This window comes from Somniosus microcephalus, chromosome 15 (genome assembly GCF_052327205.1).
Source record: "Somniosus microcephalus isolate GS21.2 chromosome 15, FLI_Smic_1.0, whole genome shotgun sequence".
NCBI classification, from domain to species: domain Eukaryota; kingdom Metazoa; phylum Chordata; class Chondrichthyes; order Squaliformes; family Somniosidae; genus Somniosus; species Somniosus microcephalus.
In genome coordinates, this window is record NC_141001.1 from 85815883 (window position 1) to 85960061 (window position 144179).

Below are 144179 nucleotides of genomic sequence, written 5' to 3' on the forward strand. Positions count from 1 at the left end.
TTTGCCAAAGAGTGGGACTTTGTCCACACAACGTCAAGTCCTCACTTTCCACAGTCCAATGGGCTAGTGGAAAAATTGGTCCAGACAGTGAAAAGACTGATGTACAAGGCAAAAGACAGTGGAACTGACTTCTACCAGAGCATGCTTGTATACCGCACAACGCCGCTTGAGTGTGGTATGTCACCAGCCCAACTCCTTATGGGACGTCTGCTAAGGTCAAACCTACCCATCCCGGAGAACCTCCTGAAACAAAAGAGGGGGAGAAAGTGAGGAAGTTCAAAGAACAACAGAAAGAAAAGCAAAAGTACTACTATGACAGAGGAACACAAAACCTACCTGAACTCCACACTGGTGACCAAGTAAGGTTCAAAGACAAAACAAACACATGGACTCAGAAGGGAACTGTCCTGAGTGAAGTCCAACCAAGATCATACACCATTCAGACAGATGAGGGTGCTGTTCTGAGAAGAAATCGTCGGGATCTTCTCATGGGGCCAGCCACAGCAAGTCAAAAGACTGATACTGTTGAACAACCTGATCACACAGCAGGTCAAAAGACTGATACTGTTGAACAACCTGATCACACAGCTGAGAAACCATCATCTGAGGCAACAACTCAGATTCAAGGACAATCAATCAGAAAATCCTCAAGACACGTGAAGCCTCCTGAGAGACTCATTGAGCAAGTTTAAGGACTCTTGTTATAGAAGGAAGTAATGTTATCTTATTCTCTCTTCAAGTTCTAGTGTATTTACATATTTCATGTGAACACACAAAACAAGGTTAAAAAACCTTGATAATGATAATGATAATGTAAGTTCATTAAGTGTTACAGTTAAAATGCAGAGCAATACAAAGAAAACACGTTGTTAGATAAAAGTAAAATACTTTTGTTTTAAGAAAGGGAGATGTAATGATATCAGCAAATAGTGATGGTACTTGCCTGTTTGATTATTTATGCCTTACCAGCAGAGGGCATGTGAGAGAAGCAGTTTAGTTTTAGTTTCATTTTAGATGGATCTCTAAGATGGTGTCTCCTGTAAATGTTGTTAACTTAGTTGAACAAACTTTAGATTAAAGACCTAGGGCTAGATTTTCAGTAGCTTGCGCCAGCAGTTAGCGCCTTAAGAGAAGTGATTTCCGGGCGCTATGCGTGTAGCGCCCGGGCGCAGCGCAGTTTGCGCTCCGCCCCAAATTAAGTTGCCCGTTAGCGCCGGCGCAAAGTTTAGCGCCCGCCCGGATGCGCGCGCAGAAAATGACGTCACATCCTCGTGCAACGCCCTTTGGCCGCCCCGATTGCAAACTTCAGTCGGACCGCCCCATTGTGCGGCGGGCGGCCGGAGCGTTTGGAAAAAGGAACGCAACACAACCAGCGCGGGCCCCGGGGGGCGCTAATTAAAGGGAACGTCCTCTCCAGTATAAAGGCCATCCTTTTTTCAGAAAACAGTCTTGTGCAACGCATTTCTGGAGACACAACAAGGAGGATAGCTAACTGGTTTCAAGCAGCAAGAGCCAGGTATTTTTGGACTCAGGCAACAGCGCTGCAAGTGGCCATTTGGAAATTAGAGTGTTTGCCAGGATTTGATGGGGGTTGCATGGGGTGCCAACGCGGAGCTGCAGCTCCATGTCCGTAGGGCTCGCAGACGCATTGTGAGAGGGGCAGCCCTGGCTAGAGGCAGAGGGGGCTACAGGCGTCGGCCACGTAGGCCTTACCCAGTCAGGCTATACCGCCAGCAGCGCTCCTACCTAAACATGAGTGCCGCGCGATGTGTTAAAAGGCTCCGATTCCGAAAGGGGGTGATTGCAGAGATCTGCCACCTGCTTCGCCGAGATCTGCGGCCAAAGCTCAGGTGCAGGACGTCTCTGTCGGTGGAAGTGAAGGTGACAGTGGCATTGAACTTCTATGCCACCGGCTCCTTCCAATACGCTGCTGGGGACATAGCAAACATCTCCCAGTACGGCGCGCATCGCTGCATCCGCCAGGTGACCGAAGCACTGTTCAGAAGGAGAAGCCAATTCATCTCCTTCCCCATGGCCCTGGAGAGCCAGCATCAGCGCGCATTGGGATTTTCCAGACTCGGGGAATTCCCCTTGGTGCAGGGCGCCATTGACTGTACGCATGTGGCTTTGCGGGCCCCTCTGGAGCATGGCGAGCAGTATCGCAACAGGAAGGGCTACCATTCTCTGAATGTGCAGCTGGTCTGTGACCACAAGCAGCGCATCATGGCAGTCAATGCCAGCTTCCCAGGCAGCAGCCACGATGCCTTTATCCTGCGGCAGAGTACTGTGCATGACATGTTCCAGGCACAGCCTCCCCCAAGAGGATGGCTACTCGGGGACAAAGGCTATCCTTTGTGCACCTGGCTCATGACCCCGCTCCGCGCGCCCAGGACCGCTGCTGAAGAGGCCTACAACGAGAGCCATCAAACCACCCGCAACATCATCGAGCTAACTATTGGGGTCCTCAAGCAGCGGTTCCGCTGCCTTGATCGCTCCGGAGGAGCTCTCCAGTATTCACCGGACCGGGTCTCCCAATTTGTGGTGGTTTGCTGCATGCTACACAACCTGGCTATCCGCAGGACTCAGGCACTGCCACCTGACGTTGGACCAGCACCTCAGGAGGAGGAGCAGGAGGAGCATGAGGAGGAGGAGGAGGAGGAGGAGGAGGAGCAGGAGTACGTTCCCAGGAGGGAGCGACCAGGGCCAAGGGCCGCACGACGCCACCTTATTACACGGTACTTCTAAGCCCCCTGTCAGGGAATGGCCAGGGGCCATGAGGGAAGATGAATGCAGCCGCTCCGCAAGCCCTCAGCCGGCGAAGCCAACAAACACTAAGAAGAACAACCATGGAGACTGCATGAATAAAGATAATTTTTTATTACACAAAAATGAAAAGCCCTTCCCACATGAATCCCCAAAAACAATAAACGGGCCCCACAAAAAGCCCAACAAACGACTCACTCCCACAAACTGGGGAGGAGCCACTCCACCTTTATTGAAACCGGGCCTCAACGTCGGCCTAACGCAAAAAAAAAGCCCTCCAAAAGCACAACCATGGGCAAAATAAAGATGGCCACCGCCATATTAAAGGAAAGCTGGCCACACCCTCTACTGAGTGGCCCGCGAGGGCGAGACCTTGGCCAGCATTTTGCCTCCCCTGCCCTGCCTGCTGCTCCTTCGCAAGCTCTGCCCAGTGGCTGCTGCGAGGCTGGGGGAAGGCGCCTGAGGCTCAGATGCCCTTCCGCCAGATGCCGCTGGGGGGCGGCCTACACGGCGTTTGGGCCTCGAGGGGCCGTCTGCTGAGTGGCGCACCTGAGCCTGGCCACCATCAGCTGCAGCCGCTTGCCGTCGACGCCCCAGAGGGGGAATGGCGGTGACGGATGGCGCAATGTGGGCCAGCTGGCGTCTGGGATGCGCTGGCTGGTGCTGTGGCGCGGTGGCACTCGGCCGGGCCCGCACTGCAGGATCTGCAGCAATCAGCCGACGGCCGGCTTGCTGGGATGGTCCAGCGCGGCGCCTGCCCTGGGGATGCCTGCCTGAGACAGCGCGTGTGGCAGCAGTGAGTGGCCCTGTGGTCCTGGTGTGCGCGCGCATCACATCCGCCAGGGTCTTGACGGCATCAGTTAGCATGCGGCCAGTCGCGGCAGTTGCTGCCCCGAACTCGCGCACACTGGTCGCCAGCGACTCGATGGCCTCAGGCATGCGCCCCACCACGCTCATGAGCTCCGTGTGGCGCCGGTCCGAGTCGTCGGCCATCTGATCGAGCTTCCGCACCTCCTCCGAAGTGAAGGTGTCCGGACTGGAGTCGCGACTCTCCCGCTGGGGAGGAGGGGGCCGAACTAGGGGACCCTTGCCGCGTTGGTGACGGCGAGTGTGCCGAGCAGCAGCACTCCCCTCTGATCCTTCCCCCCTTTGGGGGGAAGGCCGCGGGCCACGCGCACGGCTGCTGGGTGGCTGGACGCCACTGGTCCCAGAAGCTGCATTGCCCTGCGACAGTTCCTCCAGGCACTCGTCCAGTGAGGAGGTGTCAAGCATTTCCTCCTCTCCTGCGGGACGTGACTGTTCCCCCGAAGGTCCGGCTTGCTCCTCCTCCTCCTCCTGGTTGGAGGTGCTGTCACTGGCAGCCTCAGGGTCCTGGTCGTCACCAGCTGAAAGCAGGAATGCACAAGAGTAGCTTCAGAGTGAGGAGACGGCGTCAGCGAGGGAGTTAGGACTGGTGGGATTCAGCGCATTGGTGGGACAGTGGCAAAGGAGGTAGCTCGGATGGGCCAGTGCGACGCGAGAGGGCCAAAAGGCGAGGTCCTTACCATTGCCGGGCAGTGGAGGGTCGGATACACCGCACGCTGTGGGGACAATCACACGGGCTCCCATGAGCACACACACGCGCTCCTCCAGCCGAGTGAGCTTCTGCAGCTTGGCGCGGCCACCCCTGGCACGGGCCTGGCGATTAAACGCTACTTTAGCCTGCAAGAGAAAGGACGGGCTGTAAGTGCGCAGTGAAGCCCTGATGTAGTGTGCACTGCCTCCCATGGTGGAATAGCTTGGACAGAGTGAAGCCCTGATGTAGTGTGCACTGCCTCCCATGGTGGAATAGCTTGGACAGAGTGAAGCCCTGATGTAGTGTGCACTGCCTCCCATGGTGGAATAGCTTGGACAGAGTGAAGCCCTGATGTAGTGTGCACTGCCTCCCATGGTGGAATAGCTTGGACAGAGTGAAGCCCTGATGTAGTGTGCACTGCCTCCCATGGTGGAATAGCTTGGACAGAGTGAAGCCCTGATGTAGTGTGCACTGCCTCCCATGGTGGAATAGCTTGGACAGAGTGAAGCCCTGATGTACTATCCACTGCCTCCCATGGTGGAATAGCTTGGCCAAAGTGTAGAGTGCCGAATGGCCATTTGATGCTCATGACTGTCCCAATGCTGCTGGCTGAGGGCTGGCCAAAAGGACTTTCAGGTCCCTTTGCCCATCATGTCAGGTGTACATGCAAGAATGAGGAGGAGACTGGAAAGGCTACTCACCCTCACAATCCTGGTCAGATCGTTGTATTTCTTACGGCATTGTTTGTGGGTCCTGGGGGCCTCGCCGGTGAACGTCACCCTCTGGGCGATCTGCTTCCAGGCTTTGGTGTAGTCGTGGTGGGTTGGATTCCTCCCACTCTCTGGAAACAAGATCTTGCGCCTCACCTCCAGAGCTGTGACCATTATGTCCAGATCACCCTCTGAGAAGCGCAGGGCACGCTGACGGGCCTTCTCTGGCGTTGCCATGACTCCCTGGGGCTGAGCAGTAGTGTTGAGGCCTCTTTGCAAGGCTGCAGTGTGCAGGGCGTGGCAGCAGACCAATTCGTCCCTTCCCCCTTTAAGAGCTGGTCGGCACCACGGGGTCTGCTGTCAGTGCAAAAATGACCGCACCCGTGCTGCGCCCCGCCTGGGCGCTATCCCTCTGGACCGCCGGCTTAGCGCCTAAAGAGAGTAGTGGAACGCCTCTTTTAGCGCTCCACCAACCTCTTAGGGCGAAGCCACTGAATTCCCGGCAACGGGGCGCTACTTTGGGGCGGGCGCTAACTTCGGGCGGGCGCTAAAGCTAGCGCCCCAAAACTGCCTATACTGAAAATCTAGCCCCTACTCTTTCATTAACGTGTCGTCATTGAACCCACATAGAAATCAATACAGACGTCACACCTGGGCGACTGTCAAAGATCCTAACTGACACGAAAGAAGTGTTCCAGCAAGGACTCGGAACACTAAAAGGCATGACAGCGATGATTAAAATTGAAGAAAGCGCAAGCCCAAAATTTTTTAAGGCCAGACCGGTACCTTATGCGATCCGCCCAGCCATCGAAGCAGAGCTGGAGAGTCTGGAACGTTCAGGTGTACTGTCCAAGGTAGACTGCAGCGAGTGGGCTACACCCATCATCCCTGTGATGAAAAAGTCATTGCGCAGCACGCCTGGGGAACCAAGGAAGGTTCGCATCTGTGGGGACTTTAAGGTGACAGTGAGCCCGGTCCTTCACACCGTACAATATCCACTTCCGCGGATTGAAGATATTTTTGCCTCGCTATCTGGAGGGAAACGCTTCACTAAGATTGATCTGGCCCAGGCGTATCTGCAAATGGAGGTAGAAGAAGCATCAAAAAAAAAAGCTCACAATCAACACCCATAAAGGTCTCTACCAATACAACCGGCTGGTATTCGGGGTAGCATCAGCTCCGGCTATTTAGCAGAGGGCAATGGAACAAGTCCTGCAAGGGATCCCAGGGACCCAGTGTTATTTGGGCGACATCCTGGTCACGGGCGAAAATGACAGTGATCACCTTGCCAACCTGGAGCAGGTGCTCACTAGATTGCAGGAATATGGGCTCCAAGCTAACCGCCCCAAATGCGAGTTTTTTAGAAAACAGATCTTGTATTGTGGCCACGTTATCGATAAAGAGGGGTTACATAAGTCCCCAGAGAAGATTGAGGCAGTAGTCAAGGCTCCAGCACCGGAAAATGTGTCACAACTGAGGTCGTTCCTCGGGCTGGTAAACTACTACCATAAGTTCTTGCCAAATTTGTCTACAATACTACACCCACTGAACACCCTACTGCAAACTGGGGTGCCATGGAAGTGGAGTGACGAATGTAGACGAGCTTTCCAGAAGAGCAAAACACTAATCACATCGAAAGAGGTATTGGCCCATTACAACCCGGCATTACCAATTCGGTTGGCATGTGATGCGTCAACCTACGGCATTGGAGCGGTGCTGTCGCACAAACTCTCAGACGGCTCAGAGAGGCCAATAGCCTTTGCGTCAATATCACTAACCTCAGCCGAGCGTAACTACGCCCAGATTGACAGGGAGGCCCTCAGCCTAGTGTGGGGAGTGAAAAAGTTCAATCACTATCTGCACGGGCAGAAATTCACCTTGCTGACTGATCACCAGCCTCTTGTCTCCATTTTTAATCCAAAGAAGGGCGTTCCGGTGATGACTGCGCAATGACTACAAAGATGGTCACTTTTTCTAGGGGCGCACCACTATGAGATTGAATATAAGGGCACAAAACAGCATGGAAATGCTGATGGGCTATCACGCCTGCCACTGCCTACTGCGGAGGAAGCACCAGCAGTGGATCCTGTCGAAATATTCCATTCGACTATAGTTGAATACCTACCGGTAACTAACGCTTGTATCGAAAAAGAAACCCGAAATGACCCGACACTGTCTCGGGTATATGATTTGACGGTGAAGGGATGGCCAGCACATGGCGACTCACTGTTGCCAGCATTCTCGACAAGGAGAGCACAGCTGTCAGTGTGCCGGGGGACCTTGATGTGTGGATCCCGAGTGGTAATTCCACACAAGTTAAGGGATAGAGTGCTCAATGAGCTTCATGAGGGTCATCTGGGAGGGGTAAAAATGAAAAGCCTAGCCAGGGCTTATGTGTGGTGGCCGGGAATCGATAAACAAATCGAGGACCTGACCAAGAGCTGCTCAGGATGCCAGAAAGTCCAAAATGCACCACCACAGGCCCCTCTACACCCATGGGAGTGGCCCTCATCTCCATGGCAATGGGTGCATATTGGTTTTGCTGGTCCATTCATGGACTCAATGTTTTTAACAGCCGTGGATGCGCACTCGAAATGGCCTGAGGTCATCAAAATGTCCTCCACCACCACGGAGAAAACTATTGCAGTCCTACGGACCATTTATGCCAGGAATGGCTTGCCAGAACAGATTTGCTCCGACAACAGACCACAGTTTGTGTCTGAAGAGTTCCGGAGGTTCTTAAAAAAGGATGGGGTAAGGCATTACACATCCGCCCCGTATCATCCAGCCACAAATGGATTGGCTGAGAGGTTCGTACAAACCTTTAAGAAGGCAATAAAGGCTATGTACAATGACAACATTCCGTTGCAGCACAAGGTGGACAATTTCCTGTTCGCCTACCGGAATGCGACACATGCAGTCACCAACCAGGCCCCAGCCATGATGTTCTTTAACCGAAGGTTAAGATCTCGCCTGGATTTGCTCAGACCAAACGTACGAAGAGATGTTGAGAGTAAGCAATTCCAGCACATCCATGAGAAGCCAACAAGGAGCTTCAATGTAGGGCAACCAGTCTTGGCCCGCGACTACCGAACAGAAAAATGGCAGCAAGGAACGATATGCACACGGCAGGGCCCACTAATGTGCACAGTGGACATTGGGGAGAGCATCATGAGATGCCATGCTGACCAGATCCTAGAGTCACAGGAACAAGTCAACCCCATGCCTCGCCCATACGTACCTGGTGATGAACCCGACGTACAGGTCGCATCTACCCCAGAAACAGTAGCATCGGAAGCTGATGAACCAACCGACGACAGGGGGCCAGAATCGCCTCCGCACCAAGAGCAAGACACTCGGGAAAGGCGCTATCCAGAAAGGATCAGGAAGCCTCCCCAAAGACTGAATATATAAATTGACTATTTTCAGCTAATGTTGCATGTTAAAAGTGTTAATTGTAATTAGTTTGATGTTTAATTGTTAAATGAGTGTTATGGTACTGTTAATCTAAAAGGGGAGGAATTGTAATGTACATACCTTTAAGAGGGGAACTACTTTGTACAGCTCATGTATACTGTAGTACCGGCAGTGACCACACCTGTATATAGCACTGAGTAGTAATCTGTACAGACAGTTCCACTATGAGCCACGTTGAGTAAACACCTGTTGTACCGTTTCTTCCTGCAGTCTGCAGTATTATACCCAGACACAACAGTAGGTTGGCATTCTTTTCACTTCCTGACTCTTAGCCAATCAGGAAACCTAGAAATCTCCGATGGGACAGCATTAAGCTTTGCAGAAAGTCCATCAAATTGCCCCCACTGTCTCTAATTGATTATTGAAGACCCTTTACTTGGTTTGTGAGCATGCATGATGTTAAACATTCATATTTTCATTTAATAATGTGCATTGTGAATCATAAAGTTAATGTGATTAGTAAAAGCAAATTATGTGTTTTGTTAATTGCAGACTATTTTTAAAAAAGCAACTCATATTTTAAATAAAAAGGACTGGTAAGATGAACAAGTCTGAAGTCTTACCTAACACAGTAAATTGAAGTTATTTTGATTTGCACACTAACTTAAATGCTTAGGTATTAAATTAATTATTAATACTTTAGTGCAATTTAATCAATAGTGAAATGTTTCTGGCCTCAGGATAGGAACCATAAAACTCGATTAGAATGCTTTTTATGTACTATATTCTCATCCCAGCCGCCCCCAACCACGCCGCCCCACCGCCCGCTCCACCCCCCCCCCCCCGCCCCCGCCCCTGGATTGCGCAATTTTCCAATCTAAAAGAATGGTTCCTGAATCTAGAGAACTTTGGAAGATTATAGTTAGGGCATTTGCAATGTGCTCACCTACTTCCTTTAAAACCCTGGGATGGAAACCATCTGGTCCTGGGGATCTGTCACTCTTTACATTATTTTCTTCATTACTGTTATTTTACTTATGTTAATTTTATTGAGTCCCTGTCCCTGATTCAATACTAGTTTCCTTTGGATTTCTGGCATGCTATCCTCTTCCTCTACTGTAAATACTGACACAAAGTAATTATTCAACATGGCCACCATTTCCTTATTATCATTGACAGTATCACCGCTTCCAGTTTTTAAGGAGCCAACATTGCTCCTGACCACCCTCTTTTTCCTAATGTAATGGTAAACATTCTTTGTGTTGATTTTGATATCCCTTGCAAGTTTCTTTTCATACTTCATTTTTGTAGCTGTTACTAATTGTCTTGTGACCCTTTGCTTTTTATATCTTTCCCATTCACCAGGATCTGAGCTTTTTTTTGCATTTTTGTATGCTTTTTCTTTTAGTTTTATGCTGTCCCTTACCTCTTTAGTCATCCATGGATTTTTTTTTGGCAAGTGGAGGTCTTGGTCCTCAGGGGTATAAATTGGTTCTGTATCACCTTAAATTCTTTTTTGAACATCTCCTACTGATCTTCTGTCGATTTGCCCAGTTTACTGTGGACAGTCTCAGTCTCATCCCGTATAAGTCGGCCTTACCCAAATCTAGAATCTTAGTAGTTGTTTTGCATTTTTCCTTTTCAAATGTTACGTTGAACTTGATCATGTTATGATCATTATTGGATAAGTGTTCACGCAGTTAGGCTGTTAACTAACTGTGGCTCATTGCTCATTACTAACTCTAATATGGCTTGCCCCCTTGTTGCCTCTAGGACATATTGTTGTAGAAAACTATCCCGGACACACACAAGAAATTCACTACCTTTCTAACGTGCTAGTCTGCTTATCCCAATCTATATGAAAGTTAAAATCCCCCATTAAAACCAATCTGCCTTTGCTACACAATTGTAAAGGAAAGCTCAAGATCTTTATAGGCCACCTCTCACGCACACTATCCCTGCTGATTCATTGTGGCATGGCAGGTGTTATTGTGAACAAGACCCTCCAGAAATGAGAGAGTTCCTACAAAACTTCCAGATGGTCAATCCGTTTACCATTAAGCATGCAACTAATCATCCTGGAGCTATTGTCCGGCCTCCTTATCTCAAGTTTATCTTGGCTATCTTCCTTCACAGTGTGGAGACAAAAATAAGTCAACAGGCATGAATTGCACATCCTGCACTTTCAGCAGACGCAAAGCAGCACAGTCAGCTAAATTGTACCCTGGCACATTAAACTCTGAAGCATCCTGGGAATGAACAACTTTAACCATTTCATTATTTCTAGTTACAGTACAAATCCACAAGCCATTTAGAAGTTTAAAGAAAGAAAAAAACCTTTAACATATGAGATTAAATCTAATCCTAATGGTCAGTCAGTCTGCCTGTCTGCCTGCCTCTCTGTCTCTCTCTTTCTCTTTGTCTCTCTGGTTCTCTCGCTGTCTCTGGCTGTCTCACTGTCTCGCTCTCTGGCTGTCTCTCACTGTCTCACTCTCTGGCTGTCTCTCAGTCACTCCCCATATGCACTGGCCCTCAGTCAGGTCCCAATATAGCATTGGCACAAGTACGCTTGGAGTCACTGGCCTACTTTGCCCAAACTGGCAAAAGTGGGGCTAGCCTTGAGCTCACCTAGGTATCCAGGCTTGCACTGGGGCCTGTACTCTCATAGATCAAGAGGGGATAATGTTTTTATTGTATCTTTTTAACATAGCTTCCTGACATATGGGATTGCTGAGGGGAACAGCATCAGTGGGGCCTACCTCCCAGCCCTCTTTCCCCCTCCACCACCACCCCACAACAAGCAAACTTCAACAAGGTCAACGATGTGTGCAATCGGAGTGTAATTGCCAGGGATGTTCCCCAGGAGATTTTCTGGTCCAAAGTGCTCCTAAGCATTTTGTGTCTACTCTGTATGATATGGTCGATTGCCCATACCCACAAGGAGCATGACACAACAGTATTTGCATTTTTATAGCACATTTTACAGCCTATTAATTGCATTTGAACATAGTGACCACTTTTATGAAGGTAAAAGCAGCAGCCAATTTGCAAACAGCAATGAGATAAATGACTACTGTATCAGGTTTTTAGTGATGTTGGTTGAGGGAGAAATTGCCCTGCGCTTCTTCAAATAAACTTATGTGATCACTTATGTCCATCGAAGACAGCAGATGATACCTCGGTTTAACGTTTCTTCTGAAAGACAGCACCTCTGACAGTGCAGTCCTGCCTCTGCTGCACTGAAGTGTCAGCTCAGTTTATAGGCTCAAATATCTGGAGTGCCCAGTGCAAGACCAAAATTGCATTAGGGTCCTAAAATACACCATAGGACCCCAAGTTAAATATATGTGGTGCATGATCCTCCTGTTTCAAAGCTACAAGTTACCATCATTTAATTAGCAGAATGTAGCAAAAAAACAGGCATTCTCTTTTTCATGAGAAGTTGGGCACTATTATTAATAACTTAGTCTAGTCCCTCATATTGGCACCCAATTACTTCCTGTGGAACCTCCTTCCATCCAAATAGCATACAACTCTCAAAGTACCTAGTAACTGCTGTTCCTGCTGTGTCATAGAATTCCATAAAATCTACAGCACAGAAACAAGCATTCGGCCCAACTGGTCCATGTCAGTATTTATACTCCACACAAGCCTCCTCCCATTCTAATTACCTCTTCCTACCCTGCCCCCATATGCCTCTATTCCCTTTTCCTTTATGTCCTCGTATACTGGAATCGAATGTGTTAACCAATGGGATAGTAACATTCTGAAGCATGTTTGCATTTTTTTTTGGTTCATAACTGATTTGTGGATGTGAGCTGCACTTTTGGCTATTCTGTCTCTCTGAAACAGATCTCTTTTTTAACAACGCATGTCCCAAACCCAACAATGGAAAGATACCTTCTTCCTAGGCCTCCACCAAGCATTGTTTTCAAACCCACTAATTGGTCGGCTGACTTGGTGGCTCAATGCAGTAGATTTTTAACTTGCCGTCTGTGCGTAAACTGGCATTGCCGATCGGTTGTCCTATCACTTGATTTTCATTCCTATTGATTTAAAAGGAAAGAGAACTCGGGCAGTTCTATCATAGGTAGCCAATCCACAATGGCAGTTTTACACCTGAGCAGAAGTTCTAAATCGACCCCAATGCCTTTATACAATGATTGTCTTTTTGGCAAAGTTATGGATGTTCTGACATTCAATCCCTGGTCTGTGATAAATTAGCTGATGGCAGTGGGAGGAATACAGTTAGCCTCCGCACTGAGCGAGGAAGGGGAAAATTAACCAGAGTTCCCACTCTTAATGAGGAAGTGCCATCTAACACTCCAATGGAACAGCACATTGGTGCACCAACACCATGCACCTCTACATTATCATCATCATCATCATCTATTACAATTTTCCAACACAATAATTTAATTCTTGGTGTGGGAAAGCACATTTGTGACTTTTGAATAATTTTTGCAGTATGATAATCAGGCATGTAATGGTACCAGTTCAATATCTGGTAAAATGTGTTTTTAATCATTTAAACTGTATTTTGGAACACACTGAACCAAAAGTGCAATGCCTGTGAATAGAAATTGAGCACTTATTGTTCAAAAATTCTATCCCATGCATAATTTATATCAGCACTTTTAATGAACGAGAAGGTGCACAATGAAGTTTATAATAAGGCAACAGTACAATGTGTGTAATTATTGTTCCGAAGCTTATCTCATTGGCTGATTCAGACAGAACTGCTGTATTTTCAGAATATGAGACACTGGAGTTGTATTAACCTTCTCTATTGTATTTTCTTGTTTTGCACTTATTGTATTTCTATTTCAGTTTGGAGCTTGCCATTTTCTGAATTTAAATTTTTCACTTTCATTCTAATTCAATGGAGAATCAACAGGTGACTGCACATCTACTGCAGGTATCTGGAGTTATTTACTTTTTAATTCCTTCCCTTTCAGGCCCAATGGACTCTGAATGGAAATGCCGCCTTTCAGTATTCTAAGTGACGGCAGAAGAAGGAAGGTAATTGAAAGAGTTTTACTTGACTAGTTTTCTTCATTTGATTCATATTAGCTGTGATAATGTATCCCTGCCATTTAAACCACTAAGAGGAGAACTGAATCAGTCTCTGACTGTGGTGCAGAGAATAGGATCACTTTTTAAGTATTGCCTTATTAAGGGTCATTCAGTGGGGTGGGTGGGGGGGTGTGGTGGAGAATCATTGGTCCTCAGTTTTGGAGTCCCAGCTGAGGAAATGCCATATGCAGCAGGATTCAAATTACGGTAATAGGGATACAATAATTATATTTACGTCATTGCGCCTTTGCTTAGATCTTCAGATATTCAAACTGCACTTAACTTGACAAATTATCTTGCAGAATAGCTATTGAAGTCCAGCTTGCTGCTGATTTACAAGCTTCATCCTGCAGACTGGCTGAGGCTTACTCCAGTTTGGATCGAACCAAGTGTTGTTTAATTGAAACATTAAGCAACATCTAAATGCTCATTCTTAAACTGAAATGGTTGTACTTTCTGCCTGCCACAGTTTGTGTTTGTCCGATGCATTAGTTCTTTGATGCTGGAGGAGAGGGACAATAAAATTCCAACACTGCATACAACCACATTTTGAAGTTATCTGCAGGTGAAAGCACTTTCTATATTGTTGCATCCTCAGGAAAATCTGGTTACAATATTTGTGCAAGGCACAAATTGCACACACAACACAGTGTTTAAACCATGATGATTATTACACCATGTGTTATACGGACATCCGATCCATCAGACAAAGATATTGTAGTTAAGAAATGTTTAGTTCGTTCCATCGTACTAACGCAATTTTCAAATTCTAAATAAAGAGTATTTGATGAAAAAATATTTCTCCTAATTATTGGTCTGCACATTGGATTAATAAGACTACAGCTGCCTACCATATTTTCTGTTCCTTTATAACCAAATTTAAATGTGTGTGAAAACCTTATATAAATAATGGTGAACTTATTTGTGTATTGATTTTAATAAAATGTAATACAATTGTGGCATCATAACTTGCATTGTGATCTGGCAGTACACAGTGATGTCTTGCCATTTACTGCAGTAGGCATACATGGATGTGGGGGTTCTCAAGGTTGCCATTTGATATAGTCAGGACAAAGCAGCCCATTTGATTGGCACCCCATCCACCACCTTAAACATTCACTCCCTCCACCACTGCCGTACCATGGCTGCAATGTGTACCATCTACAAGATGCACTGCAGCCACTCACTAAGGCTTCGTCGGCAGAACCTCCCAAACCCGCAACCTCTCCCACCTCGAAGGACAAGGGCAGCAGGCGCATGGGAACACCACCACCTCCAAGTCACACACCATCCTGACTTAGAAGTATATCGCCGTTCCTTCATCGTTGCTGGGTCAAAATCCTGGAATTCCCTACCTAACAGCACAGAGAGTACCTTCACTCCACGGACTGCAGCGGTTCAAGAAGGCGGCTCACCACCACCTTCTCAAGCAATTAGGGATGGGCAATAAATGCTGGCCTTGTCCATGATGCCCACATCCCATAAATATGATTTTTTTTTTTTTATGTCATTATTCTGGGAACACCTGCTGAAATCTATTAACACAATCTTCCATACCATGAGGGGGTTTAGGGGGTTTGTCTTGTTCTGCTTTTGGCATTATGTGTACAACCCGGGAGAGCTGGATTTGTAAATGTGAACTGGAATTTGGTATGAACTTGTCTCGGCAATTCCTAGGCTGCCCTTGGAATTGCACCCTGTGCATCCTTACAGTCTCAACAGAACTATCATGTGGAGCTCCAAGGAAAGGCCTTGCTTAGGAATTGCATTATTATCCTGATGGGGATCAAATACCTTAAAATTAATGCTTCCTTTGGCACTGAAGATACTTTTAACTTTGACTCCGACACTGGTGGGAGTGAACCCATTGGAATTTTGGGGCCATAGCTTTTACAAATGTTGTACACTTGCTTTATTAATAAAAGAATGCAATTTGCTTTGGGTGATGCACTGCTGTGCTGTGTGTCCAATTCTTTTTCTCGTACAACCCTACATTGATGCCCTATTGGAAGGAATGGGTGCAAAAGCATATCGTACTTTACTCCAACCTGTCTGAACCACTTGGAGGCTTAGGCCTAGAAATTGGGTATCGCCCCGCTTGAGGCGTTAGAACTGGCGCTGCGCAAAGTTTATAGCCAGAAGAAACTTATCGCCGCGTGGCGCGATATTGGGTTGCATCGCCCCCAAAGGAGATTGAGGCGCGAATTCAGATGTTGCACGGGCCTCCTAAGGCGCAAAACTTCCGGCGCTACCCAATATCGGCGCGGACGGGCACAGCACAGGTGATCTCAATTACCGATAACCACGAGACTTCCAGGCGCCGGCCGGCTCTAAAAGGGATGGGTCAGTCAGCCTCAGCTTCCACACTCAACGCCCTGTAGGCCTCAGAATCGGCGCTCTTCCTTCTCTGGCACAAAAAACTTGGTCAGGATGGAGAAGGTGAGACAGAGAGCAGAGCGCTTCAGCACTGAGGCTCTGGAGGAGTTGGTGTCCGCAGTGGAGTGCCGTCAAGATGTTCTGTATCCTGACAATGGCAGGAGGCCGAATCAAAAGGATTACCGCCGAGCTTGGAGGGATGTTTCTCAGAGGGTCAACTCCAGCAGCATGGCGACCAGGAGCCCTGTTCAGTGCAGGAAGAAATTCAACGACCTCACTCGGGTCATTAGGGTGAGTGATGTTTATGCAAACTTCTGATTCCCTCCATCTGCACCTGACTTTGCGCACCCTGTTGCCATGATGCCCCAATGGCCATCTGTCAGCAAGCACCCATGGCCCTTTCTGGGCACACACATGCACATTTGACTCAAGGCATCATGTAAGGGCTCTTGCACCATGGAAGGCATGAGATGATCTCTCAAGGCATCATGTAAGGGCTCTTGCACCATGGGGGGCATGAGATGATCTCTCAAGGCATCATGTAAGGGCTCTTGCACCATGGGGGGCATGAGATGATCTCTCAAGGCATCATGTAAGGGCTCTTGCACCATGGGGGGCATGAGATGATCTCTCAAGGCATCATGTAACGGAGCTTCCCCTTCTTTCCCCTGCAGTCCAAGCTGGCGACGATCCGAAAGGACCAGCGTTGAACCAGTGGCGGACCTCCACAAGTGGTCACTCTCACGGATCTCGAGGAGAGAGTGCACCAGATTCTTGGAGGACGTCTGAGTAGTCCTGTTACCACTGCAGCTGCCGACCCCCTTCTCGACAGCGAGGATAAGGCTCTCACCTTTTTCAGCTTTCTCCTTCCACTTGGTCCCCCCGCCAGCATGCTTTCTCAGTGTGCAGCCATGTCAGAGCCTTGCCGCAATCTGGCATGCCTTGCCGCCAACCTGACCTTTTGCTAAAGCCACTCTTCCACCTCCCTGCTTTCAGATGCTGCATCACCAACTCGGGATCTGCACCCTGAAGCTGCCAGTGCCAGTGCCTCCGGAGGCGAGGATCAGGAGGAAGCCGGAGCATCCGTTCCAACTTCAGGGGAGCGTACACATCTGCAGACTGGGGATAGTAGTTCCCTGGAGGGGAGGGGGGGGGGCTCTGCTGATGAGCCAGTTGCCGGAACAAGCGGCATGCAGCAGCGCGGGGGGGTAGGCAAGTTCGGCCACCGGCTCCCCGGAGGGCAAGGCAGGGAGTGATGACTGCTGCACAGAGTGCAGAGGAGGTTCGTAGCCTTGCTGAAATGAGCACCCAGGCCCGGCTCAGGCACACTGAGCTGATAGCTGCAGTGGGGAGGATGCCTCAGTCGACAGAAACACTGGCAAAGAGTGTGTTGGACTTTGGAGCAGCAATGGAGAGGACTGACCAGGGCTTCGGGGCAGCAATGGAGAGGACTGTCCAGGGCTTTGAGGCTGCTATGGAGAGGACTGTCCAGGGCTTCGAGGCTGCAATGGAAAGGACTGTTCAGAGCCTCGGACAATCCCTGGAAAGGTCTGTCCAGGGCTTGTCCGAGGCAGTGGAACGGACTGCTCCGGCCTTGTCCGAAGCAATGGAAAGAACTGTCCAGGGCTTCTCCGAAGCACTGGCACCTGGCTCACAGGTCCTCACTGCTGCCACGCAGTCACTTGCTGGCCTCGTCCACACCCAGATTGAGGCAATGCGAACTCTCACTGCAGCCACCCTATCTGCATCAGCTAGGATCACCCCGGGCCCTTCCAGTACCATACAAGGCCAGGAATCAGTGGAGCAGGCGGTTGTGGCGGTTGAGTCAAACCGGTCCCCTCAGAGAGCCAGTGTGTCGTCCGACCATGGTGCAGGTGTCCTCTCTCGGCAGGTGACCATTGCTCATGCCACCGCTGGTACGTCTGCAGTGCAGCTGCCACCACCTGCAGGGCACACTGCTTCCAGCCATGCTCAGATCAAGCAGCCTGCGTCCGCACCCTCCAAGACCAGAGGTCGGCCAGGCCGTCCCTCAGGGGCTTCTGTGCTTCCACACAGTCAGCAGGTGTCCCCCAGCCTTGACCCCGCCACTGGGGTTCAATTACGTAGGAGCAGCAGGGAGGGAAGGGGCCGACCGCGAAAGAGAAGTCGTTCTCCATCAAGGGGCCAGCAGTAGAGGGAGGTGCAGAGACATTTCTTTGGCCAAATTCAAGGACTCCCTCACCTGTTGTGATTGTTGGAAATGGTTTGTTTAGTTTTGCGGCTTTGCCGAAGAGTTAACTGTTATTTTGTTAGTTATGGTTTCTGTTGACATGACGTTGTTATGCTGGAAGGAAGGACTTTTGTGACAATAAAGAAAAGTTTTAATTTGCAATGGTACACGTAACTATTTACAGTCATGCTGGCCTTCAGAGCCTTTCAAAGATCCGAAGTGCGCAGGACGAATGACACCCATCATTCCACCAGAGGGGCCTGGAACCGAGGCCTGATGAGCCTCTGACGGATGGCCCTTCCACTTTCAGGAGCCCTCCCATCTTCCTCCTCCTCCTCCTCCTCCTCCTCCTCCTCCTCGTCCGCATGCTCCTCCTCCTGCTCCTCGTCCGCCTGCTCGTCCTCCTCCTCCTCCTCCTTGTCCGCCTGCTCTGCTGGACCTTGAGGGACAGCTGGCACTGGCTGGGTGCGTCAAATCGCCAAGTTGTGGAGCATGCAGCAGACGATGACGATGTGACCCACTTGCTTCGGCGAGTACTGCAGGGCTCCCCCGAATGGTCCAGACAGCGGAAACGCTGTTTGAGCACACCAATAGTGTGCTCTACAATGTTCCTGCTTACCTGATGGCTGCTGTTGTACAGCTGTTCTGCTGGGGTGGCTGCCAAACGGAGTGGTGTCATGAGCCATGGGCAGAGAGGATAGCCCTTGTCCCCAAGAAGCCAGCCTCGTGGGCGAGCCGGCCCCTCAAAAAGGTCACAAACTGAGGTCTGCCACAGGATGAAGGCATCGTGGCTGCTCCCTGGGAATTGGGCGTTGACTGCCATGATCATTTGGCGGTGGTCACAGACCAGCTGCACATTGAGGGAGTGGAACCCCTTGCGGTTGCGGAAGTCCTCAGGATTGAGCAATGGCGCCCGCAAAGCCACGTGTGTGCAATCAATCGCCCCCTGCACCATGGGGAAGTCTACAATAGCAGCGAAGCCCTGCGCGCGCTCCGCCTGCTTCTCCAGGCTCAGAGGGAAGTTGATGAATTGACGCCTTCGTCTATAAAGGGCAGCTGTAACTTGCCGGATGCAACAATAGACTGCAAACTGAGAGATATTCGCAATGTCCCCAGTGGCTGCCTGAAAGGATCCGGTGGCATAGAAATTGAGGGCAACAGTCACTTTAACGGACACCGACAGAGAGGTCCTGCACCGTAGATGCGGCTGCAGATCCTGAGCAAGCAGGTGGCACAGCTCAGTTACAACCTCCTTCCTGAATCGGAGCCTTCACACACACTGCTCCTCCGACATTGCAAGGTATGAGACCTGCTGCCTGAATACCCTCGCAGCGTACCCTCGGATTGGCCGACCTCCATTGCCCCTCCTCCTTCTGGCCAATCCCAGCCCTCTCTCCCGCCGTCTCTCTGCCCCTTCACAGTGTCCGGCCATGAGGACGTTGCCATCCAAAGCAGCTCCCATTCCGATGCCAGTCGGTCAAAACGCTGTTAGGTGTAATGCTCCAACTGCTCCGGACAGGTTTGAAGGTCCCAAGTATTCTAAGACTAAATTCCAAAAAATCTGCTCCACAGTAGCTCACCAACTCTCTCCAGCAACGATCACAATGAACAGGCCAAGTGGGTGCAGCTTTTATACTAGAGCTGTCCCCTTTAAATAGCGCCCCCCGACTACGAGAAGGGCCTGGTAGCGTTCCATCGAACTGTCACTAACAGCGCTAGGCGCAAAGGTTCCGGGCGCCACCGAATATCCGGTCCGGGGCGCCAAAAAGGCGTTGCACACTGAAATGACGTCATGATCTGCCTGCAACGGCGGGCGCGCGCAAAGAGTTAGCGCCGGCGCTAAAAGAATACTCAATATGGGAGGTGGCGCTATATTCACTGCGCCCGCCCGAACATTGGGTAACGTCCCATTCTCAGGCTCTTTAGGCGCTAATCGCTGGTGCTACCAACCGAATTTCTAGGCCTTAAATCCTACCACTGGGCTGCAAGGGACCAAATATTTATCTCTTTTGAAAAAACAAAATTATGGCTTTAGCCATGGATATTTAATGTCCACCAACAAACATTATGATGCTGGGAAACTTGTGTGAAAATGCAAAAGCCTGTTGATATACATTTTGTTCTGCACTTCAGTTATTTAAAAAAAAAAGAAAAAAGATGGACACCTACATCGCTCAAATGGTTTGATTTTGATTACAAACCAAGTATTTGCTAATGAAGATGAAATTGTTCAGTTCTCTTTGGCTGTCATCAACACATAAGGATATCAACACAAACTTTGACTGGTTTTAATTACACAGTTGGTGGTTAGCTAATATATTGCTGTATTCAGTGCTCAGCCTATTGATTATTTACCACGTATTATTTTGTGAGGAGATGCTCTGTCTTTCTCAAACTGATGAAAAGTGGGAGGGATGTCGTTAGACTTGCAGAAAAGCTGAAGTTCAACTATTTTTGTTGGCTTTTACTGCCCCCAACAGGAAAAGCTCTAGAATCTGAGTTGCAAAATGAGGCCATTCCACAAAGTAAGAACTTATTTATTTTTCATCACTCTGCTTCGACTTTGGATTAACTCATTAAGTTCATCAGGGGAAAGCAATGTACCACAGTTTCAAAGCTAGGAATCGCCTTTTGGAACTGGCATTTTATGTGAACTATTTTTTTTCAGGTGGGTGTACAAATTAGCAACCTTACCGTATTCTGAACGTAAACCCGTCCATAACAGAACTAGATGGTACCATGATTTAAAATGTGTTCATCATCAATTGTAGATAGTGTATTTGCCATCATTTCAGAATTGATAGTTTACTGCACGGATGCAACATTTGAGGACAGGAACCAGTTTACTTTTAAATTGCCGAACCACAATCTCTGCACATTGCAGTATGGAAGGGAAATCCAGGTTGGGGTAAGGCAGTGGCTGTAGGCATCAATTCCACCACTTTCCTGCTCAATTTGGAGCAGGTGGTAGAGGAAAATCCAACTCTAAATGTTATAGCTGAAATAAGGTGGGACAACCAACTATCAGTCCCAAAGTGAGTCCAGGCTGTTTCCAGGATGTTTTCAGATGTCTATCAGTATCCAGGTCAAGAAAAGCATGCATAGTATAAAGAAAACCATCTATTTCCATTCGACAATATTTTCTGAACCAAATCCACCATTTCCCATTCAAATAGGTATCGAGTGTAATCAAATATTTGGGAATCATAAATGCGGTGGGTGATACAGTTATCCACAGTAAACCATGACCAAGCACTTTTTTTTGCTTATGTTCTCACTGTCCCTCCTCTGCTGAAGTCTCTTACAACCACTAAGATATTGGGCCAGATATTCCGGTCCCTACGGGTGAGTACGCGCTGTGTACCCACCCGTAGGGACATCGGGAGTGCCGGTTTCAGGTATGCACTGCGCATGCGCTGAAAACCGGCATTTCCGATCTGTCAAGAAAGCTCTTGACAGATCCTCTGGCTGCCCTGGAGAAGGGCCTCTGCGGGCAGATAGTTCCACTTTTTGGAGACCCTCCGCCTGCAGAAAACACTTACAATTCTTAGGCCTGCTTTTACCAGGATAAGAGTAGAAAAAAGTTTTTTTTTTAATTTAAAAATTTCACTGATTTATCATTTAAAAATACTTTTTAAAAAAGGTACATTTATTTTTAGCCCCGTAAAATACTTCAATTATTTTTTTCAAAAAATAAATTTTTGTTTAAAATACTTAATTTATTGTAATTTCAAGTAATTTTAAAAATGTGTTTTTTTAATTTATTTAAAGTTTTACTATGTTATTTCGTTGATCTCCATTTATATATTTGACAGGTCTTCCCGTCAAATGTATGAAGGGAGATTCCCTTCTGTGATTGGCTTCCCATGGTCCACGTGATCCCAGGGACGCTGTGAACTACATGCGCCCCTGGGATACATGGGCCCTGCGCACTGGCAGTTTGGTGAAGCCCAGGAGCGGAAGCGTGTGCGTCCCGGGAGCCCTCAGGTAAGGGCGCAAATTTTTCCAGATCGCAAGCCTCCGCCTATGGGAGGCCTGCAATCGGAAAATACGGGCCAATGTTCCACAGTTTAATTGATGCCTGCCACCCTCCATATGTCATGGCTGCTCTTCACCCAAAGAGCTGTATGACCAGCCAAGTTTGATCTTGTTCTCATCAGATAACCACACACTTGTATTTTCCAGCAACAGTCGCGAGATAGCTATGGGGATTAAGAACCGTGGCTAATCTCCTCCAGCCCCACAACCACCACCACCCCACTCCCCCTACTCCGCCAAGATATCTGTGCTCCTCTAATTCTGGGCTCTTGAGCAATCCTGATTTTTAATCGCTCAACCATTGGTGGCCGTACCTTCAGCTGCCTGGGCCCTAAGCTCTAGAATTCCCTCCCCAAACCTCTCCGCCTCGCTACCTCTCTTTCCTCCTTTAAGACGCTCCTTAAAACCTACCTCTTTGACCAAGCTTTTGGTCATCTGCCCTAATTTCTCCTTATGTCAAATGTTGTTTTATATTGCTCCTGTGAAGCACTTTGGGACATTTTGTGATGTTAAAGGTGCTGTATAAATACAAGTTGTTGATGTTGATGCTCTCTCTCTTCATCCACCAACCCCCCAAACCACTCCCACCCCCCCCAAAAAAAAACTTTCATCCTCCTTCAACCAGGGTGTAGTGGCTTCACTGCCATCCAGGCTGAGATCAGCCAGCTCTGTTCAGAGCAGAGATCAAACCTGGGATCTTCCTGCATATGTAAAGCTTATCCTATAACCTGAAAATAAAAACACCCTGAACATGCCAAGCCAGATAAAACTATAGAATTTAAAAGAAAGAACTTGCATTTATACAGCACCTGTCATGTCCTCAGGATGTCCCAAAGCACTTTACAGCCAATTGAAGTGTAATTGCTGTTGTTTTGTAGGTAAACATCAGTCAATATGTGTGCAGCAAAGTCCCATAAAACGTAAATGAGCTGAATGACCAATTGATCTGTTTTGGAGATATTGACTGAGGGATAATTATTCGGCAGGATACTGAGCAACTCCCCTGCTCTTCTTTGAATAGTACCATAGGACTTTTTACATCCACCTAAAAAGACAGATAGACCTTGATTTAATGTTTCATTTGGAACATGGAAAAGACATTCTGGGGTGAGACTAGCATCCTATGTCAATATCATCGTTAACTGGTTGTAATGGAAGAAACTCTCCCTAGTCCATAAACCACGCATGGTATAATTTATTTTTCCTACACTTTAACAGTACTTCATTGTACTTTGCAAAAGTACTTCATTGGTTGTAAATCGCTTTGGGGCATCCTGAGGTCGTGAAAGGTGCTACATAAATGCAAGTCTTTAGATTTGCTAAAAAAGGAAAACAAACAGGTAAAAACTATTCCAGGAATCGCTTCCACATGGAAAATAACACAATTACTAGTAAAGGTACTTTAGACAGAACTGAAAATCTCATTATTTGCACATCTCTGGAGGAAATACCATGAACAGAATAGAAAAGAAACCAATTAAGTTTCACGAGTGGAAAGCTTCTGAAATTAACACCGTGCAGATGCTCTTGCTCTGAAGAACTAAGAAGATTCTCAGAGATAATTGTATAAATTCTTACAGCTTCAATTTTTTTAATTTATTAATTAACTGGATGTGCGCATCGCTGGCAAGGCCAGCATTTATTGCCCATCCCTAGTTGCCCTTGAAAAGGTGGTGGTGTGCCGCCTTCTTGAACCGCTGCAGTCCATGTGGTGAAGGTACGCCCACAGTGCTGTTAGCGAGGGAGTTCCCGGATTTTGACCCAACGACAATGCAGGAACGGTGATATATTTCCAAGTCAGGATAGTGTGTGACTTGGAGGGGAACTTGGAAGTGGTGGTGCCTGCTGCCCTTGTCCTTCTAGGTGGTAGAGGTTGCGGGTTTGGGGGGTGCTGTTGAAGAAGCCTTGGCGAGTTGCTGCAGTGCATTTTGTAGATGGTACACACTGCAGACATGTTGGGCTGGATTTTACCAGCCCTGAGGAGACAGGTTTGGAGGTGGGACTGCTGGGAAAATCCCCAAAAATGGCAGTGGGTCCCAACCCGCCCCCAACCAATCTTCCTGGGAGTCGGGTCCCCGATTTGTGCAGGGACCCGGCTCCTAGCGGCGGGAAGAGGATTATAGCCACTTAACTGTCTGTTAACAGGCAGGTAAGATGCTTTTTCCAATTTTTCGACTGCTGCTACGGGCTTCCCGATGTCGGGGAACCCCGCCAGGGTAAGTGAGGCATGGTGTGGGTCTGTTGTCATGTTGGTGTATAGATGACGGCTGCAGAAGTGGTGTGAAGGATGCAATGGAACACTGGTTAGTATCAGAGGTAAGGAAATGTTGGAAAAGTCATTTTTAATGTGTTTAGAATTATCTTTAGGTGACAAGCTTTGAAGTGTTTGTGTGGCCTCACCTCAATGGGAGAAGTGACAAATCGCTTCTGTACTTTCACCTGCAGCTACCATCTGTTTCATCCTAAGGAGAGAGTCACTGGAGAGCCTGGGTGCAAGGGCTCACTTTTGTACAGTGATTGTCAGTGTTTGACAGCACCTCAATGCTGTCAAACACTGTCAAATCATCTGTCAAAAAGTTATGGTTCATGTGCCTTTAAGAAAACCGGCAGATGAAGCATCATCCACTGACGTCATCTGACACCGGCTTTCTCTTAATTGGCCAGCAAGCCCACAGGGCGGGCTTAACAAGGCCAATCAGGGATAAATAGCATCTGTTCTTCAGACGTCGCTGGGGGCGGGACTAGAACCCGGAAGCCAGCGGTTCTGCCCACAATGCGTCTCAGTGAGTAAAATCCAGCCCATTACATCAGTGGTGGAGGGAGTGAATGTTTAAGGTGGTGGATGGGGTGCCAATCAAGCAGGCTGCTTTGTTCTGGATGGTGTCGAGTGTTGTTGGAGCTGCACTCAAAACCAGGCAAGTGGAGAGTATTCCATCACACTCCTGACTTGTGTCTTATTAGTGGTGGAAAGACTTTGGGAAGTCAGGTGAGTCACATGCTGCAGAATACCCAGCCTCTGACCTTCTGTAGCCACAGGATTTATGTGGCTGGTCCAGTTAACACCATGCAGAAGCTCTTCCTCTGAAGAACTAAAGGGATATTTTCAGCAAGAGAATTGTATAATTCAGCAACACCCACATCCCGTGAATGAATAAATAAAATTAAAATTGAAGCTGTAAGAATTTATACAATTCATACAATTTTTTTCTTGCTGAAAATCTGATTTGGCAGCACGGTGGCATAGTGGTTAGCACTGTTGCCTCACAGCGCCAGGGACCCGGGTTCAAATCCAGCCTCGGGTGACTGTCTGTGTGGAGTTTGCACATTCTCCCCGTGTTTGCGTGGGTTTCCTCCGGGTGCTCCGGTTTCCTCCCACAGTCCAAAGATGTGCGGGTTAGGTTGATTGGCCATGATAAAAAAATTGGCCCTTAGTGTTAGGGGGGATTAAATACGTGGGGTTATGGGGTTACGGGGATAGGGCCTGGGTGGGATGGCTGTCGGTGTAGTGACCGGGTGCTAGGGTGTGGATGATCAGCCATGATCTCATTGAATGGCGGAGCAGGCTCAAAGGGCCGAATGGCCTACTCCTGCTCCTAGTTTCTATGTTTCTATGTTTCTCTTTGTTCTTCAGAAGAAGTGCTTGCTGACCTACATTGGCTCCTGGTTAAGCAGCGTCTCGATTTCAAAATTCTCATCCTTGTTTTCGAATCGCTCCATGGCTTCACCCCTTCCCTATCTCTGTAATCTCCTTCAGCCCCACAACCAGCCGCCCCCCCCACCCCGAGATATGTGCACTCCTCTAATTCTGCCCTCTTGAGCATCCCTGAATATAATCGCTCAACCTTTGGTGGCCATGCCTTCTGATGCCGAGGCCCTAAGCTCTGGAATTCCCTGCCTAAACCTGCCCGCCTCGCTACCTCTCTTTCCTCCTTTAAGATGCTCCTTAAACCTACCTCTTTGACCAAGCTTTTGGTCACCTGCTGTAATTTATCCTTATGTGGCTCGGTGTCAAATGTTTTGTCTTAAAATACTCCTGTGCAGCGCCTTGGGACGTTTTACTATGTTAAAGGCGCTATATAAATGCAAGGTGTTGGTGTTGGTGGTGTTCCTCCTTCTCCTCCACCCAGGTGGTTTGAACAGTGCAGAACATTGGATTTTCCTTCATGGTTTAGTAGACTGAAAATAAATGTTAACAGCTAACCCATTGGAAGATGGACTATTCACTATGTATGTGTGCAGTGGGAAGATCATATGGCACCAAAACATAATGGAATAAGCATGCAGTCAGTGAGGAAACTGACTCTCCAGCAGACAAGGAGATGTGAGCCAGGAATAGTACAGTTCTGTTTCTGTAGAATGCTTGCATACAATGTAAAGCTGGGAGTGTACCACCAGCTGGGAGTGTACCACCAGCATGTACTTCCCAAAGAAGGTAGGTACAGCTGTCGACCAACTCCAAGCAATAGGCCACAGGTCCAGGGCAATTGAAATTGACTCAGAGCAAGACAGAACTTGCACTTATAGCACCTTTCATGACATTGGGATATCCTAAAGTGCTTCACAGCCAATTACTTACTTTTGAAGTGTAGTCACTGTTGTAATATAAGGAAATGTGGCAGCCAATTCGCATACAGCAAGGTCCTGCAAACAATGAGATCAACCAAGCCCAAATCCACCTGAACCCATGATCTATACCACTTAGAAGGACAAGGGCAACAGGCGCATGGGAACACCATCACTGCCAAGTCACACACCATCCTGACTTGGAAATGTATGGACGTTCCTTCATCGTCGCTGGGTCAAAATCCTGGAACTCCCTCCCTAACAGGACTGTGGGAGCACCTTCGCCACACAGACTGCAGCGGTTCAAGAAGTCGGCTCACCACCACCTTGTCAAGGGCAATTCGGGATGGGCAATAAATGCTGGCCTTGCCAACGACACCCACATCCCATGAATGAATTTTTTTTTTAAATGACCAGATAATCTGTTGGGATGTTAGTTGAAGGATAAATGTTGTTCAGGACTCCAGGAGAACTCCCCTGCTCTTCTTTGAATTGTGCCATGGAATCTTTTACATCCACCTGAGAAGAGAGACAGGGGCGCTCGTGCGGCATAACAACAATTTTGAGCACAAAAGATTTAGGAAATTCAGGGCAAGTGACTTAGTCACTTTTTTACGCTACGCCCGAGCTATGCAAACCCTCTGCCATTCATTAACCTAGCTCCATCCCCATGCAAAAAAGTATCACATGGGAATTTCCTGCATTTACCTAGTTTTCTATGAGCATACATTTATACCAAAAAATTTAGTCGCAGCAGGGGCCAAAGTTACTATTTATCGAGTTTTACAGTAGGTTTTTTTTTACACCGACACTGTGCTTTCCATACCTTTTGAATGTTATTTGAATGAAAATGTTACGTTACAAATTGGAAAGCTTCCACGATTGCATTTAATTTGCAGCAGCCCAAACCTTTCCTGTGGGGCTCGTAGGAGCACTCCTACACCTCCTGGTCTCACAAAGAAGTTTGGCGCTTGCCCTTTGGGCTACCACCTTCTGCTACCACTGCTTCGACTGAGCGGAGTGTCCTCATCAGATGCTCCACTCAGTACGCTGTTAAAATGGCTTTGGGGTCGTAACTTAAGATAGGACCCCAAATTTTTTTAAATCTATTTCTGAGGTGACCACTGGAGTGCGGCAGGCGCCTCAACCACCCAGGAAAACAATGGCATAAAAAGGCCGCGAGGCGGAAACAGGGTGGTAAGTACCGATTTCATTTTAACTCCCGTTCTGCCTGGTTTCTCACAGGTGGAGGGAGTTAAAATCACCCGCTTCAGACTTCAGTCGTATAAGTGAGCAAATCTAGCAGATGCAATATATTTTGTTCCCAAGGTTTTTGTTACGGTGTGACCAGTGGTGTTTATTTCAAAGGAACTAATTAGCAAATTAGAGAGCAATATGAGGAAAATGTTCCTCTCATTCTTGAATATAAAGGATCACCTGGGCCCAACACACAGAGGAAAATCAGATGGGGAAGATTGCACCCTCATAACAGAGCCTGCCTGGTTTTCTGCTAAATTAAATTAATGGATGGAAAATCAGGTAGGGTCCATTATGGAAATAGTCTTCCCATCCCAATTTTCCTCTCTGCTGTCTCCAGGTTACCCTTTACACGCCAATGCAATAAGAGGAAAATCTTCCCATGGTTATTTCAGATGTTCTGATCTAGGGTCATCTATAATGTCAGCCTATCTTTCTCTTTCAGATGTGTGGTATGCTGTTCAGTTCCAGCTTTTTCTGTTTTCAAGTACAAGATATATATATGGAGATATAAAGCTTCTAGTTTTTTTTTGAAAAATTGATGGTTTCACAAAAGACTTTTGTTCATTCTGCGCAGGTACGTTTCATTAAATTGTTCCCTTATTCTGCTATTGTCACACCTTCCCAAGTAGGCAGCATCTTAAGAAATTCAGTTGCAATTTTACAAGTCATTAAATATAGATGCAGGTCTAGCAGTATTACTGACATTTTCTTTGATTAGAGTTTATTTGAAATGCCAGAGACGGGGGAAGTAGTCTGAGGCACGTGGAAATGCTGTAGTGTGGGTATAACGACAGGATGTGCAGAAGGCCGAGTTTTTACATTTTTAAAAAAGGATGTCATTAGTAGCTAAGTACCATTGAGGTCGCTGGGTGCTGCAGTTATTAACCGGTAATTGGGGTAGTCTCTGACTGCTCCACCCTTTGTACTCCGCTGCTCTAATGGAAAAAGTGGAATGCGTACTGTAATTAGATGTATAATATTTGACTTGATCTGCATCGGTTGGTTATTAATCTGCTTTATTTTTGTCAAAACTTCACTTAAATTATGATGCTCAGATGAAATGGGAGAAATGTTTGCTTCAGCTTCAAGTCTTAATCACGAACCATAATGAAAACCAATAAACAGAAACTACTGCTCCTCAAACTGGAGGACAACTTCATTTAGTCATCGGAGCAAGTGTCACCGGGAGGTGATGGTCAGTTTTAATAAGCTCAGAGGCAATGTTCTCATCTCATGCTTCAGCTCCCATCAGACACATTAGTAGATTGATATTCAGATCCTCTTCGCTGCTGCATCAACAGGCAATCCCTGCACAGTCGTCAACAGCTGAAGCTCAGCAGCAGGCTTAAGTAAATCAGCCCCAATGAGGAAATACACAAGATCACAAATAATAGCCAGCATGTGGTTAGAAAACAACTTGTTATATATTGAACAATAAAGATAAATATTGTGCACTGATTTTAGGCAATCCATATTTTAAAATATTGTACAAGAAGTGTGTTCTAAACAAAATCTTAAAATAAAGGCTGACTTAAATATCAGGGATTGCATTAGCCAGTTATAAATTACTTTGATGCCTTGCTGATTTTTCTGTCATTGCCATATCATGTACCAGTGATCTTTTAGTCAAACTGGTTAATTTCCAGTGAACTTTCTTAAATTTTAAAGTAGAAATCTATTTAACTCTAACCTTGTTTAGAAGACTCTCTGTTCAGGTGCTTTCTCTCATTAGCCTATTGGACTTTAGCTTCAGCTTTCAAACTCTACACCCAGACAGTTGGCGAGGCCACTTACTTTAATTTTTGAAACATCAGCCGACAATCCGACCTCGCCATCTGCAACAACATCACACGGTCTGATATTCACATCTGTAACTCATCCAAAACACTCCATCTCGTGCTCAATCCCCCACACAATCCTGCACACCAATTACCTGTTTTCTGTGACCTCCACTAGTTCACTGTCCTGCATCGTATTGATTTTGAAATCCATGTCCTTGTCTTCAAATGCCTTCACAATTTTGTTCCAGATTACCTCTGCAATCTTCTCCAAACCTCCATCTCAGCACACGCCCTCTTTTCTTCCGATTGTCATCCACAGTGCATAGTTTGTCAACCCCCTCCGCAGGTCATCATTGGTGCAACAATCTTAAGCAGCAGGCACCTGCACTCTGGAACTCCTCCTCTGCTTATTGCTTGGTACCCACACTTTTTGTAAAGCACCTTTTGGACATTTTGTTGGTGAAAGGTGCTATATAAATGTAATTTGTTCCCTATGTTACACTTATGGTGCATTCTGCAAGAGTCCAAACTTAACACAAAAATTGCTAGACTCAAGAGTACCGCGTTTAAATGAGGTATTTTGAAAGAGCTCTCCAATTAGTCCCACTCTGCTGCTCTTTCCCCATAGCCCTGCAAAATGTTCCTTTTCAAATATATATCCAATTCCCTTTTGAAAGTTACTATTGAATCTGCTCCCGCCACCCTTTTCAGGCAGTGCATGAAACAAAAGCACTTCTTAGTTTGTGTGTAGTCAGTCCACTTTGAAAGGGAGGAGAGTTACTTGGCAACAAATGATACATTCTAGTAGCTGGTGTCCAGAGTAAGGATTCTTTGCAATGATTCTTGCGTCTCACTATTGCTTACCTCGACACTGGGCTGAAAAGGGTACACTCCAGATCATAGTGCACATGCAGTCCACTTATTGGATTGGCTGGTGAACCTGAGAAATATTTAATGTAGAAACACAATATTTAGCCTGGGGTGTGGGGCTGCACCACACATCTCCAAGTTCCACTGATGCTGATGAACCACTTGGCCTTTGGTCTTGCAGTTTGGTATCTGAAACCCTCTGAATGTTTCATAACATACTCCAGATTAATATGTGTGCATTTTCTTCATGAAATCTATTCAAGATCCCAGATGTGCTATTAAGTAATTTTTTAATAACCTGAGCTGAGTCCCATGACATTAGCCCTGCGCAACGACATGGAAGTAGCTACAGACTCTCTTCCCTAAAGTTGGTTCCTTGTCAACAATCTGTACTTCATGACTTTCTCCATGGCTTGAGTAAAGTCTTTTAAAACCTGCTGTAGGAAATGATGCATTAACAGTGCATCAAGCATTACTAGTGTTCTGGCCAACCACTCATCCTTGAATCAATACCACTGAAAGAGGAACTAGTCATTTATCTCATTGCTGTGCCCAAGCTACAAAATACTGGGGGACAAATTGGGTTGGTTTGCACCTCTCGTTAGCGCCCCCCTGGGGTGCAAATCCCCACGTGCCCGGGCGTGACGCCGCTAATGCCTCCCACGAAATTGAGTGGGAGGTTAGCGACGGCTCGAGGCGGAGGCTGCTGGTCGGCTGGCGGCCTGGCGGGCGGTCGCACTTGGTCTGCCGTAATGACGATGGGTGGCCGACCCCGTCTCGGCGATTGTGCTGTCTCGACGGGGCGGTCGAGGTCAAAATGTGCTGGCTTTAAGTGGTCGACCGAAATGTGGTCCGGTTTACCACCGACATCTACCGTGAAGGTTTTGTCCCCTGCTTCCAACACGCGGAAGGGACCGGTATATGGGGCCTTGAGCGGATCCCTATGTGCGTCATGGTGAATAAAAACATATTCAGCCTTGTGAAGCTCCGTGGGAACGTGTGACCTCTGCAGCCCGTGATGCGAAGTGGGCACCGGTGCGAAACATCTGGCCACCTCTTGGTGCCTGGCAAGCTGGGCAGACGCGGACCATGGCTCCGTCGATGTTGGTAGGAAGTCCCCCGGGGCTCGCAGCGGCTGACCATATACAAGCTCCGCTGATGAAGAGTGAAGGTCTTCTTTGGGGGCCGTGCGAAGGCCCAACAGGACCCACGGAAGCTTGTCTGCCCATCCAGCGTCCTGGAGGCTGGCCCTCAGGGCGGCTTTCATTGACCGGTGGAAGCGTTCGCAGAGGCCATTCACCTGTGGGTGGTAGGCTGTGGTGCGGTGCAATTTGACACCGAGTCCTTGGGCCACTGCATTCCAGAGATCGGAGGAAAACTGCGGTCCCCTGTCTGACGAAATATCTGCGGGCACTCCGAAACGGGCGATCCAGGAGGAAATGAACGTCCTGGCCACAGCCGCCGAAGTAGTGGATGACAGAGGGACCGCCTCTGGCCATCTGGTGGTGCGGTCAACCATGGTCAGGATGTGTGAAAAACCATGGGAGGGTGGGACTGGCCCTAATAGGTCCACGTTGACATGGTCAAAACGTCGCTCCGGAACCGTGAAGGTGGCCAGCGGAGCTTTGATGTGGCGCTGTACCTTGGCCTTTTGGCAGACCACGCAGGTGTTGGCCCAGTCGCAGACATCTTTATGCATGCCATGCCATACAAATTTCACTGACATCAGCTTCTGAGAGGCCTTCATTCCTGGGTGTGACAACCCATGTGTGGCGTCGAACACTTTGCGGCACCAGACGACTGGCACGACCGGGCGAGGATCCTGTACGGAGACGTCACACAACAGTGTGGTACCTGATGAATGAAACTGGACGTCGACCAACTGGAGGCCAGTGATGGCCATTCTGTAAGCTTGGACTTCCGGGTCTGAGGCTTGGCCCGATGCCATGAGGGCGTAGTCGATGCCCAAATGAACCGTATTGACGATTGCGCGGGAGAGGCAGTCTGCCACCAGGTTGTCCTTACCGGCCACGTGCTGTATATCCGTGGTGAATTCGGATATGTAGGTCAGTTGACGCTGCTGTCGGGCTGACCACGGTTTGGCGGCCTTGGCCATTGCAAAGGTTAGCGGCTTATGGTCCACAAAGGCGGTGAAAGGACGTCCTTCCAGTAGGAACCGAAAATGGCGGATGGCCAGAAAAAGGGCGAGCAACTCCCAGTCGAACGTGCTGTATGCTCTCTCGTTCTGCCGTAGTTGATGGCTGAAGAATGCCAATGGCTGCTACGTCCCGTTCACCCACTGCTGTTGCATGGCACCGACTGCGTTGTCCGATGCGTTGGTGGTGAGGGCGATGGTGGATCCTGGCAGCAGGTGCGCCAGCATAGTCGCGTTGGCTAAGGCGCTTTTGGTGTCGGCGAACGCTCGAGCCATGTCATCCGTCCAGTCTGCCGGGCTCTTGCCAGTCTTGCCCTTGAGGGCCTCGTACAGGGGCTGCATGAGTAGTGCCGCCTTAGGCACGAAATAGCGGTAAAAGTTTACCATGCCTAGGAATTCCTGCAGGGCCTTTCCGTTCTGCGGGCGCGGAAAGGATGTCACCGCCTCTACCTTCGAAGGTAAAGGAACCACTCCCTCTGAGGTGATGCGATGCCCCAGGAAGTCAATTTGGTGCAGGCCAAACTGACACTTGGCCGGGTTGATAATCAGGCCGTGTAGGCTGAGGCGTCGAAAAAGGGTGCGTAGGTGACAGGTATGTTCTTCCTTAGTAGGACTGGCAATTAGGATATCATCTAGGTAGAAGAAGAGGAACTTGAGGTCCCGCAGCATGGAGTCCATCAGGCATTGGAAAGCCTGGGCGGCGTTCTTTAACCCAAACGGCATTCGTAAAAACTCGAAGAGGCCAAATGGGGTGATGACTGCGGTCTTCTGGACGTCTTGTGGATGAACTGGGACCTGGTGGTAGCCCCGGACGAGTTCAACGTTTGAGAACACGGTGTTCCCTGCCAAATGGGCAGAGAAATCCTGAATGTGGGGGATCGGGTACCGATCAGGAGTGGTGGCGTCGTTTAGGCGTCGATAGTCGCCGCATGGCCGCCATCCACCGCCAGGCTTCGGGACGATATGGAGGGGTGAAGACAAGGGGCTATTTGACCGGCGAATAATCCCTAACCATTCCATGGTTGCGAACTCCGCCTTTGCGACCGCCAGCTTGCCAGATTCCAGGCACCGGGCCCGCGCGTAGACCGGGGGGCCATTGGTGGTGATGTAGTGTTCCACACCATGTTTCGTGGCTGTGGAGGAGAACATGGGTCTTGTCAGGTCGGGGAATTTGCCGAGTAGGCGAGCGAACTCATCAGGAGTCGGGAACGCACAGGAGACGGTGCGCGACGTAGTGTTACTGCGGTAACACGGAAGAGAATTAAAAGTTGCTGCGTTGATCAGCCGTCGGTTCCTAACGTCGACCAGGAGGCTGTTGGCGTACAGGAAATCCGCGCCGAGGAGGGGCTGGGAAACTTTGGCCTTAACAAACTCCCAGTGAAAACGTTGCCCCCTGAGGCACACCTCCACTCGCCGTCTGCCGAAGGTCCGAATTGCTCCGCCATTGGCCACTTCAAGGGTGGGGCCGTGATTCCCCGTTTGCACATCGAGGGTGGATGCGGGTAAAATGCTGCACTGCGCTCCGGTGTCGCACAGAAAACAACGACCGGAGAGAGTATCAGTGATGAACAGCAATTTTCCCATGTTGCCGATCGCCATCGCGGCCGCGGGGTGCCCGTTAGACCCGTCCCTCGGTAGTCGCAGTGTCGGTTGTTTTTTGTTTTGTTGGGGGAAACTGCAGGGAGGGTGGCAACACTTCGCCTTCGCACCGAACTGCGCGTGGTAGAAGCGCAGCCCAGCAGGCTGACGAGCTGGGGCAGCGTCTGTGGGGGATGGGTGCCTCGTGGCGGCGCAGAACTGCCGAGTTACAGCGAAAATGTTGTCAGCCTCCGCAGCAAGTGTTGCGCAGTCTTCAACTTCAGATCTGGCCAGGGCAGCTTATACCTGTTCAGGCAGTTGGCTGAGGACAATCTCGCGGAATAGGAAACATTCCCGTTCTGAGCCCAGGAGTCTGAGCATTTGGCTTATCAACTCTGAAGGCTTGGAGTCCCCGAGCCCGGGCATAGCGAGTAATCGACGGGCGCGCTCCGATTTTGTGAGCCCGAAAACCTGCAGTAACAGCGCCTTGAGGGTTTCATACTTGCGCTCCGTTGGGGGGTTTTCGAGGAGGCTGACGATCCGAGAGGCGGTAGAGCTGTCGAGTGCGGAGACCACATGAAGGTACTTGGTCTGATCTGCATCGATGCTCCTCAGGGTGAACTGGGCCTCAACCTGAATAAACCACGAGGGCGCTTGCTGCTCCCAGAACTGCGATAGCTTTAGCGAAATGGCATTTGCTTCCATGCTGTGCTCTTCTTTTGTGAAAACGTTCACAAAAACGGGGTCACCAATGTAGGAATCAACGAATTCCTACGAATAACTGAGATCGACACCAGAGAACAATTGAACAGGTCTTTACTCAACGGAGATGCCACGCGGACTGCCTGGGCAGCCCCGTGGTTTGCGACGTGACGTCATCGCGTTTACCCGTATTTTCCCGCGCCCTTAAAGGGGCCACGTCCCGTACATGCAAACTCTATATACAAAACACAGTAATGCCTAACACAATGGTGCAGGTTTAGGCTGGTGTTAGAACATCATTAAAGAGAATTATATACAGTTAGCCAGAGTCATTCAGTGGTTCTGCCACACTACTTTATAATTCCTTCCATGCTGGCAGTCTCTCAGAGCACACACATTTTGAATTTCAAGAGCAAAGTTTCATTTTTGTCACACTGGCTGTACTGAAAATGCACCAAATATTAATGAACAATGAAAATATTTCCCTCCAAGCAAACTTTATGAAGATCTTCACTCACTCAGTGAAGAAACAAACTGAATATTTTGGACCAGTGCCCTCTTATTTTGTGAATAATTAATCTGTCCATCCAGATACAAATGACCGAAACATTATCCTTGATCTTGTGTAATGCAATCTCTGAATGCCTCCCTGTGCTGCATTCAAAATGGCAGAACTACTAATAATATGAGGCAATGTATGGAATTTAGCCGTGTGTGCTGTGGAATTATGCTTCAGAATTGCTTGTAGAAAGGCCATTATAGTGATGCTTGTGTTTCAGTGCTGTTTTAAATAGGCAGCAGCAGTACACCACAGGAGAGCATACTTCAAAGGCCAGCATCATCGGGGAAAGGAGTGAAAACAACTGAAGAAGGAGAAAACATTTTAAGCCAACAATGGGAGCAGAAAATGTGCGCAAAGCCTTTCCTGGGATAGAGAACTGTTTTAACATCAGTTCCTACTATATTGCTCACTTTTTACTATGCGGCCTCCTATTTTTTTAAGTAAGCTTCTGATGATATCAAATAAGTCATCTCTGAACAAAGTGTAGTAACCTCGTTGCATTGTACATGTCAAAAGACCACTTGAATCTGCAAAGGGTTCAGTAACTGCTCCTGCAAATTTTAAATAAAAAACGTGCCCACTTCCCCTACAATGCAAATAAAAGTAGCTTCTGTCTGTCAGCGCCCTTAAAAAATCCTTCTATGTGGTGCTTTTGCCGAAGAAAGGAACTAAAGGAACTGATCTGGTGGATTAATAGCCATCTGTGACTAATCTTTGTTGATCAGGTTAATAATCCATTTCACAAGGAGATGTGGGGGGTGATTTTTTTTGTGTCTCTACCACCCCGTTTGGGCCTAAAAACAATGCAGCAGTGGGATTAAAATTGGATCAACTCCGATAGATGGGCCACATCGTCCGCATGCCCGTTACGAGACTCCCAAAACAAACGCTCTACTCGGAGCTCCGACACGGCAAGAGAGCCCCAGGTGGGCAGAGGAAACACTGCAAGTACACCCTCAAAGCCTCCTTGAAAATGTGCAACATCCCCACCGACACCTGGGAGTCCCTGGCCCAAGACTGCACAAAGTGGAGGAGAAGCATCCGGGAAGGCGCCGAAAACTTAGGGGGAGAAATTCAGTTGTGAGCGCCACCCGTTAGCGCCTTAAGAGGGCAATAAGTGGGGCGCTAACCAACTAGCGCCCGGGCGCGGCGATACCTGCGCCTCTCGTGAAATTGAGCGGACATTTAGCAGCGGCGCTAAACCATACCGCCCACTCTCCTGTGCACGCAGATCATGATGTCATTTCAGAGTGCAACGCCCTTGGGGCACCCCGGACCGGAAATTCAGCGGTGCCCCCCCTCCTTTCCACCTGCCGCTACCAACGATAGGTTGACTGGAACGCTTCCCAGTTGCTGGGGGGGTGCTATTTAAAGGGGGCTCTTCCTGTCTTCTGTGTGATAGCCATTTTTGGACCACTCGTTCTGAGAGAGAGAGAGATTTGCAGAGAGACAAAGGGAGAAAGAGAGACTTCTGCATTGAGTCAACGCTGTCTGAGGTAGTTTTGGCTTCTGACCATAACTTTGTAGTTGCTTTGCTTTTTCACCGGCATAACTTTGATTGCCCACATATTATGGGGGCTGCAATGGATGGGAACGTCGTGCTTCTCCATCACATTGAGAGGGCACAGAGATGCAGAGAGAGAGCGGCAATCATGGCCAGACGGAGGAGGGCCAACAGGCGTCGGCACAGGAGACCTTACCCTCCCAGGGTTTTTCGACAACAGTTCTCATGCATCAATATGTCTGAGGAGCAGTGCTTGTGAAGGCTGCGATTCAGCAAGGAGCTGGTCACTGATCTCTGCCACCTCCTCCAGCCAGATCTGCAACTTCAACTGAGGAGCAGGACGTCTCTGTCGGTGGCAGTGAAGGTAACAGTGGCTCTCAACTTTTATGCCACCAGCTCCTTTCAATCTGCTGCTGGTGACATTGACAATATCTCCCAGTTCGTGGTGCATTGCTGCATCCGTCAAGTCACAAATGCCCTCTTTAAAAGGAGACGAGAGTACATCTCTTTCCCCATGACCCTGGACAAGCAGCAAGAGCGCCCAGCGGGCTTTGCAAGAATAGTGGGCTTCCCCATGGTGCAGGGCGCCATTGACTGCACCCGTGTGGCTTTGCGGGCGCCGCAAGAGAATGCCGAGGATTTCCGCAACCGAAAGGGCTTCCATTCCTTGAACGTCCAGTTGGTCTGTGACCACAGACAGCTGATACTCGCTGTCAATGCCCACTTTCCAGGCAACAGCCACGATGCCTTCATCCTGCGCCAGACTTCTGTGGCAGACCTTTTCGAGGCCCCGCTTCACCCAGGAGGCTGGCTTCTCGGGGATAAGGGCTATCCTCTGTGCACCTGTCTGATGACCCCGCTCCGTTCGCCCAGTACCCCTGCAGAAGAACGATACAACGAGAGCCATCAAGCTACCAGGAACATCATTGAGCACACAATCGGCGTGCTCAAGCAACGGTTCCGCTGTCCGGACCACTCTGGAGGAGCCCTGCAGTACTCGCCTGAGCGAGTCTCCCACTTCATTGTTGTGTGCTGCATGCTGCATAACCTGGCAATCCTCAGGACCCAGCCAATGCCACCGGGCCATGGAGCACCAGCAGAGGAGGAAGAGGAGGAGGAGCAGCAGCACCAAGGTGGGAGGGAGGCACAAAGTGCAAGGGCCATCCGTCAAAGGCTTATAGCAAGTCGCTTCTAGGCCCCCTCTGAGGGAATGGCTTCGGCCATTCAAAGAACCTGAATGGAACCATGCCGCAACTCCTAAGCCGGTCAAGGCAACAATGAGTGCAAAGACCAAACATGCACATTTTGAATAAAGACACTTCTTTATTTACAAAACTGTGTATCCTTCCCGCATGACAAAGTAATAGAAAGAAACACACAAAGAAACAATCAATCACATAACTGGCTCTCATAACCTGGAGACAATGTCCAAAACAGTAACAAAAATATGACCACGATCCTCGGCCTTCAATAAAACAATGAACAACATTTTGCCACACCTTCTACTTTGTAGGGGTTCGCAAAATCCCTCAGCCCCGAAGATACTGGAGATATTAATCCACATCGTGGACGGAGACTGTGCGTGACTTTAAATTGCCTCTGGGGTGGACAATGTTTTAAACATACCCAGAATCGCAGGGGGGCTGCGTTGAGTTGGGCAGCACGTGGACAACACCGGAATCAAAGAACTGTGTGAAAATCGCACACATTGAGAGCAAAATCATTTTAGTAAAAGATGGAGTTTTGGACTGTTTTAATATTCCAGGGCTTAAAATGGCTGTCGGACCACATGGCAGGAGACAATAGCAGCTTGTAAATGTGTCTGTAGGAAACACCTGCCAATCAAAGGGGGGTTTCTGTTAGCATTTGAATGGAGCCGGGCTGTCAGTCACTCTGTAGCATGGGCGGGTCCGGTCAGGGTGGGGAGTTCCCCGCCCTGCCAATACAATCGATGTGTTTACAGAAACTGATCAAACCACTTAAAGCTGTCCACAGGAAATGGCTTTGTTTACGATAGCCTCCCAAGCTGTTTACACAGTAATTCAACTCTATTCAAAGCCATTCACAGACAAGGGGAGGCAATGGCAGTCAAATTCTGTCAATCAAAAAAAGGGAGTTTCCCTTCCCTTCAGAGACAATCGATGTTTGTTTACAGGAAACTGCTATCTTGTTGACATAAGGGATTAAACCACTTGAGGCTGCAGTTTCGAGTGACCACAATGAATGGGTTTCTATTTACATAGTAATACAGCCCCATTCAAAACCCATCAGGGTGAATGGAGATGGTTCGAAGGCTCAGCCCACACTTTTGAAAAGGACACTCAAACTGAGGAAGGGAACAGTTTAAACTGAATGGGTTTGAATCACCCATTCCAGACAATGGGAGCAGTTTGGCCACTGGGAAATAGCCCGTTTGAATCAGCCAATCATGGCCTTTCTCTTGTATATTCGTACTTTTCGGCGCGAATTTGCACACAGACCTTTTCAGCGCCAAAACAGCAGGAGCTCCCAGGATATAAATATAGCTTCTCAGAAGCATATCTCTCTCTTATTCCTTGGACTGCAGGTGAGCTCTTCTCTCTCTTTGGACCACAGGTGAGCAGGTTTCTGACTCCTCAACAAGGCAACCTAGTGAGGAGTTAGAGGGGTGGTAATTTAAGGGAAATTGCTAAGATTGTAAGACTTACATTGTAGCCATTTATCCCTCATTTTTGCCATCTGCTTTCCCCTGTTAAGCAATTTTACATTGATCGTGTTGTGTAGTTTCTTTATTACTTTGATCGTGTGGTGTAGTTTTCTTTAGTTAATAAAATTTGATTTTCTCACATCCAGATCATTTGTCCGTTTTAATATATCATTAATTATAAGTTCCTCCAGTCAGAACTGGAAGGGTGGGTTTGGCGATTTGAAACCGCTGTTTGGGATTGGTCAGAGTGCAGCAGCAAAAGGCTGCTTGACCAGGTAAATTACCATAAACCAGGTAAAGGAAGGTAAATTACCGTAAACCAGGTAAAAGATGCCCCCCTACAAATTGGCGACCGCGGCAGGACTGAGGCAGTTTTTGATATGATAAGTGGTCTGGATCTGGAGAAAGCATCAGCTTTTGCCTTTCTTGCTCTCAGTCTGTGGGCAGTCCTGCGGAAGGTAGCGCAGTGTGTAAGCTGACCTATTATAGTATAGGTGGCCGGGTTAAGGAAGATGAGATGGGGGTGTGGGAGGAGGATAAAGAGGCCAGGAATCGGGAGTCAGAGTTGGAAAAATGCCAGGCGGAGGTAGAATGCCTCATAAGAGAGGTGAATGAGGCCAGAGCTAGTGGGATGAGGGTGTAGGAAGAAAATGCACGCGTCACACTAGAGTTCACAAAATGCCAGGCAGAGATAGAGCACCTTGTGCAGGAAGTCACAGAGGCTAGGGACAGTGAGATGAGGCTACAGGAGGAAAACGCACACCTCACCCAAGAAGCTAGCGAGGGCAAAAGCCATGCGAGGCACAAGATAGAGTTCCTAAAGTGCCAGTTTACAGAAGCAGGGAGTAATGAGATGAGACTGCGGGAAGAGAATGCCCGCCTCACCTCAGAAGTAACAGAGCAGGAGGGGAAGGTTAGGGAGGTAAAGGCAGCTTATAAGCTGGCCTGTGACCAAAGGTTTGAGGAAGCAAATCATGGCCCCTGTAGGGCAGAGATAGAAAGCCTTAACACGGCTTTAAAAGGAGCAAAGGGGATGATTTGTCTGATCAGCCCGAAGGCAGGTCAGCCTGATTTTACTGGCAACCTAAATCAAACCGCCCCACAGGCAACACACAGGGAAAGGCTGGCTAGGGAATTAGAGATCCCAAGACCACAGCCCACAGCTCCAGGTTTTGAGGTGCTCTAGCATCAAGAAGGGGTGGACAATGGGGTGGTAGAAGAATGCCAGCAGGTCCCGCTAGGCAGGCGGGGCCCAGGACCAGTGTATCCCCTCCGACAACGGAGGTACGGTCCACCCGTGAATGATAATGACCCAGGGGCTGTTCAGCATACCTATCTGGTAGCCTATGATACCCAACAACTCAGAGGTCTGGTAAAACATATTCCCCTGCTCTCTGAAAAGGGAGACCCCTCAGTGCACTTCCAAGGGATAGAACAGGCAGCCTGTGTTAACGGCTGTGATGAGAAAGAGAAAGCCAAAATGTTGCTTTTCTCTGTAGATAGTACGCTCCATCAGACCCTTTCAGATGAGGCTAAGAGAGGGCAGAAGGGTTTTGAGGACCTAAAGGAGGAAATACTGGAAGCCATGGGTGCGAACGACGGCAATCCGTTTGATCGCATAGGGAAAACACTGCAGAAGGAAGGGGAGACCCCACAGGCATTTGCAGACAGGCTGTGGCCAGTCTACAACAGCGCGTGTACAGGGGGACAAAATAGGGCACAACTGAACGAGCGGCAGTGGACCCAATGGCTTTGTTGCCTGGTGTCCAATTGCCTGCCCCAGATAAGAGCAAAGGCTGATACTTGGTTTGACCCCCAGACCCCCTAGCAACCGAAGAGGCTGTAATCCGGCAGCTCACAGTAGCATATAGGAACGGTAGGAATAGTGGGACCCCCCCAGCAAAAGGGTAAGGTCCACGAGGTTAAACCTGGGGCTCAATACAAGAAAGAGTGGTGCCAGGAGTGGAGCCGTCCCTCCCAGAACAAGGTCACATGTTACAGGTGCAGGGAGGAGGGCCACTGGCGCAGGGATTGTAAAAAGCCTGGGAGAGACGATAAAGCCAGGACCCCCGCAGCCCCAACTCAGAAGGCAGAGACAGAAACTCCTCCCGATACAGTCGAGTCCGTCATGGAGTCGATAAAAATCTTTCCTCAGGGCCAATCAGGGAAAGGTAGCAGCCATCAGCGGTGCTGCAGCCCCCTCGCCCACCTCTGCCTCCCCACAATGACTGGCCCATATGTTGGCCAAGGAGGGTGCACGTGCAGGCACTTTCTGGGACCCATATGGGTCCGGGCCAGTGACACCGATTACAGGCAGGGATGGGACACAGGGAAAATCAGGAAAATTGTATAAATCTGACCATACAAGTTCAAGTTCACAGGCACTGTGGCTTGTTCCAAGGGAAAAGTTGTCCAGCCCACAAATTGGGACACTTCCCCGCCTCAGTGGGACCTAAGTTTTGGCCAAACTTTAAATTTGAACCAGTTATTTGGCTCAGAAACAGAGAAACAGTAGCCTGAGAGTAGAAATCTGCAGGCTGCTGCCAGTTCATTCACAGAAAAGACTGCCCGCGCATGCGCAGTTGCTGGTCTGGAGACAGGAATTCCCCAGTCTTTTGAATGGCCTGTTCACGCAGGCGCAGTTCCCCAGCCCGTGACCCAAGCGGCTCTTCTTCAGTTTTCCCACGCAGGCGCAGTTGCGCGCCTGAGGGGAGAGGTTTCCCAACACTGGGTTTGCACAGGCGCAGTCGCGAACTTGGAACCCCCAGCAGCTCCTGTTCACTGTGAGGCCACGCGCGCAGGCGCAGTCGGCCGCTTAAAGGTCCCTGCTTCTCAGTCTATACACGCAGGCGCAGTAGCCTGCTTGGAAGACCCAGCGGTTCTTCCTACCCTTTTTTAAAAGAAATTGAACGTGCAGGCGCAGTTGCCTGTGATAGTGTAGCGGTTCCCCAGCCCTGTGAAGAGATTGTTCACGCAGGCGCAGTTGCCTGCGGGACCACAGCGGCTCTTTTTCAGTTTACTCATGCAGGCGCAGTCGCCTGTTTGAATACAGAGGTTTCACAGCCTCTGCCGTGGGACTCCGGGGAGGAGATTTGCGCAGGCGCAGTCGCCTGTTTAAAGGGACAAGCTTCCCAGCCCACTTCTAGAGTGGTTCCCCCTATGGTGTGGGACTCTGGGGAGGAAGGGATAGCAATTCCTCTTGCAGGAGAGCCGGTACCAGGTTTTGGACCTGGAGAGGAAGATTTTCAGCCATCAGCAGTGGGTGGTGAGGGGATACCTGCCCCCAGTACCGGAGTGGGTAGGGAAAAGGAGACAAACCCGGAGTACCAGCATGTTGCAGGTATATTATACAGTCCGGGCTGTTTGCATCAGGGGGAGAAGGTTCCCAGCCAGCTAGGGCTGTGACCCAGGCTCAGGGTCCGTCAGCCAAAGTTTCCCCCACAGAGACGCCCCTCAGATGGTCTCTTCGGGTGCCCCAGCCCAAGAAAGCATGGTCACCCACTTTACAGTGGAGTAGGGCAGCCTCCCGAACCAGGGAGAAGCCAAAGGGCAGAGTTCCCCAATCAGCAGCCATAAGCTGCAAGGGACCAGAAGCTGAAATCAGTCCAGCTCCGCTGCAGGCAGCAGTAATCTGCAACAGTGACATCAGAGATTAGCCTGGCCATCCGGAGACGGGCGACATTTGTATTATAGCTTTGTGTTAAGTTACATTGTACAGCTTACTTTTAGGGTGTTTAAATTTTAAGTTTAGAATATAACTAGTAGTTTTAAAGTTTAAGTTTTATAAGTGTGCCAAATGCTTGTCTTTTGGTCCGAGGTCGAGGGACCCGATCATGTCTCCACCTAAGGCAGCAGGTCAGTGAGAGACCTGGCTGCATGTCCTTTTAAGTTTTTTACAGGAGAGTGAACAAAGGAGCAGTCCTGTTCGCCCAGCCCGAGCTGGGCATCGAATGAAGATATGGATACAGAATGTTGGGGATCACCTCGCCACTGGACAAATCCAGGAGGAGACCCCGCAGCGACCTTCGGGAGAAACCGGACAGGGTCCGGAGGAATCTGCCGACTCATCCTACACGGAAGAGATGGCCCCAGCTGGGTGGGGCATGGCCCCCAACCCAGCACTATCCTGACTGAAGTTCACTTGCGGGAGACCTCGCTATTGAGGAGTCATGGTGGGGAAGCGCGACTGCCTTGTCAGATAGGGACGCATTCCCCGGGAGTGGGTGGTGATGGCCCAGGAAAGATTGTAAAGGGGAGGGGAAGACCCAAGAGTCACGTGGGTGTGTTCGGGGAAGGGAGGAACTCACCCGGGGCCCACGGGCAAAGTTAGAGTGTAAGTGTGGCTGGGGAGGATGAGTGGGTGGCCGGATCTGGGATCCAAGTTTGAGTGTGGGGCCAGTGAGAGCCGCCACACTGGCACCCATCATTTTCTCCAGCCAGTTGAGGGAAGACGGGAGGGGGAGGGATTGGGAGTCTCGATCCCATACTCTCCGGTCTCGGTCTGTGAAACGTGAGGGGTACCCCGCCTCCACAAAGGAACAATGGAACGGCTCGGGGCTGGCGGATCAGACTGTTCTGTAAAATCCATTCTGCATGTTTTAATAGTTTAAGATCATTAAAGGGGGGGTGGAAGGAACATTTACTGCCCGGGTGGGAGGAGCAATACCCACTCGAATTTCATGACCCATCATTAGCACGTGATGGCCAGGGTTTATTTCAGCATTTTGTTTCAAATGTTTCAGCATTTTGTTTCAAATGTTTAATGGAAATTTTTGTATCTTGTTTTACAGTTCCAAGCTGTGCAGAGGCGTAGGACCCTCTCCGTGCTTGGGATCATTTTGATTACATTGTATAACCAAGATTGCAACATTTTGTAATATGTTATAATGTAACAAGTGGTGCAGGGGTATGAGACCCCTTGTTGTAACATTTTGTAACTAATATATTGGTAGATGCCTACTGTACCACGGTTTTTCTCAGATTTAAGGGGAATAGACGGGTCGGGGGATCAGTGACAGGTAGCTATAGGTAAATACAGGGGATGATTGTTTGTGGGGGGTCAGAAAATTTTGCTCACTTCTTCAAGTGGATACTACAAGCAAGTTGGAAGTATCCAAAGGGAGGAATGTAGGGGTTCGCAAAATCCCTCAGCCCTGAAGATACTGGAGATATTAATCCACATCGTGGACGGAGACTGTGTGTGACTTTAAATTGCCTCTGGGTTGGACAATGTTTTTAACATACCCAGAATCGCAGGGGGGCTGCGTTGAGTTGGGCAGCACGTGGACAACACCGGAATCAAAGAACTGTGTGAAAATCGCACACTTTGAGAGGAAAATCATTTTATTAAAAGATGGAGTTTTGGACTGTTTTAATATTCCAGGGCTTAAAATGGCTGTCGGACCACATGGCAGGAGACAATAGCAGCTTGTAAATGTGTTTATGGGAAACACCTGCCAATCAAAGGGGGGTTTCTGTTAGCATTTGAATGGAGCCGGGCTGTCAGTCACTCTGTAGCATGGGCGGGTCCGGTCAGGGGGAGGAGTTCCCCCGCCCTGCCAATACAATTGATGTGTTTACAGAAACTGATCAAACCACTTAAAGCTGTCCACAGGAAATGGCTTTGTTTACTATAGCCTCCCAAGCTGTTTACACAGTAATTCAACTCCATTCAAAGCCATTCACAGACAAGGGGAGGCAATGGCAGTCAAATTCTGTCAATCAAAAAAAGGGAGTTTCCCTTCCCTTCAGAGACAATCGATGTTTGTTTACAGGAAACTGCTACCTTGTTGACATAAGGGATTAAACCACTTGAGGCTCCAGTTTCGAGTGACCACAATGAATGGGTTTCTGTTTACATAGTAATACAGCCCCATTCAAAACCCATCAGGGTGAATGGAGATGGTTCGAAGGCTCAGCCCACACTTTTGAAAAGGACACTCAAACTGAGGAAGGGAACAGTTTAAACTGAATGGGTTTGAATCACCCATTCCAGACAATGGGAGCAGTTTGGCCACTGGGAAATAGCCTGTTTGAATCAGCCAATCATGGCCTTTCTCTTGTGTATTCGTACTTTTCGGCGCGAATTTGCACGCAGACCTTTTCAGCGCCAAAACAACAGGAGCTCCCAGGATATAAAGATAGCTTCTCAGAAGCATATCTCTCTCTTATTCCTTGGACTGCAGGTGAGCTCTTCTCTCTCTTTGGACCACAGGTGAGCAGGTTTCTGACTCCTCAACAAGGCAACCTAGTGAGGAGTTAGAGGGGTGGTAATTTAAGGGAAATTGCTGAGATTGTAAGACTTACACTGTAGCCATTTATCCCTCATTTTTGCCGTCTGCCTTCCCCTGTTAAGCAATTTTACATTGATCGTGTGGTGTAGTTTCTTTATTACTTTGATCGTGTGGTGTAGTTTTCTTTAATTAATAAAATTTGATTTTTTCACATCCAGATCATTTGTCCGTTTTAATATATCATTAATTATAAGTTCCTCCAGTCAGAACTGGAAGGGTGAGTTTAGCGATTCGAAACCGCTGTTTGGGATTGGTCAGAGTGCAGCAGCAAAAGGCTGCTTGACCAGGTAAATTACCATAAACCAGGTAAAGGAAGGTAAATTACCGTAAACCAGGTAAAAGATGCCCCCTTGAACTTTTTGCCCTTTGAGGGTGATCCGCTTCCCTTGCAAAATTGTCCCCTTCCCCCACTGCAGCTCCACCGCACTGGGACCCCAGTGGCTGCAGCAAGGCTGGGGGAAGGCTGCTGAGTGTCAGAAACTGAGACTGCAGATGCCCTTGAGGGATGGCCTGGACCAGCTCTGGGCCTGGAAGGCCCAGCTGCTGACTGCTCCAACTCTGCATGGGCGGCAGCAGTCTGTCCTACAGGTGATGGCAACTGCAGTGGAGAAGTGATAGAGCTGGCAGCAGGAATGCTGCCATCCTGAGCGAGGACAGCAACTCCCCGCTCGACCGACACACTGGCACTCCCATGGTGCAGCACTTCAGCATGCGGAGCAATCTGCGGGAGCAGATTGCTGGCCTGCTGTGGCATGGGGAGGGCCCCGGGGAAACCTGCTGGATCCAGCGAGGGTGACATCAATTAGAGCTCGCGTGGCCTCAATCTGCATCTGCAAGAGACCAGCCACTGACTGCATTGCAGCACTTAACCTTTACGTGGCAGACGCCTGTGCTGCACCAAAGTCCTGGACACTCCTTGCCAGTGACTCAATGGATTCGGGCATCCTTGCCACTGCAGCCATGAGCTCAGTGTGCCTTTGCTCCACCTGGGTGCTCATTTCAGCGAGTAGCCGCACTTCTTCTGCGCTCACTGTAGCAGGACTCGAGGCCATACTTTCCCTCCGGGGAGAAGGCCCCCGAGCTTCCCTACCCTCCTCGCGTTGCTGCAGCCCGCTGGGTCCTGGAGCTTCACCCTCATCAGACCATTCACCCCCGCACCCCTCCAGGGAAGGCATGTCCCCAGTATGGCCATGGGCTGCCTCGGCAGAGGGTTGCACTGATGGTCCGGCTTCCTCTTCCTCCTCGCCTTCAGCTTCACTCCCAATGGCAGCTTGAGGGCCTGTCTCCTCACCTGGTGAATCACCATCTGAAAGCAGGGAGGTACAAGAGTGGCTTTAGCATGAGGACAGGGTGGCAGTAAGGGAGGCATGAGTGCAGCGATGTACTGATTTGGATCGAGTGTGTCAAAGGCTGCTGTTGTGAGGAACAAGTGGAAGGAGAGAGGTCAAAAAGGTGATGACCTTACCATTGCTGGTCAGAACGGGGTCAGCGTCTCCAGTGGCGATGGGGCCAAGCATCCGGCTTGCCACAATCCGGTGGACTCGCTGCTCCAGATCAGTCAGGGCTTGAAGGTGAGGCCGGCCTCCCCCGGTCTGTTGCTGCTGTCTCCTATTTTGTGCCAGCTTGCCCTGCAAGAAAAAGGACAGGGTCTGAGTAAAGAAGCAGCCATGATGTTGGCTGAAATGCCTCCCATGCTGGAATAGTCTTTACTGTGTGCAGCCATGATCTTGGCTGAAATGCCTCCCATGGTGGAATAGCCCTTACTGTGTGCAGCCATGATCTTGGCTGAAATGCCTCCCATGGTCGAATAGCCCTTACTGTGTGCAGCCATGATCTTGGCTGAAATGCCTCCCATGGTCGAATAGCCCTTACTGTATGCAAAGTGCTGAATGTGCGTGTGAGTTTCCTGAAAGGGCCATAGGTGTTGGATGAGTGCTGGGCATTGGGGCTTTCAAGACCCTTTGGCCATAAAGCAAGGTCGAGATGGAGGGATGAAGAGGTTTCTGAAAAAGGCACTCACCCTGATGACCCGAGTGAGGTCGTTGAACTTCTTCCTGCATTGCACAGGGGTCCTAGGCACCATGCTGCTGGAGGTCACTCTGTGAGCCACCTCCCTCCAAGCTTTTCGATAGTCACTGGGCAGAGGCCTCCTGCCACTCTCCGGGTACAGGAGAGATCACCTGTGCTCCACTGCACCAACCAGAGCCTCCAAGGCCCCCTTGCTGAAACGCTGCGCTCACTCCCTGGCCCTCTCCATGGTCCTTGGCTGCAGGATTTGGCAACAGGTCTGTCCAGGCCGAGATTCAAGGCTCCGATGTGCAGGGTGCGGCTGCAAATCAAGATCAACCCTCCCCTTTAAGAGCTGACCGGCGCCAGCGTGTCTGTGTGCAATCGCTAACTGACAGCACCTGCGCTGCGCCCGCCCTCTGAGTTAGCGCCTCGCTCCTCGGGGTTAGTGCCTTAAGAGAGTCGTGCAGCGCCTGATTTAGCACTGCAATCAGCTCCAGGGGTGAAACAGACCAATTTCGCAGTAGGTGGCGATAATTTGCGCCAACTTTGCACCCGGCCGAGAATTGCGCCCCAAATGGAGCGATATCGAATTTCTCCCCCTTAGAGTCTCTTCACCGGGAGCAAGCGGAAGCCAAGCGCAAACATTGGAAGGAGCGCACGGCAACCCAAGCACCCTACCCACCCATCCCTTCAACCACAGTCTGCCCCACCTGTGACAGAGACTGTAGGTCCCGCATTGGACTCATCAGACACCTGAGAACTCATTTTTAGTGTGGAAGCAAGTCATCCTCGGTTCCGAGGGACTGCCTAAGAAGAAGTGGGACTAAAATTGGGTGTACAGTTGAAGCACCAACCTGCAGCTTGGTTTCCGCCTGTACTGATTTCCGGGCAGATCTCGATCTAGGAAGCCAGAGCCCCCGCTGGAAACAGACAGGAGCCTCATTAATAAATGCAAATTGGGATCAGATGACTTGGGTGTAATGCCAATTCCATCTCTGTTTGCATTGCTACTGTCAGTTCCTGATCCTGCCCACAAACCAGGGGCAGTACAAGTCGGGACACGACCATTTCCTGTGATATTTAAAAGGTTCTCTGGTAGAACAGTTGTAACTCTTGGGATACAATTTCCTCGGATTACATTGTGGGTTATTGTTACTTTCAAAGTGCTTGTAGTTACTGTGGAATGTTCTGAACTCTTAAGATGTTTCTTGGCCATCCTTTGCACATGTATTTGCTCCTGCTCACTTGTGCTCGGGATTCACCCAGTGCAGACCTCTCTCACTATCGAGACCATGTTTGGCTACTAAGGTGCATCTTCGGGATGGATCGCCCCTGCAGTCTCCCTAACTGCTAGGCTCGAGCCATATGATTGTAGGGGGTGGCGTGTGTGCAGTCAGCTTTGCCCCTGACTGGTTTTGAGCGGTTCGAATCGCTCCCACACCCCTGGGTTCTAGACACCGGACTTAGGTACAGGCGGCGATACAGAGTTGGAGTGGACAACTGGTTTGGTGCAAGAAAACTGTATTTTTATTAAAGGCACAATGAAATTACAACACTGAAAATTACTGGAATGGTTACAGGCATATAAACGTACACTTAATTAAAAATGGGGAACACACGGCACAACGAGGGAAAAATCACAGTAATAATCCCCCTACCCTTATCCCACCCCCAATATCTAACTAAATTGTGCTGTAAGGGGCCAGGGATTATGCTCACCAATAAGGGTTTCTGGACAGGTCGAATCCTGTCGATTAAGCCGGTTGCGGTTTTGGGGGTTCGCTCTTTGTGTCCTTTGGGGCCTGCCGTCGTCACGTGGTCCCAGGGCACGGTGGTGGAGTCGTCTGAGTAAAATACCCTCTTTTCTCCGTTAGAGATAGGGAGTAAAGTCTTTGTTGGGTACTTTACCTTGTAGAGTGGAAAACTTCGGGTTTTGTTCTTCTGGTGGTGGTCTGGTCGTCGAAGTTTTGTTGCGGTTGGGGTTCGGTTGGCGGTCTTCGGTGTTAGCTCGGTCACGGTGGCCTAGATCACTACCTGTGCAGTGGTAATGATCTGAAGGTATGGTTTACTCGGCCCTTTGTTACCGCGGTGCTCGTGGTCGTTCTGCTTCTTTGAGTTTCGAGTACCTCTGGACCTGAGCGTGTGCCTGCTCGGCCCCCAACGCTTCCTTGCGTTTCGAGTAAACTTGGACCTGAGCGTGTGCCTGCTCATCCCCAACGCTTCTCCACACTGCCCTTCTCTGCTTGCTCGTCGGCCTTGCCGTTCGTCTCGCCTCGCTTGCCCGCTTGCTGCACACTTTTGGTTACCGGTGGGCCTACAATTATACTATTTCGGAGGTTCGTTATCTGCGCGCCAAATCAGGGTTAGTTCTTTGTCTAATTTTGGCAGGCTCATCTAAGGTGATTATAGTCGTTTACCTTAACTGCTTTTGGGGCGGTTATCTCATTGCTAAATAACTTTAATATCTTGGGTGTTTGTTATTCATAATGTTTAATCAGCATCTTCCTGGCTTGGTAGCTACTTCGAACTGTAACCGATTATTTATGCAAAGGTTTGATGGGTTCAAGATTAAGTCTTTCCTGAGTTGACCTGTTTCAAAATGAAGAATGCGTATTCTGTATTATCTAGTTGTCTGGCTTCAGAAATAACAAGTCTCTCACAGGCCCAGGCATGTCATTTGACCTGCCGTTTTTGCAGGGTCCTGCTTTCCAATCTTGCAGGCTTCTGCCACGAGGTCCAGAAGCCATTTTCTTTAGGGTACCCTTATTAATAACTTTGTCTTTCAGGGTCCCTTTATTACTAACTTTGGGGAATGTGGGAATTTTGAGAACCCTACATGATGGACCTAGAGAAAGGGGAGATGAATGTGGATTAGCATGTAGTGGCATGGGTAAGCACTAGCAGATAAGTGGCAGCACAATGCACCACCAGTTTGTTGTACTGATTGTTTGAATGTGTGAGTGAGAGAGTATGAAGCAGCTTAGCATAGTGTGTTCAATGACCGGGACAAGCAGCAAGTGTGGCCAAGAAAGAGAAGTAACTGTAGGCAGCAGTAGGTTTTGAAGGTGTGAGTGGAAGCAGTGCAGTATTCTAATAACTTGAGTTAAGGCTTGAGCACCAGAGGAGAAAATTATAGAATTTGAGTGTACTGGAACAGAATAGCCTAAGTTCTAGGCACAGAGGAAAAGAACAGAAAATTATATAAGTGAAAGATTAATTGGAAACAAATAGTAGTGAGGCCTAATGTTCCCCCTCATTCATTTTTTTTGTACCCACTACCTTTAAATTTGCAGTGGCTGTGCGTATCTTACAAGGAGCAGCTTGTGAGCTGCCTGCGCGATACTTAGCCTGATTGCTGCCCAGCTGCGCGCACACACAGCTTAGAGGGAACATTAGCGAGGACTGGGAAAAGAAGATGGAGAGCATGGACGATGGTGAGTTGCCATAAGTGTCCCCAGGGAGACGGCCTTATACTGCAAACCTACCAGTCATACATTGAACTTCGCCTTGTTTAGTCCGTACTACAATCTTGGGCATTGGTACTAAGCAAAACCCAGCTACGGCTGAGATATTGTGAACTAGTTAAAGTAGTTGTGCTAATGATTTAGATTCTGTTGGTTCATATTGAGTATGTTTACCTTTACTCTAATCACCATTACTTAACCATATGATGGGACTAATTGTAGTACTACAGATGTAATTAAAGTGTGTTAGCTATCATCGAATCATAGAATGATACAGCACAGAATGAGGCCATTCAGCCCATCGTGCCTGTGCTGCCTCTTTGAAAGGGCTATCCATGTAGTCCCACTCCTCTGCTCTTTTCACATAGCCCTGCAAACTATTTCAATTATTTATCCAATTCCCTTTTAAAAGTTATTATTGAATCTGCATCCCTTTCAGGCAGTGCATTCCAGATCATAACAATTCTCCGCGTGATTTTTTTCCCTCATGTCATCTCTGGTTCTTTTGCCAATTACCTTTAAATCTGTGTCCTCTGGTTACTGACCCTCCTGCCACTAGAAAAAGTGTCTCCTTATTTACTCTATCAAAACTCTTCATGATTTTGAACACCTCTATCAAATCTCCTCTTAACCTTCTCTGCTTTAAGGAGAACAACCACAGTTTCTCTGGTCTCTCCACATAACTGAAGTCCCCCATCCCTGGTACCATTCTAGTAAATCTCTTCTGCACCCTCTCCAAGGCCTTGACATCATTCCTAAAGTGTGGTGCCCAGAATTGGCCACAATACTCTGGCTAGGGCCTAACCAGTGTTTTATAAAGGTTTAGCACCACTTGCTTGCTTTTGTATTGTATGGCCCTGATATTGGCGGGGAGGGAGCGGTGGAGGAGGAGTTCTGAACGGGAAGCCTGGAAGTAAAGGTTTCCCAGATGCCCTGCAGATATTAACTGTAGCCGAGGAGCAGAGAGCAAGTAGGGAGGGAGAGATCCGACCCTTCTCTCCTCCTTTTCCCTGCCAGGAAACTGGCTGAAATGGGTTAAAAATAAAAAGCCTGTAAAAATGGAGGCACACAGCCTCCATAAAAGCTTTTAGCGACCAACCGGCCTTCTGAGAGCAGATTGATCACCCGCCCACCGTCCCGCCTTCGTTGAAACTGGAAATGGGCGGGTTGTAGTTGGGTTGGGGTCATGCTTGAAATTTTTCAAATTTTAACTTCATGCCCAACCCAAACCCACCCATTCTTGGGAGTTAAAAAATTACCCCCATGCCTCCTATTTATAAAGCCAAAAATCACGTATGCCTTTTCAACAGCCTGCTCAACTTCTGCCACCATCAAAGACTTGTGTACATACACCCCCAGGACTCTCTGTATCTGACTAGGTCATTGCCCCGTCAAGTAGGAGTTAAGTTGCACTTGACTTCGTGTTGTACTGTGCTTATGCTGTGTATAGACCTGGCCTTGTTAACGATCAGTATTTTTCAGACTGGAGTATGTGGGACAATTTGAAGCAAGCTAATTTAGACATCATATATTCCTGGAGATAAATGGCAATCTAAGTTTCTGTAAGTGTGTTATGTGTAATGTAAGTGTGTGAGTATCATAAATATAAAGTGGGGAAATGTATCAAATGTATCCTTCAACTAGAAAGAAGGAACCTGTATTTATATAGCACCTTTCACATCCTCAGGACATCCCTAAGTAATTCACAGTCAATTAAATGCTTTTGAAAAGTAGTCACTGCTATTACGTAGATAAACCTGGAAGTCAATTCATGCAAAGTGAGGTCCCACAAACAGCAAAGCCATAAATGATCACTTAAAATGTTACGGTGTTGGTATATGTTTGATAGGACACTGGGAGAACTTCCTGTTCTTCTTTCAATAGCTTCATGTGATCTTTTACATCTCCCTGAGCAGGTAGATGGGGCCTTGTTTAACACCTCATCCAAAAGTACCTCTGACCAGGGGTGGAGCTAAATTTTGAAGGATTTGGGAGGGTGCGGGTGAAAAAATTTAGGTGAGCAGTCTAGAGGCTGTCAGATGTTCCCAGAGGGGTCCAAAGGCACGAGTGCTCCTCCGAGCCCTACAGAAATCTTCCAGCCCACTGCCTGCTCATGCTCTTCCCTTCAACCCCACCCCTCCAACAGGCCTTAGCTGCCAGCCATTTGCAGCAGTATTCAGCCTATTATGAAACTGAACAGACTGGAAACATAGAAACATAGAAACATAGAAGATAGGAGCAGGAATAGGCCATTCGGCCCCTCGAGCCTGCTCTGCCATTCAATGAGATCAAGGCTGATCATCCAAATTCAGTACCCTGTCCCTGCCTTCTCCCCATATCCCTTCATCCCCTTAGCCTTAAGAAATATATCTAACTCCTTCTTGAATATATTTAATCAATTGGCCTCAACTGCCTTCTGTGGTAGAGAATTCCACAGGTTCACCACTCTCTGGGTGAAGAAATTCCTCCTCATCTCTGTCCTAAATGGCTTACCCCTTATCTTTAGACTGTGACCCCTGGTTCTGGACTCCCCCGCCATCGGGAACATCCTTCCTGCATCTAGTCTGTCTAGTCCTGTTAGAATTTTATAAGTTTCAATGAGATCCTCTCTCATTCTTCTAAACTCCAGCGAGTATAAGCCCAATCAACCCAATCTCTCCTCATACGTCATTCCTGCTATCCCAGGTATCAGTCTGGTGAATCTTCGCTGCACTCCCTCCATGACAAGAACATCCTTCCTCAGATAAGGCGACCAAAACTGCACACAATACTCAAGGTGTGGTCTCACCAAGGCCCTGTACAACTACAGCAAGACATCCTTGTTCCTATACTCAAACCCTCTCGCTACGAAGGCCAACATACCATTTGCCTTCTTAACCACCTGCTGCACCTGCATGCTTAACTTCAGTGACTGGTGCACAAGGACACCCAGGTCTCGTTGCACTTCCCCTTCTCCCAATCTATTGCCGTTCAGATAATAATCTGCCTTCCTGTTTTTGCCACCAAAGTGGATAACCTCGCATTTATCCACATTATGCTGCATCTGCCATGCATCTGCCCAATCACCCAAGCTGCAGTTGTGTGCCCGTTTGGCGCTTGGAGCGTTCTGAAAAAATGTTATTGAGGTCTGTAACCTGAAAGTGCTTTGGGCCTCCCAACTCCCGTATTGGGTGGCACAGTGCCGATAACATGCCCGTTCAGTCTCCCCAATGCTTCATGGCTGCGTGAAAGATTTACTGACCCTTAAGTAATTGGGGGAGGGTCATGAACCTGACTATCCCCCCCACCTCCTCCAATTAGCTCCGTCCTGCCTCTGACAGTGCAGCACTCCGAGTACTGGACTGAAGTGTCAAGGTTGATTGTGGTCAAGTCTTGAAGTGGGGCTTGATGCAAGAGTGCTGCCAATGAGCCAAGCTGTTACATGTTGGGATTTTTCGATGGAATATATTTTTTATGTATTTGGGATTTAACATTCACATTTTCTATAAAACTAATGAGTCTGATAAGCCAAATTTCCATGAGAATTTTAGGGCATAAACCTTGTCTAGATGCCTCTTGCTACTATCTACAATATGATTTTCTATTGTCCTCTTTATGTTTTATCTCTTCAATATTAATTTCAGCCATCTTCAACTCTACTTTCCTGAGTCCCAGTCATCACAACAGTTTGTTCTCGTGTAACTTTTAAAGTATTCTCCGTTGGCCTCTTGCTGTTTATGATCACCTTAATCAACCACTGTGATGTTGGTCTTACTGTATTTCTTATTCTCTTTGGGCACTGCTTCTTATCCACAAGCCTTAAAACAGTATTAAAGCATTCCATGTTTTTTCTCATTTTCCAGTTCCACTTGCCATGTAAGAATTGCAAAGCTCCAACAAAAGTTACAAGTTTACCCTTCTAATAATTTTGGTGTTTATGTTGGTGGCTTAAATTTGAAGTTCCAAACATAAGGGGGCCGATTTTAACTCAGCCATGAGGCAGGTTTTGAGGCGTGTGGGGGGTTAAAATCACAAAAACTGGGGGTTGGAAGCCCCCCCCGCCTGGTTCCCGACCCCGAGCCATTTTAACCCAGGCGTGTCTGACGGTCCCGAATCAGCCCCGCCTCCAACAGGCAGGACTGGTCTTTAAGGCCCTTAATCAGCAATAATTGGCCTTTATAATCCCATTTCAACAGGCCCTTGCATTTTTAACTCTTTTCCCACGTAAAACGCGCCTGATGGGGATCACGCCTGTGAAACCTGGTGTGAGCACTATTGGCTTGCTGACTATCAGCTGCAGGTCAACCATTAAGGAGGAGATTTGATCAGTCATCATTTGCAGGTGGCAGGACTTTGTTGTTTCAGGCCTGGGGCAACTTTTACCAGGCTTAACCACACCTGTGGAAGGTTGGAGCCTCACACACATCTCCAGTCATAGAGTCATAGAGTTTTACAGCACAGAAAGAGGCCCTTCGGCCCATCGTGTCTGCGCCGCCCATCCATCCCTGTCCAGTCTAATCCCATTTTCCAGCATTTGGTCCATAGCCTTGTATGCAATGGCATTTCAAGTGCTCATCCAAATGCTTCTTGAATGTTGTGAGGGTTCCTGCCTCTACCACCCTTTCAGGCATTGAGTTCCACATTCCAACCACCCTCTGGGTGAAAAAGTTCCTCCTCAAATCCCCTCTAAATCTCCTGCCCCTTACCCTGAATCTATGCCCCCTTGTTACTGACCCCCCCACTAAGGGGAAAAGTTCCTCTTTATCTACCCTATCTATGCCCCTCATCATTTTGTACACCTCAATCAGGTCCCCCCTCAGCCTTCTCTGCTCCAAGGAAAACAACCCCAGCCTGTCCAGCCTCTCTTCATAGCTGAGGCGCTCCATCCCAGGTAACATCCTGGTGAATCTTCTCTGCACCCTCTCCAAAGCAATCACATCCTTCCTGGGAAACCCCGCTCGTCACCTTCACTCAGCGTTTCCTCAACGGAGGCATATACCAGAAGCTTGGGAGCCATTTATTTCCTTGCTGCACATCAGGGGGCCATGGGGACCCGTATCTGCACTGGCAGTCCTACTCAGAAGGACTTCCATGAAGGTCTGGTTTCTCTGTTCAATAGATGCCCATCGCTCCTCAAGAGATGTCATTCTATTATGAACACTCACCATGGAAATGTTGCCATCCTTTCCATGGTGATGCGTTCATGCGCCAATGACTCCACAAAGGCTCTGCTCATGTTCGCTATGGACTCCTCCATTCGCTCCACACTCACATCGACCCTGGAGACAAAACCTGCCAGAGACTCCTGCATCTGTTCCTGGAGTTCCAGCCCCGCTGATCTTATGGATGGACCCAGAGGCAAAGGGTCGACATGCAGCTGAGCTGAGCTGGCAGAGTCCTGCGCCCTCCAACTAGCACTCTCCACTGCTGTCCCTGTCTCCACAATCTGCTGATGCTCACTTGTGAGCTGTGATACACCAGGTGACAACACTACTCTATGTCCCGAAGGTCCCTCCGAGGTGTGAGTGTCTGCACTGGTGCTGGGTGCGCTGAATTCTGCTGACGCTGCGCCCTCAGATGTTGCAGATTCCTCTGAGGAGTCTGGAAGCTCAGGCTCTTCCTCCTGGACAGTGGGGACGGGGGCTCTCGATGGTCCTGTGGGGGAGTAAAGGAAAGAGTTAGAGATGTGAGGTCAAGGTTACATGCACATTGCATATTGCAGATGATCATAGGTCCATCTGTTATAGCTTCAGAATCATTATCAGCGACTCATGCAATGTCAATGAGAGAGATGGAAAACTATTCTGTCACCAGCTTGCTGTGATGCACCCGTCTGTCTGTCCCCCACTTGCGCCTCATCCTCCAGTCCTGCGATCTCCAGGACCACCTCCTCCCAGGGGGTGAGGTGGGCTACTGATGGTGGCCCTCCTCCTGTCCTCGCTCATTCTCTTTTATTGTGAGCTCTCTTTTCCTGCAATGAGGGAGACAAGTGGTGTTTGAGTGAGAATGAAGGAGTGAGTGTAGAGAATCCATAGCATAGATGCTTAGAAGGAGACAAAGATGGAGTGAGGTGGCAAGACCAAGGGCCCTCCCTGTGTGTTGCCAGTTGTTTTCAAAGCATCAGCGTGATAGGGAATGTGAGGGCTGCATAGTCGAATAGTTAGGTGAATGTGAGCATAGGGAGAGAGGGAATGGGTAAGGGTGCATGGATGTCAGTGTCAAGTGGGATGTGGAGGAAGAGATTGCTAAAGCTGAGTGCTGGTGAGGAAAGGCAATGGAGATCAGATTGAGAGTGATGGGAACTTCATACTCACTTTTCCAGTGTGCTGAAGGTCATGAAATCTCTTCATGCACTGTATCCAGGTTCTGCGGGTAGCCGATAAGGAGTTGACCTCCTCTGCCACTTGCAGCCACGCAGCCTTTGTCTGCTGGGAAGGCATCTTCCTCCCTGATGAAGGGAAGAGCACCTTCGTGTGAGCTCTTGCTCCCTCCACTAAAGCCTGCAGGGCAACGTCGTCAAAACGGGGTGCAGACCTCGGTCTTTCTCTTGCCATTCTGCTTCCAGCTCAGTGTATCAGCAAATGCCAAAAGGTTGGCAGCCTGCAGAAGAAGCAAGGCTTGTTACAGACCCTAAATGCAGCAGCAATAATGACGTCATATTATGCGACTTTCTGACTGGAAATACTCATTTGCCAAGGGTTCCCGCACGTTGGAAATCAATTGGCCAATTAAGTTAAAATTGCATCAATCTCACACACCCATTTAGATTCGTGTGGGAAACACCAAATTCGGGGAACCCGACAATTCCCCGCACCTGAGTTAAAATCAACCCCAAGGCCTCCCATCAGAGCTATGTTCATGGCTATCCCATTTCCTCTGAAGTCACTCTCTGTGCTGAGTTTGATGGCTCATCTGATTCATTTTCAATTAACTCCTAAGATTCTGTCTTCTCTCCCATTCTATTCCTTTATCATATTAATGACAATCTAATTTCATCATTCAATTCCATTCACTGGTTGATTTTACTTTACGTTCAACTTTCAACCTTCAGTTCGTGTGCTCACAGCCTTCAGACACATCAGAAGGTAATGGGCCCTAAGCTCTGGAATTCCCTCCCTGAACCTCTGTGCCTCTCTACCCCTTTCTCCTCCATTAAGACACTCTTTAAAACCAACTTCTTTGCCCAAGCTTTTGGTCATCTGTCCCAATATCTCCTTATATGGCTCTGTGTCAAATTTTGTTTGAGAATGCTCCTGGAAGAGCCTTGGGACATTTTACTATGTTAAAGGTGCTACATAAATGCAAGTTGTTGTTGTTGTATCACTACATCTTGATTTCTTTCTTGTACTTCAATGGGACAATTCATTTTTTGTTTATTTCAACTCTTCAAAGGTAGTTTCTTTGTGCCTTTCATCAGTCTAACCAGAAGCTACTACCTCTTGGCTTTGATGGGTTCGCTGTTGGTCTGCCTTCATGTATCTACATTTTTTGGTTTTGCTACCACTTCTGAACTCAAATGGAACTTTCATATCTCCTCCAGAACTAAAATTCCTCCAAAAAGTTTGTTTTTCTATTTTTTGACAAATATTTCTGCTCAACCACCTTTAACTTTCTATGAACCATAAACTCCTGTCCATCCAAGCTTGAATACTTGTTGCAGATCTGGGAAAGCTGTTTAGCACCTTTCTCACATTCCTGCACTTGATGCAGAAAAAGCTTGTCATCTAATAAGCAATTCCATTATTGCCTCTAGTCTCAAACCTCTCTCTCTCTGTCATAATATTTCCTGTATTTCTCTAACTTATTTAATATTACCATGGTGTAGGATTCGCAAAATTTCCACATTCTCCCAAGGTTATTAATAAAAGGGACCCTGCATGGACATTTTAAAAAGGGTACCCAAAAGATGGCGTCCGCACCTCATGACCAAAAGCCTGCAAGATTTTTTAAAGCTTGGACTCTGTGGCAGCACAAGCAGCTTTGGGAAATCAAAACTTAAAATGCATTTCTGTGAAAAGGACTTTTTGTGTTTGGAGGACCAGACAGCTAAGCAAACATTTGAATATGCATTACGTCAGATTGGAGGCAGATCAAAACCAGTTAGGCCTATACTTGAGGCCATTAGTTTGTCCGCATAAATAATCAGAAACAGCTTAAGGAAGCCACCAAGGCTGGACAGGCCGATTAAAATGCATTAATAACAATGCAGCCCCGACATCAGGCCATTAGGTGTGATAAATGGCCATCTAAAAACAGTTATTTTAGATTACTATGATCAGTTAAAACAGCCCGCCAAAATTGAAACAATGGACTAACCTGATTTGGCGCGCAGATAAGGGGCTATCGAAAAGAGTATAACTGCAGACCCCGGGTAGCAATCTCTCTCTTGGCTCTTGCTCTCTGGCTCTTGCCCTTGCTCCTGCTCTCGTGGCTCCAGCCTCTTGGGCTGCCCGTACTCATGTCCTGGCCTCGTGGTGGGTTCTCTCCTCACTCCCCATAGCAGAGTTTCAACAGCTAAGGACACCATACCAACTGCAAGGGAGGGGAACGAGACCCGAGTCCATAGTCATCCAGGACACCCAGACCGCAAAAAGGGGGCGAGACAAAACTGAGTAGGCAGCCCAGGGCTTGTATAGTAACTGAACGAGATGAGACAAATCGAGATGAAGAGTAAGGTAGACCCGACAAAGAGCAGAGAAGGGCAGCAGAAAACGTATTAATTAAAAACCCGAGCGCCGAGTTATAAGCTGACACTTGGGGAAGAAAGTATCTGAGGACAGTGAGACTAAGTTGGTTGGGTGAACCCCGCAATTAAGTTGGCAAGCCCCTTGTTGAACACTGCAAACGCAGGTGTCCACGCCATGACGAATATGCTGGCTTTCTAAGGATGGGTAGTAAAATCTAAACACTGCTAATCGTCTCATTGACGTAACGTTACCGCCGACGACCGCCCGAGGGAGAAGAAGAAGAGAACCCATCGCGATGAGACGATGACGGTAGCGGAGGAGAAGAAGGTGTGTCGCAGCAGCAGCTCCAGCACTGCACCCTGAGACCACGTGGCGACGGGGTACCTAAGAGGACAAAAGACCAAACCTCAAAACCTGCATCCGTTAAACAGTTGGCTTTGCTTTGGATTGGTGAGCATGAATTCTGGCCCCTCATAGCTTAATCTAGTTAGGTATAGGGGTGGGATAAGGATAAGGGGATTGTTAATGTAGTTTGTTTTCCCTCAATGTGCCGTGTGTTCCCCATTCCCTGTATAAGTATAATAGTTATTTTGTAATTTGCCTGTATTTTTATACTAGTAGCTTCTCATAAGAATGTTTTATTCTCTGTTTTAATAAGATCCTGGTTTTTCTCACATCCAAACCACTTGTCTACTCGAGTTTTTCTGTATCGCCGCCTGTACCTAAGTCCGGTGTCTAGAACCCAGGGGCGTGGGAGCGATTCGAACTGCTCACAGACAGTCAGGGGCATAACTGACTGGGCGCACGCACCACCCGCCACCCCCTACAATGGTCAGCACTCCTTTTTGAACATTACAACCGTGACTCCACTTCAAAAAGTACTTCATTGGCTGTAAAGCGCTTTGAGACGTCCGGTGGTCATGAAAGGCGCTATATAAATGCAAGTCTTTCTTTCTTTTTTCTATCTTTTATTGCTCTCTTGTTCTTTCTGAGCTTTAGCTATAATTTCTCGTGCTTTTCTTCCTTCTTATAACCCTATAGGGCTGGATTTTGCCAGCCAATGGTAGTTAACAGGCAGCTAAGAGGATATTGCCCACACAAGTGCGGTCTTCCCGAAGGCTCCATAACCCTGCCAGGGTCACCAAGGTGAGCAGAAGGACTGCGGAGGTCAGAGGGATGCAAAAGTGTGCTGTGAAGGTAAGTGATGGGTGCAAGTGTGGAGAGGTGAGTACGTGAGGTAAGTGGAAAGTGTTAGAAAAAGTTTACTTACCTTTATTTCTTCCTGCAGGCTTCAATTGGTGGGAATGTGGAGAGTCTCACACCTCCGCGGCAGAGATGACAGATGGCCATTGCATTCTCCAATGCAACAACCATCTAATTTCTGCAAAAGAAAGAGGTTTGATGAGGTCTTGAATTCAAGAACTCATCAAACTACAGAGAATGTCACTGTTTGACAGCTTCGCAGACAGATGAAACGTCATATGCTGATGTTCTCTGTAACCGGCTTACCCTTAATTGGCCTGCTAAACCCGCTGGGCGGGCTTAACAAAGTCAATCAAGGGAAAATAGTATGGGTTGGCCAGAAGTTGATGGAGGCGGGACTGAAGCCTGACAAGTGGGAGTCCTGCCTCCAAAAGCTCCCCATTGGCAAAATCCAGCCCTAGTGTTGGATTCAAGATTCATTACAAAATGCCTAACTGACTCTTTTCCAGGGTTTCAAAACTTTCCTTCCCTCAGTTTTCCCTTCTCCCTAAAACCTTCAGGCTTTTGATACCTAAGCTTCGCATCGCCTAATCACTACTTCCACCACCAAACAAGGTTGGACTCCAGAAATAAATGGGCCAACCTTACACCCAGTGTTGCTACAGGACAAATGGCTATAAATACATCAGGTTGTAGGAATTAACGAATTCCTACGAATAACTGAGATCGACACCAGAGAATGATTAAACAGGTCTTTACTCAATGGAGATGCCACGAGGACTGACTGGGCAGTCCTGTGGTTTGCGACGTGACGTCATCGCGTTTGCCCGCGTTGTCCCGTGCTCTTAAAGGGGCAACGCCCCGTACATGCAAACTCTATATACAAAACACAGTAATGCCTAACACAATGGTACAGGTTTAGGCTGGTGTTAGAACCTCGTTAAAGAGAATTATATACAGTTAGCCAGAGTCATTAAGTGGTTCTGCCACATGCGCCCCCCCAGAATTTGCTTTAACGGACAAAGTCAAATGGTGAGGGGGTCTGACAAGCCTGTCAGAACGACTCCTGTACTCTCGAGGCGGAGGCTGCTGGGCGGCTGGCGGTCTGGCGGGCGGTCGCACTTGGTCTGCCGTAATGACGGCAGGTGGCCGACCCCGTCTCGGCAGTTGTGCTGTCTCGATGGGGCGGTCGAGGTCCAAATGTGCTGGCTTTAAGCGGTCGACCGAAATGTGGTCCACCGACATCTACCGTGAAGGTTTTGTCCCCTTCTTCCAACACACGGAAGGGACCGGTATATGGGGCCTTGAGCGGATCCCTATGCACGTCATGGTGAATAAAGACGTATTCAGCATTGTGAAACTCCGTGGGAATGTGTGACCTCTGCGGCCCGTGGTGCGAAGTGGGCACCGGTGCGAAACATCTGGCCGCCTCTTGGTGACTAGCAAGCTGGGCAGACGCGGACCATTGCTCCGTCGATGTTGGCAGGAAGTCCCCTGGGACCCGCAGCAGCTGACCATACACCAGCTCCGCTGATGAAGAGTGAAGGTCTTCTTTGGGGGCCGTGCGAAGGCCCAACAGGAACCACGGTAGCTTGTCTGCCCATCCAGCGTCCTGGAGGCTGGCTCTCAGGGCGGCCTTCATTGACCGGTGGAAGCGTTCGCAGAGGCCATTCGCCTGTGGGTGGTAGGCTGTGGTGCGGTGTAATTTGACACCGAGTCCTTGGGCCAATGCATTCCACAGTTCGGAGGAAAACTGCGGTTCCCTGTCTGACGAAATATCGGTGGGTACTCCAAAACGGGCGATCCAGGAGGAAATGAACGCCCTGGCCACGTCCGCCGAAGTAGTGGATGACAGGGGGACCGCCTCCGGCCATCTGGTGGTGCGGTCAACCATGGTCAGGATGTGTGAAAAACCATGGGAGGGTGGGAGTGGTCCTACCAGGTCCACATTGACGTGGTCAAAACGTCGCTCCGGAACTGTGAAGGTGGCCAACGGAGCTTTCAGGTGGCGCTGTACCTTGGCCTTTTGGCAGACCACGCAGGTGTTGGCCCAGTCGCGGACATCCTTATGCATGCCATGCCATACAAATTTCGCCGACATCAGTTTCTGAGAGGCCTTCATTCCAGGTTGTGACAACCCATGTATGGCGTCGAACACTTTGCGGCGCCAGATGACCGGCACGATAGGGCGAGGATCCTGTACGGAGACGTCACACAACAGCATGGTACCTGCTGAATAGAACTTGACGTCGGCCAACTGGAGGCCAGTGATGGCCGTTCGGTAAGCTTGGACTTCCGGGCCTGAGGCTTGGTCCGCTGCCATGAGGGTGTAGTCGATGCCCAAATGAACCGTATTGACGATCGCACGGGAGAGGCAGTCTGCCACCAGGTTGTCCTTACCGGCCACGTGTCGTATATCCGTGGTGAATTCGGATATGTAGGTCAGTTGACGCTGCTGTCGGGCTGACCACGGTTCGGCGGCCTTGGACATTGCAAAGGTCAGCGGCTTATGGTCCACAAAAGCGGTGAAAGGACGTCCTTCCAGAAGGAACCGAAAATGGCGGATGGCCAGAAAAAGGGCGAGCAGCTCCCGGTCGAACGTACTTTATGCTCTCTCGTTCTGCCATAGTTGACGGCTGAAGAATGCCAACGGCTGCCATGCCCCGTTCACCCACTGCTGTTGCACGGCACCGACTGCGTAGTCCGACGCGTCGGTGGTGAGGGCGATGGTGGCTCCTGGCAGCGGGTGCGCCAGCATAGTCGCGTTAGCTAAGGCGCTTTTGGTGTCGGCAAATGCTCAGGCCATGTCATCCGTCCAGTCTACCGGGTTCTTGCCAGTCTTGCCCTTGAGGGCCTCGTACAGGGGCTGCATGAGTAGTGCCGCCTTAGGCACGAAACGGTGGTAAAAGTTTACCATGTCTAGGAATTCCTGCAGGGCCTTTATGTTCAGCGGGCATGGAAAGGATACCTTCGAAGGTAAAGGAACCACGCCCTCTGAGGTGATGCGATGCCCCAGGAAGTCAATTTGGTGCAGGCCAAACTGACACTTGGCTTGGTTCATAATCAGGCCGTGTTGGCTGAGGTGTCGAAAAAGGGTGCGTAGGTGACAGGTCTGTTCTTCCTTAGTAGGACTGGCAATTAGAATATCGTCCAGGTAGACGAAGAGGAATTTGAGGTCCTGCAGCACGGAGTCCATCAGGCGTTGGAAAGCCTGGGCGGCGTTCTTCAACCCAAAAGGCATCCGTAAAAACTCGAAGAGGCCGAATGGGATGATGACTGCGGTCTTCTGGATGTCTTGTGGATGAACTGGGACCTGGTGGTAGCCCCGGACGAGGTCGACTTTTGAGAACACGGTGTTCCCTGCCAAATGGGCAGAGAAATCCTGGATATGGGGGAATCGGGTACCGATCAGGAGTGGTGGCGTCGTTTAGTCGTCGATAGTCGCCGCATGGCCGTCATCCGCCGCCAGGCTTCGGGACGATATGGAGGGGTGAAGACCAGAGACTATTCGACCGGCGAATAATTCCTAACCGTTCCTTGGTTGCGAACTCCGCTTTTGCGACCGCCAGCTTGCCAGGTTCTAGGCGCCGGGCCCGCGCGTGGACCGGGGGGCCGTTGGTGGTGATATGGTGTTCCACACCATGTTTCGTGGCTGTGGAGGAGAACGTGGGTCTTGTCAGCGCGGGGAATTCGCTGAGTAGGCGAGCGAACTCATCAGGAGTCGGGAACGCACAGGAGACGGTGCGTGACGTAGTGTTACTGCGGTAACACGGAAGAGAATTAAAAGTTGCTGTGTTGATCAGCCGCCGGTTCCTAACGTCGACCAGGAGGCTGTTGGCGCACAGGAAATCCGCGCCGAGGATGGGCTGGGAAACTTTGACCGTAACAAACTCCCAGTGAAAACGTTGCCCCCCGAGGCACAATTCCACTCGCCGTCTGCCGAAGGTCCGAATTGTTCCGCCATTGGCCGCTTCAAGGGCGGGGCCGTGATTCCCCGTCTGCACATCGAGGGTGGGCGCGGGTAAAATGCTGCACTGCGCTCCGGTGTCGCACAGAAAACGACGACCAGAGAGAGTATCGGTGATGAAGAGCAATTTTCCCGCGTTGCCGATCGCCATCGCAGCCGCGGGGTGCCCATTAGACCCGTTCCTCGGTGGTCGCAGTGTCAGTCATTGTTTTTTTGGGGGGGGAAAACTGCAGGGAGGGCAGCAACGCTTTGCTTTCACGCCGAACTGCGCGTGGTAGAAACACAGCCCAGCAGGCGGACGAGCTGGGGTGGTGTCTGCGGGGGATGGGTGCCTCGTGGCGGCGCAGAACTGCTGAGTTACAGCGAAAATTTTGTCAGCCTCCGCAGCGAGTGTTGCGCAGTCTTCAACGTCAGATCTGGCCAGGGCAGCTTGTGCCTGTTTAGGCAGTTGGCTGAGGAAAATCTCGCGGAATAGGAAACATTCCCGTTCTGAGCCCAGGTGTGTGAGCATTTGGCTCATCAACTCTGAAGGCTTGGAGTCCCCGAGCCCGGGCATAGTGAGTAATCGACGGGCGCGCTCCGATTTTGTGAGCCCGAAAACCTGCAGTAACCGCGCCTTGAGGGTTTCATACTTGCGCTTCGTTGGGGGGTTTTTGAGGAGGCTGACGATCCGAGAGGCGGTAGAGCTGTCGAGTGCGGAGACCACTTAAAGATACTTGATCTGATCCGCATCGATGTTCCTCAGGGCAAACTGGGCCTCGACCTGAATAAACCACGAGGGTGCTTGCTGCTCCCAGAATTGCGGTAGCTTTAGGGAAACGGCGTTCGCTTCCATGCTGTGCTCTTCTTTTGTGAAAACGTTCACAAAAATGGGGTCACCAATGTAGGAATTAACAAATTCCTACGAATAACTGAGATCGACACCAGAGAACGATTAAACAGGTCTTTACTCAACGGAGATGCCACAAGGACTGACTGGGCAGTCCCATGGTTTGCGACGTGACGTCTTCGCGTTTGCCCGCGTTTTCCCATGCTCTTAAAGGGGCCACGCCCCGTACATGCAAACTCTATATACAAAACACAGTAATGCCTAACACAATGGTACAGGTTTAGGCTGGTGTTAGAACCTCTTTAAAGAGAATTATATACAGTTAGCCAGAGTCATTCAGTGGTTCTGCCACAAGGTAATGTATTTCCATCAGTTGAATATCATTCCAATGTGCCTGCCCAGAAATCAGTGAAAGGCAAGCAGAAGATCCCAGCCCAAAATGCTAATCACCTGCTGCACATTTGCTCTGCAACGTGACGTATTAAATCTGTCAGGAGTAGAAAAAAAATCAAGTATCGCACTTTTATCAGGTTTGGAAGAGAAATAACAAAGAGTTTACTTTAAATGTCTAGTCCATGGATACACATAACTGGTTTAAAATGTGCTGTCATCCTATTGGTAATGTGGACTATATGATTTGTTTACAAGTTGCGTGATAGTAATGCACAACTGATTTCATGCCACTGATACATGATCTATTGCAAAGTTGTAGGGGGTTTTTGGCGTGTGTGCCCAGTCAGCTCTGCCCCTGACTGTCTCTGAGCGGTTCGAATCGCTCCCACACCCCTGGGTTCTAGACACCGGACTTAGGTACAGGCGGCGATACAGAAAATCGAGTAGACAAGTGCTTTGGTGCAAGAAAACCAAATTTTATTAAAAGACTGAATAAAACACAATGGGCCAGAAATTCCAGAACGGGGCTTGCAGCGCGTGCAAGCCCCGCATTTGCACTTACCCCGCGCTCCTGCCGATCAGCTCCAGGGACGCCTGCACTTCCAGAAACTGAAACAAGAATCCCGGGCAGCGTATGACATCACGCCGCCCAGGAGTGCAGCCAGCGCGGACCCAGGAGCGTGCAGTGTAAGTGAGACACGCCCCTTGAGGTCTCAGTTTCACTGGACACGCCCCCAATGTTTCTGTCAAGCTGCTTTGCTTTTTTACATGCAAAGCAGCAGTTTAAATAGGTTTTTGGAAGTTTTTTGAAGATTTTGGTAACTTTTATAAACTTTTTTAAATGTTTACATTATTTTGAGTAATCTGAAGTAGTTTTAAAGAGAATTAAAGCAATTTAAAGACTTTTAAAAGCCCTAAAAGAATTTTTTTAATTCCATTTATTTATTTAGCAATGTCGTCGTCATACGTGTCTTCACACTGTTCCCTTTGGGGAACTGTATGAAGTGGTGGAAGGATTTATGGCCTTGATTAACGCTCATTCCGTGACCGTAACCATCTTTGAACCAGCCATTAGGGCGGTTAGTCCTATAGCGGGAGGGTTTTACGGGCTCCCACAAGCTATACAAGGAGGGGGGGCCACCCACACCCACGGGTGCAAATATCCCACTGGATGTCAACCCAGAATTTAGAGCCGGAGCTCCGACTCCACTTGCCGGGACTGTCTGGAGCGGGGTTCGAAACCCTACCCTGATCTGGCCCAGCGGCGGGGATCCTACCGCTGTGACAAACGCCCAATCCGATTAGCAACGTGAAATGGCAGCATAGGGCTCCAGTCACGGGGAGGGAAAAGGCGCAGGAAACGTATGGGTGTCACCTTTTGTGCGGAGTGGGCCTTTTGCGTAGCAGTAAGCATCCCCTCCGCTGGGCCAGAAGGAGTAGGGTTTTGAACCCCACTCCAGACAGTCCCGGCAAGTGGAGTCGGAGCTCCAACTTTAAATTCTAGGTGGACATCCAGCGGGATACTTGCGTCCGTGGGTGTTGGTGGCCCCCCCCCCCCCCTCAGATGGGTTGTGGGAGCCCGTAAAACCCTCCCGCCATAGGACTAACCACCCTAATGGCTGGTTCAAAGATGGTTACGGTCACGGAATGAGCGTTAATCACGGCCATAAATCCTTCCACCACTTCATACAGTTCCCCAAAGGGAACAGTGTGAGGATACGTCCGATGATGACCTCTTGCGCAATGCACCTCCTTGGACCCTCAGTCGCAGATGCGAGGGGGCAAGTCGTGCAAGTGTTAAATTTTTTATTTTATTGACGTGAAATGTTGGCCCAATAATTCCCTTCCAAATGCGCTAGTACGGTCGGGGTACTTACGCATCTGGCCGGATGAAATGCCGGTTTTCAGCATGCACAGTGCATGTGGGGAAAACCGGCATTTCCTGTCCTCTGAACGAAGGGGTTCAGAGGCAGAACGCGTGCGACTGCACATGCAGCGCGTGCGCAGTATAATTCGCCGCTTTCATTAATGCTTTCAGTGAGGTCCAGTCATTACAACTTACACATAAAAAAAGCATGGGTACAGTTGCTACAGAGGCTGCGGAGGAAGATATTTCTTATCGTGGAGCTTCTGAAAGTATGTATGTCTGTATATATTCCTTTGCGTGTTATGTATATATTCCTTTACTTATGTGTATGAATGTATTATTTAATTATGACTTTCAGAGAAAGTAACTTATTGGAAAATCATAATTAAAAACATACATTCATAGTAAAGGAATATAAAACATACATACATATACGTAAAGGAATATATGTGGACATACATACATAACTCATTCTCACATTCCATTCACACAGCCACAATTGCTCCTTCTACCTACCGTTCTGAAAACCCTTTTTATAAAAAAAAAAAAAAAAATTTTAACTTTAAAACTTACTTAAAATTTCTTAAAATAACTTCCCTCCCTTTCCCAAACAAAAATATTGCATTTCAAAAGCTCCACGATAAAATATATCTTCCTCCGCAGCCAATGAACCACTTTACACTTGCTTTTTTTCAGTGTAACTTCTAAGGACTTAACCTCACGGATTTCATGAATGAAATCCACGAAGTTCACTGCGCAAGCGCTGCCTGTGCAGTCGCACGCGCTCGAGGTCTGGAAATGCCGGCTTTCCCCGCATGCGCTGTTCATGCTGAACGCCGGCATTTCCAACGGCCAGAAGCGTGAGTAAGCCGACCGTACTCACGCTTCTGGCCTGGAATTTCTGGCCCAATACTACTGAGAATTACTGGTATAGTTACAGGCATAAAACAGTTAATACACTTATATGGGAATGGGGAACACACGGCACATCGAGGGAAACAAATACATTAAAAATCCCCTTATCCTTATCCCACCCCCTATACCTAACTAGATTAAGCTATGAGGGGCCAGGGATTCATGCTCACCAATTCAAAACCTGTTGCTTTAGATGGTGGGGTTTGAGGTCCGCTCTTCCTATCCTTTGGGTTATCCCGTCGCCACGTGGTCACAGGGCGCGGCGCTGAAGTTGTTTGTGCAAAGGCACCCTCCGTTAACGTCTTTGCCGAGTACTTCGTCGCGATGGGCCTTCTTCTCCTTTGGGCAGTTGCTGACGGTATTGCTGTGGTCGGGGGTCAGTTGGCGGTTTTTACCGTCTAATGGTTCTGCTATCCATGCTTCGAACACCAGCTTATTCTTCAAATTGGGGTTTTATTGTCCGTGTGACAAACGCCAGCTTATAACTAGGCCGTTTTGTCTAGATTTTGCTACCCACTCTTCGAATACCAGCTTATTCTCAAATTGGGGTTTTACTGTCCATGCATGTAACGCCAACTTATTCACAGAATGCCAGCTTATAACCAGGCGTTTGGTTCCCCCAATGCGTCTTTCACTGTGCTTCTCTGCTCTTATCGGTTTACCGTAATTCTTCATCTCGTCTCGTCTCGTCTGCCCGTTTATGGCCTGTGTGTCCTGTGTGGTTTCGAACTCGGGTCTCGTTCTCCTCCCGCGTTGGGCCCTCGGTGTAGTAATGGGCGTCCTTGGTGTTGAGCGGCGTGGGGAGCGAGAAGAGAGCCTGCCACGAGGCCAGGACGCGAGAGCGAGCGGCAGCAGGCCAAAAGCCAAACGATAAGAGACCAGAGCAAGAGCATGCGATCACTACCGATGGGCCTACAATTATACCCGATTCTTCATTCCTTATCTGCGCGCCAAATCAGGTCAGTCCTTTGTCTAACTTTTGGTGGGCTCATTTAAACTGATTACAGCCATTTACTTTAACGACCCTGAAATGGCTGTCTCTGTGTTTTAATGGTTTCGATGTCCTGGTTGTTGGTTATGTATGAGACTTAATTGGGTTTTCCTGACGTGATGGTTTCTGTGAGCTGTTACCGATTAAATATGCAGAAACCTAATGGCCTTGATTGTAGGCCCATTCTAGCTTGATCTGTTTCAAGGCGAATGAATGCATATTCTGTGTTAACTCTGGCTGTCTGGCTCCAGAGTCTTTTCACAGATTCCTGCATTTTAAGTTTCATCCCAGGCTTGAAAAAAAAGGTGTCTGCCTGCTTGCAGAGCCTTGCTTTTAAAATCCTGTCCTTTTGGTCACGAGGTTGCAGAAGCCATTTTGGGCACCCTGCCCTTTTCATAACTTGTCCAATACAGGGCCCCTTTTAACTGTAACTTTGGGGAATGTGGGAATGTTGAGAACCCTACAAAGTATTGCAATGCAACAGTGCACTTTGCCAAGCAACTTTTCAACCCTGCTCATCCCAGATCCACCAAAATGTTCCCCCAGGCATAGGCAAAGAATCCCACCTGTACTTTATCTCATGTAATACAATGGAACCCGTTTACAGCAAACTGAGATGTAATAGAATGCTCCTGCTACCACACAGTGTAACGGAATGGATTAATCCTCCTAAAATAATCATTACTACCCACTGACCATGGAAATCTATGCTTTTAGTCACAAGGCACATAATTGTTGTTTGAACACGGACCAGTTTTTTTTTGTAAAAAGGCTCATTTCAGTTCAGCTCAAGGGAAAAGTCAAACTCATAGTTTGCAAGATTTTTCTAAACAGTTACGTTATGTGTTTTTTTTTAAAGCTGCATAAACTCCACAACTTGCTATTTCTTCCATTTTATTAAGCTGTAAGTTGGTAACACTGGATTTGAGTGTCTTTACACAGTCATGCTTTTGACTGTGATATGTTTTCCTAAAAAATAACATTTCATAATTAAATCTTTGTGTCGCTGCAAAAATGATTTACTTCTTGTCTCTAATGTTCAAATATGGATAGTCAGACTGGAAATGGGAAATACATGAACCAATGGTTTCAACACAAAATATTCTTGCAAAAAAAATTATATTGTATTTTTGTTATTACTTCGTGGCAGTTCTCAATTTCTTGGTAAATGATAATTAAATTGTGTTGCGTTTTTATTCAGGCTGTTCTCTGCTTTGCCTTTGTTGTTCTGAAAATTCAATGACCTTCAATCTGTTAACCACCACTACACTGTAATTACACATAGAAAGGATTTGAAATATCAGCCTCAAAATTCACACTAGATTGTCTCAGACTTCAGTCATTTCTCTTTCTGTTAGACTGCCAAACAGACGAGCAGCATTGCTATGATTTGGTATCATTATGATTTATGTATTTTTTTTACTATGGAGGTCCTGATTAGACAATCCATATCAAACTACATTAGTCATACTTTACAAGGCTGAGATTAGTCAGCTCATTTCAGTGTTCATGCTGACTATGAAACTCCTCTATAATCTCCAATAGCTTATTTACAAAGAGTAAAAGAAGTACTGTACATCCGGGTCAGTGCCATTTAAATGGTCCTTGCCTCTTTGTGATTGCCCATTTCAAAGCGACATTGATATCTTAGAGGGTAGCGGGGGGGGGGCCTTCAAGCAGGCTCAATTCCTTAGTTACTAACAACTTCTTCATGATAACTACTGATTTGCAAATTTAGCTATTTTAATTAATTTGTACAGATATTCCCATTTTACTGTTCTTGTACAGTCAGTGATGAGAATAATGCTCTTGTTGTATCCCCATGTACAGTTGCTTATTTTCTCCCCCTCCTTATCCTCTGTATTATGCTCCAGCCATGAAGAAAACCAGGCAACCAATCCTAGTTATTTGTTAATATCATCCAAAAACCATGATGTGTATAAGAACTTCCGAGATCCGCTGAATCATTGATTTTTTTTCCCCCTCCTAAGGGGTAAGTCACTGTTCCTCCACTCTTCGTTTCTCATGCCAATGAGGAAAAATTCACTTTCTGAGGAATCATCAATAAAAGGCATCCTACTATCCCAAGGTCTAAGGATGGTGGAGCACAAGTGAGTCACTACCACCTTCAAATCTGGTTCAGAAATCTCACTCTTCCCATTGGACCATTCATGTTTAAATGGTTTGTAATTAATTTCTCCCTCCACTACAAATAGATTCAGCCTTCACCACTAAATGCTTTATGCATATATATTTTGTAGTACCTAACTTTCTTTTCTCCTATTGGCATTTTATGCAGCCAAATAACTAAAGCTACTAATTGCAAAGTTGACAAGAGCACATGCAACTGGAAATTAAATCTTGAAGGCAACACCACTTGCCATCATAAGTGTGCAGTGGGGAAAGAGTTAAACGGACATCGCTGGCAGTTTCACTGAATGGTGTAATAAAGACAATAATCTCAGTAGTAAGCTTTTTCTAAGTTGCTGAACTGACAGTTGAGATAACATAGTCGGATGTGGAAACCATAAGTGGACTAAGAGGATGAAAGCTCTGTTCTGGCAGGAAAGTAAAACAATGAGTTGGAAGTAAAAGAGGCCTAGAGAGGCAGGAAAGGAGGACAATGAGTCAGAAGTACAATGCTGATGAGACCCCATTAGGCATAAACATAGGTGCAACAACAGCTTGTGGGGTAACGGACATATACTTTTCCAGTAATAAAGGCGGTACTTTAATGTAACGTGGCATAGGCAACCAATCAGTGAAGATGCATGTGGGCCAAGGTCCAATCAGGTGGCAGGAATGAATTTTGAATGAGCTGGACATGTGTATTGTAATGTATAAAAATGTAGGGGGTGATTTTCCTGGAGGTGTGGGGAATTGTCGGGTTCCCCAAATGTCAGGGTTCCCATACAAATCTAAATGGGTCTGCCAGATTGATGCAATTTTCCCTCAATTGGCCAATTCATTTCCAGCGTGTGGGAACCCTTGCTAATTGACTATTTTCAGTCAGAAAGTCGCACAGTATGCTGTCATCATTTGTGGTGCTTTTAAGGTCCACAGCAAGCATTGCTACCTCTGCAGGCTTCCAAACAAACCATACAGGATGGCAGAGGAGCCTGCAGCAGCTGTGGCCAGTGCCAGACCCCGAGCTGCCTCCAAATTTGACGAGGCTTCACTGCAGGCATTATTGGATGGGGTTACGGCCCACAGAGAGGTCCTCTTCCCTAGGTCAGGGAGGAAGAGGCCTCCCACTGAGACCAAGGCTGCATGGATGCAGGTTTCAAGCAGATGTCAACTCACTGGGAGTCACCAGAAGAACCTAGATACAGTGTCGGGAACGATTCCATGACCTTCACTGTACAGGAAAAGTAAGTATGAATTTCCATCACCCTCAAACTGATCCCCATTGCCTTTCCCCACCAGCACTCAGCTTTAGCACTCTCTTCCTCCACATTCCACTTCACAGTCACATCCATGCACCCTTACCCATTCCCTCTTTCTCTATGCTCACATTCACATAACTATTCCACCATGCAGCCCTCACACTCCCTCTCACTCTGATGCTTTGAACACAACTGACAATACACAGGGAGGGCCCTTGGTCTTGCAGCCTCACACCATCTTTGTCTCCCTCTAAGTATCTATGCTATGCAATCTCTACACTCACTCCTTCATTCTCACTCAAACTCCACTTGTCTCCCTCATTGCAGGAAAAGAGAGCTCACAACAACAGAGAGCGAGCCAGGACTGGAGGAGGCCCACCCTCAATAGCCCACCTGACCCCCTGGGAGGAAGGAGTGCTGGACATTGTCGGGGCTGATGTGGCTGCGGAAGCTGGGGAAGGAGAGACAGGGGCAGTCCCGCAAGCTGGTGACAGAATAGTTTTCCATCTCTCTCATTGACATAGCATGAGTCGCAGTTATGATTCTGAAGCTACATCATTTGGACTTACGAACATCTGCAAAATCCAATGTGCATGTAACCTTGGCATCACATCTCTAACTCTTTCCTTTACTCCCCCACAGGACCATCCAGAGCCCCCTGTCTCCACTGTGGAGGAGGAAGAGGCTGAGCAGCCAGACTCCTCAGAGGAAGCTCCAACCTCTGAGGACGCAGCATCAGCAGAAGTAAGCGCACCCAGCACCAGCGCAGACACTCACGCCACGGGGGGACCTTCGGGACATACACTAGTGTTGTCACCTGGTGTTTCACAGCTCACAAGTGAGCATCAGCAGATTGTGGAGACAGGGACAGCAGTGGAGAGTCCTCGTCGGAGGGCGCAGGACTCTGCCAGCTCAGCTCAGCTGCATGTCGACCCCCTGCCTCTAGGTCCATCCACAAGAGAAGAGGTGATGGATCTCCATGCACAGCTGCACGGGTCTCTGGCAGGTTTTGTCTCCAGGGTCGCTGCGAGTGTGGAGCGAATGGAGGAGTCCATAGCGAACATGAGCAGAGCCTTAGTGGAGTCATTGGTGCATGAACGCATCACCACGGAAAGGATGGCTACCTCCGTGGTAAGGCTGGCTACCGTAGAGGAGAGGATGGCTGCGGTAGAGGTGAGGAGGGCTACGGCCGAGGAGAGGAGGTGAGTGTTCAGAATAGAATGACATCTCTTGAGGAGCGATGGGCATCTATTGAACACAGAAACCAGACCTTCATGGAAGTCCTTCTGAGTAGGACTTCTGAGTAGGACTTCTGAGTAGGACTTCCAGATACGGGTCCCCATGGCCCCCCTGATGTGCAGCAAGGTGCTCTCCAGCCACTTGCAAGCGCTGAGGGGGACCTGGCCCATGAGAGGGATGTTGTTGGCACACCTCAAGGAAGTGGGGGCTCCTCTCCAAGCGCTCACACTTCCATGCCACTGCAGAGCCCTCGGTCAGAGCCCCACCGGAGTCCACACCCAAGTGAGAGAGGCGTCTCAACCCCTGCACAGCCGCAGGAGCAGCAGACTGCTGACGAGCCCTCACAGGCTCGCCACCCCAGAGGACGCCCGCCAAAGGTGTCGAGACAGGAGCAGTAGGAAAGTCAGCAAGGGGCCGCCACATCTGCTGAAGCCACAGGGGAACCACTACGTAGGAGCACGCGTAAGAGAAAAATAAAGCACCACTAATCACAAGGGTAGTCACTTGGGTGAAAAGTTTTGTATATAGTTATTATGTCATCAGTATCTTGTTTATAAAAAATCTGATGGCAATTGCTGCAGTTGTGGCGTGTGTCATTTGGCGAATGGGGATTTCACATTGAGGCCTTAGGATCACTTGCAATTGTCAGGATGCTGGTCAAATAGGTAGGAATGCACAAGGTTTGGCCATTGTCCATGCTCAGGTAAGAAGCAGCAAGGCTACAGTGTTTGATGTACTAGGCTAAGCAAATCTGGCCAGGATAAGTGCGTTCCTTGCATCCCGGGCAGCAATGTTCTCGTGTAATGGTGCTGCTGGTTGATGGGCCTCTGCAGGATGGTCGTTTTCGTCCTCCTCCTCCTCCTCCTCAGCATCATCTTCATCCAAGGCGGGTCTGTGAGGAGCCAATTGGTCCTGAGGAATCTGCAAGCCACGACGCTGTGCCATGTTGTGAAGTACACAGCAAACCACGACGATTTTGGAGACCCTGGCTGCTGAGTACTGTAGGGCTCCAGCTGATCTATTCAGGCATCTGAAGCGCATCTTCAGCAATCTGATCGTTTGCTCGATAATGCATCTGGTGGAAATGTGGCTGGAGTTGTAGCGCTCCTCAGCTTCGTTGGTTGGTCTCCTCAACGGCGTCATTAGCCAAGTCTGCAGGGGATAGCCCTTGTCTCCAAGTAGCCATCCCTGAAGTTCGTCTGGTGGCCTGAATAGCGGAGGCACAGTAGACTGGCGCTGTATGAAGGAGTCATGGCAGCTGCCAGGGTACTTGGCAAAAACATGCAAAATCTCCTTCTTGTGGTCACACACCAGCTGAACGTTAAGGGAGTGGAAGCCCTTGCGGTTGACAAAAACTCCTAGATTGCGATGGGGTGCCCTAAGGGCCACATGTGTGCAGTCAATGACGCCTTGCACCCTTGGAAAGTCTGCCAGATGAGCTAATCCAAGCGCTCGCACCCTCACACTTGCGCGATCCCTGGTGAAATGGATGTGATTGTGCGCGAGGGAAAAGTGGGCATCGGTGACCTGTTTGATGCAAGTGTGTGCGGCCGCCTGGGAGATGCCGCTGATGTCTGCTGATGATCCCTGGAATGAGCCTGAGACAAAAAAGTTGAGTGCGGTGGTGACTTTGATGGCCACTGGTAAGGAGTGTCGACCTGGTGCTCTGGGCTCCAGGTCTTGCTACAGCATTGCGCAGATGTCAGTCACTACCTCTCGCAAAAGTCGGAGCCGCCTTTGGCACTGCTGCTCAGTCATGTTGAGGTAGGTGACCCTGTGTCTGTAGACCCTGTTTGCGGGGTATCTCCTGCGCCGACGGCCTTCCATGCGCTGGCCCCTTCTGGCCTGTGCTGCCTCAGGTGGATGAGCCGCAGCCTGTCGCTCCTGCTGCTGCTGCTGTTGCTGGTGCTGCTGTTGCTGGTGCTGCTGTTGTTGCTGGATCTGCTGCTGCCACCTCTGCTGCTGGAGATCCTCTAATGCCAAGAAGGGAAGGAAAAAAAGGCCTCCCATGCTTCTGGTAGATGCCTCTGTTGAGAAAGTGCTGAATGAGGGTGGCGAGAGGGGCTTCCCAGGAGCTCACACTGGAGAAGTGTGTGAGGCTCCAACCTTCCACAGCTGTGCCTAAACCTGGAACAAGTTGCCTCAAGCATGAAACAACAAGGTCCTGCAACCTATAAATGATGTCTGATTAAATCTCTTCTTTCCTGATTGGCCTGCAGCTGATAGTCAGCAATCTGATATTGTTCACGCCAGGTTTCATCAGCGGGGTTCCCACCAGGCGTGTTTAACGTGGGAAAAAGCTGAAAATAGCAAGGGCCCCTTAAAATGGCATTATAGATGCCAATTATTGGTGATTAAGGTGCCTGAAGACCAGTCCCGCCTGCTGCGGGCGGGACTGATTCGGGTCGGACAGAAACGCCCAGGTGAAAATCAGACGGGGCAGGGATTCAGGCGACGGAGGGGGGGTCGCTGTCGTGTATTGATTGCGAGTTTGACACCAGTCAATACGGTAATGTAATGTGCAAGTTTAACACCAGTTAATACGGTAATGTAATGTGCATTGCATTATGGGAATTACCCGGGAAAGAGGCAGTCAGCCATTTTAGGATTAATGTAAAGATCACAGTTAGAAGCATGTCTGCCTGGCTCTGATTTAATTCGACGTATCTACATGCTTGATTGAACGCATTAAAGCATAGACACAACATTGGCGACGAGGATAACGAATGGAATCATTTTTAAATAGGTAGTTGCCCAAGTTTTAGTTAGCGAGGATGGAGAAGACTGGCATTCAAAATTTTGCATGTTTCGCTGAGCCAGCCACGTTGGGTCCAAGATGGACGAGTTGGTTAATGTCTTTTGAGCTTTATGCCAACGGCAAAGGACTCATTATCGACGATACCTCTACAGCTGTCACAAAGCAGAGGAGAAGAGCTCTACTTCTACACCTAGCAGGACCAGATGTCCAGGATATCTTTTCTACTCTACCGGACACAGGAGAGCCAGCAGACTACATGGCGGTGGTTAGTGCTTTGAATCACTACTTCGTGCCCCAGGTCAATGCAGCATTTGCTGAACAGACTTTTCATAAGTTGTCCCAGAAGGCAGGTGAGACTGTGCAACAATTTGCTACTTGCTTGCGGCAGGCTGCTAAAGACTGTACTTTTGGGGGGGCTGCAGATAATCAAATAAGAGACGCTATCCTGAGTAGGTGCACGTCAGCCTATGTGCGGAGGAAATTGCTAGAGGAAGGGCATGGTCTAACGTTTACCCGCACGTTGCAATTGGCCTCACAATGTGAAAACGTCGAGGAGCAGATGTCAGCCATGTCATGTACAGAGAAGGTGGAGACAGATACTGTTCGTCGTGTTACACAGAAAAGAGGGTATTATGTGAAAAGCTCGACAGAGAAACCAAAGGGAAATGGCGATAGGAACAAAAGGAAATGTTATAGATGTGGACACACAGAACACATGGGCAGAGATCTGAAATGCCCAGCACGCGGACAAACGTGTCATAAGTGCAAGGGAAAGGACCATTTCTCCAAAGTATGCCGCACAAAGGGTACAAAGAAACACAGTGTGAACAATGTAGAGGAACAAAATAACTGTGCATTTGCTGTTACTGGAAATAATGTGACAGAGAGACTTACCTTTTGTGTGGGGGGAGTAAACCTGAGAATGTTAATTGATTTGGCTGCAACTAATAATGTGATAGATGAGAATACGTGGGAAGGATTAAAGTCAGAACACATTAAGTGTCAGTCACATGTCCCTGAGACAGAGAGAAAGTTATTCTCTTATGCTTCTAGCCGACCACTGTCAGTTAAAGGTGTATTCACATGTGGGATTACAATAGGTAAGAGAACTGAGCAGGCAGAGTTCATTGTGGTTAAAGGCCATGGAGAGCCGTTGCTAGGAAGCGAGACAGCCATGAAACTGGGAGTTTTAAAAATAGGCGCAGATGTCTCAGCTGTGGTAGATGTAAGACAGCTACTAGAACAGCGGTATCCAAAGGTGTTCCAGGGAGTAGGAAGGCTGAACACAAAACAGATCAGTTTGTATATCGACCCACAAGTGAAGCCTGTGGCACAGCCACTCAGGCGTATACCATTCAACTTAAGGGGGGCAGTAGAGGCCAAACTAAAACAATTGAGGGACATGGACATTATCGAACGTGTAACTGGTCCCACTCCATGGGTAAATCCTGTGGTTATTGTACCAAAAGCGGATAAGGATGTAAGGTTATGCCTAGACATGAGACGAGCAAACCAGGCAATAGTGAGGGAACGATATCCAATCCCCACCGTTGATGAGATACTCCAAGGTATGAACGGCTCGACAGTGTTTAGTAAGCTAGACCTGAAATGGGGTTATCACCAGTTAGAACTGACCCCTGAGTCATGAGAAATCACAACGTTTGCAGTACATAACGTAGTATACAGGTACAAGAGGCTGATATTCGGTGTATCTTCAGCTAGTGAGCAATATCAGCACAAGATAGCTAATGCCTTAGCTGGAATAGAGGGTGTTGAAAACATCTCAGATGAAATTATCGTGCATGCACATAACCAGGAAACGCACGACAGACGCCTGCACACTGTCATGGCCAGACTAATGGAAAGTGGACTGACACTAAACTCAGAGAAGTGCCAATTCAACATGGACCAATTGATTTTCATGGGAATCCTGTTGTCTGAAAAGGGCATCGGACCAACAGCAGAGAGCGTGCGAGAGGTGGCAGAAGCTCGGGAACCAGAGAATGCTACAGAGGTGAGGAGTTTCTTGGGACTCGTTGGGTACAGTAGCAGATTCATCCCGCAGTTTGCAACGCTATCAAAGCCACTGCGATGCCTGACGAGAAAAGACACACCATTTAAATTTGGACCACAACAGAGACAGTCATTCAATGCATTCAAGGAAGAGTTGGCCAGAGCCGGCACTTTAGCATATTTTGATAAGGACGCACCAACCAAGGTGATAGCAGATGCTGTAGGGGGGCATCTTTTAACTGGTTTACGGTAATTTACCTGGTCAGGCAGCTTTGCCTGCACTCTGACCAATTCCAACCTTTTACCTGGTTTACGGTAATTCACCTGGTCAGCAGCCTTTTGCTGCTACACTGTAAACCAATTTCCAAACAGCGGTTTTGAATCGCTACCCCACCTTCCAGTTCTGACTGGAGGGCTTATAATTAATAATGGCCCAGAAATTCGTGTCGGGGGCTTCCTGCAGGTACAAGCCCTCGACCTACACTTACCTAGCGCGCCGGCAGTTGAAGCCTGGGCCTGCGAGAATTTCCTGTCTGTGGCCCGGTTCAGCTCCCGGCGCACTGTGCTTGCGTGACCCAGCGGCGTACTTAGTGCGATGCGTCGGCTGGGATCACGTGAGCACTGGGCAACCAATCGGAGGATGCAAAAGTTCATTCATGGGTTTGACAGTAAGAACTGTCAAACTCATGAAAACTCCGGATGCCCAAAACAGTACTTAAACTTGAAATAAAATTTAAAAAACATCACACTATTTAAATGAACTATAAATAACTTTAAATAACTATTTTAAACAATAATTTAAATTTTTGAAAAAAATAATTTTATAAAAAATCGGGGCTAAAAATACACTTACCTTACTGTAAGTCTTTAAAAATAATAAACCTGTGGAAAAAAAATTCTAATTTTAATTAATAGACCACTTGCCTTTTAAAATTAAGTCCTTACGTCTGCTTTTTAAAAGTGTAAAAAGTGGAGGCCTTCACGCACGGGCAAACCTCGAAAAAAAAAAGGAAGTACAACGCGCATGCGCAGACTCCTGCGCGCACGCGTTCGACCTCTGAACCCCTTTGTTCAGAGGATCGGAAATGCCGGTTTCCTGCGCATGTGCTGTGCATGCAGAAAACCGGCAATTCCATCGGTCCCACGCATGAGTACACGGTGCTTACTCGCGCGTTGGGACACTAATTTCTGGGCCGATATATTAAAACGGACAACTGGGCTGGGTGTGAGAAAGTCAAACTTTTATTAAACTAAAGAAACTATAATCAAATTTTAAACTATACCACACGAACACAGTAATTACAGTAAAATTGCTTAAATGGGGAAAGGCAGATGGCAAAAATGAGGGGTAAGTGGCTACAATGTTAATTTAACAATCTTAGCAATACCCCCTTAATTACCACCCCCTAAATCCTTACTAGGTTGCATTGCTGAGGAGTCAGAAACCCTGCTCACCTGTGGTCCAGCGAAGTAAGAGAGAGAGAGATAGCTTCTCAGGAGCTATCTTTTATATCCTGCCAACTCCTGTTTGGTGCTGAAAAAGGTCTGTGTGCAAAACTCACGCCCAAAAGTTCCAATACACAAAAGAAAGCCATGATTGGCTGATTCAAAGTGGTTGGAGTGATTTAATGTGTCTACACTCTGGGGCCGGAATGTACCCGCCCACATCCGGAGTTCCCTGGGCTGAACAAAAGGAATCCAACTGCCGTATTGTTCAGAATTGGGTGATTCAAACCCATCCATTCCTAAACTGTTGCATATCAAAAGTCCTTTTCACAGTTTCAATGTACCTCGTTGTGTGTGTAGGGAGTTTGAATGGGTATGGATTTCTGTGTAAACAGAAGCCTTTGATTCTGGTTTGACTGAAACCACCCTTAAGTGCTGTGTCAACAGACAGCAGTTTCAATCGATTGTCTCTGAGGTTAGTCTCAAGTGGGTTAATCCCTTAAGTAAATAAACATCCTGCAGTTTCGTGTAAACAAACCTTGCCTCTCCACAAAGGGGAAGCTCCCTGGTTTGATTGACACAGGTCAGATTGCCACTGTATCCTCCCACTTTTTCACAGACACACTCCACGAGCTGCTTTGTCTTTTGGCCATGCTTTCTGACGACCATTTTAAAACCATTTGTGATTGACCAGGCTCAAGGGCACAAATTCAAATCAAATGTACTGTCTTAATGTGTACGAATATTTCCACAGAACTGCTCGATTCCGGTGTTGTCCACGTGCTGTCCATCTCAGAGCAGTCTTTCGTGGCTCTGAGTATGCTTTAAAAACATTGAAGACAATTCACATCACCCAATATTTTTAATCTTCAGGGAAAATAGATGAATTTTGCTAACCCCTACAATGCCAGTCCTGTAGGTTTAGGCGCAGTACTAGCTCAGGACCAACAGGGACAAGCAGTGCCAATATGCTATGTAAGTTGTAGTTTAACAGACTGTGAGAGGAAATACTCTCAAACAGAGAGAGAGGCCTTAGCTCTTGTATGGGCTTGTGAGAGGCTGCATCCAGATGTGTATGGCCGAAAATTTAACTTGGTAACTGACCATAAGCCATTACAAGTGATATACGGCCCACACTCTAAACCCTGTGCCCGTATAGAGAGATGGGTACTTAGATTACAGCCGTACTATTTTAAGGTGATACACATTCCAGGCAAGCAAAACATTGCAGACCCACTGTCACGATTGCTGGGGGAGACAGCAAAACAGGAGAGACATTCTCATGGCTCAGATGAATACATGAGATTTGTAGCTGTGAGTGCGACACCAAAAGCACTCACTACTAGAGAGGTGGAGGAAGCCTCTGCTACCGACCCAGAGCTGATTGAGGTACGGAAGGCAATCACAAACGGACATTTTGAGAACTGTAAAGCTTATGCAGCAATTGCAAATGAGCTGTGCGTAGTGGGGTACCTAGTTCTTCAGGGAACACGCATCGTGCTACCCACAGTGTTACATGCACGAGCCCTGGTGTTGGCACATGAAGGACACTTGGGAATAGTTGGAACAAAGCAACATCTCAGAACCAAGGTTTGGTGGCCTGGCATGGACAAGGCAGCTGAAAAACACTGTAAAGCGTGCCACGGCTGTCAGACAGTAGCCAGACCCGACCCACCTGAACCATTGAGGCCAACACCATTACCGGAGGGCCCCTGGCAGGATGTAGCTATAGACTTACTGGGACCCTTGCCATCCAACCACTCCATTCTTGTGGTAGTTGATTATTATAGCCATTACTATGAATACGACATCATGACCTCCACAACAACAGAGAAGGTTATTGATAGTTTAGAGTCAATCTTCAGCCGTCATGGTTTGCCAATCACCTGCAAATCTGATAATGGTCCCCAATTCAGATCTGAATTATTCAAAGAACTCTGTGAAAACAACGGGATCAAACACCTGAAAACGACAGCAAAATGGGCTCAGGCTAACAGAGAAGTCGAGCGCCAGAATGCATCGCTGATGAAGAGAATCAGAATTGCTCAGTCAGAAGGACTAGATTGGAAACGTGAACTTAGAAAATATGTGACTGTGTACAGGAGCATTGACCATGCCACGACAAGAAAGAGCCCGGCAGAGCTGCTCTTTAAACGGAAAATGAGAGGAAAGCTGCCAGACATCACAGAGTCGCGCACAGACATGGAAGTACGTGACCAGGACGCAGAACAAAAAGGCAAGTCCAAACTGTACGCAGATAAACAGCGGAGAACACAATACTCAGAGGTGGAAGTTGGCGACACGGTGCTGGTACGGCAGGACAAAGTGGACAAGTTCACCACTCCTTTTAATGCCACACCGCACAAAGTTTTGAGTAAAACAGGGAGTCAAGTAATAGTGGAATCTCCAGAAGGAGCACGCTACTCGAGAAACACTACGTTTGTGAAGAAATACAGAACCAATGGACCAAAGGAGACACTCCATGAGCAGGAGGAAACACAAGGGACTGAGGACAGTATGGTAGACCCTGACACACATACCACTGTGACACAGGCAATACCCACTGACACCAACATGTCAGACATACCCAATACAGCCAGACCTCAAAGGGTTAAAATAAAACCCCAAAGACTGTCTGATTATGTCACAACATAAACTTTGCGAGAACTGCATGGGTGATGTTAAATGTTTAAACCTGGGAATTATTTAGTTGTGTGGTAAGACACAAGTTTGTAAAAAGTTTATAAATCAAATAAGTTATGCAGTGTTATTGTAAGCAACTGTTTGTAAATTGCAAGTTAGTTTGCAAGGAAAAGGGGGATGTCGTGTATTGATTGCGAGTTTGACACCAGTCAATACGGTAATGTAATGTGTGAGTTTAACACCAGTTAATATGGTAATGTAATGTGCATTGCATTATGGGAATTACCCGGGAAAGCGGTAGTCAGCCATTTTAGGAATAAAGTAAAGATCACAGTTGTAAGCCTGTCTGCCTGACTCTGATTTAATTCAACGTATCTACATGCTTGATTGAACGCATTAAAGCATAGATACAACAGTCGCGACCCCCTATTTTTGCGATTTTCCCCCCCCACACGCCTGAAAGCCCGCCTGATGGCTCCAGGTAAATCGCCCCCGTAGTGTTTGCTGTACCAATTTGGAAAGGTCTGGCTAAGACAGAGCAGACTGTTTCCCCACCGGTGCAATAAAGACAACTTGACTATCGATCTAAAACCTTGTGTCGAGTGTTGGTTTAAAATACTCCACAACAAGTGAAATTCCTATTTCTGAATGTGTTTGAGAGAGAATGACGTCACCTGTTGCCGGGTGGCCCTTAATTGGCCTGCTGAGCCCGCTGGGCGGGCTCAACAAGGTCAATCAAGTTAAAATCGCGTGGATTGGCTGCATCTCGATGGAGGCGGGACTACAACCCCGAAAGTTGTAGTCCCGCCTCCTTCCCGACTTCTGAATGAAAATCACCCCCATGGAGTTATACAGCACAGAAAGTGGTCCTTCGGCCCATCGTGTCTGTGCCGGCCATCAAGCCCTGTCTATTCTAATTCCATTTTCCAGCATTGGTCCATAGCCTCGTATGCTATGGCGTTTCAAGTGCTCATCTAAATGCTTCTTGAATGCTGTGAGGGTTCCTGCCTCTACCACCCTTTCTGGCAGTGAGATCCCGATTCCAACCACCCTCTGGGTGGAAAAGCTTTTCCTCAAATCCCCTCTAAACCTCCTGCCCCTTACCTTGAAACTATGCCCCCTGGTTATTGACCTCACTACTAAGGGGAAAGTTCCTTTCTATCTACCCTATCTACGCCCGTCATAATTTTGTACACCTCAATCAGGTCCCCCCTCAGCCTCTCTGCTCTAAGGAAAACAATCCCAGCCTGTCCAGTCTCTCTTCATAGCTGAAGCACTCCAGCCCAGGTAACATCCTGGTGAATCTCCTCTGCACCCTCTCCAATGCAATCACATCCTTCCTATAGTGTGGCGACCAGAACTGCGCACAGTATTCCAGCTGTGGCCTAACTAGCATTTTGTACAGCTCCATCATAACCTCCCTGCTCTTATATTCTATGTCTCGGCTAATGAAGGCAAGTATCCCATATGCCTTTTTCTCCACCTTATCTACCTGTCCTACTGCCTTCAGTGATCTATGTACATGCCTACCAAGGTCCCTCTGATCATCTGTCCTTCCTAGGGTCCTACCATTCATTGTGTATTCCCTTGCCTTGTTAGTCCTCCCAAAATGCATCACCTCACACTTTTCAGGGTTAATTCCATTTGCCGCTGTTCTGCCCATCTGACCAACCCGTCTATATTGTCCTGTAGCCTGAGGCTTCCCTCCTCGCTATTTACCACTCCACCAATTTTCGTGTCATCTGCGAACTTACTGATCATACCTCCTACATTCATATCTAAATCATTAATGTACACTACAAACAGCAAGGGACCCAGCACCGATCCCTGCTGTACACCACTGGATATAGGCTTCCAGTCACAAAAACAACGTTCGACCATCACCCTCTGCCTCCTGCCACTAAGCCAATTTTGGATCCAATGTGCCAAATTGCCCTGGATCTCATGGGCTCTTACCTTCTTGACCAGTCTCCTATGCAGGGCTTTGTCAAAAGCCTTACTGAAGTCCATGTAGACTACATCAACTGCACTACACTCATCCACACGCCTAGTCACCCCTTGAAAAATTCAATCAAATTGGTTAGACATGATCTCCCCCTGACAAAGCCATGCTGATTATTCTTGATTAATCCTTGCCTCTCCAAGTGGAGACTAATTCTGTCCCTCAGAATTTTTTCCAATAATTTCCCTACCATTGATGTTAGGCTCACTGGCCTGTAATTCCCTGGTTAACCCTACTACCCTACTTGAATAATGGTACTACGTTAGCTATCCTCCAGTCCTCTGGCACCTCCCCTGTGGCCAGAGGTTCTGAAAATTTGTGCCAGAGCCCCTGCAATCTCCTCCCTTGCCTCACACAGCAGCCTGGGATACATCTCGTCTGAGCCTGTGGATTTATCCAATTTTAAGCCCGCTAAAACCACTAGTACCTCCTCCCTCTCGATGCTAATTTGTTCAAGTATATCACAATCCCCCTGCATGATTTCTATGCCTACATTGTCCTTCTCCATAGTGAACACAGATGCAAAATATTCATTTAAAACCTCACCTACAGCTTCCGGCTCTACACACAGATTGCCACTTTAGTCCCTAATGGGCTCTATTCTTTCCCTGGTTATCCTCTTGCCCTTAATATACTTATAAAACACCTTGGGATTTTCCTTTATTTTGACCACCAGTGTTTCTTCATGCCCCCTCTTCGCTCTCCTAACTTCTTTTTTAACTACCCCCCTGCACTTTCTATACTCCTCTAGGGCTTCCACTGTTTTTAGTCCTTTGTATCTGCCAAAAGCCTCACTTTTTTTCCTAATCCATTCTTGTATATCCCTTGACATCCAGGGTTCCCTGGACTTGTTGGTCCCACCCTTGACCTTTATGGGAACATGTTGGCGCTGTACTTTCTCTATTTCCTTTCTGAATGACTCCCACTGCACTGATGTAGATTTTCCTACAAGTAGCTGATCCCAGTCCGCTTTGGTCAGATCCTATCTTATCATATTAAAATCTGCCTTCCCCCAATTTAGAACCTTTATTTCCGGTCCATCTTTGTCCTTTTCCATGACTACCTTAAATCTCACCGAATTATGGTCACTGTCACCAAAATGCTCTCCGACTGACACTTCTACCACTTGCCCAGCTACATTCCCTAGAATTAGGTCCAGTACCGCCCCTCTCTTGTAGGACTTTCTACATGCTGGCTCAAAAAGCTCTCCTGGATGCACTTTAAGAATTCCGCACCCTCTAAGCCTTTCACACTCTGACTATCCCAGTTAATATTGGGGAAGTTGAAATCGCCTACTATTATTACCCTATTATTTCTACACCTCTGAGATTTGCCTACATATCTGTTCCTCTATCTCCCCCTGACTGTTTGGGGGCCTATAGTACACTCCCAGCAAAGTGCTTGCCCGCTTTTTATTTTTAGGTTCTACCCATATGGCCTCATTAGAGGAACCTGCTAAGATATCATCCCTCCTTACAGCAGTACTTGGCTCCTTGATTAATATTGCAACACCCCCTCCTCTTTTACACCCCCCTCTGTCTCGCTTGAAGATTCTATACCTCGGAATATTGAACTGCCAGTCCTGCCCCTCCCTCAACCATGTCTCTGTGATAGCAACAATATCACAATCCCATGTGTTCATCAACACCTTCAATTCATCTGCCTTACTCGCAAGACTCCTTGCATTAAAATAAGTGCCATCCAGCCTTGCCATACTCCCTTGTACCGTTACATATTTGCTCTGCCTTCCAGACTGACTTGTTTTTTCCTCTATATTTGGCTGTGCATCACCCCCTACTATAGCTCCACTCCATATCCCAGCCCCTGTCAAGTTAGTTTAAACCCCCCACAACAGTACTAGCAAACCTCCCCGCAAGGATGTTGATCCCATTCCGGTTCAGGTGCAACCCGTCTGACTTGTGCAGGTTCCACCTTCCCCAGAAACAGACCCAGTTCCCCAGGAAACTAAAGCCCTCCCTCCTGCACCAACTCTTTAGCCATGCATTCATCTGCTCTATCCTCCTATTCCTATACTCACTAGCACGTGGCACCGGGAGTTATCCAGAGATTACAACCTTTGAGGTCCTGCTTTTTAATCTGCTACCTAGCCCCCTAAATTCTTGTTGCCAGACCTCATCCCTTTTTCTGCCTATGTCGTTGGTACTAATGTGAACCACGACTTCTGACTGTTCATCCTCCCCTTTCAGAATGCCCTGCAGCCGTTCAGTGACATCCTTGACCCTGGTACCAGGGAGGTGACATACCATCCTGGAGTCACGTCTGCGGCTGCAGAAACGCCTGTCTGCATCCCTCACTATTGAGTCTCCTACCACTATTGCCCTTCCACTCTTACTCCTCCCCCCTTGTGCAGCTGAGCCACCCACAGTGCCGTAAACTTGGCTCTGGCTGCACTCCCCAGAGGAACCGTCACTTTCACCGTTTTGAAGACCAGTCAATCACTCCTTGTCCATCAAAGGTAAGGATGGGGAGTGGGCTGACTCTTCTTTCCTTTGTCTGAAAGAAACTCAACACCCTATTGGCCACCTCACCCTTTGGAAAGACTCCAATAGGGTAGATACCTGTGTCAATATTGACCCCTGTAACCGCCCTCAAAAGTGGCATAAAAGGGGGACCACTTACGAGAGTTAGGCTGTAAAGCACCAGGAGCAAGGGCTGACACTGGAGAGGAACCAGGCAGCAGTGGCCCTGGAGAGGAACCAAGCAGCAGTGGCCCACGAGAGGAGGATCTGGATCCAAACAGAGGCTACCCCAGGCGGGGTGAGGACAAGACAAGGACCAACGAACAGAAGGTACCCCAGGCGGGGTGAGGTGGAAGAGACCCCAGGTGGGGTGAGGTGGAAGAGACCCCAGGTGGGGTGGAAGCTTCCTTCAAGACTCCTTTCAAGAGGGCACAAACTCTACCCAGGATGGCACGGGTGATATAATTCTTGTTCAGTACTGTAAACTACTGCTAAGTCACATAAGTGCTGACCTTTGTGTAATACCTAATAAAATACCACTGTACAATATTGGAGTCACATCAAGCAATTGGGAAAGGGTGCAAAAACCCTGACACCGCTACTGGCCCAGTGTTAAAATTGGGCCTGTGGTTTGTCATTCAACTGGGATTTTTAGTCACCTTATCAAGCTCTATTCATTTAAATCAGAATATGCTTAAGCAATGCAGTGAATCAAATCTGAATCTTCAGTATGGAGAAAGTGCAAATAAATGAAAATGTAATGCCACTCTTGCAAGAGAGTGCAGAATAAGATTAGGCAAGTCTCCAGGTGATGTGGGAAAGTATAAAATATATTAAAGCATTGTTTTTTTTGGGTGGCTATTTTCAAGTGTCTCTATATCACCCACCATGTGAATGGACCAAAACTGAGCACAATATTTAGATGAAGCCTGACCAAGGCCTTGTACAGAGACAGGATAATATTTCTTAATTTGTATAATTGTTCTGGCAATACATCCTTTCACTCTACTTTTTACAATGGCCTCACAGCACTGGTCATATTCAAAGATGGCTGCCAGATATGGTCCCATTCCCATATCCCATCTAGATCTACCAGAAATCCATCTTTCTCATCTAAGATTCTTACAACTACACCTATTATCATGCACACTGTTTTCCTGATACTTTAACATAGGGCACTGATAAAGATGGTGAAAAGCAATGGTTCTAATGGCACCAATCTTTGTGGGACTCCACTAATCCCCACACAGAACCTCTACCATGAACAACTACCTTCTGCCGATTAAGAATTCAACCAGTTCCTTATCCAATCCAAAATCTGCCCACCAATCCCACGGGGCTGAGCCTTATTTGGTAGCATTTTGTGCAGTACTCTGTGAAAGGCTCTTTGAAAAGCAAGATCCACAATGCTGACTTGGCTGCTGACTTCCACCAACCTAGTAGGTGCCTTAAAAAGTTCAACGAGGTTGGCGAAACAGGACTTTATTTTACAGAAGCCGTATTGAGATTCGCCAATAACTCATACACTGTACAACCACCCTGACAGAGAATCTCTCCTGATCCCGTCGAGCAACTTCCTACAATTGAAGTTAAACTAATAGGCCCGTAATTTCCTGATTCTGACTTACTTCCCATTTTAAATACGGACACCACACTTCTCTTCTGTCCAAAACTGATAAGCTCACTCGCTATATTTTTAATCAGGCAAGGAATTCCTAGACTTTGATTGCAATTTCTTGCTGGCAGGCTATTTTCAACAATAATTTTTAGACCACGGATCAGAACCAACTGTTACGCAATGATTGCTGCATGATTGTGTTATATTTCCATGTAACATTTTTTAAATATATGAATTAATTGATATTCTAATCTTGTAATACTGCATGTAGCAATCTGTAATACAATTTTCTCAGAGAGCTTAAGACATAAAGGTCATATCAGAGAAGGTACGCTATAGAAAAATGTCTGTCTCATAAAATATGGTACCGTATACAGATTTAATAGCACTGAATGTGAATGCTTTGGCAAAATAATTTACATCTTTATCTCTCTACCTGAAGCTCTTTCTAATTTAACATTTCAATTATCATAAACATACACCAACCAGTGCCATCTAGTGAATGCATATGAATGTGCTAAATAAATATTTCCTTCCAACCTTTAGAGATGAGAACCTTGGTTTCTTGGGGAATAGACATGGACAGAATTTTTACAGTTCTAATACTGATTCATGCAGAGAATTCAAATGCACTATTAAAATATAATTCCTTAATTTTTTTATTAAAATACTAATCCAATGATAACTTGAGTTAAGAATAGGAAAGGCAAATGTATATTTGAAAGCTAGAAATTATATTTATTACCCCAAAGTACTGTACGACTAGCTCATCACATGAAATTATTTTGGATACGTTTTTAAAGTAAAATACTAGATATTTTGGGCCAAATCTGACAGATTCTAATCAAAAATGCAAATTAATTTATGAAGCCATAATAATAGTGTTCAATATTGCATTTTTTTATACTGTATATCTTGGCACAACAAGGCTATTTCTTATTTTAGATGTCTTGGTCTTCACTGACCTCTGTTCCTTTAGCAATACCTTTCACTCGGTGCTATGAATATTTTCATGTTGAAAGCATTGTGCAGCGCTTTGTAATCATATCACAGTTTGGAGTTAATATTCACAGGAACGACTTCTGTACATTTTTATTACTGGGCTCAATAGCAAACCTTCAAGTACACTGAAATCTCGTTTGTCTTTTCTATTCTTGGCTTATGTTGACCAGTTCAGTGTCCCAGATGGCACTCACTAAGGGAATGTAATTCTCACATGAGCTGTATTGAGGGCACAACTCAAGGTTATTAATCATTGCTTACAGTGTTCATAACAGGAAAAATGGACTGCGTGGAGTTGGCTTCCAAGGAATTATGCCTCTTTCATCTTTGCATTTCTCTGTCCAGTCTCTAATCAATATATATTGCCCCCATATATCAAAATAGCGGTGAAAAATTGGGTTGGATCTGCTGTATTATTTCCTAAAAGTGAATCCCTAGTATGAATTATTTTTCGAAACATTCTTTAAGCGTCTATTGAATCATGTCTGTTTTATAAACATTTTATTCTTGGAATATCACACGACTACATTAAAGATGGGCTTGCTATTGTTGCAACTATTTTTTGTACCAAAGTAATTACAATCCTACCTTGTATGGCAGTGGCACCAAGAAGTGGACCAATTCTGGGATGTATTGTACAAGCTGAGTTTTAAGTGTAGTCTGAAAGCCATGTGGGTGATTTCCAAGCTGGTAGTGATTTTCATGCCAATTTACTGACCGGTGGTAAATGGCAGTATAGCTGGTAAGGCTATTTTTTGCAGAATTAAGTTTCATGCATAACCGACATAAAAAAAGTTGGGAACTCAAAACAAAATGTATATCTCCGAAGCAGTCCTGAATATAGGCCTATTACCAAGTACACTGTTTTGGTAACTAAGCAAATTAAATTCATTTTTAATTGCACAAAGTAACAAAAATGTATTGTTGTCTGAATGTAATTATTGTGTTGCATTCTTCATTACTAATAATATCATGTGCACTGAGAACCTAGGTGCACATAGAAAATAGCCAAGCATTTTTGATATACAATAGTTCAATCGAGACAGGTTGGCTGTATGGGTGTCAGTGCGATAAGTAGATATAAATTAATAACGCTATCGCCATGTGGTAAATGGCAACGTAGCTGGTAGAGCTACTTTGAGCAGAATTAAGCTTTACACATACCAACCTAGAAAATGTGCAAAAACTGACAGCTGCTTCCTGATCGACAACAGTGAATTTAATTCTTTAAATGGTCCAAGCTACTCTGAACCTACTGACCCATGGAAGCTCCAACTTTGTTGCACAGACATTGTCTGGATGCCATGCACATTATTCAAATACAATCTACAAAATTATAGAAACCAGTTTGTCAATGTTTTCTGTTTTGCCATGTCTTCACAGGTTCCTGAACAGTCAGTTCAAGTCATCAAAGAATCAAGCCAAGTGGGGTGGTGGTCTTGATTTGACGGCTGTTTCTGAGACTTGAAGACAAACTACCAATTGATTATGATCCCAAACAAAATCCTATTCACCAGCTTTGGAAGAGTGAGCTCCAAAGTGGCTCCTGACATTATTGTTCACCCAGAGGCTAATGGACTTGGTGTGTCAATTTTTCCTTCATAAACATTGAGTAAACGAGGGGAAAGCTTGCATTTGAGGAATGTGTGCCAAGTGGCATGGGAGAGCTGAATTAAGAGATGTGGGGGTGTCAGTCTGTTAAAGTGGAGGAAGGGGTTTTAGGGTTGTCCATGTAAGTAATTGTGGGTAGGAGAGATGGGTAGCCGTAGTGCAAGATTCCAAGTTAGAACAACCCTTAACCAGAGTACAACGCGAAAGGTTACTTTTACAAGTGGTCATTTTAGAAGGAGAAGTCTGTGCTGGTACCCAGGGTGTCCAAGGATAAAAAAAGGAAAGGATAGCCAGTGTTTTACCGTGCCGGTCCCAGTGAGCTCAATTAACCTCTTGTGGCACTGGTCTGGAGTCATAGGCGGGTGAGAGAGCTGGTACTCGGGGCCAGTGCTACTTCCCTCCAGGTGGCACAAGTAATATTTCTGGCAGATTTTGCTGCCACTGACATCTCGCAGTCTGTATCTCCTGATGTCAATTTTCTTGATGAGTATTGTAGGTCTCAGGCTGTGAAATTGTGAATCTTCTTCTGTGTTTGTGTGCCATGTCCTACTGCCTATGTTGCTGCATGTGCCAGCTGCTCCTGTAATAGACATGCTTGAAAAGTACCAGAAAAGGATTGTTGCGACATGCAGTGAAGTTGGCTGACAGTCAAGTAAGTGAGCCAAGCACTGCTCCTACCTTACCTGATTGTTCCCCGATCTACTGTTGCAGTGTTCAGATGAACTTTCTTTTTAAAAGCTGCCTTTTCAGGTTTTGTCTTTTCGATTCTGGGTTGTGGGCATCGCTGGCAAGGCCAGCATTTATTGCCCTTGAGAAGGTGGTGGTGAGCCGCCTTCTTGAACCGCTGCAATCCTTGTGGTGAAGGTACTCCCACAGTGCTGTTGGGGAGGGAGTGCCAGTATTTTGACCCAGCGACGATGAAGGAATGGTGATAGATTTCCAAGTCAGGATGGTGTGCCTACAAAAAACAAACCTTGATCCCTCCATCCTTAAAAACTATTGCCCCATCTCCAACCTCCCTTTCCTTTCCAAAGTCCTTGAATGTGTTGTTGCCTCCCAAATCCATGCCCATCTTTCCCACAATTCCATGTTTGAATCCCTCCAATCAGGTTTCCGCCCTTGCCACAGTATCGAAATGGCTCTCATCAAAGTCACAAATTACATCCTTTGTGACTGTGACAAAGGTAAACTATCCCTCCTTGTCCTTCTTGACTTGTCTGCAGCCTTTGACATGGTTGACCACTCCATCCTTCTCCAACGCCTCTCCACCATCGTCCAGCTGGGTGGGACTGCACTTGCCTGGTTCCATTCTTATCTATCTAATTGTAACCAGAGAATCACCTGCAACGGCTTCTCTTCACACTCCCACATCATTACCTCTGGTGTCCCCCAAGGATCTATGCTTGGCCCCTTCCTATTTCTCATCTACATGTTGACCCTTGGCGACATCATCCGAAACACAGTGTCAGTTTCAACATGTATGCTGATGACACCCAGCTCTACTTCACTACCACTGCTCTCGACCCCTCCATGGTCTGTTAATTTTCAGACTGCTTGTCCGACATCCAGTTCTAGATGAGCAAAAATTTTCTCCAATTAAATATTGGGAAAACCGAAGCAATTGTTTTCAGTCCCCGCCACAAACTCTGTTCCTTAGCCACTGACTCCATCCCTCTCCCTAACCACACTGTTCGCAACTTTGGTGTCATATTTGATCCTGAAATGTGCTTCCATCCACATATCCGCAGCATAACTAAGACCACCTACTTCCACCTCCATAACATCGCCCGTCTCCGCCCTTGCCCTTGCCTCAGCTCATCTGCTGCTGAAACCCTCATCCATGCCTTTGTTACCTCTAGACTTGACTATTCCAACGCACTCCTGGCTGGCCTCCCACATTCTACCCTATGTAAACTTGAGGTCATCCAAAACTCAGCTGCCCATGTCCTAACTCGTACCAAGCCCTGTTTGCCCATCACCCTTGTGCTTCCTGGCCTACATTGGCTCCCGGTTAAGCAACACCTCGATTTCAAAATTCTCATCCTTGTTTTCAAACCCCTCCATGGCCTCACCCCTTCCAATCTCTGTTTTCTCCTTCAACCCCACAACCCCCCAAAGGTATCTGCGCTCCTCTAATTCTGCCCGCTTGAGGATCCCTGATTATAATCGCCCAACCTTTGGTGGCCGTGCCTTCTGTTGCCTAGGCCCTAAGCTCTGGAATTCCCTGTCTAAACCTCTCCGCCTCGCTACCTCTCTTTCCTCGTTTAAGATGCTCCTTAAAACCTACCTCTTTGACCAAGCTTTTGGTCACCTGCCCTAATTTATCCTTATGTGGATCAGTGTCAAATTTTTTGTCTTAAAATACACCTGTGCAGCGCCTTGGGACATTTTACTATGTTAAAGGTGCTATATAAATACAAGTTGTTTTTGTTGTTGTGTGTGCAACTTGGAGGGGAACTTGGAGGTGGTGGTGTTCCCATGTGCCTGCTGCCCCTGTCCTTCTAGGTGGTCGAAGTCGTAGGTTTGGGAGGTGCTGCCAAAGAAGTCTTGGCGAGTTGCTGCAGTGCATCTTGTAGATGGTACACACTGCAGCCATGGTGCACCGGTGGTGGAGGGAGTGAACATTTAAGGTGGTAGATGGGGTGCCAATCAAGTGGGCTGCTTTGTCCTGGATGGTGTCAAGCTTCTTGAGTGTTGTTGGAGCTGCACTCATCCAGGCAAGTAGAGAGTATTCCATCACACCCCTTACTTGTGTCCTGTAGATAATGGAAAGGCTTTGAGGAGTCAGGTGGTGAGACACTCGCTGCAGAATATCCAACCTCTGACCCTCTCTTGTAGCCACAGTATTTATGTAGCTGGTCCAGTTAAGTTTCTGGTCAATGGTGACCCCCCAGGATGTTGATGATGGGGGATTTGGCGATGATAATTCCGTTGACTGTCATGGGGAGGTGGTTAGACTCTCGCTTGTTGGAGATAGTCATTGCCTGGCACTTCTGTGGCATGAATGTTACTTGCTCCACACAAGCCTCCTGCCACCCCTCTTCATCTAACTCCATCAACATATCCTTCTATGCCTTTCTCCCTCAACTACTCCCTGTGGTAGCGAATTCTACATTCTAACCACGTAAAAGCAGCAGAACTTGTCATTTGGAAGTTCACCCCATTAACATTAGACTATATTTAGTTTGCAACTGAATTTGATGCTAAGTGCAGATGGCACTGACTTTCCTGTTGTAGACTGCAGGTGCAGAAAATTTCAAAATAACCCTGCACAGTCCCCAGTAATTCCTTTCCAATTGCCACCAGGTGACTGGTGATCATAAGCCAGCATGAGACCTAAGCCAGCATCACACAGATGCACAACCTCCACACATGCACACAGATGTACAGCCACTGTTTGTGTGCACTAATGCTCTAATTGCATGTAGTTCAAATCTGCGTATATGTACAAACGCTTGAACTTGCGATGCACACGCGCAAAGTGTGAAACTTCCATGGGTGACTTGGAGAGAGGTGCTAAAGGTAGCAGGAAGCATTGATTTTTGATCAACAACATGGACAGAACATGGGAAACCCTTACTGTTAGTGGAAAATGCTGACAATTGCCATGCATGCAGCCTGCAAATTATGATGTATGTTTAACATCCTTCTATGTTATAAAATGGAAATTCAGCCAGGTATTTGAGGGAAGAGATCAAAGTTTGGTTTAACTGGATTGCAAATTGCGAATAGTTATGCGATGATTTCAACTTGAGTGATATCCCTTTGGACCAGGGCTTAATCTATCCCAGCAGACCAAAACAGCTCTGACAGAAATGAGCAAGTGTGATCATTGTGCCTGTTGCCGTAGGTAGCAATTTGTGAGAGAGAACACCATGAAAATGAGGTTCAGACTCATAAGAGGAGAAAAAACAGGAGAAGGCCTTACCATAGAGAGGGACTGTAGACCTTGCATCTTCTAAATAAGCCTTTCAGAAAATAGTTGTGTACACAGGCTTTCCAGGGAGACTGTCAGAGGTCTGTACAATGCTGAATCTGATTTAAAGAGGTCATCAGTGAATCCAACTGTTCTGTTTATGTCTGTGAAAGTGACAGCCATTAATCTTTGGGCTACTGGGTCTTTCCAAACAGCAGTAAGTGATTTGTCTGCCATTGGACAAGTTACCATGTTCACAGATCCATAAAAAATGATTGATTGCACTGTTCTGAAAGGCTCATCAAATTTCATAAAAGTACAAAAATATTTAGGGACAGCAACTCTTAATATCAATGCTGTTGTAGGGGGGGTGGCGGGTGTGGCGCGTGCGCCCAGTCAGTTATGCCCCTGACTGTTTGTGAGCGGTTCAAATCGCTCCCACGCCCCTGAGTTCTAGACACCGGACTTAGGTACAGGCAGCGATACAGAAAACTCGAGTAGGCAGGTGGTTTGGATACAAGCAAAAACCAAGACTTTATTGAACAGGAAAAATTAATACAGTCTTAAAAGAAGTTACCACTATAACATTACAGGCAAATGCACTTATACAGGGAATGGGGAACACATGGCACATCGAGGGAAAACAACTATCTTAACAATCCCTTTATCCTTATCCCACCCCCTATACCTACCTAGATTAAGCTATGAGGGGTCAGAATCTATGCTCACCAATCAAAAGCGGGGTTTGCTCAATTCAAAACAGTGGTGGGGTTCGGGGTTCGCTCTTGGTGCTCTCTGGAGCCTGCCGTCGTCACGTGGTCTCCGGGTGCTGCAAGGGCATTGTCCAGGTTCGAGTACCCCAAAGTCAAAGTCTCTGTTTGGGTACTTTACCTTGCAGGGATGATTCTTCGTCGACAGCTGCCAGTTTGAGTTAGTGTGCAGATATTCGAAGGTCGGCCGAGGCTGAAGGCCCGATGATTCGGAGCCTCCCCTCATTTGGTCTCCTCCAGCCGGTCTGCCCCTCGGTGGTTTTCCCTTCTCCCCTCGTCGCGTCCTGCCTCGCCTGGCCTGAATCTGTCCGTGTCCACCCGTCCCGGTGCCGGGGCAGTTCCAGATGGAGTGGGAAAAGGGCACGGGCAAAGGCCAGGAGGTAAACGCGGGACGGGGAAAGAGTGGCAGACACGAGGGTGAGGGGCCCGAGGAGCAGCACCAGCACACCAACCAACGAACTCTACGGACCTCCTCCGAACGAACGAACTAGCTGCCCTAACTCAATGCTACCCGGGGCCTTCAATTATACCTTCGTCGAAAACCCTTATCTTCGCGCCAAATCAGGTTAGTTCTTTGTCTTAAACTGGGCGGGCTAGTTTAAAATAATGGTAGCAATTCATACTAACGGTTTTTAGATGGCCGGTAATCGCATCTACCGGCCCGATAATTGACTTGTATTGTCCTGAAAGTTCCTTGATGGGCTTGTCCGACCTCGATGGCTGTGTTAATCTGTTTCCGATAATGTATGCAGACTGTTTGATGGCCTTAACTATAGCCTTAAACTGCAATTAGATCTGTCTCCAATTCAGTCTATTGCATAATTCAGAGTCCTGTCTCGTTCCAAAACACAAAGTTTCTCTTCACAGAAAACCTGCAGCCTTAGTTTCGATTTCTCCCAAGCTGTCTGCGCTGCAAAGTCCATTTTGGAATCCCACAGGCTTTCTGCCACGAGGCATGGACGCCATCTTGGGTACCCTTTTCAATTTAAAATGTCCATGCAGGGTCCCTTTTATTAATAATAACCTTCGGGGAGATGCAAACATTTTGCAAATCTTACACTGTCTTCCTGACAATGTTGAGTATTTTACAATGTACCCGTGGAGATATAGATTGAGACTGGACCATGAGAGCTTCCATTCCCTCACTATGTAAGCAGTCTGTGGTGCCAACAAGAAGTCCCTTTTCAGTCGATTTCCAGACTCCTAAGATTAGCAGGTGATTTCCTCCTCCTTCAGCCATTCATGTGTGCTTGGGTTACTTCAATGGAATAACCAACTGCAAGACTGGCTTTTGAGAATTCATAGCTAATTCTGAAACAATGGCTCAAAATCCACTGTACAACATGGGAATGGAAGTAGAACAAGGGTACAATTAGTATACAAAAAATGCACAAAACTTTACAGCAAACACACCTATAGTGTCCCATGATTTATTTTTCTAAAATGTTTGTACATGTGTGTACTTACTATGTGTACGTTTGGTTGTATTCCATGGGATATGTGAATTCCTTCCCAAAATGCACCTATATATTTCTGTCCATACTCTCTGTTCTCCCAATACCATTCCACAAGTTAACTGGCACTCCAGCATTCCCTTCCTTTAAGAAAAGAAACATCAAAAGGTCAATTTTAACCCTGCCTGCCCAGTGGGAATGGTGTTTATAGTAATCTGGGATGTAATGGAGACAAATATTAAGGGATCATATTTACCAGTATTAAGGTAATGTCCTGGCACACCACTTATTAAGGTAGTGGCATTGCATTCTGGGTATGACTCAGAGTTTGATCCTCCATCTTTGTGATCGCACAGTAAGAATTGGAAGTGTTTGCTGCAGCCTGTAAGAGCTATGTTCTCTGCTACATATGTATAATTAAACAGTTGGGTTTTGGTTCCTGAAGTCTGGCTTATCTCAGTTTCTGACCTTACCACTCGGATATCACATTTGGCGATGAGGCTGAACAGATCTCATCTGGAAGAAGGAACAATAAAAGAAAAGCACTGAATCAAGGAATCATGGCTGCTATGGTAGGACAGATCTCTGCTTTTGATGTTCAGATGCAGACCTGGAACGAATACTGTGAGTTGCTGGAGCATTTCTTTGTAGCAAATGATATAGCTAATGTCGGGAAAAGGAGAGCTATTTTGCTCACTTCGTTTAATGAGAAACCTATGCAGTCCTGAGACGCCTGGAGACGTAACATTTGCTAACTTAGTGGCCTTGCTGAAGGAACATTTCAATCCCAGACCAAGTGAGATTATACAGCGTTTCAAATTTAATTCACGGAACAGGAAACCGGGAGAGACTGTATTGGATTATATAGCAGTGTTGAGAAAACTGGCACACGATTGCAATTACGGGAACAGTTTGAAAGACATGCTGAGAGATAGGCTTGTTTGCGGGATAATGGATGCTCAAATGCAGAGGAGATTATTGTCCGAGACTGGGCTTACGTATGAAAAAGCATTGGAACTTGCTCAAGCCATAGAGACAGCTAACCGAGATGTAAAAGAAATACAAGGTTCAGACTGGGCTACTACGAGACAAGTTGCAGGTCCGCTGGTGCACAAGTTAAATATGAGTCAGAAACCACAACATGAGCATGTGAAGGCATGTTATAAATGCAATGGAGATCACCTGGAGAGGGAATGCAGGTTTCTGGAGGAAAAGTGCCACAAGTGTGGGAAAAAAGGACACATAAAACGTGCATGCTGAGCAAAAGCTACCCTGGAGGTATACAAACCTAAAGGGGGAGAAAAGCAAAACCTAGTAAGAGAAGTGAAAAAACAGGGAGCACATCACATCAGCGGAGAAGCTGAGAAAGAAGAGACATGTTCATATTGCATAGTATGGTAGAGGACATTCCAAAAGTGGATCCTATCACTTTGCAACTGATAGTAAATGACTCTAAGGTGAACTTTGAGGTGAATACCGGATGTGGTGTTACCATAATGAACAAGGAAGAGTACTCAAAATTGTGGAACCGTGAAAAAGTTCCAGAGTTAAAGTCTTGCACTATGCAGCTTAAAACATATACCGGTGAATGAGTGGCAACATTGGGTACAGCTACTGTAACTGTGAAACACAGGGACACCGTGGAACAGCTACCTGTAGTTGTAGTATCGGGTTCTGGACCAAACTTGTTAGGTCGGGGCTGGATACGAGAACTTAAATTGGATTGGGGAGCAATAAATCAACTAGAGGGAGGCAAACAATTGTCTTTGCAAGACGTGTTGATTGAACATGAGGACGTGTTCAAGGAAGAACTTGGAACATGTAATGGCCCCCCAGCTAAGATTTATGTCGACAAGGAGACACTGCCAAGGTTTTTTAAACAACGACCTGTGCCGTATGCCATGAAACCGAAGGTAGAGGCTGAGCTTGACCGTCTTTTGGGAGAGAACATTCTGGAACCCGTGAAATGTTCAGAATGGGCAGCTCCCATTGTACCTGTTTTTAAACCAGACAATTCGGTAAGAATCTGTGGAGATTATAAATTGACAGTAAATAGGGTGTCTAAACTTGAACAGTATCCTGTTCCTAAAACTGAGGATCTTTTTGCAAACCTGGCTGGAGGGAAGAAATTCATGAAGCTGGATATGAGTCATGCATACTTGCAGATTACACTAGATGAGGAATCCAAGAAGTATGTAACCATAAATACACACAAGGGTTTGTTTACTTATAGCCGCTTGCCATTCGGTGTCTCATCTAGTCCAGCTATTTTCCAGAGGACTATCGAGGGTGTACTGCAAGGGATTCCGCATGTTTCTATTTATCTGGATGACATTCTGGTGATGGGAAGAACCGACCAGGAGCATCTGAGCACTCTGAGAGAGGTACTACAAAGATTGGATAAGGCTGGGTTACGGCTCAAGAGGAGTAAGTGCACTTTCCTGAGGAATGAGGCCGTGTTCCTGGGACATAGAGTGGACACCACCGGGCTCCATCCAATCAAGGAGAAGGTACAAGCACTGCAGGAGGCCCCAGCTCCTACAAATGTGACTGAGTTAAAAGCTTACCTGGGACTGCTAAACTATTATAACAGGTTTTTACCAAACTTGGCAACAGTGTTAGCACCTCTTCACAAACTTCTGCGCAAGGAGACACAGTGGCAGTGGGAAGAGGAGCAGAGGGTTTCATTTGAACAGTCCAAGAAACTGATACTGTCCTCGGATGTGTTGGTTCACTACAATGTAGAGAAAGACATCATTCTCTCTTGTGATGCTTCACCTTACGGGGTGGGGGCAGTTCTTTCACACAGCTTGGAAGATGGAACAGAAAGACCGATAGGGTTTATGTCTCGAACTCTGACCCCAGCGGAAAAAAACTATTCCCAGTTAGATAAAGAGGGATTAGCAGTAATGTTTGGGTTACAGAGGTTTCACAAGTACATATATGGCAGGAAATTCACCATATGCACCAATCATAAACCTCTTCTGTCTCTTTTTAATGAAATGAAGGCAGTACCACAGATGGTGTCACCCCGGATCCAGAGGTGGGCAGTGACGTTAAGGGCGTATGAGTATGTCATCATTTTCAAGGCGGGCAAGTACCATGGGAACGCAGATGCCTTGAGCCATCTTCCACTACCAGGTACACCTATCCGTGCAGCTCCAGAGGACAGAGTTTTGATGTTGGAGGACACGGATACGGCAATTGTGACCGCAGAACAAGTAAGGACATGGACAGGTAAAGATCCAGTACTGTCTAGAGTCCGAGAATATGTAATGAGGGGTTGGCCACAGCATCCGGAAGGGACTGATTTCACACCTTACAGTATCAGGAAGACAGAGCTGAGTGTGCAGGATGGTTGCGTGTTGTGGGGAGCTCGAGTGATTTAATTAAATAAACTTAAAATGGAGATAGACAGTTTCCTAGCAGATAAGGGAATTAGGGGTTACGGGGAGAGGGCAGGGAAGTGGACGTGAGTCTAGATTCGGATCAGCCATGATCCTATTGAATGGCGGAGCAGGCCCGAGGAGCCGTATGGCCTACTCCTGCTCCTACTTCTTATGTTCTTATTATTCCACAGCCAGCACAACAGTCTATCCTAGTGCAACTACATCAGTGTCATCCTGGAGTTTCATGTATGAAAGCATTGGCAAGGAGTTACTTGTGGTGGCCAAAGCTAGATGAGGAGATAGAAAACCTAGTCAAGACATGCAGCACTTGTCAAGTACACAGGAAGGCACCAGCAGCGGTGCCACTCCACCCCTGGGAGTGGCCGGATAAACCATGGAGAAGATTACATGTTGATTATGCAGGTCCATTTATGGGACAAATGTTCCTCATAATCATTGATGCACATTCCAAATGGATGGATGTGTATCCTGTAAATTCTGCTTCATCTACTGTTACTATAGACAGCCTGCGTAGGAGTTTTAGTAATCAAGGGATACCGGAGATCATAGTAAGTGACAATGCCACGTGTTTTGTGAGTACAGAAACAAAAGAGTTCATGAGAAACAATGGCATAGTGCACGTGACTTCAGCTCCATATCATCCGTCTTCAAATGGATTTGCAGAGAGAGCCGTACAAACATTTAAGGAGATGATGAAAAAAAGTGCGGAAGGGAGTTTGGCAGCAAAAGTGTCACAAGTTCTGTTCAGCTACAGAATAACACCTCAATCTACCACAGGACTCTCTCCTGCTGAGTTGTTGTTAGGACGTTGACTATGCTCCACTCTTGACCTGGTTCACCTAGATCTGAAAAGGAAGGTGGAAAACCGACAAATCAAACAAAAGGAGAACCATGACAGAAGGACAAAGAGCCGCAGTTTTGGAGAAGGAGATGCGGTCCTTACCAAGAATTTCAGTTATGGTCCAAAATGGATTCCTGGTGTCATAGACTCAATGACCGGTCCAGTATCATATACGGTCATGGTGGGAACTGGTCAGGTAGTACAAAGACATGTGGATCAGACAAAGGGAAATCGAACTGGAGGTTCCAGAGGAAATGTTGGAGGACAAGTTGGTCCCCAGTTATCCAAATGCATTGGTGTTACCAACACCACGAACAGAGCCAGTTATACCTGGACCCCTTCATCAAGAGGAAACCATTGTAGCAGAGTCAGATACTCTGAGTACTGCTCAGGAGCAGCAGGTGGCTCTACTACAATCAAGCAGGGACTTGACTGTAAGACATTCACCAAGGACTCACAAGCCACCAGAGTGATTGATCACGACCTGCTAGATTCGTTCAGTATGGACTATCGTTAAAGGAGTTTCCTTATGGACTTTTTTAAGAATGTTGTTAAGAAATTATTGTAAACATAAGAGGGGGGGGTATAGTAATCTGGGATGTAATGCTTAAGTTATCCACCAGATGGAGACAAATATTAAGGGATCATATTTACCAGTATTAAGGTAATGTCCTGGCACACCACTTATTAAGGTAGTGGCATTGCATTCTGGGTATGACTCAGAGTTTGATCCTCCATCTTTGTGATCGCACAGTAAGAATTGGAAGTGTTTGCTGCAGCCTGTAAGAGCTATGTTCCCTGCTACATATGTGTAATTAAACAGTTGGGTTTTGGTTCCTGAAGTCTGGCTTATCTCAGTTTCTGACCTTACCACTCGGATATCACAGTGTTGGCAGGGGTTAAGATGGTGGGGGGATGGGGATCACCTCATGTTTCCAACGGGTTCCCACTCCCCACCACCTTGGATCCAGCAAGGGAGGGGCCCCTCGCCCTAGGCAGGTGAAGGCCTACTTTACATGGAAAGGTCGCGACCCGACGACGGCATCAGCGGCGCAACCCTATTTTTAACTTGAAATCACGAGAGGCCCACATGACACCAAACCCACCAGGGAAACCTGACAGGAGACAGCAGAGTGGCCAGACCATGGTCAGTTTTATCTTTTTTTATTTTCTGAGGATTTCTTGTGGACCAGGAGGTGCAGGAGTGCTCCTCAGGACCCCGCAAGGAATCCTTGTGTCTCCCCTGCCTTGGCCTTCTCTCTCCCTCCCACCACTATAGGCTCTTTGTAGACCACTGGCCCCCTCCATCCCATCCGCCCCTTATGCCGGGGGCCGTTATCTTGATTCCCCGACAGTATGGGCCTCGCGCGATTTCCTGCTCCTGCCCACAGCTTCGGGCAGCAGATGGTGCAGACAAATTAGGCCCGGGGGTTAAAATGGCCTGGGCCTGATGCCAAGGAGTCTGTGGGGGACTCCCATCCACCCTGAATTAAAATCGACCATCAAGTCACTGCACCTGGGATCTCACTGTGTAGAAAATCATGATGGGAAATCCATCTTCTGGCAATGTGTGGTAATATGTACATAGGTGTTTTCTGTTACTGGGCCAACTCCTAAACATCTCCTTAATTTAGTTTAAACCCTGCAATTGTAGGAAAGATTGGCCATTCTAAACCACACAACTGGCATTCTGAGAAAACTAGTTCATCTTCGAGTTCTTAAAAGGCTGGGACAGTGAACATGAACTTACACATCCTGCTATTGCCACCATTTAAGGCTGGTACTAGATTCAACTGGAGTCTGAACTAGACCTATCTAGATGGCAGGCCAATAGACCAATTAATATGCTTGGATAGATAGAAGTAACAAGCAAAGAAGAATCTTGAATGTCCCTGATACCACCAGAGGTATCTTTCTATTTTAATTTAGGCACCGGGGAAAAGAAAGTAGGATAGCACTTAATTGCAGCCCTGTCCTTCATCAAATTAATTAAAATCTGTCAGTTGTGGTTTGTGATGCATGTCCGACAAGTTGAATGATACCTTGGAAAGAATCTGTGACAGAATTGATCAACATGATTCATCCCCTGATTATGTTCCTTTAGGTTTGATTTAATTAGTAAAAATGAAGATGTATATAAAACCATGCTTTGCCCACCCAAAACTAGGACTTCTTGCGAAGATTAAAAAATTAAAGGCATTGTAAAGAACTTTTGAAGCAGGTCTTCAAAAGCAGAATTAAGGATAAAAATAGAAAAAGTAAGGGTTTAATTGAATAAAAGTAAAAGTTGTAGCGTGTATCACAGCTGAAGTCTCTGAACATAGAATGCCCTGAGAAGCAATAGTATTATAACAATACAGAGAAACATCCAAGGTTAGTAAAGCTAGGGTGAGAAGAAGGTAACCAAAGAAAGAAGTCCACCACAATGAAAGGTAGGTGTCCCCGAGATGAAGCCAAGCATCCCAGAGCATAAATCATATTTGTAGGGGGTGGTGTGTGCAGTCAGCTTTGCCCCTGACTGGTTTTGAGCGGTTCGAATCGCTCCCACACCCCTGGGCTCTAGACACCGGACTTAGGTACAGGCGGCGATACAGAATTGGAGTAGACAACTGGTTTGGTGCAAGAAAACTGTATTTTATTTAGAGTCACAATAAAATTACACACTTAAATTACTGGAGTAGTTACAGACATTCAAGAGTACACTTAATTAAGAATGGGGAACACACGGCACAACGAGGGAAAATCACATTAATAATCCCCCTACCCTTGTCCAACCCCCAATACCTATCTAAATTGCACTACAAGAGCCAGGGATTATGCTCACCAATAGGGGTTTCTTGACAGTTCGAATCCTGTCAATTAAGCCGGTTGCGTTTTGGTGTTCGCTCTTTGTGTCCTTTGGGGCCTGCCATCGCCATGTGGTCCCAGTCCTAGAATCTGCGAAGATTCTTCAGTTGGGTGGAGTCCGCAGATGCGGTAAGGGCGCGGTTGTGGATTTGTCTGGGTAAGTACTTTCTTTTCTCCGTTAGAGATAGGGAGTAAAGTCTTTGTTGGGTACTTTAGCTTGTAGAGTGGAAAACTTGGGTTTTGTTCCTCTGGTGGTGGTCTGGTCATCGAGTTTTGTTGCAGTTGGGGTTTGGTTGGTGGTCTTCGGTGTCGGCTCAGTCGCGGTGGCCTAGATCATTACCTGTGTAGTGGTAATGATCTGAAGGTATGGTTTACCCAGCCATTTGTTACCGCGGTGCTCGTGGTCGGTCTTCGTGTAAGGCTGCGGTTGCGGCCTAGTTGTCTTCAGTCGAGCCTGCCCCACCGTGCCTCCTCGCCATGATGTTCCCTGAGCCTTCCAGTTGGATACCCCTGTGGCCTGAAGGCTTCTGCGAGTGTCCCTCTGCTTCTTTGAGTTTCGAGTATCCTTGGACCCGAGCGAGTGCCTGCTTATCCTTGGTTACCGGTGGGCCTACAATTATACTGTTTTTGAGTTTGTTATCTGCGCGCCAAATCAGGGCTAGTTCTTTGTCTGATTTTTGGCGGGCTCGTTAAGGTGATTATAGTCGTTCACCTTAACTGGTTTTTGGGTGGTTGTCCCGTTGTTAAATGGTTTTAAATGTCTTGGTGTTTGTTTATGCAGAATGTAAATTGGTGTCTTCCTGGCTTGGTAGCTAGTTTGAACTGTAGGCGATTATATATGCATAGTCTTGATGGGTTTTAAGTTTGTGCAAGATTAAGCCTCTTCCTGAGTTGATTTGTTTTAAAGGGAAGAATGCGTGTTCTGTCTCCTTCAGCTGTCTGGTTTGAAATAACAAATCAAAGCTGTCTCCCACAGGCCCGGGCATGTCAAGTTTGAGTTTTGAACTTGACATGCTGCGCAGGGCCCTGCTTTAACCTTGCAGTCTTTGCCATAAAGTCCAAAGCCATTGTCCTTCAGGGTTCCCTTATTTAATAACTTGTCCTTCAGGGTCCCTTGTTGAATAACTTGTCCTTCAGGGTCCCTTATTTAATAACTTGGGAAATGTGGGAATTTTGAGAATCCTATATATTACCATGTCCTTTTTAGTAGGTGACAGTTGTAGTCTTAGTTCGCAATGTCACAACAGCCTACCTACTAGAAGGAAGAGTTTGTAAAATTCATTTCATGTTCATATTGCAGAGGGATAACTGAATACTGCCAACCTATCGATAATGCATTGAATACCATCTGTAAACTTAACTCTATTAAGATGTGTAAGCTCGATCATTGATATTTACTTATTTATTTATTGGTTTAGAATGATTAAGGGATTCGATAAGATAGATACAGAGAAACTATTTCTACTGGTGGGGGAATCCAGAACAAGAGGGCATAACCTTAAAATTAGAACTAGGCCATTTAGGAGTGAAATCAGGAAATACTTTTCCACAACAGGTAGTGGAAATCTGGAACTTGCTCCCCCAAAATGCGCAGGGTCAAATTAAATTTTCAAGACTTTGGGTGCACTCCTCCTGGCCAACCCAAGGTTCACCTCTGGCTGTTTAAATGGCACAGGGGCAGCCCCACTGTCTTCCTTGGGTTGATTCAATTTGATGGCAGGTGGCCGATGCGCTTTGGCTCCTTGGATTAGCAGGCACAGAAGTCTCAGGCCTGCAAAGGACCTGAGGTGCACAGCTTGCCCCAATGTGGGTGACCAAAACTATTTAAGTAAGGGGGTTGCCCCAAAATGCAACTGGAGCATCTGAGCAGCACTGCAGTCACCATCCCCTGTTTGGAATGGGTGCTGATTTAAAAAGAGAACTATTTCTCCATTTGGTGGACTTCTCCCCTCCCACCCGCTTCTGCCCCTTCTCCAGAAGATAAACTTGCCAGCACTCCACTGGTTCACTGGCTGCTGGTGTCTGAAATTTTGACCACTGCTACCCTGGCACTTTTGGTGTGACATTTACACTGTCCAGAAACAAATTCTAATGATCTATCCTTTCATTAGTGGGCAAGACTAGTTCATTAATGCACAGTCGTGCAGAACGTTTCAACAGCATCAGCTCTGCATTATTAGCCTCTCTGACTTCATTGTGAATAGGCATTTTATGTGGGTGGGACAATTCTCTGTTTTTCCAAATTACTGGCTTGCTTTCTGTTTATTTAAAGGATTGTCTGATTAAAAATTATATGAGTAAATCAGCTGTTAGAAAATTGCCAGGAATAAATTTGCCATGGTGACCAAGAAGGGCAATGTGGTGAACAGGAATTGCATGTGTAGTTTTTATTAGGTGCCATCCAACTTCTGACTCTGAAGCAGTATTTCATTGGCATTTGAAGTCTTATGTTTTGTCACCGGATTATTTTATCTTTTTGAAGTTCCTAAGCTTTATTTTTTGATTCAAAAAGACTGCTGATTTCATTTTGCTACTATACAGTGAAACATATCATACAAATCTCTGCTTCATAACTGAATTCTTAAACTGAATAACTAGGCATTTGTCCCATTAGGCCATGAGACAATTTATAATACTGAATAGTGTGTACCTTTCAACTTTTAAAAGACCGTATCGGGGAATCGAGACCATGAATTCAGACGGATTTATCAGTTAGAAAGAAATGTTGTTATCTCGTATTTGAATCTATTTCCTTCTATCCCACTATTGCAAAGTAACCTTAGTTTTCTATATTGTATATTCAAAAAGAGATCAAAGCTATTGCAAAAAATGGACTGCAGCGGTTCAAGAAGGTGGCTCACCACTACCTTCTCAAGGGCAATTAGGGATGGACAATAAATGCTGGCCTTGGCAGTGAGGCCCACATCCCATAAAAATGATTTTTTTTTTAAATCAGTGCTATTATATTCCACTGCCTGTGTCGGTGTGCAGATATATAACTACTATTACATTGAAAGTTTTGAATCTTTAACTTCCTGTGTCATGATCTTCTATCACACTTGGGTGTCACACCTGGGTATTCGTTTTAAGTTTTAAGCTGCAAGGATTGTATACTAAACTTTAGTCCTTTTGAAGGTATGTAGTTTTATTATCTCGGCGTTGCTGTATCTCTTTCTTTATCTCCTAGACTCCTTCTCTCTGCCTTTTCTTCCAGCTCTCTTTCTTTCTCTTCTGTTCTCTCTCCTTCTCCAGGTCTTCTGCTCTCTCTCTCTCTCTTTCTTCTGCGAGGCTTGTTCTGTTATTCTAGGTGGCATGGAGCAAGTGTAAAATCAGGAGGTGGCATCTTTCCTACTTTGAGGTAGGGAAACAGTGTTTCCTGGCTCAGCAGAGGCTGAGGTAAAGGACTTCAGTATCTGGCAAGAGGGCTTGTGGTTGTTTCTCCTCCTCTGCGTCTAAACAAGCCATATAGCAAAAGGGGATGGCACGGTATTGAACATGGGCCATCACTAAATGTGAAGATCCAATAGCATTCTGCAACAAGCAAGAAACAGCAAAAGCATTGTTGTTCAAAAAACCCAAAATAAAGGCCTTTCTTTCTAAAAGAGGGGATGTGGGACGAAGCATGACTGCTCTTTCTACTGGAATTTTTTGAGGATGTAAATGGTAGAATAGATAAGGGAGAACCAGTGGATGTGGTGTATCTGGACTTTCAGAAGGCTTTCGATAAGGTCCCGCATAAGAGATTAGCGTATATAGTTAAGTCACATGGGATTGGGGGCAAGATATTGACTTGGATAGAGAACTGGTTGGCAGACAGAAAGCAAAGAGTTGGAATAAACGGGTCTTTTTCCGAGTGGCAAGCAGTGACTAGTGGGGTACCGCAGGGATTGGTGCTAGGACCCCAGCTATTCACAATATATATTAATGATCTAGACAAGGGAACTAGATGTAATATCTCCAAATTTGTGGACGACACAAACCTGGGTGGGCGTGTGTGCTGTGAGGAGGATGCCGAGAAACTCCAGGATGATTTGGACAGGTTGGGTGATTGGCAGATGCAATATAACGTGGATAAATGCGAGGTTATCCACTTTGGTGGCAAAAACAGGAAGGCAGATTATTATCTGAATGGCAATAGGTTGGGAGAAGGGGAAGTGCAACGAGACCTGGGTGTCCTTGTGCATCAGTCGCTGAAGGTAAGCATGCAGGTGCAGCAGGCAGTTAAGAAGGCAAATGGCATGTTGGCCTTCGTAGCGAGAGGGTTTGAGTACAGGAACAAGGATGTCTTGCTGCAGTTGTACAGGGCCTTGTTGAGACCACATCTTGAGTATTGTGTGCAGTTTTGGTTGCCTTATCTGAGGAAGGATGTTCTTGCCATGGAGGGAGTGCAGCGAAGATTCACCAGACTGATACCTGGGATGACAGGAATGACGTATGAGGAGAGATTGGGTCGATTGGGCTTATACTCGCTGGAGTTTAGAAGAATGAGAGGGGATCTCATTGAAACTTATAAAATTCTAACAGGACTAGACAGACTAGATGCAGGAAGGATGTTCCCGATGGTGGGGGAGTCCAGAACCAGGGGTCACAATCTAAGGATAAGGGGTAAGCCATTTAGGACAGAAATGAGGAGGAATTTCTTCACCCAGAGAGTGGTGAACCTGTGGAATTCTCTACCACAGAAGGCAGTAGAGGCCAATTCATTAAATATATTCAAGAAGGAGTTGGATATATTTCTTAAGGCTAAAGGGATCAAGGGATATGGGGAGAAAGCAGGGACCGGGTACTGAATTTGGATGATCAGCCATGATTGCATTGAATGGCGGAGCAGGCTCCACTAGCATGTGCTTTAGGACAGGTAGCTCTGGATTCATTAGTGCCCTGTTTTTCTGGGAACAGTCTTACTCCTAAACTGCAGCAGGTACTATTGGAGGAATGAGTGTTGAGGTCTCTGACATGTATTTGCCTAAATTTTACATTGCAACAGTCTTCAGGTGCAGACGCCAGAAAAGCCATAGAGGAAGTTTGGTTACAGTGCATTTCAGGCATGAAACAAGAGCAAAGGAGCCATGTCCATTTTTGCTCTGCTTTACACCCATTTTTTTAAGTGCCAGTAGGGAGCATGGCAAAACAAATTGGTCCTGTTATGTTCATTATTTTATTGGCTATTATTCTCTATATTATGCATATCACACATTTCTATGTTAAAAAATATATATACAGCCGATACCAAATGAGAGCCTAGAGATTGCCATTGGTTGGACTGACTCTTGGAAAAATTCAAGAGACAATTCACAATTTTAGAAAGTTTAGTGGTCATAAAAGAAGAATTAAAGCATTCCAATAATTCCTGACAAAGGTGAGAAAAGTGAAAATGTATTTTCTAGGTATTTTCTTGGGTAAAACTGACTTTTCAATCTTTCAGCTCAAACATTTTGAAGCAGTATTATGCATTTTACAGCTATATCCGTGGACTTTTCATCATTTGTCTTAGTTCAGTGGTATATTTGCTGCTTGGGATGCACATGAGCTGTGATTGCTGATTATTATTCTTGTCATATTGTACAAAGTCATAGGATCATACAGCACAGAATGAGGCCATTTGGCCCATCGTGCCTGTGCTAGCTCTTTGAAAGAGCTATCCAATTTGTCCCACTCCCCCACTCTTTCCCCATAGCCCTGCATTTTTTTCTTTTTCAAGTATTTATCCAATTCCCCTTTGAAAGTTACTAATGAATCTGCTTCCACCACCCTTTCAGGCAGTGGATTCCAGATCATAACTCGCTGTATTTAAAAAAAAATTCTCCTCATCTCACCTCTGGTTCTATTGCCAATTACCTTAAATCTGTGTTCTCTAGTTACCAACCCTCCTGTCAGTGGAAACAGTTTCTCCTTTTGTACTCTATCAAAAACCCTCAAAATTTTGAACACCACCATTAAATCTTCCCTTAACCTTCTCTGCTCTATGGAAAACAATCCCCGCTTCTCTAATCTCCCCATATAACTGAAATCCCTCTCCCTGGTGCTATTCTATCACTTGCTTAAAAACTGCATACAGTAGCCCTTTTGTCAGATAATAACTGTAGGGTTATTAACCCTTTTGCAAAGTGGGAAATATAGTTTCAAGTGTCTCTAGCGCTGTGTTAGTCTCCTGTGTTTTAATTGTGATAGTGACATATTTAGCCCTTTAGCTAGCCTTGCCAGTGATTCCCATCATAATGTTGGTTATCTCTCATTCTGCTTCCCTTCAGTCCTCTTGTGTGACAGTAATCAATATTAGCAGCATGGCTTCAACGAAATGTGCTTATCTTGTCTATCTGTAGCACTTAGAAAATAGATCTAAAAGGATTCAGACATATGCACAACTAGTTGCACTGCTATCCTTCCTTAAATCCAGTGTTGGAAAATAGCATTAAAGCTGCTTAATAATAATTGCTAAGAGTCACAGATGATTATTTTTGATAAGTGCTAATGTTGCGCTTGATTTAAAATCAATGGGATGAAAACCAAGCTGTAACAAGCACTTTAATATGCAAACATTCTTTTGAGTTTTGAATTCTGAACTTGCCCACTTGATAAGTCACCAATGGATAAGTGTAACTTTAAGAGGGTGGGGTTATACAAAATGAGCTGGATTATATGCGCAACCACAAAGCTATCAGCTTGGTGCACAGAGCACTTGCTTGAGGCCTTCATCAGACCCATAGTAAATGTTCTTTGCAATATCTTAACACCCTGCAGAGAATACTCCTTTTCTTTGTTTGAGGTCATCATTCACTCCAATAAATACTGGCAGACATTGCTTTGCTATGGGGGGGAGCGGAAACCGACAAAATTAGTTGCAGCATCAGGATTTGTTTGTGTGGAAAGCAGAGGGGGTGATGGGCAAAAGATCAACTTTTTTTTTAAATTGGAAAAGAATTATACATACAGTTGTCAAAACTGACGGCTTCAAAAAAAAAGCTAATGGATCAAATGCAATGAACTTTCCTGTCTGACATTTCCTTGCGAAATGGGAGCTGTCAATTGGTTAGTCATGCTGGCTTGAAGCCTGGTTGTATTAGTGTTGGGTGTCAAAGTAATGTGTTTTCTTAGTAACTGATGGAGCTCAAAATTGTACTGTGCGTCGGTCCGGTGCAACTGCCATGCCACATTTTACAGCATTCAAGGTCATCAGAATAAAGAATTCCATTGTTTGGCCCTACTTCAGCCTGCTCTTTCTGTAATCATTCCTTTCTATCTAAGATGAATATTTTTCTCATTTGTTGCAGTATTCTGGAGCAAAGTGTAAAACCATCTTACTATAAAGCTCCCTTCAGTCCCATGCTTTAGGCCTGCTATTTCGTTCAGAAGAATATTTACCACTGAGTAATACAGACCTGCACCTTCACCAATTTCAAATTAACCAAGAAAGTACTTTTTTTGCATGGATAGGAGAAGAGGATATTTGAAAAATACTATCAATTTATGCGTGCTGCCACAAATATTTTTCTAGTTCTGCTTCAAGATATTTAGTAGTAGCAGTCTATAGAAAGTGTTACTTTGTATGTAACAGAAAATGTGCCTATTTTAAAAAGCTGCTACGCGCATTAAGTATTGGAAGAAGTAGCCCTTTGAAGTATGAGGACTCGGTAGAATTGAGCATTCCACTCGTGAGGCCTTCCTGCCAGGAATCTGTAGAAAGCTGAGAAACTTGGTAAATGTTCAATTGCACTTTGAATGAAAACTTCTCTGGGATTTGAACCTGCAGCTATATATATGTGATACAAGTGTTTTAATGATAGTGATTGACAGGTACAAATACCAAATGTGTGGTAAGAAGACACTGCAAGTATTCAGCTAGAGGTAGAAGACATTGGCCTAGAAATTGGGTTTTGGCTTAGCCAGGGCTTTAGCGCCGGAAATTAGTGCCGGCGCTAAGTCCCCTGCGCGCGCCAAAAGTTCAGTGGCGCCGCGCCCAAACGGCTGCCGGCGCTACTGAAGGGTCTTAGCGCCCGGAAAAGGGCGCTAACTGCCGTTTCGCGCCGCAATTCCGGCGCTGCGGCACCCGATGCGGTGCGGCAGGCTGGGGAAGTGCAGGCCTCCTCCTTCCGTTAAGGAGGAGCTGCCTGCACCCGGCCGCGGCCCGCGCAAATCTCCTCAAAAATGAGCCCGGCACCTCGGACAAGTGCCGGGCTTGCATCTGTTCCGGGGGGGGGGGTGGGGAGAAGTCCGGGAAGGGAGCTGCGGGCAGGCGGCCGGCGGGAAAGCGGCCGGCCGCCGCGCCTCCTTAAAGCGCCGGCGCAGACTCCGGCAGCACTCGTTTGCCGGAGTCTTAGTTGCGGCTGCCACTGGCGAGGCGGCCGCAACTGAATTTCGGCTTGGGGCCGGGTTACCACGGCAACCGGGACGCTGCGCACACCGATGACGTCATCGGTGCCGGCGCAGCGCTACCGGTCTACCGCGGCGGAAGGGCCCCAGGCAATTTCGGCGCCGGCGCCAATTGCAGCGCTAGGCCCTCTAGCGCCGCAAAATCGGCGCTAAGGGCACTCAATTTCTAGGCCACTATACTACAGTGGCTTGGTACTTGTGCAACTACTGGGAACTTTGTCGGACTTTCGCTCCACTTTTGCTCACACTGTAGCTCTACAGTCTCAAGTTTCCCAATTTCCTGTGACAAATTCATGTCCTTCTCATAACCTCATTTTCTCTCCCACAAAGTATTCACTGTGGTGCACCTGTCTTAAAGGAGCTATGTCCCATGGAATGAAGATACAGTCAAGGTCATGCCTACAGTCTTCTACATGATGAGTTATCAGACTTGGCCATGCTATCATGAAATGGTATGGAAAGGCGAACAGGTATTTCCTTATAGGAAGCAGTGCAATGAGAGAGAGAGAGAGAGAGAGAGTCATCCTAGTCCACTCTAGAGCACTGAGCAGCTGGTTTCAGAGTAGCATTCATAGAGCCCCAGTAGACATGGCAAGGTGACCAAGTGGTTAAGGCCTCGGGCTCCTCAACCATTGGGCAGCACAAACGTGGGCTTGAATCCTGGCCTTACCAGTAGGACAGTGATGGCTGTTAAGCTTGCATATCCAATTGTGGCAAGGTAGACAACTGGTTACAGTGTTGGGCTCCTCATCTATTGGGCAGTGCAGTTAAAGGCTCAAACCCTGGCCTTGGCACAGGGGCAGTGATGGCTATTAATTCTGCAGCATTGTATCTGTAGGATTCGCAAAATTCCCACATTTCCCCCAAGGTTATTAATAAAGGGACCCTATGGACAATTTAAAAAGGGTACCCAAAAGATGGCGTCCGCACCTCGTGACCAAAAGCCTGTAAGATTTTAAAAGCTTGGACTCTGCAGCACAGAACAAGCTGTTTTGGGAAATCGAAACTTAAAATGCATTTCTGTGAAAAAGGACTTTTGTGTTTGAAAACCTAGACAGTTAAGCAAACACTGAATATGCATTTTTGTCGGATTGGAACAGATCACCACAGTTAGGCCTAAGCGCAAGGCCATTAGTTTGTCCGTATAAATAATCGGAAACAGCTTAGGGAAGCGACCAAGGCTGCACAGGCCGATTAAAATGCACTAATGACAATACAGCTCGGACATCAGGCCATTAGGTGCGATAAACGGCCATCTAAAAACTGTTAGTTTAGATTGGTGTAATCATTCAAAACAGCCCGCCAAAAGTGAAACAATATGAACTGACCTGATTTGGCGCGCAGATAAGGGCCATCGAAAGGAGTATAACTGTAGGCCCTCAGTAGCAATCGCTCTCTTCCCCTTGACTCTTACGCTTGCTACTTGCCCTCGTGGCTCCTGCTCTTTTTCCCCTCCCACGCTTGCCGCCTGGCCACTGCCCATGTCTTTCCCAACTCCATCAAGGACGCCCGGCATTGCACCAGGCGAACACGGGCAAACCAGGCCAGACGAGGCGGGACGAGGTGAGGTGAGGTGAGATGAGATGAGATGAGATAAGACTGTTATGTTCATTAATAACCAATCGTTTTCATTATGAACAGCTAGCTTGAGCTAGTCACTTTATTCATGCCATGTGGACTTCTACAGCATCCATCTTGACTACTGTCTTCTGGGTAGCCTACTCTTATATACATACAGCTCCTACATACAGCTCTACAGCTCCACCTAGTGTACCATTCTAGAATGATATGTTACTGATCATTACAGAGACGAATTGGGAGAAGATTGAAGAACGCTTCGAATAATCGGGCCTTCAATCCAGCCGACCTGCGACTATCTTCATGCAAACTCCAACTGCCGCCCGAGGAAGAGGAACCATCATCCCTGTGAGGTAAAGTACCCAAGCAAAAACTTTAACCTCAGGGTACTTTACCTGGACGACGCCCTTGCAGCGCCCTGCGACCACGTGATGACGGTAGGCCCCAGAGAGCACAAAGAGCGAACCCCAAACCCCACAGCTATTTGAACTCAGCAGATTTTTGACTCGGTGAGCATGAATTCCTGGCCCCTCATAGCTTAATCTAGTTAGGTATAGGGGTGGGATAAGGATAAGGGGATTGTTAATGTAGTTTGTTTTCCCTTGATGTGCCGTGTGTTCCCCATTCCCTGTATAAGTATAGTTATTTTGTTTATGCCTGTAATTGCCTACCGGTAATTTCTCATAAGACTGTGTTTTATCTCTGTTCAATAAAATCTTGGTTTTCTTACACCAAACCACTTGTCTACTCGAGTTTTCTGTATCGCCGCCTGCACCTAAGTCCGGTGTCTAGAACGCAGGGGCGTGGGAGCGATTCGAACTGCTCACCAACAGTCAGGGGCATAACTGACTGGGCGCACGCGACGCGCCACCCGCCACCCCCTACATATCCAGTTGGGCAAAGACAGCTGGTCGCCCATTCACCCCATTGGCCAGGAAAGATGTGGCACAAGGAGAACAAATAAAGAAAACACTTATGGGAGGAGGACTTTCACTTTCACATGGATGTTCTATAAGTCCGACTAACTCCTCTGCTGTTGCCTGCAATCAAGTTGTCACAAAGAAGTTCAACACTGGTGTAACCATAGATGAGCAGAGCATGATTTCTGTCAGTTCTTGTCTAAGATCCCTCTTGGCATTATAACCGAGGTACAAAACTGTATTTGCGTTGAGCCTATACTTCCAGATAATGGGATCATGTCCCTTTGGTCTGGAAAATGATTGTGGGTTAGAACACCCTCTCCCAGGATCACATGTACTCTCACTTTGCTATCAGGTAGATATTAAACACAAAGCCATGTTTTATAAAAATGAAATTGGCACTGTACCATTATTTGAAACTGCTGTCATTCAGTGTTCAGTCCCAATGAATATCCTAGCAGTTTGGGGAATAGTACAGGGATATTAGTTTCCACATCCATAACTCCATTCATCGACTAAGGCTCGGTATTATAACAAATACTGCCAGGCCCTGCTGCTATCTGAACATTTAGTGTTGGTATTCAGCAAAGTCTCAGCAGCATCACAAGCAACCTGTAAATTCCCAGTAAATGCATGATCCTCAGAACCTCCCATTGCAATATATTACCACAATGTTGTGGTGCCACAGAAACTCAGCAGAGTACCTGAGTGTTTGGGAAGGTTATAATTTAAATATTGTGACGCAACATTGCAGTAAAAGGCACAGCATGACCTAGAGTCAAAGATGTTGCAAAATAATTGCTTACATAAGAAATAGGAGCAGGAGTAGGCCATACGGCCCCTCGGGCCTGCTCCGCCATTCAATAGGATCATGGCGGATCTGAATCTAGACTCACGTCCACTTCCCTGCCCTCTCCCCGTAACCCCTAATTCCCTTATCTGCTAGGACAATGTCTATCTCCATTTTAAATTTATTTAATGTTGCAGCTTCCACAGCTCTCTGGGGTAGCAAATTCCATAGATTTACTACCCTCTGAGTGAAGAAGTTTCTCCTCATCTCAGTTTTGAAAGGGCAGCCCCTTATTCTAAGATTATGCCCCCTAGTTCTAGTCTCACCCATCAGTGGAAACATCCTCACCGCATCCACCCGATCAAGCCCCCTCACAATCTTATATGTTTCGATAAGATCGCCTCTCATTCTTCTGAACTTCAATGAGTAGAGTCCCAACCTATTCAACCTTTCCTCATACGTCAACCCCCTCATCTCTGGAATCAACCGAGTGAACCTTCTCTGAACCGCCTCGAGAGCAAGTATATCTTTTCTTAAATATGGAAACCAAAACTGCACGCAGTATTCCAGGTGTGGCCTCACCAATACCTTGTATAACTGCAGCAAGACTTCCCTGTTTTTATACTCCATTCCCCTTGCAATAAAAGCCAAGATTCCATTGGCCTTCCTGATCACCTGCTGCACCTGCATACTAACTTTTTGTGTTTCATGTACCAGGACCCCCAGATCCCTTTGTACTGTAGCACTTTGCAGTTTCTCTCCATTTAGATAATAACTTGCTCTTTGATTTTTTCTGCCAAAGTGCATAACCTCACACTTTCCAACATTATATTGCATCTGCCAAATCTCTGCCCACTCACTTAGCCTGTCTATGTCCTTTTGCAGGTTTTTTATGTCCTCCTCACTCACTGCTTTCCCTCCCATCTTTGTATCGTCAGCAAACTTGGATATGTTGCACTCGGTCCCTTCCTCCAAATCGTTAATATAGATTGTAAAGAGTTGGGGTCCCAGCACTGATCCCTGTGGGACACCACTAGTTACTGATTGCCAGCCTGAGAATGAACCATTTATCCCAACTCTTTGTTTTCTGTTAGATAGCCAATCTTCCACTCATGCCAGTATATTACCCCCAATCCCGTGATTTTTTATCTTGATCAGTAATCTTTTGTGTGGAACCTTGTCAAATGCCTTTTGATAGTATGAGCTTTTCAAAGAAGTATCATGGTTAAATCAGTAAACGCTGCTGTATATTGAAGGTCACTCTAGTCTTAGTGAGTCTTTATCTCATTTAAACTCACTGGAAAAGCTTACTTTTGTTTCTGAATTCAAATATTCTGTTGTCTGTGCTTGTCTTTCAGCACGAACCAAACCAACAGAAAAGGTATAAGCTAGTGTGTTTTTTTTCTTTGCTAGTAAACCAACATAAAACCAAATTTAAAATTAGAAATTATTCGTCAGGCAACTGTGGCTTTGAAGGATGAAGGCAGAGGTCAAGGTATATCTTTTGTTGTACTTGAGTTGTTATGAAACTCCTCTGATGAATCTTGGTTTGAGTACTTGACCTGAAATGAGAAATGTTGTTTTTCTTCTACGGCCCATCAATTGTGCTGGTGATATTTTATCATCTCCCGGTGTGTTGCTGTTTTCAACAGGGCGACAGATGCATCTTAATCTTTTGGTTTCTACATTGGGCTTTTGGCATTTAAACAGCTGTCTTAGCTTTCCCCATTGGATTTTATGTACAACTTGGTGGCAAGGTTGTATGCGAGCATAACTACGTTTTCTGAACTCCATACTTGCCAACTGGCGTCCATGATCTGAAGCAATTTCATCATCTTGGATACCATATCTAGTGGACTGTTGTTTGCAACACACAATTGCATTTTAACTCTTGGCATTAAGTTGAAAAAAATGAAAATGAGCCTAGGATTAAATGCTGATTTGAATGAAATTGATCCACCAACCTCATGAGGAGGGTACCCGCGAACTGTGGGCACCAGACGTGGTCCCAGAGGCAGCTCGCTGTTCTGGGGTGTGGGGGGTGGGCGGGGAAACAGCAAGATCGTCCTGCTCTAGAGCTCGGGTTATCTCAAACTGCATTCTGCTAAACGTGTATTTACCGAATGAACTACTAAATATGCACAACTTTGACGAGTTCTTATTCAATTATATTTGCTAGTAGCTACAATTTTCATGAAGATTTTGGCATTTGATTACTCTGACACTACTTCACCGTGGTCTGCATTGTAAAATGTTCTCTTTCTATGGCTTTATTTAAATCATTAGGGTTGAGGCATATTCCCACTTATTCCCTGGTTAGTTGGATTTCTGTCACCATACTGCTGACCCACTGGCTTGATTTTTTTCTTACACTTTATTATACTAAGTTTCTCTCTTCTATCTAATTCATCACAAACTTTATTAAGAAGTGCAAATGCCACTTGCTTGGTGAATGATGACTCATTGAGCAACTTGGATTCCTATGTCCCTATCACTTCCTGAGGATGCTCCAAAATTCTTCATAGCCAATGAACCACTGTTTTTGAAGTGCAGTGTTGTTGTGCAAGTAAATACAGCATCCAGTTTGCAGACAGACCTTGTGTTAACTCCCATTCACAAGAATGCACCTCCGGCTATGCAGGACTTCCTCGGTACTGCGCTGAAGTGTCAGCCAAAATCGCGTGTTCAAGCCTTGCTATAAGGCTTGAGCTCACAGCCTACTGACTCCAACATTACAGGGCTATATACTGAGTCATAGAAACATAGAAGATAGGAGCAGGAGTAGGCCATTCGGCCCCTCGAGCCTGCTCCGCTATTCAACGAGATCATGGCTGATCATCCAAATTCAGTACCCTGTCCCTGCCTTCTCGCCATATCCCTTGATCCCTTTAGCCTTAAGAAATATATCCAACTCCTTCTTGAATATATTTAATGAACTGGCCTCCACTGCCCTCTGTGGTAGAGAATTCCACAGGTTCACCACTCTCTGGGTGAAGAAATTCCTCCTCATCTCTGTCCTAAATTGCTTACCCCTTATCCTTAGGCTGTGACCCCTGGTTCTGGACTCCCCGGCCATTGGGAACATCCTTCCTGCATCTAATCTGTCTAGTCCTGACAGAATTTTATAAGTTTCAATGAGATCCCCTCTCATTCTTCTAAACTCCAGCGAGTCAAACTAACACTCAAGCTTAAAGCAAACAGTTCAGTCATAGGAATGTGCAGGAATGGAAAAAGACCATTGTGATCTATCTGGCCAGCCATAAAGTTTAGGAAATATCATGTTCATCATCTTTAGGTCAACAGTTCATTCAGCATCATCTCCTGTCTGACTGCCATCCATAAAAAATGTCATTTATAAAAAATGGAGTACTGTGTACAATTTTGGTCTCCTTACCTAAGGAAGGATATACTTGCCATAGAGGGAGTGCAACGAAGATTCACGAGATTGATTCCTGGGATAGCAGGACTGTCGTATGAGAAGAGATTGAGTAAACTAGGCCTTTATTCTCTTGAATTCAGAAGAATGAGAGGGGATCTCATTGAAGCATACAAAATTATTACAGGGCTTGATAGGGTGGATGCTGGGAGAATGTTTCCCTTGGCTGGGGAGTCTAGAACCAGGGGCCACAGCCTCAGGATAAAGTGTAGGCCATTCAGGACTGAGATGAGAAGAAATTTCTTCACACAGAGGGTGGTGAATCTTTGGAATTCTCTACGCCAGAGGAGGCTCAGTCATTGGGTATATTCAAAACAGAAGTCGATAGATTTCTGACTAGTAAGGGCATCAAGGGATATGGCGATAGGGCCGGTGAATGGAGTTGAGGCAGAAAATCAGCCATGATCTCATTGATTGGCGGAGCAGGCTCGAGGGGCCGAATGGCCTACTCCTGCTCCTATTTCTTATGTTTTTATATCATTCTCATGCTTGGACTGCTCTTTCACTGTACAAACTTTTTTTGTATTCTTTGCTTGTCTGACAAAGATGGTTTTGCTTTGCCTTTGCACACTTTAGCAAAATGATTTTTTTTTTTACACCACCAACACATTTGGCCATACGCCTCGTGTTAGTTAACACAGTAACTTGATATGTTGTTGACTAGGCGAAATTGAATTCTCTTTCACTGTGTGAAATGGCATTTCTCGCATGAGTTGTACAGTTGTTCTAGCGGCATTTTGTTGGCTTCTGCTGCCCTGCAAATATCAACTACTTTCTGTAGATCCAGGCTGTTTTCCTAGGAATCTTAGTGCTGCATTTTCCTACTATAACAGCAACAGCACTCTAAAAGTAATTCAAGGGATGCAATACTCTGAGATGCTCTGCGTATAAGATGTTATACACATGGGAGTTTGTTCCTTATTTTTAAAAGAATTACAGCGTGCACAACTCTATTTTTAAACTGGGTGCAGTTTCCCTTTAAGAACATTTCCATCTGCAGAATGTGGTGGTCTTTACTCAACATTTCATTTTAATGAGCAGCCCAAAGATTCACTCTGGTCCAATGGGTTTGGACCATCTTGATTCTTGGACACAGCTCCTTGCACAACTCTAATACATAATGCATTGATACACAGCATTGATCTGTGTGGCTGTTCCCTAGATAATAACGGTGTTGAATTCCACATTACTCTCAGTGTTATTAGTTCTCATATACATAAACCTTGTTGCTCCAAGAGATGTAACCAGTGATCTCTTGCTAAGTGGTTGTAAGGCACTTTAGATTGTTTTGCCATAGGGAATTCTTTAATGTACTACACAAGCAGTAGTGTTTCAAATTCTTGATGCCCTGCATCTGAACTTACCATTGACAGTAAGGCATCCAATTACTAGTCATGTAGCTATAATAAATCAAGATTTAGATTGCATTCTAACTTGGTTCTTGAGGCATCCTGCGGCCCATTAAAAGGGTCTACCAGCTGCAACCAATGATAGCACTGGTTAAACCCAGTTAACACTTGACTCATCACAAAGATACATAAAGAACTGAATAGGACAAGTTTGATGGAAAACTCAAAACTGCTTTTATGACATTACTTCATTGCATAGTCAAAGATAAGTGATGATCAGCTTAACCATTACAATCAGAACAATAACTTTGGAACTACAGAAACGCCCCGTTACTTACTCAGGGTCGGGATGAGAGTGAGGGGCAGAACCAGAATTTTTGAACGGAAACCCGGAAGCCAGGGCTTCCCGGACTTCCTGCAGAAATTAACCGTAGGACGTCTTTTAAAATTTTTTTCAGCAGGCTTCCTGCCCGACAGCCAAACAGGAGAGAGGGGGGGTTGGACATCCTGGGGGGGGATCGGACATCGGGGGGATGGGAGTCAGCAGATCGTGGGAGTCCGATCATGTGGAGGGAAGCTTGCTGGGGCTGGGGGGGACACTCCTGCCCCTCCTGTCCCACATACAATGCAATAAAGGCACTTACCTCATGGATCCGGCCCTTCTCACCTCCTTTTACCTGCCGGGATTCCTGAGGCCCTGGAATTCCAGCCTCCAAGTTAAAAAATAAAAATGTAGTTAAAATGTAGGCACGCAGCCTCATTAAAAGATTTTAGTGACCGACCTGCCTCCTGAGAGCAAGTTGGTTTCCCGTCCCCTGACCCACCTCAGTTAAAACCGGAAGTTGGGCAGGTTGGGGTCGGGTTTGAGAATTTTAAAATTTTGACCTTCCCACGTGCCCCCAACCCACCAGTCCTTGGCGATTAAAATTCCCCCATTAACTTTTGTTCAATTTAACATAGTACAAGTACACCATAGAAAATAAGAAAATGAGTGGGGTAGAAGAGCAAAGGGATCGAGGGATACAAGTTTACAAATCATATAAAAGCAGCATTGCAGGTTAGCAAAGCAATTAAAAATGCTAACAAAGCACTAGGATTTATTTCTAGGGGTATAAAATTCAAAAATAGTGAATTTATGTTAAATTTGTATAGGACCCTGATCAGGCCGCACTCAGAGTACTGCGCATCATTCTGGTCTGTTACTATAAAAAGGACATAGAAGCACTGAAAGTGCAAAAACAGATTTACAAGAATGCTACCAGAATTGAGATTACAGCTATCACGAATGATTGAATAGGTTTTTTCTTTAGAAAAGAGAAGTCTTGGAGATCTTTAAAATTATGAATGGTTGGACAGGATAAATGCGGAGTGAATGTTTCCACTTGTGGGGGAATCCAAAACTAGGATCCATAAATACAAGATAGTTACTAATAAATCTAATAGGGAGAAAGTTAGAATTGGGAACTCACTACCACAGAAAGTGTTTGATGCAAATAGTTTAGGTGCTTTCAAAAGGAAACTAGATGAGAACATGAGAGAAAAGGGAATAGAAAGATATGCTGAAAGGCTGAAATGAGGTAGATGGAATGGGAGGAGACTGTTGTGGACTAGAAACACCAGCACAGGCTAGTTTGGCTGAATGGCCTGTTCCTGTGCTGTATATTCTATGTAGTTCTATGTAATAACTCAGTTCAAAATTACAGTAATAGAGCTTTAGCTAGGTTTATCTTAAAACAGCACCTTAGTAAATATTCAGTTTTGAAGAGAATTTTGCATGTATTTGGCAATGGTGTCCCTTTTCAGTTTATCTAAACAAATAACTTGTTGCAATTATGCTGTTCCTGCTTAAATGTATTTGTTGGATATCTTAATAGAAAAATATATGATCAGATAACGCTTTAGCTCTGTTTTGCTCTGCGGTATACTAGTTCCAGCCTCTGGGGTATATCTTCAAACGCACCTGTAGTCTTATCTGTTTCATCAGCGGCCACCATCATCATCACCATCATCATCATCATCATCATCTTTTAACAGCAGGCTAATATCTTGCACAGACAAGTACTGCTCTGCTACACTTATGCTTCTCCTAACTTGGATTACTGACTAAAGTGTTGGAGTATGCCATTCTACGTGATACTATAAATTGTCACTACAACTGTTGGAGTAATGTGAGTTTTACTTGAAAACAGCCTGTTCAGGTTTTAACTTTTTCCAAAACTTGTCCTCTGTTCTTGGTTTTAGAACATGAGAAAAAACCCATTCTGCTCATTGAAACTCATTCATCTACTATTTAGGAAATAGTTTCCTTTGAAGTAATATCCTCACTTTGTCTTTGCTATACTTTACATAGCTTGATGCCCTTTCCCTTTCTGCTCCCCACCCAAACACGTACTTTCCAGACTATAGAGCTTGACCTTCTCTAATCTTTCCTCATGTATCACCCTTTACGCTTGGGATCAAGCTCGTTGCTCTTCCCTGTACCTGTACGATTGCAGGTATATGTTTGTTGTGGATAATAACCAGGATCTAACACAGTACTCCACTGGTCTGATCAGTGCATTTTAAAGGCTTGGAATGACCTCTGGTGACCCGTAATAAAAACAGAAAGTGCTGGAAATACTCAGCAGGTCAGGCAGCATCTGTGGAGACAGAAGCAGAGTTAACGTTTCAGGTCGATGACCCTTCTGTGTTATGTTCTGGCTACATATAACAACCAATTCTTCTAAGATTTGAATTACTTTGCCATTTTGCCTAGATGTTGAACATAATGAATCTATAACTACCCTCAAGTATCTTTCTAAATCCCACTGTGCTAATTCAATCCCATTTTTAAACAGTGCAATAATTTACAGTATATGGCCCAGAAATTTGGGTCCCAACACGTGAGTACGCGTTGGGTACTCATGCGTAGGCCCAACGAAAGTGCCGGTTTCGTGCATGCGCGGGAAACCGGTACTTCCATTCCCCTGAAAGAAGGGGTTCAGAAGTCGAACGCGTGCACCGGAGAGGTGGCGCGTGCGCATCGAACTTACGGTTTTTTTGCAGGATTCTCCGGGAGGGTAAGTCTCCAGCAGTTACACTTTAAAAAAGTAGGCGCAAGGCCTGATTTTAACAAAGTAAGTGGTGAATTAATTAAAATTAAAACATTTTTTCCACAGGTTTATTATTTTTAAATACTTTAAAGAAAGGTAAGTTTATTTTTAGACCTGTTAGAAAATGTAATTAATTTTTTCAAAAATTTAAATTATTGTTTAAAATAGTTATTTCATGTAATTTATAGTTATTTTAAAAATGTGATTTTTTAAAAATGTATTTGAAGTTTTAGTGATTTTTGGGGCTTATAGTATTTATAGGTTTGACAGCTCTTCCTGTCAAACTTATGAATGAAGCATTCCTGCTACCATTGGCTCTCCATGGCCCTCGTGATCCCAGGGGACGCATCGAACTAACTGCGCCCCTGGGATACACAAGCACTGCGCGCCAGCAGTTGGAGGAGGCCCAGGAACTGAATCCCACGCAGGCCCACAGCTCAACAGCCGGCGCGCTAGGTAAGTGCAGGTCGGGGGCTTGCACCCGCGGGAAGTCCCCGACCTGAATTTCTAGGCCTGAATTTCACTTGCCATTTGTCTATCCATTTACATAGCTGATCTATATTCTTTGGTTATGCAGGGAAATGCAGGGAACAGCACCAACAGTGCAATAATTTACAGTTTATGGCCCAGAAATTTGGGTCCCAACACGTGAGTACGCGCTGGGTATTCATGCGTAGGCCCAACGAAAGTGCCGGTTTCGTGCATGCGCAGGAAACCGGCAATTTCGTTCCCCTGAAAGAAGGGGTTCAGAAGTCGAACGCCTTCTTTGATCTCACAAAGGCCTTCGACACTGTCAACCATGAGGGATTATGGAGTGTCCTCCTCAAATTCGGCTGCCCTCAAAAGTTTGTGACCATCCTCCGCCTGCTTCACGACGACATGCAAGCCGTGATCCTGACGAACGGTTCCACCACAGACCCAATTCATGTACAAACCGGGGTCAAGCAAGGCTGTGTCATCGCACCAACGCTCTTCTCGATCTTCCTTGCTGCAATGCTCCATCTCACCCTCAGTAAGCTCCCCACTGGAGTGGAGTTAATTTAGAGAACAAATAGGAAACTGTTCAACTTCCGTCGCCTCCAGTCCAGATCCAACATCATCCCATCCTCTGTCGTCGAATTACAGTATGCAGACGACGCTTGCGTCTGCGCACACTTGGAGGTCAAACTCCAAACCATCGTTAACACCTTCACCGAAGTGTACGAGAGCATGGGCCTTACACTAAACATCCATAAGACAAAGGTCCTCTACCAACCTGCCCCCGCCACACAGTACTGCCCCCCGATTATCAAAATCCACAACAAGGCCTTGGACAACGTGGACCATTTTCCATACCTCGGGAGCCTACTGTCAACAAAGGCAGACGTTGAAGATGAAGTCCAACACCGCCTTCAGTGTGCCAGTGCAGCCTTCGGTCGCCTGAGGAAGAGAGTGTGAAGACCAGGACCTCAAACCTGGCACTAAGCTCATGGTTTACAGAGCAGCAGTGATAACCACCCTGTTCAGAGACATGGACCATGTACAGTAGGCACCTCAAAGCACTGGAGAGGTACCACCAACGCTGCCTCCGCAAGATCCTGCAAATCCATTGGCAGGATAGGTGCACCAACGTCAGTGTTCTTGCTCAGCATCCCCAGCATCGAAGCTTTGACCACGCTCAATCAGCTCTGATGGACGGGTCACATTGTCCGCATGCCCGATACGAGACTCCCAAAAAAAGTGCTCTACTCGGAGTTCCGGCATGGCAAGAGACCCCAAGGTGGGCAGAGGAAATGCTTCAAGGACACCCTCAAAGCCTCCTTGAAAAAGTGTAACATCCACACCGACACCTGGGAATCCCGGGCCCAAGACTGCACAAAGTGGAGGACAAGCATAGAAACATAGAAGGTAGGAGCAGGAGTTGGCCATTCAGCATTTCGAGCCTGCTCCGCCATTTAATGAGATCATGGCTGATCATCCAAATTCAGTACCCTGTCCCTGCTTTCTCCCAATATCCCTTGATCCCTTTAGCCTTAAGAAATATATCTAACTCCTTCTTGAATATATTTAATGAACTGGCCTCAACTGCCTTTTGTGGTAGAGAATTCCACAGGTTCACCACTCTCTGGGTAAAGAAATTCCTCCTCATCTCTGTCCTAAATGGCTTACCCCTTATCTTTAGACTATGACCCCTGGTTCTGGACTCCCCCGCCATCGGGAACAACCTTCCTGCATCTAGTCTGTCTAGCCCTGTTAGAATTTTATATGTTTCAATGAGATCCCCTTTCATTCTTCTAAACTCCAGCGAATATAAGCCCAATCAACCCAATCTCTCCTCATACATCATTCCTGCCGTCCCAGGTATCAGTCTGGTGAATCTTCGCTGCACTCCCTCCATGGCAAGAACATCCTTCCTCAGATAAGGTGACCTAAACTGCACACAATACTCAAGGTGTGGTCTCACCAAGGCCCTGTACAACTGCAGCAAGACATCCTTGCTCCTGTCTTCGAATCCTCTCGATATGAAGGCCAACATACCATTTGCCTTCTTAACCGCCTGCTGCACCTGCATGCTTACCTTCAGCGACTGGTGCACAAGGACACACAGGTCTCGTTGCACTTCTTTTCCCAATCTATTGCCGTTCAGATAATAATCAACCTTCCTGTTTTTGCCACCAAAGTGGATAATTTCGCATTTATCCACATTATACTGCATCTGCCATGCTTCTGCTCCATCACCCAAACTCTCCAAATCATACTGGAGTTTCTCGGAATCCTCCTCACAGCATACACGCCCACCCAGCTTTGTGTTGCCTGCAAACTTGGAGATATTACATCTAGTTCCCTCGTCTAGATCATTAATATATATTGGCCTAGAAATTGGGTATAGCCTCGCTTGAGGCGTTAGAACTGGCGAAGCGCTAAGTTTATAGCCAGACGAAAGTTATCGCTGCCTGGCGAGATATTGGGTTGCATCGCCCCCAAAGGGTCTTGAGGCGCTAATTCAGCCATTGCACGGTGCTCTTAAGGCGCAAAAGGTCAGGCGCTACTCAATATCGACGCGGACGGGCGCAGCGCAGGTGAACTCAATTACGGGAAAGCACGAGACCTACAGGCGCCGGCCGGCTCTTAAAGGGGTGGGTCAGTCAGACTGAGCTTCAACACCCAACGCCCTGCAGGCCTCAGATTCGGCGCTCGCCCTTGTCTGGCGGTACAAAGTTGATCATTATGGAGAAGGTTAGGCAGAGAGCAGAGCGCTTCAGCACTGAGGCTCTGGACCACTTGGTGGCTGCAGTTGAACACCGTCGGGAGGTCCTGTACCCGGATAATGGCAAGAGGCCAAATCAGAAGGCTTACCGACGATCGTGGAGGGAGGTTGCTGCGAGGGTGAACTCCAGCAGCATGGCGACCAGGACCCCTGTTCAGTGCAGGAAGAAATTCAACGACCTCACACGGATCGTTAGGGTGAGTGATGGTTTACCAAACTTGTGCTTCCCTCCATCTGCAGCTGACTTCGGGCACCCTGCTGCAATGATGCGCCAATGGCCATCTGTCAGTATGCACCCATGGCCCTTTCTGGGCACACACATGGACAGATGTCTCAAGGCCTCATGTAACGGCTCTTGCACCATGGGGGGCATGCGAGGAGGTCTCAAGGCCTCATGTAAGGGCTCTTGCACAATGGGGGCATGCGAGGAGGTCTCAAGGCCTCATGTAAGGGCTCTTGCACAATGGGGGCATGCGAGGAGGTCTCAAGGCCTCATGTAACAGAACCTCCCCTTCTTTCCCCTGCAGTCCAAGATGGCGCAGATTCGAAAGGAGCAGCGTCGAACCGGTGGCAGACCTGCACAAGTGGTCACTCTCACTGATCTGGAGGAGAGAGTGCACCAGATACTTGGAGGACGTCTGTCTGGTCCAGTCACCACTGCATCTGCCGACCCCATTACTGACAGCGAGGGTAAGACTCTCACCTTTTCCACCTGTTGCCTTCCACTTGGTCCCCCCGCCAGCATGCATCCTCAGTGTGCAGCCATGTCAGAGCCTTGCCGCAATCTGGCATGCCTTTCAGCAAACCTGTCCTTCTGCTAAAGCCACTCTTCCACCTCCCACTTTCAGATGAAGCAGCACCAACTCGGGCTCAACGCGCTGAAGCTGCCAGTGCCAGTGCCACCGGAGGCGAGGACCAGGAGGAATCCGGACCAGCCGTTGCAGAATCCGGGGAGCTGAGACATCTGCAGACTGGGGATAGTAGCCCCCTGGAGGGGAGGGGGTTGGCTCTGAGGATGAACCAGTTGCCGGACCAAGCGGCATGGAGCAACGCAGGGGGGATAGGCAAGTTCGGCCACCGTCTCCCCGCAGGGCAAGGCAGGTCATCATGACTGCTGCACAGAGTGCAGATGAGGTCCATCGCCTGGCAGAGATGAGCAAACAGGCCCGGGTCAGACACACGGAGCTGATGGCTGCAGTGGAGAAGATGCCTGAGTCAATAGATTCATTGGCTTGGAGTATGCTGGACTTCGGGGCAACAATGGAGAGGACTCTGCAGGGCTTTGGCGCAACAATGGAGAGGACTCTCCAGGTGTTCGGGGAAACAATGGACAGGTCTATCCAGGGCTTCGGGGCCACAATGGACAGGACTATCCAGGGCTTCGGCCCAACAATGGAGAGGACTGTCCACGGCTTTGAGTCGGCAATGGAAAGGACTGTTCAGGGCTTCGGACAATCCCTGGAAAGGTCTGTGCAGGGCTTGTCCGAGGCAGTGGAGCGGTCGGCTCCTGCCTTGTCCGAAGCCATGGGAAGAACTGTCCAGGCCTTCTCCGAAGCACTGGCACCTGGCACACAGGTCCTCACTGTAGCCACGCAGTCACTTGCTGGGCCCCTCCACAGCCAGATTGACGCAACGCGATGTCTCACTGCAGCCACCCTCTCTGCATCAGATAGGATCACCCCGGGCCCTTCCACTCCCGTACAATGCCAGGAATCCGTGGAGCCTGCGATTGTGGCGGATGAGCCGAGCCGCTCCCCTCAGATAGCCAGTGTGTCGTCCGACCATGGTGCAGGTGCCCTCTCTCGTCAGGAGACCATTGCACATGCCAGCGCTGGGACGCCTGCATTGCAGCTGCCACCACCTGCAGCCCACACTGCTTCCAGCCATGCTCAAAGCAAGCATCCTGCGTCCGCACCCTCCAAGCCCAGAGGTCAGCCAGGCCATACCTCAGGGGCTTCTGCGCGTCCAGACAGTCAGCAAGCGTCCCCCAGCCTTGAGCCCGCCACTGGGGTGCAATTACGTAGGAGCAGCAGGGAGGGAAGGGGCCGGGCGCGAAAGAGAAGTCATTCTCCCTCAAGGGGCCAGTTGTAGAGGGAGGTGCTGAGACATTTGTTTGTCCAAATTCAAGGACACCCTCAGCTGCTGTTATAGTTGCAGATTTTTGTTGAGTTTTGCGGCTTGGCCGAACAGATCACATTTATTTTGGAAGTTATGGTTTCTGCTCACTTTACGTTGTTTAGCTGTAATGAAAGACTTTTGTGTCAATAAACAGAAGTTTCAATGTTGCTTGGTGCATGTGACTAGTTTCAGTGATGCTGGCATGCAGAGGCCCTCAAACATCCAAAGTGTGCATGAGGTAAGACTCTCATCATTCCGCCACAGGGGTGTCGAGACGAGTCCAGAGGAGCCTCTGACGTATGGACCTTCCACTTTCAGCAGCCCTTCCATCTTCCTCCTCCTCCTCCTCCTCCTCCGCCTGCTCTTCCTCCTCCTCCTCCTCCTCCTCCTCATACTCCTCCTCCTCCGCCTGCTTGTGCAGGGTCCGAGGGAAGGTAATGAATGGACACGTTCACCTATAAAGGGCATCTGTCACTTGCCGGATGCAACAGCGGACTGCAGCCTGTGCGTCAGTCCCATTGTCCCCAATGGCTGACTGAAAGGATCCGTTGGCATAAAAATGGAGGCCATCAGTCAGTGCAGCCATCACGGACAGAGAGGTTCTGCAGCGTTCACGCGGCTGCAGCTCCTGACCAAGCAGGTGGCACAGATCAGTAACAATGTCCCTCCAGATTCGGAGCCTTCGCTAACACTGCTCCTCCGAAATGTCAAGGCTTGTCACCTGCTGCCTAAAGACCCTCGCAGCATCCCGTCGGATTGGCCGACCTCGATTGCCCCTCCTCCTTCTGGCCAATCCCTGCCCCCTCTCCTGCCGTCTCTCTACCCCTTCACAGTGTTGGGCGATGAGGCCGTCGCCCTCCGAACAAGCTCCCATTCCGATGCCAGTTGGTCAAAAGGCTTTTAGGTGTAGTGCTGCAAGTGCTTCGGACAGGGTTGAGGGTCCCAAGTACTGTGAAGCTCAAATCCCAGAACTCCGCTCCACATTAGCTTGCCAACTCTCTCTAGCAGCGATCGCAATGAGCAGGCCAAGTGGCAGAAGATTCTGCACTAGAGCTGTTCCCTTTAAATAGCGCCGCCCTACTCCGAGAAGGGCCTGTTAGCCCTCCCTCGAACTGTCACTAATAGCGCTGGGCGCTAAGGCTCCGGGCGCCACCCAATATGCGCTCAGGCGCTCCTAAAAGGCGTTGCACACTGAAATGACGTCATGAGCTGCTTGCGCTCGCGGGCGCACGCAAACACTTAGCGCAGGCGCTAAATGTCTAGTCAATTTCTGAGTCAACGCTATCCTCATAGCGTTCACCCCAACATAGGGCTTCGCCCCAATTCTAGGTCTCTTTAGGCGCTCAGCGCCGGCGCTACCAACCCAATTTCTAGGCCATTGTGAATAACTGGGGTCCAAGCACCGATCCCTGCGGTACCCCACTAGTCACTGCCTGCCACTCGGAAAAAGACCCGTTTATTCCAACTCTTTGCTCCCTGTCTGCCAACCAGTTCTCTATCCAAGTCAGTACCTTACCCCCAATCCCATGTGCTTTAACTTTACACGCTAATCTCTTATGCGGGACCTTATCGAAAGCCTTCTGAAAGTCGAAGTACACCACATCCATTGGTTCTCCCTTATCTATTTTAACAGTTACATCCTCAAAAAATTCCAGTAGATTAGTCAAGCGCGATTTACCTTTTGTAAATCCATGTTGACTTTGTCCGATCCTGTCACTGTTTTCCAAGTGCTCTGCTATTACATCTTTTATAATGGACACTAGCATTTTCCCCAATACCGATGTCAGGCTTACCGGTCTATCATTCCCCATTTTCTCTCTACCACCATTTTTGAATAGTGGGGTTACATTAGCTACCCTCCAATCCATGGGAACTGTTCCAGATTCTATAGAATTTTGGAAGATGACCAGCAATGCATCTACTATTTCTAGGGCCACTTCCTTGAGTGCCCTAGGGTGTAGATTATCAGGCCCTGGGGATTTATCGGCCTTCAATCCTGTCAATTTCCCTAACACCATTTCCCTACAAATACTGATTTCATTCAGTTCCTCCCTCTCATTAGACCCTATATTCCCCGACATCTCTGGGAGGTTATTTCTGTCCTCCTTTGTGAAGACAGAACCAAAGTATGTATTTAATTGTTCTGCCATTTCTTTGTTCCCCATTATAAATTCCCCTGGTTCTGACTGCAAGGGACCTATGCTTGACTTCATCAATCTTTTTCTCTTCACATATCTATAGAAGCTTTTACAGTCAGTTTTTATGTTCCCTGAAAGCTTACTCTCATACTCTATTTTCCCCCTCTTAATTAATCCCTTTGTCCTTCTTTGCTGAATCCTAAACTGCTCCCAATCCTCAGGTTTGCTGCTTTTCCTGGCCAATTTATATGTCCTCTCCTTGGATCTTATGCTATCCCTAATTTCCCTTGTTAGCCACGGTTGAGTCACCTTCTTTGTTTTATTTTTATGCCAAACAGGGATGAACAAATTCTGTAGTTCATCCATGCAATCTTTAAATATTTGCCATTGCCTATCCACCATCAACCTTTAAGTAATGTTCCCCAATCCATCCTAGCCAACTCGCGCCTCATACCATCGTAGTTTCCTTTATTTAAATTCAGGACCCTAGTCTCTGAGTCAAATACTTCACTCTCCATCTTAATGAAGAATTCTATCATATTATGATTGCTCCACCCCAAGGGGCCTCGCACAACAAGATTGCTAATTAATTCTTTCTCATTACATAATACCCAGTCTAAGATGGCCTGATCTCTAGTTGGTTTCTCGACATATTGGCCCAGGAAACCATCCCATATACACTCCAGGAATTCCTCCTCCATAGTATTGTTACTAATTTGGTTAGCCCAATCTATATGTAGATTAAAGTCACCCATGATAACTGCTGTGCCCTTATTGCACGCATCTCAAATTTCCCGTTTAATGCCATCCCCAACCTCAGCATTACTGTTTGGGGGTCTGTATACAACTCCCACTAACATTTTCTACCCCTTGGTATTTCTCAGCTCTACCCATACAGATTCCACATCATCAGAACTAATATCCTTCCTTAATCTGTTAATCTGCTCTTTAACTAGCAATGCTACCCCACCTCCTTTTCCTTTTTACCTGTCTTTCCTGAATATTGAATACCCCTGGATGTTGAATTCCCAGCCTTGGTCACCCTGGAGCCATGTCTCCATAATCCCAATTATATCATATCCGTTTACATTTATTTGCGCAGCTAATTCATCCACCTTATTACGAATGCTCCTCGCATTAAGACACAAAGCCTTCAGGCTTGTTTTATTAGCACTCTTAGACCTTTTAGAATTGTTATTTACTGTGGCCATATTTGATTTAAACCCTTGGGCCTAGAAATTCAGTATCATCACGTTTGGGGCGTTATAGTCGAGCGTGCGCTAAATTTAGCGCCCGGCGCAAATTATCACCACCTTCAGCGAAATTGACTTGCTTTGCCCCAAGAGGTGCTTGGTGCGCTAAAGCAGGCGCTGCACGACTGTCCTAAGGTGCTAAGCCGGAGAGGCGAGGCGCTACCACCGAGGGCGGGCGCAGCGCAGGTGCAGCCAGTTAGCGATTGCAGGCAGACACGCTGGCGCCGGTCACCCCTTAAAGGGGGAGAGTCAATTTGGCTTGCAGCCATGCCCTGCACATTGGAGCCCTGATTCTCGGCCTGGACAGACCTGCTGCCACATTGTAACGCCTAGGACCATGGAGAGGGCCAGGGAGCGAGCGCAGATGTTCAGTGAGGTGGCCCTGAAGGTTCTGGTTGGCACAGTGGAGCACAGGTGATCTATCCTGTCTCCGGACAGTGGCAGGAGGCCGCTGCCCAACGAATATTGAAAAGCTTGGAGGGAGGTGGCACACAGAGTAACCTCCAGCAGCATGGTACCTAGGACCCCTGTGCAATGCAGGAAGAAGTTCAACGACCTCACTCGAGTTGTCAGGGTGAGCACCCTTACCAATATCCTCTTCATCCCTGCATGTGCACCTCACTTTATGGCCAAAGGGTCCTGAAAGCCCCAATGCCCAGCCCTCATCCAACACCTACGGGCCTTTCATGAAACTCACATGCACATTCACCACTTTACACACTGTAAGGGCTATTCAACCATGGGAGGCAGTGCAGCCAAGATCAGGGCTTCACACTGTAACAGCTATTCGACCATGGGAGGCAGTGCAGCCAAGATCAGGGCTTCACACTGTACTCAGAGCCCGTCCTTTCTCTTGCAGGGCAAGCTGGCGCGCAATAGGAGGCAGCAGCAACAGACCGGCGGAGGCCGTCCTGACCTTAAAGACCTCAGCGATCTGGAGCAGTGAGTGGAACGGATTATGGCAGGCCGGATGATTGGCCCAGTCGCCACTGGAGATGCCGACCCCATTCTGGACAGCAATGGTAAGGTCATTACCTTTTTGACCTCTCTCCTTCCACTTGTTCCTCACACCAGCATCCTTTGCCACTACCGAACCAATACAGTGCATTGCAGCACTCATGCCTCCCTCGCTGCCGCCCTGTCCTCACGCTAAAGCAACTCTTGTACCTCCCTGCTTTCAGATGCTGATTCGCCAGGTGAGGAGGCGGGCCCTCAAGCTGCCACTGTGAGTGATTCTGAAGGCGAGCAGGAAGAGGAAGCCGGACCATCAGTGCCACCCTCAGCCGAGGCAGCCCATGGCCATAATGGGGACACATCTTCCCTGGAGGGGAGCAGGGGGGAAGGGTCTGAGGAGGGTGAAGCTCTGGGGCCCAGCGGGCTGCAGCAACGCGGGGGGGGGTAGGGGAGCTCGGCAGCCTTCTCCCCGGAGGGAGAGTCTGGCCTCCAGTCCTGCTACAGTGAGCGCAGAAGAGGTGCGGCTCCTCGCTGTAATGGGCGCCCAGGTGGAGCAGAGGCACACTGAGCTCATGGCTGCAGTGGCAAGGATGGCTGACTCCATAGAGCCACTGGCAGTCCAGGACTTCGGGGCAGCACAGGCAAGGAGTCTGCAGGACTTTGGTGCAGCACTGGCAAGGCGTCTGCAGGACTTCGGTGCAGCACAGGCAGCACAGGCGGCTTCAACGCAAGTGCTTAGTGGTGCCATGCAGTCAGTGGCTGGTCTGATGCAGACACAGATTAGGGCCACACGAGCACTGACTGCTGCCAACCTCGCTGGATCGGGCAGGGTTCGCCGGGGCCCTCACCGTGCTGCAGCAGGCCAACAGTCTGTGCTTCAGCTGATTGCTCCGCATGCTGCAGTGCTGCCCCGTGGGAGTGCCAGTGTGTCGTCCGACCAGGGAGTGCCTGTGCTCTGTCAGGATGGCAGCATTCCTGCTGCCAACACTGTCACTCCTCCACTGCAGTTGCCATCACCCGTAGGACAGACTGCTGCCACCCATGCAGAGTTGGAGCAGTCAGCAGCCGGGCCCTCCAGGCCCAGAGCTGGTCCAGGCCGTCCCCCAAGGGCAACTGCCGACTCACTTTCTGACACTCAGCAGCCTTCCCCCAGCCTTGCTGCAGCCACTGGGGTCCCATTGCGGAGGAGCTGCAGGGTGGGAAGGGGCCAATCTCGCAAGCGAATCAGATCACCCTTGCAGGCCAAAAAATAGGAGGTGTGGCAAAATGGTGTGAATTTTTTTAGTGAAGGCCGAGGATCATGGTCATTTTTGGTTAACTCTTTTGTTCATTGTCTCCAGGTTGTGAGAGCCAGTCATGTGCCTGACTGTTTTTTGGGGGGTTTCTCTGTATTTCTTTGTCATGCGGGAAGGGCACAGAGTTTGTTAAATAAATAATTGTCTTTATTCAGATTGTGCATGTTTGCTCTTTGAACTATTTGTTGCATTGACCGGCTCAGGGTTTGCGGAACCATTCCATTCATGTTCTTTCAATCGCACAAGCCATTCCCTCAGAGGGGGCCGAGAACCGACTTGCAATAAGCCGCTGACAGACGGCCCTTGCACTTTGTGCCTCCCTCCCGTCTTGGTGCTCCTCCTTCTCCTCCTCCTCTTCCTCCTCCTCTGGTGGTGCTCCAATGTCTGCTGGCACTGGCTGAGTCCTGAGGATAGCCAGGTTATGCAGCATGCAGCACACTACAAGGAAATGGGAGACTCGCTCACGTGAGTACTGAAGGGCTCCCCCGGAATGGTCCAAACAACGGAATCGTTGCTTTAGCACACCAATTGTGTGCTCAATGATGTTCCTGGTCGCTTGATGGCTGTCATTGTATCATTCTTCAGCAGGGGTGCTGGGCGCATGGAGCGGGGTCATCAGCCAGGTGCACAAAGGATAGCCCTTGTCCCCGAGAAGCCAGCCTCCTGGGTGAGCTGGGGCTTCGAAAAGGTCTGCCACAGAAGTCTGGCACAGGATGAAGGCGTCGTGGCTGCTCCCTGGAAAGCGGGCATTGGCAGCTAGTATCAGCTGTCTGTGGTCACACACCAACTGAACGTTGAGCGAATGGTACCCCTTCCGGTTGCGGTAATACTCGGCATTCTCTTGAGGCGCCACAAAGCCACATGCATGCAGTCAATGGCGCCCTGGACCATGGGGAAGCCTGCTATTCTTGTAAATCCCATTGCGCACTCTTGCTGCTTGTCCAGGGTCATGGGGAAGGAAATGTACTGATGTCTCCTTTTGAAGAGGCCATTCGTGACTTGGCGGATGCAGCAATGCACCGCGAACTGGGAGACATTGGCAATGTCCCCAGTAGCGGATTGGAAGGAGCCGGTGGCATAGAAGTTGAGAGCCACTGTCACCTTCACTGCCACTGACAGAGACGTCCTGCTCCTCAGCTGAGGTTGCAGATCTGTCTGAAGTAGGTGGCAGAGCTCAGTGACCACCTCCCTTCTGAATCGAAGCCTCCGAATACACTGCTCCTCAGACATGTTGAGGTAAGAGAACTGCTGGCGGTATACCCTGGGAGGGTAAGGTCTCCTGTGCCAACGCCTGTTGGCCCTCCTCCGTCTGGCCATGATTGGCACTCTCTCTCGGCATCTCTGAGCCCTCTCAATGCAATGGAGAAACCCAACGTTTCCACCCATTGCAGCCCCCATAATATGTGGCCACTGAAAAATCAATCCAACTGCAAAGTTCTGGGCTGAAGCCAGAAGTACCTGTGCGAGCGCTGACTCAATGCAGAAAGCTCTCTCCCTTTGTCTCTCTGCAAATCTCTCTGTCTCTCACACAGAAGGAGCGGTCCAAAAATGGCTACCACTAAGAAGCCAGCAAGAGCCCCCTTTAAATAGTGCCCCCCCAAACCCACAGCGACTGGGAACCATTCCAATCAACCAGTTGCTGGGAGCGCCAGGCGGAAAGAAGGGGGGCGCCACTGAAGTTCCGGTTCGGGGCACACCAAGGGCGTTGTACCATGAAATGATGTAAGGATCTGCGCGCGCAGCTGAGCGGGCGTTGTGGTTTTGCGCCGCCGTTAAATGTCCGCTCAATTTCGCGAGAGGCACAGGTCTCACCGCACCCGGGCGCGAGTTGCTTCGCGCCCCACTTATCGCCCTCTTAAGGCGCTAACGACTGGCGCTAACAACTGAATTTCTCCCCCTTGATTTTTCTGACTGACACTTTTGCTTTTCTCCTTCCTGTCTTTTGCTTCTATCCTTGCTTCCCTTTCCCCTGTCTCCCTGCACAGGTTCCCAAACCCCTGCCATTTTAATTTAAACCCTCCCCAAAAGCACTAGCAAACACACCCCCTAGGACATCGGTCCCGGTCCTGCCCAGGTGCAAACCGTCCAGTTTGTAGTGGTCCCACCTCCCCCTGAATCGGTTCCAATGTCCCAGGAATTTGAATCCCTCCCCCTTGCACCATTCCTCTAGCCACGTATCCATCTGAAATATCCTTCTATTTCTACTCTGGCTAGCACGTGGCACTGGTAGCAATCCTGAGCTTACTACCTTTGAGGTCCTATTTTTTAATTTACGTTCTAACTCCCGATATTCAGCTTTTAGGACCTCATCCCATTTTTTACCTATATCATTGGTACCTATATGCACCATGACAACTGACTGTTCACCCTCCCCTTCCAGAATGCCCTGCAGCTGCTCTGAGACATCCTTGACCCTTGCACCAGGGAGGCAACATACCATCCTGGAGTCTTGTTTGCAGCCGCAGAAACGCCTATCTATTCCCCTTATAAGAGAATCCCCTATCACTATAGCTCTCCCATTCATTTTCCTCCCGTCCTGTGCAGCAGAACCACCCATGGTGCCAAGAATTTGGCTGCTGCGGCCTTCCCCCGATAAGCTATCTCCCTCAACAATATCCAAATTGTTATATCTGTTTGAGAGAGGGCTGGCCACAGGGGACCCCTGCTCTACCTGCCTGCACCTACTATTCTGCCTGGTGGTCACACCTTCCCTACCTGCCTGTGTAGCCTTTACCTGCGGTGTGACCAACTGCTTAAACATGCTATCCACGATGTCCTCAGCATCGCGAATGCTCCAGTATGTATCCATTCGCAGCTCCAGCGCCACAATGCGGTCTGTCAGTAGGTCCCGCATTGGACTCATCAGTCACCTTCAAACTCATTTTTAATATGGAAGCAAGTCATCCTGTTCCGAGGGACTGCCTAAGAGAGAAGAGGGTTTGCATCCTATATCTATACTGCATTCCCTATTTTAGTAATGAATATGTAGCTAGAGGAATGGTGCAAGGAGGAGGGATTCAAATTCCTTGGACATTGGAACCGGTTCTGGGAGAGGTGGGACCAGTACAAACGGGACGGTTTGCACCTGGGCAGGGCCGGGACTGATGTCCGAGGGGGAGTGTTTGCTAGTGCTGTTCGGGGGGGTTTAAACTAAAATGGCAGGGGGTTGGGAACCTGAGCATGGAGACAGAGGAAAGGAAAACAGGGATAAAAGCAAAAGATAGGAAGGAGAAAAACAAAAGTGGCAGTCAGAGAAATCAACGGTTTAAATCAAACGTGGCCACAGTAAATAATAATTCTAATATGTCTAAGAGCATTAAAAAAACAAGCCTGAAGGCTTTGTGTCTTAATGCGAGGAGCATTTGTGATAAGGTGGATGAATTGGCTGCGCAAATAGAGGTAAACAGATATGATTTGGTTGGGATTACGGAAACGTGGCTCAAGGATGGCCAAGACTGGGAACTCAACATCCAGGGGTATTCGATATTCAGGAAAGATAGGCAAAAAGGAAAGGGAGGTGGGGTAGCATTACTGGTTAAAGAAGGGATTAATACAATTGTAATGAAGGATATTAGCTCTGATGACGTGGAATCTGTATGGGTAGAATTGAGAAATACTAAGGGGAAAAAAACATTAGTGGGAGTGGTATATAGACCTCCAAACAGTAAGGCGGAGGTTGGGGATGGCATTAAAAGGGAAATTAAAGAAGCGTGCAATAAGGGCACAGCAGTCATCATGGGTGACTTTAATCTACATATAGATTGGGCCAACCAAATTAGTAACAATACTGTGGAGGAGGAATTCCTGGAGTGTTTACGGGATGGTTTCCTGGACCAATATGTCGAGGAACCAACCAGAGATCAGGCCATCTTAGACTGGGTATTATGTAATGAGAAAGGATTAATTAGCAATCTTGTTGTACGAGGCCCCTTGGGTCGGAGCGATCATAATATGATCGAATTCTTCATTAAGATGGAGAATGAAGTAGTTGACTCAGAGACTAGGGTCCTCAATTTAAATAAAGGAAACTATGATGGTCTGAGGAGCGAGTTGGGTAGGATTGATTGGGGAATGGCACTCAAAGGGTTGACAGTGGATAGGCAATGGCAAACATTCAAAGACCGAATGGATGAGCTACGGAATTTGTTCATCCCAGTTTGGCATAAAAATAAAACAAAACAAAATGACTCAACCGTGGCTAACAAGGGAAATTAGGGATAGCATAAGATCCAAGGAGAGGACATATAAATTGGCTAGAAAAAGCAATAATCCTGAGGATTGGGAGCAGTTTAGGAGTCAACAAAGGAGGACAAAGGGATTAATTAAGAAAGGGAAAATAGAATATGAGAGTAAGCTTGCGGGGAAAATAAAAACTGACTGTAAAAGCCTTTATAGATATGTGAAGAGAAAAAGATTGGTGAAGTCAAGCGTAGGTCCCTTACAGTCAGAATCAGGGGAATTTATAATGGGAAACAAAGAAATGGCAGACCAACTAAATACATACCTTGGTTCTGTCTTCACAAAGGAGGACACAAATAACCTCCCAGAGATGTCGGGGAACATAGGGTCTGATGAAAGGGAGGAACTGAAAGAAATCAGTATTTGTAGGGAAATGGTGTTAGGAAAATTGATGGGACTGAAGGCCGATAAATCCCCAGGGCCTGAAGGTCTACATCCCAGGGTACTTAAGGAAGTGGCCCTAGAGATAGTAGATGCATTCCTGGTCATCTTCCAGAACTCGATAGACTCTGGAACGGTACCCATGGATTGGAGGGTAGCTAATGTTACCCCACTATTCAAAAAAGGTGGTAGAGAAAAAGAGGGGAATTATAGACCGGTAAGCCTGACATCGGTAGTGGGGAAAATGCTGGAGTCTATTATAAAAGATGTAATAGCAGAGCACTTGGAAAGCAGTGACAGGATTGGACAAAGTCAACATGGATTTACAAAAGGTAAATCATGCTTGACTAATCTACTGGAATTTTTTGAGGATGTAACTGGTAAAATAGATAAGGGAGAACCAGTGGATGTGGTGTATTTGGACTTTCAGAAGGCTTTCGATAAGGTCCCACATAAGAGATTAGCGTGCAAAATTAAGGCACATGGGATTGGGGGCAAGGTATTGACTTGGATAGAGAACTGGTTGGCGGACAGAAAGCAAAGAGTTGGAATAAACGGGTCGTTTTCCGAGTGGCAGGCAGTGACTAGTGGGGTACCGCAAGGATTGGTCCTAGGACCCCAGCTGTTCACAATATATATTAATGATCTGGACGAGGGAATTGGATGTAATATCTCCAAATTTGCAGACGACACAAAGCTGGGTGGGAGGGTAAGCTGTGAGGAGGATGTCGTGAAACTCCAGTACGATTTGGACAGGTTGGGTGATTGGGCAGAAACATGGCAAATGCACTATAATGTGGATAAATGTGAGGTTATCCACTTTGGTGGCAAAAACAGGAAGGCAGATTATTATTTGAATGGCAATAGATTGGGAGAAGGGGAAGTGCAAAGAGACCTGGGTGTTATTGTGCACCAGTCGCTGAAGGTAAGCATGCAGGTGCAGCAGGCGGTTAAGAAGGCAAATGGTATGTTGGCCTTCGTAGCAAGAGGGTTCGAGTACAGGAACAAGGATGTCTTGCTACAGTTGTACAGGGCCTTGGTGAGACCACACCTTGAGTATTGTGTGCAGTTTTGGTCACCTTACCTGAGGAAGGACGTTCTTGCCATGGAGGGAGTGCAGCGAAGATTCACCAGGCTGATACCTGGGATGGCAGAAATGACGTATGAGGAGAGGATGTGTCAATTGGGCTTATACTCACTGGAGTTTAGAAGATTGAGAGGGGATCTCATCGAAACCTATAAAATTCTGTCAGGCCTGGACAGACTAGATGCTGGAAGGATGAGGGGTAAGCCATTTAGGACTGAAATGAGGAGGAACTTCTTCACCCAGAGAGTGGTGAACCTGTGGAATTCTCTGCCACAGAGGGCGGGGGAGGCCAGTTCATTAAATATATTCAAGAAAGAGTTGGATATATTTCTTGAGGCTAAAGGGATCAAGGGATATGGGAAGAAGGCAGGGACAGGGTACTGAATTTGGATGGTCAGCCATGATCTCATTGAATGGCGGAGCAGGCTCAAAGGGCCAAATGGCCTACTCCTACTCCTATCTTCTATGTTTCTATGTCAACAAAATTGACAAACTTATATTTGACTTAATTATCCAGGTGGCTAATGTAGATTAGAAACAACAGCAGTCTGGGCAATGACTCCTACAGGATTTAATTCAATAACTGTGTCCCAGTTCAACATTATAGCTTTCATTAGAACATAAAAACATAAGAAATAGGAGCAGGGGTAGGCCATTTGGCCCATCGAGCCTGCCCTGCCATTCAATGAGATCATGGCTGATCTTCTACCTCATCTCCACTTTCCTGCACTACCCCCATATCCTTTGATTCCCTTAATGTTCAAAAATCTATCAATCTCTGTCTTGAAGATACTCAACGACTGAGCCTCCACAGCCCTCTGGGATAAAGAATTCCAAAGATTCACCACCCTCTGAGTGAAGAAATTTCTCCTCATCTCAGTCCTAAATGGCCGACCCCTTATTCTGAGACTGTGACCCCTGGTTCTAGACTCCCCAGCCAGGGGAAACATCCTCCCTGCACCTACCCTGTCAAGCCCTGTAAGAATTTTGTGTGCTTCAATGAGATCGCCTCTCATTCTTCTAAACTCTAGAGAGTATAGGCCCAGTCTACTCAATCTCTCCTCATAGGACAATGCCCCCTTCCCAGGAACCAATCTGGTGAAGCTTCGTTGTACTCCCTCTATGGCACGTATATCCTTCCTTAGGTAAGGAGACCAAAACTGTACTGTCTGTTTCTTTATTTTTTTTTAAACCAACTTCTGATTTGGTCCAATGTTCTACCAAAGGTTCAGATAGCTTTTAATTGGTAGGGGGAAAAATTCAGTTGCTTAGCGCCTCCCGTTAGCACCCTAAGAGGGTGCTAATTTGGCGCAATGCAACTAGCGCCCGGGCACGGCGATGTTTGCGCCGCTCGCGAAATTGACCAGAGTTTTTGCAGCAGTACTAAACTCTACCACCCCAATCTCCTGTGCCCGTAGATCGTGATGTCAGTCGAGCGTGCAATGTCCTGGTGGCGCCCCCGACCAGATATTGAGTGGCACCTCCTTCCTTTCCGCCTGCCACAAGTAACGACAGGGAGAGGGGAACATTTTCCAGTCAGTGAGGGGCTGGGGAGGGTGCTATTTAAAGGCGCCCTCTTCATGCCGTATTTTGTGGGAGACATTTTTGCACCACTCATTTAGACAGAGAGAGTTTCTGAGAAAGAGAGATAGAGAGACTTCTGCATAGAGTCAACACTGTGTGAAACAGTTTTGGCTGCTGAGCAGCACTTTACAGGTTCTTTTGGATTTGACCTTCATTACTTCGATTGTAAAGAGACTATGGGGGCTGCACTGATTCGGGGTGTCGTCCTGTGCCTGCAGAATCGGAGGCATCAGAGGCGCAGAGAGAGAGTGGCAATCATGGCCAGACGGAGGAAGGCCAACAGGCCTCTGCACAGGAGACCTTACCCTCCATGGGTAGTCCGGGAACAATTCTCCTACATTCATTTGTCTGAGGAGCAGTGTTTGCGCAGACTGCGTTTCAGCAAGGAGGTGGTCACTGAGCTCTGCCACCTGCTGCAGCCAGATTTGCAGCCTCAACTGAGGACCAGGATGTCTCTGTCGGTGGCAGTGAAGGTCATAGTGGCTCTGAATTTTTATGCCACAGGCTCC